The following is a 126,095-nucleotide window of genomic DNA, read 5'->3' as shown; positions in this document are numbered from 1 at the left end:
TTTGCAGTGCATGTGTGAACGGGACTTTTGATGATATTTGTAAGACTTAAGCCTCCTAAACAGCTTCAATCCTCTTTGGCATATATTGTAAAAGTCTCTGAAACTCTGCTGGACTTTGAAACACAAATAAGAATTCATTCATTTATTCATCTTCAACCGCTTGTACCTGTCGGGGTTGTGTGGGGCTGGAGCCGATCCCAGCTGACATCGGGCGTGAGGCGGGGTACACCCTGGACAGGACGCCAGTCTATCACAGGGCACATAGAGACGAACAGAGACAGACAACCATTCACACCTACGGGTGATTATAAATAATAAATACATTTCTATCCTGAATCTGGCATAAAGTTCTCACAGATAATAACGATAACGTCTGTGCAAACACAACTCTGCATCGCTGAGAAACCAAAGGGTCTTGACGTAACATGCATATTTACGATTTTAGACATTTTACAGTCTGTTGTTCATCATTGACACTTAATCAGAAGCTTCTGACGCAGATTCTAACCCCGTTATTGAACTCAGAGAAACAGAAACCACCTCCAGCGCTGACTAACAAACACTATTTAAATTTAAAAACCACAAGAGGTCAAAGAGAGTTTATAAATGCACTAATGAACTGTAAAAAGAGACCCGGGCTCCCTCTTTAAAGCTTTTACTGAGTCATATTATATCTGCGGGCCTGTGTTGAAATGAAGCAACTTCGCCAACAAACATATTTTTTCAGCCTGCTCATCACCTTGAACAACACCGCACGACATAGTTCACAGGGAAAGTGAAAACAAATACGCAGTGATATCATGTAACTTGAGAAAAGACTGCAGGGATGTATTTTTCAAAATAGAAATACAGTCTATCATGATGAGGCAGAGGCACGGGAATAATGTGTGACTCCGCTTTGACTGGACAGATTTGCATGTAATTTAAATTAAGGCAGAGTGCGAGCGTGGCGCTGTATGACGGAGTCGGACAGGAACATGTGATGGGTCAGACGTGTGACTGTTTGTCACTGATGACTTCATTGAGGATGTTTGTTTGCCTGACCTTTCATGTGAGACACAAACAGTGAAATGTGGTTATTGTTGTTGTTTGCCTTGACTTCACCCCAGGGAACTGAGATTATTGTGTGAGGGAATGTTGGCTGCTTTAGGCAAGACGTTAAATCTGCATGTACAAAGATATCAAAGAACATGACTGGTTAGATAGATAGATGGATAGATAACTTTATTTATCCCCGAGGGGAAATTAGGTCATCGTAGCAGCGGTACAATACAATCAGAAATACAAAATATTCATTCATATATCTTTAACCGCTTGTCCCTAACGGGGTTGCAGAGGGGCTGGCGCTGATCCCAGCTGACATCGGGTGTGAGGCCGGGTCCACCCTGGACAGGACGCCCGTCTATCACAGGGCACATAGAGACGAACAGAGACAGACAACCATTCACACCTACGGGCAATTTTAGAGTCATCGATTAACCGAACACCTGCACGTCTTTGGACTGTGGGAGGAAACCGGAGAACCGACGATCCTCTCTGACCCCTTCTAGTATTGTGTCGGGAACTTTTACTAATGGAAACCATATTCGGCTGTTAAGTCATGACGTAACGGCCTTTTCTAAACACATGCCCAGGTCAGTCCAAGCCTCGTATTTCAACAATGCCGCAGTGCTGTGTTTCGGTGCGTAGTTTGAACAGATCTGAGTAAAAAAACAACATAATTGTCATTTTACTGCTTTGACCTATCGATGAAAAGGTGTCTCACTGGAGAAAGAAGTGATTATAATTGTTCACAGGTTCATCTGCTTTGTAAGACGGAGCGTTTGGACCGGGACATCCTATTTCGAAAGGGTGTTACTTCAGCCCCATGAGAGCGAGTAGAGGCAAACTACTGCGTGCAGTGAAATATCAATGTCAACTGAATAAAACAAGCAACAAGTAGTGTGAAGACGTCCGCTTGGGCTCTGGGAAATATATGACATTTTAAAACCATTTATCGATTACTCCAAAAAACAATCAACACATTAAAAAGAAAATCATTTTGCAGCCCTGATGTTAAAATGTTGTCCTGATATGAAGCACAATCCCAGCGTCTTGTTTTAGTTTGTATCTAAGTTTCAGTTTGTGTTTGCAACCAAAGCCAAATCCCACAATGTGTTTTCATAAAACACAACTCTTCCTCTAAATCGCAGATGGTCTAAAAATGCTCCTCCCATCCTGTTTAGTACAGATCTGCACCTGTGCTTTGTTCTTCTTCCTGCTTCAGCACTATTCAGCCGATTCATAACCGCTAAGTCAACCCTGTGCGCGGGGAAGGACAAAGAGCTGAGCAGCGAGGGATTGAGATCACTCTGTCTGAACAGTGGGTCAGTCTGCGAACAGCCGCGGCTCACCTGTTGCTATCTTTAACCTGATTAACAGCAGGTCAGCATGTTGGAGATGGGTCTGTCACGGTGTGTGTGTGTGTGTGTGTGTGTGTGTGTGTGTGTGTGTGTGTGGGTTCAGCTCTTCCACTCTCAAAGTGAAGGACGTTGGTTCCCATGAAAATCTAATCTTCTGTGGAGCCGTAGAAAACAGAATCGTAGGCTATGATTTCCGGGATGATAAACAGAGTCTCTGTTTGAGGGTCGTCCTCTAGGTGAGGGTGGATTTAAAGGGTCACTCTGTAGACATGGCAGAGCTTATATCTCGCTGCTATATATATATAGAGAGAGAAAGAAACGAGCTTCTGGGCCACTGTAGTCGTCTTAAGAACCGTGTGATCCGACACAGTGTTGAGTCACACCTGGCGTGGACACAGAGCTGCACCTGTTACCTGCTGGAAGAAGCTTTATAACAAGCAAAGAGAAAATACCACAGTAGCATGAGGTGTATGCACCAGAGACCCTTTAAGTAAGTTATTATATACACAATATGTGTTGATCGTTAAGAGGGTTTTTAACACAGAGATCTCCTCTCCACTCCTCCTCTCCAAAACAACCCAATGATTAAAACCAGTAAAAACTCTGAAAAAAGCAGTTTCACATTAAAAATCTGTGTTTCTCCGTCACTCGTCGGTGGAGGAGCAGTAAGCAGAGATGCTGCTTGTGTTTGCTCAGCTTATTTCTCTGATAACTTAAGATCCAGACGTCGGAGGACCAAAAGGTAATGTGAAATGTGGCTTAAAAACGGATAAAATAAGTTGATTTATGATAGCAGACAACCACAGCGCTGATGGATTACTGAACCAGCCTGTGGGGCACAGGCCCAGGGCCCTGTAATGTCGGGGGCCCTGACTCATAAAATCAATGATGAAGGGATGGAAAATGATTAAAAATAGACACAAAACGACAAAAACCGACAACAAAGACACTCAAAATGGCTAAAATAGATGCAAAACCACCTCAAAAAGATTCAAATTACTAAAAATAGATGCAAAACTACTGCAAAAAGATGCAAAATGAACAAAAATAGATGCTAAACAATCACAGAGAGATACAAAAGAACAACATCAACTTAAAATTACCACAAAGAGAAACAAAATTAACCTTCCAAACACAGAGACCCAAAATTACAAAACAAATAAATGTTGAGTTTTTGAACTTGGTTGTCTTGTTCCTGTGTAAACAGTGTCGGGGGCGTCTTATGTGCCACGTCCTTTGCACTGACTCATGTGTTCGGAGGATATGACGCCACTGACAGGTGATCAAATGTAACACACTTTACCTTATTAAAGTTACATATTGTACCTTTACAGAAAAAATAAATAGGCCAAATCATGTGTAAGTAGCTGGTGATTTCACACGGACAAAGGTCAGCGCACATTTACCAGGGCACTTCACATGCTTTATGTTTCCTCCTCACGTCACTTTAGTCCATCAACGATGCTTCACACACAAACAGACCTGCTCGCTAAAAGGAGTGGGACAAGAAAAGTGCACTCACGACTCCCTCTGTCACTTAAAAACTGTGTCAACCTTTTAATCTTCGCAAAGGGTGAAACACGGTTCAACTAGGCTGAATCCGAACAAGTGAGGTGAGAGTTACGACAAAGAAACTGACCCACTCCTGACCCCGCAAACAAGCGACACCCGAGAGGGAGGAAAGTTTAGGCCGACTGTGCCGCACTCTTAAAAATGTAACGCTTCATTTCTGTCGGTAATGAGGACGCCGTGCTTTGCCTGGATTATAGTAGGGCATCTGGCCAGTCTACCCCCAAGGACAAAGCAGGATGGAAAATATGATATATAAAAATAACCCACTCACTCGCATCTAATTCTCAGAAGTGCTCTTTTTTTTCAGCGGGTCAGAAATGACACAAATTACATCACACTTAAAGGTCAGATCATTAATGTCACTGCTTCCTATAACCCTGATTTATAATCTCTCCACTATAAATGTCATAATCTGCCAATTCCTCGTTGATGGTTTATCGTATAAGTGCATCAGAGGGGTCTCTGTATGTATGTGTGTGTATTTGTGTGCAGTCATGCGTGTGTGCAGCGCTGCAGACCAGTGAGCAGGATGAGTTTAAATGTCCGTCATAAACGCTGTGTGCTGGGAGAGTTACGCAACAACTCTCGTGGTCTTACTCAACTGCTGCGCTGCTGCGGGGGATTACAGCAACGTGGTGGGACGCTGGGAATGATGTTCAAATTCATGCGAATGTATGTGTCGCATACCGCACATACTTAAGGCTATTAATCAGAAAATAAAGGCTTTTCCCAGAATGTAAAGGACTTCCTCCTCAGGGCGCACTCACACAGTGCACCCGTTCCGCGCATAACTGCGGACAGCGGGCCGTCTGGGGCGCGGGGGGAGAGGGAGGGGGGAAAAGTACCGTAAAGCCCGGGGCGCGGTGCGGAAGGACAGTGTGAGTACGCCCTAACTCTGATGTGTAGGGGACGTCACAGCACTCAACTCACCCGTTCAGACTGGATCTTGGCCTGTTAAAGGATTAAAAAACGTTCTTTATCTCTTGTTTGTTGCGTCTTTTTACCTTCCTGGCATGTCGCACTCACCTGATTCAACCAGAGGGATTGATTCACACGATTCTCATTGTCTCAGCATATCTGGGAACTCTCGTTTGGAGATCTTTTGGGAAGGGGTGAAAATCCTGGTTGCTGATTGGATAAACCATCTGTCCATCACCAACACATGGGCCAAATCAACCAATCAGATCAACCAAGCGTATGACGCACTAACAGCATCAATGCAAAGCTCAGAAAGTAAACAACATGTCAGTAAAGGATATTTGACATTTGCGTAACGGCTCTAGATTTTCTCTGTCGCGCGTTACCAGACTGATCTGTGAGTAAAATATAAGGGAACTCAGGATCAGGATGGTTTCACGAAGCTAATGTCGCGCAGCACTTAGTAAAAATCTGAACATGAACAAATCAGCTTCCCTCCAGACTTGCCTCTTGACGCATCAGTTCTTCGCAGTTCCTTGATATCTCTCACAGACCGATACTCGACAGAGGTAGGCAACTGGAAGGGACACTGCGACGACGACAGGCAGGATGTTTGGCAATCGTTTTATTCGGACCGATCAGAAATATATGAGAATTGAATATAGATGAGTTTCGACACCTGGTGGATTTCTTTTAAATTTTAGTGCCATACGCCTTTTAAAATCAGCCTTGTGCTCCGCTCGGCCCTAGTCGGACACCCCGATCTCCTCGCCGTAAACACTGGGAGCTGCTGGTCGTCCACATTAACATCAATGTTGTGAAATCATCCGGGACCATACTTCAGTCCTTCACAATAAAATCACATGCTTTAACAGCTCCAAAATAAACCGTAAAGTCTTTTTAATTTCCATTTTTCATGTAAACCACCGTCTGAGCTGCTCAGGCTGAGCGGCGCCCAAACCATTCTGACTGCTTTCTCTCATCAACGTTGCTTTATTTTACTAATTTAGCGTGTAAATGTCCGTTCACAAATATGAAACTTCACCTGTAGATTCTTAGAAGCGTGTCAATTAATTCTACTTGCACTTCGGTGGCGACAACCCAGTAAAAGCACCACGAAAAAGACCAAAAACTGCGGTAGACAAGATCCGTCCGTATAGGGCTAATATCAGCGAACGGCCTCCGACTGGTGACACAGTTACGTTGAAGATTGATCAGAAATAAAAACAATTATTAGTTGCAGCCCCGAAATACAGATTACTTTATATGTCTTGGCCGAATAAAAATGGTTTTACCTAAAAATGTCCAATATCTGCAGCAAACACACACAAATGCACAGCTTCAATGAACGAATACCAATTCCAGTATTGTAAAAAATTGGGAAACACTGTGTTGGGTAATTACACCACTGTGTGTGTCTGTGTGTGTGTCTGTGTGTGTGTGTGTGTGTGTGTGTGTGTGTGTGTGTGTGTGTGTGTGTGTGTGTGTGTGTGTGTGTGTGTGTGTGTGTGTGTGTGTGTGTGTGTGTGTGTGTGTGTGTGTGTGTGTGTGTGTGTGTGTGTGTGTGTGTGTGTGTGTGTGTGCGTGTGTGTGTGTGTGTGTGTTTTGAGGTATTCTGGTATGTGTCAGGAATGTAACAGTGAGAGTTTTGTATTTAGAGTATGAGCATAGATGGGTGTGGACTCTGAAACTCGCTTGTCAAAGTCAATCTTGTCATTTAAACCAGGTGAGTCACGTCTCCTGTTTGTTCAGCTTCTCCTCTAAAAACAAACACTTCAGTATTTAGTTTGTACTTATTTAGGAAACTGCTCTTCATCATCATCCTCCTCTGTCCTCTTCTTACAGTTTGCGTCTGGAGGCGAGTCTGTTGTGACCTCTCTTATAAGCTGCGGGCCAAACACAGCAGAGCCGCGTGTACGTATTTAAAACAAGCAAATGTAAATGTTGTTTTTAAAGATGGAGCTTCACATTGAACAGAGCTCCTGTCTCCTGTGGGAGATGAGTGAAACCTCGGTTTTGTTTTAATTCAGCAGCCGTGGTGATGTTACTTTGAGAACCACTGCGATTGGTTTAAGGGCGGCATTTTGATCTTTAAAAAAGGAATGAAAACGTGCGATAATTTAATAATCAGTGCTAATCAGAAGTACTTTTTAATACGTTTCATACAACAATTACAGTGTCAGGGTTTACACACATTAAAACACAGTGTAAAACATTTTCTCATATCACCTTATTGTCCCGTGGTGATGGTGGCGTCCTCTTGCTCTGTTCTATAATCGGTTCATTTATGCACATTTTTTTACCTTTACAAATATTTCTTCCACAGTGCTCGCCCACTTCTCCACGGTGTGTGGTTCTGCTTTATATTATATGTTTATTGATTTTCCATAAAGAACAGAAGAGAGAAAAAAAAGTGATAAAAGAAAGTAAAGAACACAGCACATCAAACATTACAAAAATACGTCATGGTCATTACATTGGCGTAAACAAAAGACAGAATATAAAAGCACAGAAAACAATATTTAAATAGTTTGGTAGACTTATGCAAGATCATGTTGTTGTTCGCACAGTGAGGCTTTGTACAATAGCCAGCGCCTATGAGCTACATTTTTAAGGTAGTTCAGTACTGGGTCCTATGTTTTATGAATGGGTCGGTAGTAGCTCAGTCCATAGGTGACTTGGCGGAGAACCGGAGGTTTCGAGGGGTTCGAGTCCCTGTGTGGACCATGAATGGAGCGTGGACTGGTGGCTGGAGAGGTGCCAGTTCATCTCCTGGGCACTGCTGGGGTGCTGTTGAGCAAGGCACCTAACCCCTAACTGCTCGGGGCGCCGGTCCACTGGCAGCCCCCTCGCTCTAACATCTCTCCATTAGTTGCATGTATATAGGTCCTGTCTGTGTGTGTATTTCGGGCGTGAAAATTTAATTTCCCCATTGCGGGACAAATAAAGGAATTCTTCTTCTTCTTCTTCTTCTTCTTCTTCTTCTTCTTCTTCTTCTTCTTCTTCAATAACTAACAACTAGCAGATTAATTATAATAGGGCTAAAATGAACATTTCTTTTACTATTATCAATTAACTGATCTGACTATCAAGTCAGAAAATGGTGAAAAAAGTCTGTTATCATTTCCCACAGCTCAAGGAGATGAATTGAAATTGTTTATTTTATTCGACCAATGTTCAAAACCCCCAAATTATTGAGTTTACTGTCAAAAATAAAGCAGCAAGTTGTCAAATCTAAGACGCTGGAGCCAGTGAGCGTTTGACATTTTAGCTTTAAAGTCACAGCTTGATAAAGTTGCAGATTGATTTAACGTCACTCCACTTATGTTGCAGCTCAAGTAGATAATAAAATAATATCTATAATGAAACCAGAGAGCGCTGCAGAGAGGAAGGATCCATTTTATCGACAGCACTTTTTCCTTATTATGACATTTTCCTGGTTATCTCTGTGCTGCAGGCGTTCGTGCGTTTTTGTGCTGATTGAGCGCCCCTCCTCCTCTCCTCCTCTCCTCCTCCTACTCTTCTTCTTCTTCTTCTTCAGCCTTTAATTTGATGGATGCACCACTCACTTCCAACCAACAGGAAGTAAAAAAAGAGGTGGCGAAGCTGCCAAGAAGTCAGTGTCGGCCCTTGAAAATGTCCGTGTCACTGGCTCGAGATGAATGTCGAACAAAAGAAGAGCTGCGTCACCGCGCAGAGATGCTTTAATCCAGACGTACGGTTACATGTCCACTGGGCATTAGATGACATCACTGCTGCTGGCTTCAGAGAGCTGGCGAGGGTTCAGAGGAGGATGATTACATCACCCCGAGGCCGGGAGTTTAATATTAATGAGCCTGTGTGCCCTGAAAGAGTCGGAGGGAAGAGCTCTGGAGATGAGGAACAGGGAGCAGGTGCAGGTCCTGGAGCAGCGCGTGGTGATAAATCACTGCACATAACCCCAGAACATGAGGGTACATTATGTAATGTGTGTGTGTGTGTGTGTGTGTGTGTGTGTGTGTGTGTGTGTGTGTGTGTGTGTGTGTGTGTGTGTGTGTGTGTGTGTGTGTGTGTGTGTGTGTGTGTGTGTGTGTGTGTGTGTGTGTGTGTGTGTGTGTGTGTGTGTGTGTGTGTGTGTGTGTGTGTGTGTGTGTGTGTGTGTGTGTGTGTGTGTGTGTGTTTGTGTGTGTGTGTGCGTGTGATCTTTCCCAACATTTGGATCTGCTTTATTTTCACTTTCACCAATTTCACCGGGGATGTTGGGGAAATCCTTTGTTGTCCGATTTTCAAAACTGAAACCAAAAATATTTAGTATTTTTTTGCAGTGTTTCTTTATTTTAGCTGGAGATCAAACGATTAGTCGAACCACAAAGAAGTAATCAGCAACCATTTGGATTATCAATTAATGATTTCAGTTATTTTTTGAGTAAAAGTCCCAGAAATTACTTTGTTCAAGCTTCTCCAATATGTGGATTTAGTGTTTTTCTCTGTTCTCTGTCTTTGTGAACTGCATATCTTTGGGTTTTATACTGTTGATCAGACAAAACGGGAACTTTAAAGATGTAACTTTGAGCTCTGGGAAGATGTGATGTAACAAAAGTAACAAAAAGTAAAAAAGTAACAAAAATAAATAACCGCACCACTTCCACCACAAGCAGCGCCACTAATTCTGACTATTTCGTGCTGTATTGTTTGTGAGACTGATTATAAATGAGCAGTTTTGATGCCGTCTAACAGGGCAGGGGTTATGACTCTCCATTAAGGTCTCAGGAACGTGTCCTCCAGGACACCATTTACACCGCGTTTGGAGCGACTAGGCTTCAAGTGTCCCGTACCTCATTCACATAAAGTTGAGGTCCAGGCTGGAGATATAAGGAGGTAGTTGACCTCACAATGTCTTAACCATCTTAAAAGAGTCATATAAAAATCAACGGGAGTGTGTGAGCCTGCGTGAGAGGATGTTTTAAATAGTTGAATATCTTTGAGTTTTGGTCTGTTTCTATAGAGATGTCACCTTGAGGTTGTGATGTGCATTTTCATAAATCAAACAGTTACTTGATTAATGTAAAAAACAACTGGCAGATTACTTATAATAGGGCTAAAATGAACATTTTATTATTATTACCGATTAATCTGTAGATTATTTTCTATCACGTCAGAAAATAGTGAAAAAGTCTGTTACTTCATGTGAATTACAGGCGTCGAGTGCGACCCGCCGCGCTGCAAACTGCATGGAAACCTTTTAAACTAACTGATCCAAAATGAAAAAATAGATTCAGCTCCTTTTTTCAAGTTTAAAATGTTTTTAGAAACACATCCGGTGAACTTTTTTCATGATATCAGAGAAAGTTTAGGTGCAGCCATCGTGGTTGTAGGAGGGGGAAGTCTGTTTTCTCAGTTGGTCTTTGAGGAGAAATTGGTTGTTTCATGTACGCTAAGCTAAGCTAAGCTAAGCTAACATGCTGCTGGCTATAGCTTCATCAAATCTTCTTCTCTAACTCTAACAATGATTCCCCAAAATGCAGAACTTGACTAATCAGAGTAGCTCTACGTTTAAGTAAATAGATGATGACTAAATCTTATTTGTGCGCTGATAAAATCCGTCCAGCCTGCACGAACGGATCAAAGATTTGAGAGCACTTGACATTTTAAAAGCTTACATAAACAGGTGCATGATTGCTTTTGAAAAGATGTTTGAGAGCGACAGCAATTAAAAAAATCTGGGCTCATAAATTAGTCACCATCATCATGTTTTTCCCTAAAGTGCATGTAAGAGAGACAGAGCCTGTGTCTCGTTAAGCAAAGATAGTGAATGATTGTGGAGGAAACTGACAAAATGTTGTTAAATGTTTTCAGATCAGGAGTTCAGCCCAAACCTCGGGGAGTCCGGGTTCATGCTCCCCAGGGTGATTTTTTTCCCATTTACGGCAGCGATATGCACTATTTTTCAAACCATTTGAGAAATTTAAATGCCTTAAAATCTGTAAATCATTTGGGAAAAACATGTAGAGTATGCATCTTATTTATTTGCATCATTCTGAACCCACAACAGGTAGGGAATGAGTCCTTACCCCAAGTGAAGGAGTTCAAGTACCTCAGGAACATGTTGACGAGTGAGGGGACGATGGAGCGTGAGTTTGGCCGGAGAATCGGAGCAGCAGGGGCGGTGTTACCCCACCGTTGTGACGAAAAGAGAGCTGAGCCTGAAGGCAAAGCTCTCGATCTACCGGTCAATCTTCGTTCCTTCCCTCACCTATGGTCATGAAAGCTGGGTCAGGACCCAAAGAACGAGGTCGCGGGTACAAGCGGCCGCTATGTGTTTTCTCAGGAGGGTGGCTGGAGTCTCCCTTAGAGAGAGGGGGAGAAGTTCAGCCATCTGTGAAGAACTCGGAGTAGAGCCGCTGCTCCTTTGCGTTGAAAGGAGTCAGTTGAGGTGGTTCAGGATCATCTGGTAAGGATGAACCCTGGCTGCTCCCTAGGGAGTTGTTCCAGGCACGTCCAGCTGGGAGGAGGCCTCGGGGAAGACCCAGGACCAGGTGGAGAGATTATATCTCCACACTGGCCTGGGAATGCCTTGGGATCTCCCAGTTAGAGCTGGTTAATGTGGCCCGGGAAAGGGAAGTTTGGGGTCCCCTGCTAAAGCTGCTGCCCCCACGACCCGACCCCGGATAAGCAGATGAAGAAGAGATGAGATGAGATGAACCCACAACACAACAAATGTCGAGGATGTAAAAATACCAAAGTAACTCATTTGTGACGACTGTAAAGGCCTTTTCCATTGGCACTTAAGTCTAAAGTTTAGTTTCTCTCGTTTGTGCTTTCAGATATGTCTCATTTTAATTTTCGTGTTTGCGTTCAACCGTGAACTCAACATTTCCTGATTTTGCTGCTTCACAATAAAAGCTTTTAAATAACAACAGGCAGGGGAGGACTATTGTGAAGAATTCATAGGAAAGTAGATGTGTGCTGCAGCTTTTTGTTGTTCTTTTATTTTAAATAACAACAACAGTAGTCCTACGTGTTTGTAAATTCAGTTGCATTTTATGAAACTGAAAATATAATCTACTAAATTAGGGATAAAATACATCGAGCTACACACTGAACTGTGGGATGGAAAAAGGCCATCAGTGTGTGGTGATGTCAGGTCATATGACCTCCCTATAACCGTGGACGTGCGTCCCACACTTTGAGATGATTATAGTCGGCTGCGTGAACCGATCAGAGCCGAGACTTTTGACTCGTCGTGATTAAAGACGGTAACAGCAACTGGAAGTTAAAAGGCGAAAACTGGAAGGTAATTACAGTAATCGTCCGTATACTGAACCGCACACTGCTGCGTAACCTCTTGTATTTGTAGCTGAAGCAAGTTTCTCTCTTCATGACATCGTGTAATCAACACATCCCGGACTACAGAGCGTGTGTGTGTGTGTGTGTGTGTGTGTAAATGAAAATGGACCCAGTGTTACAACAATCCTCTCAGATAAACCAGGTGAAGCGCTCCTTCATTATTCACGAGGGGAAAGCATCTCACATCTGACCAGATCACTGATCTCCTCATTTCCTGCCATCGTAAACACAAACTCTCTCAGTTGTTCGTCTTCTGAGCGCACGTGAAACCACACGTCTCGTCTCATGTGGCGCTACAAGGAGAGCATGTGCAATCACATTACTGAGCTGCTGCTGAGCCGACGGAGGAGTTGCACATTCCTGCCGCTCACACAGTGAACAGAGCTGCAGAATGGACCTTTTGTTTTACGTCTATCCTCGTTTCAATCCCATGACGGGATGTAAAGGCCTCCTGAGTGAAGTCATCCCGGTTACGTCACAAAAAAACACACACTGTTTTAAAATATACATCACAGGTTCAGAAGACGACTGAAGGGGAAACAAACTCTTTACAGGAATAGGTCGGGGAGTCGTGGCTCTTCAGGCAAATGAGTTCAGTGAGAGTCCGAGTCAGTGGTGCGAGGGTTAATAAAATAAACTGCTGCGCTGCAAATGCTTCATGTTCGTATCAACAAGCAAAACCAGGTGAACCAGCTGCAGGTATGCAAAACTCCCACAGGACGAAACAGAGCGAGACTCGCTCACTGACACAGAGCCGACGGACATATTGATTTGAATAGATGTTAAAGAACCTGCAGCTTGAGAGGTTTGACCTCCTTTACGTCTTTGTCTCACGCGTGACAATCAAGGCGCAAAATGCCAACAAACACCACTTTTGACTTTAAAGGGATAGTTCGATGTAGGTTTGTATTGTGTGGCTTGTTTAAAGGATTAGTTTAAGTCACTCAATAACACAAACTAAACGTGTTCTGTGAGGTGAAATAACAGCGTTTGTCAATCGAGTCAAGAGGCTTTGACGAGAGCGGTTTAATGGTTTCAGCCATCCCCGTTGTAAAAAGGCCTGTTTGACAGTCAAAATACATTTAAACTGATATTTATATTAATTAGTTTAGCTGCTGCCTTCTCCCACAGCAGAACATTTCTTAGCTTCCGTGTCTCTTGTCTGCTTCTCCAAAACTCAACGCAGTACCGACCGCCGTCCACTGAAGGTAACACACGGACTGTGGATAAGAACCTAATTTTCTTCAAATGTGGCAAAACGTGTGTCCAACCACTTGGACACAACGATGAACTGATTTTAGAGGTCAAAGGTCACTGTGACCTCATAAAACACACTGTTGTCCGTAACTCAATAATTTAACATTTAATACAAATGTCTAACAGGATAAAATTATGAATTTGTGAGATGTTCTCTTCCAAAGGTCAAAGGTTAAACGGTGTTAATCTTCATTAATGGGGGAATTGTTGGGTCTGTGTAAATCATAAATAAGACATAGAGTGTGGTCTATACCTAACCTGTAACGTGTCCTGAGATAACTGTTGTTATGATTTGGCACTATAAATAAAATTGAATTGAATTGAATTAAATCGCCTGAAAACAGAAAACTGCTCAGGTGTAACGTCCCTGTTCCCCGTTACGATGGACGACCGCGCCGCCGTGTTTCAGTGAAATTAATAAATCACCGGTTAGGTTGTGGTGACTGTTCTGAACGGCGCGGTGAACTTCAGCCTGCATGCCCGTCTGTTAAGCCTCACATTCTTGAAACAGGGCAGCTAATGTCGGCGACGGTCACTCCTTCAGATCTCTGCTGCATCACAGAGAGAAGTGACTGTAAACGACAGCAAAACACATTAATTCATTTCATTTTTATTTTATTTCCAGTGCCAAATCATAACAAAAGTTATCTGAAGACACTTAACATACAGAGTAGGTATAGACCGCACTCTCTGACTTATTTATGATTCACAGAGACCCAACAATTCCCCTGTGAGCAGCAACAAGTCGCACTATCTTTAATAATAATACATATAATTATAGATATTATAAACAGTATTAATCCAGCAATCATGTGACAACAATAACCTTCCCTTTAACAGGCAGGAACGTCGACAGACAGAGCTCTACGGAGGACGGACATGTGAGAGAGAGAGAGAGAAAAGATGGACACAAAGACAGACAGAGAGATGCAAGCAACCACAAAAGTAACGGTAACTATAATAGTATCTATAGTAATGTGAATATGAATGATGTGTTATGGCAGTTAACATAACTGAGTGATAGTAGAGTAGAAACAAGCACAGCTAAGGTGACAGAAGATGATACTGATGATAATTATGGTGGTAAATATGATGAAGTTCAATAACAGCTGTTACATTAAAGACTAAAGGGAAATGCAAACGCGGTGCTGCAACACGTGTCTTTCAGTTTAAATAAAGGTATTTTCTTTTTTTAAATTAAGGATTGTGCTTTAAGTAAAACAAAGATCTGAAGTGCAGGATATTCAGGTCCAGCCTGATGTGACACCATAACGTCTCTGTTCATCATTCAACGCCGTTACTCAGGGACAGAAGAAGAGACATTCGGTGAGTGTTTAGCCGGGTTAAAGACGTGTGAGAAGCACCAAAGAATACACTTATTACCTTTTATTCAATCACTTTAAAGTCTTCACTTCATAAATAATGAAAGTCTGGAAAGTTTGGATGTAAACGGCCACTTGACTGGTTGGTGGAGGTTTACAGCTGCAGTGCGTTCGTTCTAGTTTTAAGAGGGCGAAAATGAAAAAAGCTCAGGGAACAACTGGTTTAATCAAGTGTTTTCTAATAGAAAAGGCATATTTGTCTACTGGCAATGGGACAGGGGTTTCCCTGCATTTAAAAAACCTGCACATAAACTCTTTATTGTGTTGTTGTTGTTGTTGTTGTTGTTGAGCTGCTCTTTAAACTCACTAACTTGTCCTGAAGGGCAGTGCGGTTGTGTGATTCATCTGGAAAATCTGCATTAGCACTTTTTCCCTTCTCCGTGTCAACATCCTTTTGAGTTATGTTTCCAGTGCACATATTAATAAATAACTTGTTTCCGAAATCATTAATCAGTTAAGTTTAATGCCTCCTGCACGCTGGGCTCGGCGTTTACGATGAACTCTGCTGATTGGGCTCGGAAAAAGGGAAACTGCCGTCTCAGTGGAAGAAAAGGCTGCTGCTGCTGCTGAGCTCAGGGAAGTTTCAGCTACGGTCATCAAGGAGATTACGTAACCTTTTTTAGTCTGATTTATTTATTTATTGGTGCAATAGAACATCGCAAAAGCAGAACCACTGATGGGATACAACGTACAGACATTAGGATAAGAGCAGTACTATGATTTGCTCGTGTAACGTGACATGTAAGGGGACGTGTGTTTGATATAAAGACGAGTACTGACCTGAAACGTTGGAGAGAAGACAGGAAAAGTACTGAGAACTTCCTGTATGTGCAAAAAACATCTTCTTAATGTGTTGATGCTGCGAAGAAAAGGAGATTTGAGTCATTCAATTATGTAAAAGTGTGTCTTAACCATTAACCTGCCTTCATAAAGGAAGACTTAAATATGATGTAATGTTTTCTCAGTGGGGACAAAGAAATGCATCAATTCAAGTCGGAAATAACGAGAAAAACCTCAAAATTGAAGTTGTTACGTGACAAAACAGATTGTTGATGCAGTCCAGTCCCTTTAACCCAATAATCCGGACTTTATCTGAGTCTGATTACTTTTTGTTCTTTAATTTGCCGCTCTCTCTCTCTCTCTTCTCTTTTAAGTCACTCTTCATCTGTCTAAGGCCGCTGACGTCGCTCGGCGGCTTGATTGCCGGTCTTTCTCTTACATAAACCAGCAGACCGGCCGCAGCACACAAAACACAAATCCTTGTGAAAGACGAAAGCTCTTTGGCGTCTTTCAGTTGCGTTGATGCGCGGCTGCCTGCACACTGGACCTCGGACGTCAGTTGGCCCTGAGGAGTGGCAGTCAATGAATGCGATGGCTTTGACTTCTGCGTAACCTCCAGTGTTTTCTTTACATCTCTGTGTCCTTTTCATTCTTCCGTTCCCTCCTGACTCTGCACGCAGAGAAAGGATGATGATGCCCCTTTCTCATGATGGCGTTGCATAAGAGTAGCAAGTTTTTTTTTTCTCCCTCTGAACCAAACTACGGCGGTCTGTAACTGGGTTAATGCTGCTGCAGCCGGACTGAAGGAACAGGGCAGAGTCATACAGCTGATGAGATGAGGAGATAAATATACAGAACAGATGGTTGCCCTCACCAGCTTTGACCTGCAACATTAAAACGCACATTGTGTCGAGTAATCAATTAGTGAAATAAAAACTGACTTTGCTCCATGTCTTCCTATGTTTTAAATCCTAATTTAATACATTTTTGTTGCATTTGCAGTCTCTAAGTAACAGATAATGTAGAGCGAGCGGGTTCAAAACATTTAAAATGCTTCTTCTCTGAAGTCCTGGAAGTCCCTTAGGGTTGTGGCCTGCTATGAAGAAATGACTGTAGGACGCTTTTATGGTCCAATCAGAATAGATTATTCAGTAAAACAGAGTAATAATTTAGTCTATTTTTCATGCTACTGCACAGCTTAGGAACCTTCATTAACTATATGAATCCTCGACATGATGCATGAATCTAAACGGCCATTTTCACAGTTTTCCGACATTTCATAGAAAGACTTATTGATTGGTTCTCTTTGTATTATATTTTATCTTAAGTGCACTACGTAAATAATAATTTGATGCCGCTCCTGAAGTGCCAGCTGCTTCTCTAATTGGACGTTAGCTCAAATCACTGGTGTGGGCCGATGCAGCGATTGACAGCATGTAATTGTCCCACAGTGAGTCAGGAAATGTGGGTTCTGTGAGTCAGAAAATAGAAAATAAAAGCAAAATTGAAAACCGCATGAGAGTAAACAGGGTGATTCTGTCATGGCATTATGTTTAAGGTGTGATGATGTTGTTATGGTTGAAGTCTTTAATACTCGCTCTTTGTAGATTAAAGACTTTCTGCTTCATGATGCTGGATTTTGAGTCGATTTAGTTCATTTAATTTGTCGGATCTTCTTTCAGACGTCATGAAACACCAGATGGAAAACAGAAATAATGAAAAGTAAAAAAAATCCCAAAGCTGTCAAGGTCAGACACAGATTATATTTCCTTCAGACTCTTCACCTGCAGACTTTACCTCATGCAGGTTTCAAAGATTAGACCGGACAAAAGAGAGTCTGAGATCAGTCTAGCTGCTGTGATCGGACTGAAGATCCGCTGCTTTGTGTCGTTCTTTGGCTTTCTTCTTCACTCCCATTCATTTTTGATGAAAACACGGGAACCTCTTGGTGCATAACGTGATTATAAGAGCTGTGACTTGGACGTGACTGTTCACAACATTGTTTGTATTGTGAAAATGAATCATAGAGTTTGACGTTTCTGTTGAAAGGAAACTCCAGTCAGACAGTCAGAGTCCTGCGCTGATCTTTTCCACCCTGCGTCACATTCACGGTGCTTAAATAATGCACATTAGCCGTATGTTTGTGATGATGAGGCGATTGATCCGGCCTCAGTCGGTCACGTGTAGGAGGTGTCGTCGGCGCCTGCCAGCCTCGGTTTGACTGAGCTTTGAGATCTAAAGGATGTGATTCACTTCCGACAGACAGCTGACAGATAAGACGTTAACGTTTCCAAATATTCTGTTAGTGAGGCGTGACGCTGATGCACAGAGACAGACATGACAGTTTCGGAGTGAAGAAGCAGTTTGATCTTGTTTTCAGTGACGAAGTGGAAGACAAACTCGCGTGAAATCATTTTATTCAGCTTTTGAACTCATCATAGAAGTTTGACACTAATTCATGGCGTGTTGTGGTTAAGATCTATTGTGTCCTCAAACATAAGTGTACCGGGTCTTTTATTGTTTCATGACCTAAAGTGTGGATGGAATCTATTCTTTCCCACAATGCATTGCACAAAGGAAAATTGAGGAGCCATTCACAGCTGGAACAAATAAAATCACAATGTGGGCTCCAAAAAAATCTTAGGGCACACTCACACTGTCCTTCCGTACCGTGCCCAAACAGGTTTTAGAGGGTAAAGTCCAGTTCGTTTGACCAGTGTGAGTTCAACCGCGCCTAGCTGCGGCCCGCTTGCCGTACTAGCACGAGGCCTACAGCAGTTCTGACGTAATTTTATGTGCGCCTGTTCGGACATAGGAAGAAAAAAAGCAAAAACCATGGACCATGCGCGGACATTTAAAACAGGCGAAAGGTGTTTACGGCGGCTTTGGTCGGATGAAATATTCAAAAACAGTCGACAAGATGCACAAAAACTCAGAGGTCTATGGAAAGATTTGTAAACAAAGCGACGCATCGCGATGACATCAGTCAATGCGTGTGACGTGTTACGGCGTGATGACGTATGGGCAACAAGAAGCATTCGCCGAGGCCCAGGTAGTGTGAGTACAAACGGGCCTGGCGATAGAGGGTAGAGGGAGGGGGGGACTACGGTACGGACGGACAGTGTGAGTGCGCCCTTATTTAACACTAAATACACTTAGTAACAAACATCACACGTGTCGTTTCCTGTTAAAATGCTAAAGCATGTAAATATTTTTGTGCTTAAACTTAGATTAGTTTCAGTGCAGATTTGGGACACGGCTCGTGTCTGTTAAATTATTGAGTTGTTGTTTCACTCTGGGTTTTTAGCTGCTGCAGGACGGCTTCATTCTGCAGAAGGACAATGGAGAGAGACATCACAGGAAAGAAGAAATCTAACCTCAGCTGCTTTTTTATTGCGTCTGTTAAAGTATTTTAGCCGGCGGTGTCGTGGTCAGACCTAGATACAGAGTGAGGGGCAGGTGCGAGGGAGGGAAACTTATCTGGGGAGGGCTTTCTGATGCAGGATTAAGAACACATGAAGTGTTATGAAAGAGGGAACATCATCCTGAGGCATGTACAGCTAAGCCATTCTGTGTCGGATACGATCTCACATCCCCGTTACGCGACAAGCCCCCGTTACACGACATGCCCCCGTCCTGCTGCTGGGAACTATATTGACCATGATCATGAATCACAACTGTTTTGGACAGGATGACGTATCGTCTCATGCCTAAATAGCATCAAAACATACTTAAAGCATGAAAAGTTAAAGTACTCTTTATGCAAAATGGCTCATTTTACAATAATATATATTATTGGATTCTAAATATAGATGCATTAATGTGTTCATCACGTTAATGTTGCAGCTGGAAATGGTGGAGATCATTTTAATTACTTATGTACTGCTGCGTAGCTTTTGGATTTATCACATTATCTTTAACACAACCTAATTTATTAGTTGCTTATATTTTGTGTAATTATTATGAAGTTATTAAATAAATGTAGTAGAGTCAAAAAGTACAATACTAGCCTCTGAATTGTAGCAGAGTAAAAGATTAAAGGAACAGAAAATGAAAAGTTCCTAACAGTTGTATTGAAGTAAAGCACTTGAGTAAACAGAAAATATACGCACGACTCTGCACAAGAGATGAATCTCCTCTTGGATGCTCTACTTTAGATCAGTTGCGGAAATTTAAGATGCTGATTTTTATTTATTCATGGAGATTGTGTAATCTTGTCCCACATCCAAAACCAGCACAAGTGTAATATATTTATACCCCGACGCTGCTGCGCTCCTCTATCGTCTCTGCTGTTTGTGGCCCAGCCGCTGCCACTGTGACACACTCCAGAGGCAGAGACTCAAAGATCGCACATGTTGCAGAATCACTTGATTAAATCTTCTGTGCCAATTTGGGTTTAATTCGCCCAAAGTGAGCGCTGCAGAGAGCCACTCTGGAGGGCGACTGCTTGGCATCTCACCCCCCGTCTCCTCTCTGCCGCTCATGTTCCTTCTTATGTAACCGTCCCAGCAGAGTAATCGAATCATCTGTGTACTGTACGATATCACGAGCCAGAAAGTTCTGACATGATTCCCAGAGCTAAGTGTCTGCTAAGTGTTGGGTCGTCTTTACATAACCACTGTCACTTATTGACGTACGACTGGTTATTCTGTGTGTGGGGCATGGACAAACCGTACACCCCCCTCCACAATGAGTTTATAATATGTGTTGAATTGTTACCAGTGAGTCGTGGATATTTCCTTACAAGGTCAGAGTGGAAGGTGAATCCATAGAGCTCGGTGTGATTTGGTCAAAGCGTGAGAGAGGTTTAAACTCAGCCAGTGAAGAAGGTGCAGTTTCTCTCATGTCTGCTACCGGACCTGATGTAAATCACTTTTACTAACACGCATGTTTTAACTCACTTGAGATTGATGAGACTTATTAAAGAGAAGAGTTAGGCGTCCTGTCTGGCTGTTACGGTTGCCTTTTGTGCAGCTGTGGCTCAGAGGTAGCGCGGGTAGTCCTCCATTCGAGAGATTGGTGGTTCGATCCCCAACTCCTCCGGTCCACATGTCGAAGAGTCCTTTGGTGAGACACTGAACTGGATTTGCTCCACTTGTGAATGATTAGATTAGATCATATGTAGATGACTCTTTGTGAATGGGTGAATGTGACAAGTTGTGTGAAAGCGCCTTGAGTAGTTAGAAGACTAAAAATGCGCTAAGTATGTAAGTATAAGTCAATTAACCATATACTCTTACATGGTAAGTATGATTTTTGGTGGCCAAACGTTCAGCACTGCTCCTTCCATCTCTCATCGTGGAAGAGGAATCCCCCCTCTGTTGTTCTTCTAAAGGTTTCTTGGTTTTGTGGAGTTTTCCCAAACCTGAATCAGAGGTCGGACACGGTCAAACCAAAGGTCACCCATTGGTTTCTGAGAAGCCAAATGAAGCTCAAAGTGGGCGTGTCCTGGTTGCTCCGGCCTTCACCATCTTGGCAGTGCTTGACTCCAGCTGATCCTGGCTTATCCAATAACAGGCAAAGAAGCGGAGCACGGCGGGCCGAATGAAGCCTGACTCAAAGCTCCAAGCTAGCTAACAAGCTAGGCTGAGAAGCAAGCGGCAGTGCTGGGTCGAACCTGTGAACTGAAGCAACAAGTCGGGGAAGTCTGGGGTCAAGCAGTCGACCTCGACGCTGCAGTTTGCGCGGCCCAAACTCAAGGGCCTCCCCACGGTCAGTTAACACCGCAAATATAATCTAATTCTTTGGGAAACACTGCACTTAATACTTGTCAAATAAGCAATTTAAAGCAAATGAATTCACAATTTAGACACCAACGCATCAGCAATGACATAATAATGACAATAATCTTTAGATAAAAATGCCCCACACTGCAAACAGTGCACATGGTTTTCACTGATAGAAGTTTGAAATGTGTATTAATGTTGTAAGGCAAATTTATGATCGGGTGCTATTTAGATAAAACTGTCTTGACTTCACTAAAACCAAATGTTTTCAGGAGACTTTAATGGTGAAGCTTTGCAGTAGAGCCCAATATAACCAAAACACGCTGGTGCTTCTCCAACATCAAACGCTGAAGGGTCAAGGTAGAGTTTCAAAAACAAAAAGGCCTTGTGCTTTATTATGTTCGTGAAGCAGTTATAACGGCCGTAAACAGCCAACAGATATCCACGTTACAAGCTTTTGCATTGACCTTCACATTGTTTACAGACGGGGTGAAATATTTCCTGTGGATCATTTGGAGATTCACTGACAAGGTCACAGATAAAGAGGAATTAAACTGGCTTTGTGTGAAGACGAGAGGTTGAGGGGTTAATCATAGCGCCGTCGTGCAAATAGTGTTACGCAACTGCTTTACGTTTTGTCCTCAACTGTTTGTTAATCATTCACACAGGGCACTGGGTCAAATGAGCCTGCAGGAAAGACAATCGTGGAAAATTTTGTATTATTTTTTCTCAAATCTTCATTTCTCAAATGATTGCCCTTGTTTTTTTGCCGAGAAGCGCTTTTGCAACTCCCTCTGCTTCCCCAAAGCCCAGGGATTCCTCAGATAAGAGTTATTCCTCTGAACAATGCCAAGTTTGTCCAGGCGTCTTCTGGACCTCACGCTGCTTGGGAGGAATTTTCCAGTCCGTGCCTTCCCCGGAGAGAGCAGCTTCTCTTCTTGTTTTATAGACACAGGTGGAAGTGGGTCACTGCGGTGCGTGTGACAGTGTTTCGAGAAAATATTGATGCATCTGCCAGAGAATGTTAATCTGCACTCGCTGGGTTGGTTTTTCCCGTACAGTAATTTGACTGCGGCAAGCGTGAGAGGTTTTATTTAGGCCAAGATGGTGCTCCGCTTCAGCTGCGTGCATCTAATTTGTGTCGCCGCCTCCCAGTTCTGACATGAAAGCATAGTTTTGCATAAACGTGGAGACAATGCTGCCGTCAAGATTCCCACAGCAAAGTTTTCTTTTCTTGAGGCCAAAACATTGACACCATGCACACATTCTGCTTTCAACTGTGCATTCCTCCACCCTCTTACTAACAGTGTTTACAGCCTGTCAATACCATTTAAAAATAGCACTGTGTCATTAGTTCGACGCAGGAGGTGACAACCAAGTCGATCATCATGCCTCGCCCAGCCGGCTCTGATGCTGCAAACAAAGCAAAGTGTGGGAGAAAGTAGTCAGCATAGTGTCACTGCTGTAAAACTCCATGCCTCATGCATAAATTAAGAACAACCAATTACGTTCAGCACTGTTTTTAAGTTAAACCCAAATCACGCCACAGGCTTAAATCCTCTTAAACATACGCCCGGCCAATCTAAGTTTATCTGTGGGCCTGAACTGAGCTGCACGAATGACTCGACGATAATCTCTCTCCGACGGGAGCTCGACCCACGTTGGCACTTTCTGCACGGACAAAGAACATAGTGGTAATATCGAATGTCGTGTTTCAGAATCCTTTATTTAACCTGGTAAAAAACTCATTGAGATTAAAGACTCTTTTCCAAGAGTGACCTGGCCACAACGGCAGCACAGAAGCAGAATAGGTACACACAGGAAGTAAATAAAATACGATCACACACTACAAAAAAATAAAAGAGTGGTATTACAAGATTACACAGTGCAATGACAAGATCCAGTTGAGCTTATTTCTCTGTCTTTCGTAATTGTCTTGGACTCCCCCAGAGTTACGAGATGTGTCAATTTCAAGTCTTTCTGCACATCGTTCCAGGCCGACGGGGCAGAAGATTTAAAAGCCTTCTTACCCAGTTCAGTTCTGATGTATGATGTCCTGAGAACGCATGAAATATCGGCTGAGGTTTCTACACGTGTGACCACAAATATGTAGGCAGAATTCAAAGAATAGATTCATAAATAAAAGTCAGCCAGTGAGAGAGTCTACGGATGTGTAGAACAAAATGTTTGCACACGTTGACCTGAAGATGACACTTCAACAGCCCCGTTTGCATCTCTGTCCAAGGATTACACTTTATAGTTAAAATCCTTATTTTTCATCAATAAATAGCCATTCAATGTATTTATATTCTCTAATTATCTCTATATAATAGTTCAAACGTCCATTCCTGTGCTTGATTCAAATTGCCAACTTAAGTATCCAAGTACCCTAAAGCACGGGGCACGGTACGGACAGTGTGAGTGCGCCCTAAACACACTCAGCTGAGTCATTCCTCTTTTCATGACTTTGATTTTTTGAAGTGAGCGTTCCTTCCTTCCTTGACCCTGATAATAACAGCAGCTTTTCGAGTTCAACCAGCGAAGGAAGTGGAGTTGCAAGGGGCTTCTTCTTCTTCTTCTTCTTCTTCTTCTCCTCCGCTGAAAGCAGCTGGTTCATTTAACCAGATCAGAGATCAAAGGATGCAGCGTCTCTGCTTTCACCGCCTGATGCTCCCCAGCCTTTGAAGTTTGCTGTGTGCACCCTCCGTCTGGGATAAAAGAGCATCTCGCATCTTTTACAGGTGCTTGGAAATCACTGCCGCATCAGTGCTGCGTGTGCTCGTGATATCAGCCCGATACAACAGGCAGCAGGAGTGTGTTTATGTAAAAGAGCCAGATGAGAGGCTCACGTAACTGTCCTGTATTCAAGGAGACTCCAAACATAGCTCAACTTCGACAGGCGGCAAATGGTCCAGTGTGAAATACCACAGCCTGGGCAGAGTGTGCTGCAGGCACCTGTGGTCCACATCGAACTTCAAAGTGTAAACATATTAAATCATTTCTGCGTCTGTGAGAATGTGAATGTCTACGGAGACGCAAATTCATGTCTGCTGTGAATCATACAGTCATGAATCTTTAAGTCTGAGGTACAGCTTTTATTTACACCCAGATTTCAAAGATATAAAATACAGTTGCTAACATGCATGTCCCAGAGTTTCTCCAGGTGCACATTATATTCTACTGAAGGAGACACAGACGTGACTGTAAAGTTTAAAGGGCCGCATGTTTTATGAGGGACTATTTCCTGGTGAAGATTTAACATTTCTTGCTGTAATGTGATATATCATATCCCCCTCTCTGTCTGCGTAGGAACAAGACACCCACATTCAGTCTACAGTTTACTACTTTTTAGTCATTTTGTGTCTCTTTGTGTTCGTTGTGCACTTATTTGGTCATTTTGTTTCTCCTTGTGGTCATTTTACATCTATTTTGAACCATTAAGCAGGTCTTTGTCGTCATTTTTTGTCTCTTTGTGGTTGTTTTGTGTCTATTTTCAGTCATTTAGCATCTCTTCGTTGTCATTTTGCATCCCTATAGTCATTTTTGGTCTTTTTGTGGTCGTTTTTTGATGGTTTTGTGTATTGTTGTGGTCATTTAGCATCTCTTCGTGGTCGTTTTGCATCCCTATAGTCATTTTTTAGTTTTTTTTGTGGTCGTTTTTGGTGGTTTTGTGTATTATTGTGGTCATTTAGCATCTCTTCGTGGTCATTTTGCATCCCTATAGTCATTTTTGGTCTTTTTGTGGTCGTTTTTTGATGGTTTTGTGTATTGTTGTGGTCATTTAGCATCTCTTCGTGGTCGTTTTGCATCCCTTTAGTCATTTTTTTGTTTCTTTGTGGTCGTTTTTGGTGGTTTTGTGTATTATTGTGGTCATTAAGCATCTCTTCGTGGTCGTTTTGCATCCCTATAGTCATTTTTGGTCTCTTTGTGGTCGTTTTTCAGTGGTTTTGTGTATTATTGTGGTCCTTTAGCATCTCTTCGTGGTCGTTTTGCATCCCTATAGTCATTCTTTTGTTTCTTTGTGGTCGTTTTTTGATGGTTTTGTGTATTGTTGTGGTCATTTAGCATCCCTTTGTGATCACTTTGCAGGTTTTTTTCAGCAACATTTTATCCCTGACCTTATGGTCCCCTGGGCCTGTGCCCAGTAGGGCCTTTCAGTAATCCATCCATGCATTGAAAGATGCTAAATGATCGTATTAAATTATCGCCCAACCCTACTTTGTGAGTCGTTCTGATGAGGCGAGTGTGTTCTAAGATGAACGTCAAACCCTGTGACGTCATAGGATCAAAGCTTATACTGAAATATTCGGCCTGAAGCACGAGTGAACAATCACAGTCTGATCATGAGAGCGGAGGGTTGCTGAGTTAAATGGAGGGTCGCTGAGTTGAATCATGGGAACCAGCGGCTGATCACTTCATCTGCTACACAATCATATGACAGAAGCAGAGACACGAGAGAGATTTACACTTTTACGACTGAAGTGCCTGACCTCACTTATCCCCGGTTATACACACACACACACACACACACACACACACACACACACACACACACACATTTTTCTCCTGATGTTTCTGCTCATGGGAACCGTTTAATGAATGCATTCCTGCACTGAGTCACATGAGATGAATTAGTGATGAGAGAGTTACATAATCTTATTCTACAGGCGCCCAACCTTTAACCTCTAACCTTTATTTCCTTTATTTACTCTTACGCAGACACATGGGGACACTGGAGGAAGACACTGAGCAAGAAGCTGGAGTTTAGATTAATGTTAAAGAAAAAACTTAATCTCCTTCTGTTTGTTAAGGTCAAAGTTTGTTTCCACAGTCTCACAGACATGTCTTCAGTATTTCTAGATAATCGTTGTCCTTGTCTCTGTGAAAAAGCTTTTGTGACCAGACTTACATACTTGCGAACTACGTTTATGTTTTACTCTTCTGTCTACGAGCACGTAAGGTATGTTCTTTTTCCTTAAAGCTGCAATCAGCAAGTCTGGCAGATCGAGTTGACCCAGTCAAATTTTGAAAGTTTACAACTCTCACCTCCTGTCAAGTGCTCGTGAGTGCGTGTGGAGCAGACTAGCTTGAGGCATGTGCATGTGATGTTGTAACATGTTCGAGGGGGAGGGGGGATCTGTGGCATGTGCACGAACTGTGGACTGCGCTGAGTGGATGGGAGAATTCGGGCGCGGTGGATTTTTGTGGAACAAACAACAAGCTCTCGGTGCATGTAGAGGCATGTTTTTTTTCCTAAAACCGGATGATTTCTGTTGTTCCCTCAGAGCATAGTGTCGGTTTCAGTGAATATGATCAAACAAATGTCGCCGACTGCACGTTTGAATTACCTCCGTTTATGGTGATTTCTTTTGCTTGGATGACTCTGAAAAACTTGAGCTGGGTTTCAGGAAGGGAACTTTTTTTTGTAGCTGATTTTAAGGTGAATCCAGGATATTTTGTTCATGAAGGAGCTGTAAATAACTTTGTAATTAAATGAAATGTCAATCATGTAAGGAGACACTAAAACTTTCCACAGAATTACAAACAAAAACAATTAAAGAGGTTAAATGAAACAGACAAATACAGATCACTGCACATTGTGTAGCTGCAGTCAGAGAGGAAAATCCAAGCCTCTCTCAACAGCTGGGAGTGGGTGCAGTCCTCTGTGTGCAAAACTGGGATTATCTGGGATGTCTGTGCATGATTGTGCACAATAATCTGGACACAAAACCGTCATTCAGAAAGAAAAAAAACGCTGCCACCCTCTCCCACCACAAGGCTTAGATGGTAAATGTAGAGTGGATACACGAAGAGGAACTGGTGAGAAAAGTCCACGGAGGGATTTAACTTAATCTGACGCTGAATGAATGAGCGGATGAATGGATGGAGAGGAGGAACCAGCAGCTTTATTGTTGTGTGCGTGTGCGTGTGCGTGTGCGTGTGTGTGTGCGTGTGTGTGTGTGTGTGTGTGTGTGTGTGTGTGTGTGTGTGTGTGTGTGTGTGTGTGTGTGTGTGTGTGAGACACGTACAGGAAAATGGAAAATAGTTTATTAGATTAGCGACATCTCCTGCACGCTTTGAATGACAGGAACCATTATTCAGTGAACGAAGGTGCATCCGTGACACACAAACACAACTATCACCTCTATTATTCTTTCAGCAGAGCATGACCTCCAGACCTTTCACGTATTCATGCAACACATTTCATACACAAGGGCGCTTCAAAGACACGATGCAGAAAAGATGATACATTAAACAAAAAATCAGAATGACTCATTGAAAAGGCAAAGCAAAAACTGAGGTATTCTAAATAAATTAAGGAGATGAAAATGAAGACATCGAGGAGAGTGTAAAGGGATGTTAGCAAAGGGTATTTTAAGTCCTCAATCACAGCCCTCCATGTGCCGAAATAGCTCAGTTGGGAGAGCGTTAGACTGAAGATCTAAAGGTCCCTGGTTCGATCCCGGGTTTCGGCAGTGTATGTGGATTCCTTTTGGGGCAGCAGTAGCTCAGTCCATAGGTGACTTTGCTGGGAACCGGAGGGTTGCTGGTTCGAGTCCCTGTGTGGACCATGAATGGAGTGTGGACTGGTGGCTGGAGAGGTGCCAGTTCATCTCCTGGGCACTGCCGAGGTGCTGTTGAGCAAGGCACCGAACCCTCAACTGCTCGGGGCGCCAGTCACTGGCAACCCCCTCGCTCCAACATCTCTCCATTAGTTGCATGTATAGAGGTCCTGTGCATGTGTGTGTGTGAAAATGGAATTTTCCCCATTGCGGGACAAAGAAAGGAATTCTTCTTCTTCTTCTATTATTTACTATTTATTGAATATACCCATCTCAGCCCTTCATTTCTATGCTGATGATACTGTCATTTTCTGCTTTGCACCCACTCACGCTGAGGTTTTCGAGTATCTTTAGCATTTTCAACGGATTTAACATCACAGATTAAGCAGACTTTGGTACTTTTGGACAGCAGTTGGCATTTTCCCTCTGTTTACAGCGTTTGTGCTAAACTAACTGACTGTTGGCTGTAGCTTTATATTTTTTGTACAAACACGAAAGTGCTTTCATAGTGTGTGCTTTAAACCCTTGGCCAACCAGTTAGCATCTTATGTGAAGGATGGATAAACTAAGCATCTATTTATATGGTTGGACCTCAACACAAATGATTCGCCCAAGGCTCTAAATGACATAAAGCATCTGTTTTCTTGTTCACATGTAGTGTCTCACCTGATTGAACCTTTAATATTCTAATCCAGAGACACACTGGAAAATAATGTTAGTCATTATCTGTGATATCATCATCTAGTTTTATCTCACTAATGATTTCAACCCTGTGCATCATCTTCTTTAAAAAGACACACACTCATCTGTGGACGTGAACTCTTCACAGTCACCAACGACAGCTGGAGGAGCAGGGACACAAACAAGCTGAAAGCAGGGAAAATAAAACCCGGGCATATCAAACTTTAAGAGATTAAAGCGCTGATTTGAGAACAGTCTGTATGGATGCTGCAGAATTTAAGCTTTTTGCAGAACAGAAAGGATTAATGCAGAAAAAGGAGCCTCACTAAATGATGCATGTTGTCTTATTGGAGAGACTTCAGGGCCTGGGAGTGTTTTTAACACTAGGTGCTGCCTCCTCAGGGTCCAGCGAGTACTTTTCTGTTCCCTACAGAGATATCAGACGTGAGCAGAGCCGTTTCCCAGCAGCTCTGCGGATGATTTCACCTCCTGCAGATACGCTCTTTCTTTGGCTCTTACTCGAGTGTGTCTGGCTAATTATAGCAGTTTGCCACCCAGGACGGCTTCAGACATCTGGTGTTATGGGAATTTGTTGCTCCTCTGTTTCTGACGGGATCTCCCGCTGAACAAAGTTCACTAAGAGACAGCACCTTGTTTTTTATTATTTAATCTGTGCTCTTCACATGTTTTCTGCTCATAATGCAGCAGAGGGTCACGCGGCCTCTCGAGTCATTGGGGTGAGATGGAAAACACATTGAATCTCTAAGTTGTCGACATCTGTATGGGTCAGTTTAGTCAATTATGTAATTAGATGTTTACTGAAAGTATGTTTTTGATCAATTAATTCAACTGACCACAAAAAAACATTAGTTGTTGGGGACCATGGGTGTCTGTATAAAACTTTGTGGCAATCCATATAATGGTTGAGATATTTCAGTCTGAACCAAAGCAGTGGTCGGCCTTTCTTAAGGTCACAATCTATCAACGGATTAACAAACAATCATCAGTTTTAGTCTGATTTGTAAAGGTAGGAATTGGTATCAAGAGAGAAAACGTCTGGGTCATGAGAGTTTGCAAAGAAAGTATACAGTGCGTTTTGCATTTACATGAACAACATTCAGATGATTTTCCACAATGATCTGGGGCAAATTTCAATGAGTCAAACAGCAGAATGAGCTTAAAGTTTCACATCAAAAGCAGCAGTTTATATAAAAACAACAGAAAGAAGGTGAGTGTTCGGTCGGAGCTGACTGGGCAAACAATAAATAAATTAAATCTGCACAAACAAAAGCTGCAAGCAAAAGAAACACCAAAATGCAAATAATGAGTTTTTGTTGTTTTGTGTGCAAATGAAGCTCGCAGCAGAGGAGGAGGAGGGTGGTGGTGCTCGGTGCTGTAAGGGTGATGCAGTTCAGCTCAGACTTGCAGAAGGATCCTGCAGGATTTAGGCTACAGATAATAAACTTAAAGACCGATCCCTGCAGCCGCGCCCCTCTTTTCTCAATGAGAGCTGTAATCACTGAGCAGCACGCTGATATGGAAACTTGCCAGAAGATCAGAGTTTGTGAACTCGCTGCACCGTCACGGTGTCATTGATGGACTGCTGTCAGCCGAGAAGTTTCCACTCCACAGAGCAGCGTCGAACGTAACCTGCACGAGCATGAGGTCAAATACTCAACATCACATGAAACACTTAAATAATAAAAATATGATTTAGACTATTTTCTGCCACTGAGCAAAAATGCAATGTTCCCAATTAGAGTTCAATCATGATTTTATTAGATTAGATCCTTTAAATGTTTCATAACTGTAAATAGCTGCTTTAATAATTCAGGTTGTTATGGAGAAGTTTTAGAGGATCATTTTCTCATAAACTGCCCCAAAAACGTCCGTGGACATGGCTTAAAATCCATGTGGGCTAGTTCAAATGTGCTGTTTGAACTTTTGTTTGTTGGTTCTCGATCTCACTCAGCTTTTGCCCTTTTGATTAGAAGTCCAGATCGACGTGCAGGCCTGTAACAGGTTAACAGGATAGGCTCAATGACAAGAACAGAAGGAGGAGTTTGCAGCCAGCCAAGAGTATGTGTTGGATTTTTTTTAAGGGGACTGAAGGAACTCATCCGTTGACCAATAACAAAACTTCCCAGGTTGCAGTGAAAGAAATTGCGAAATCCCTAAAAGTTAAGATGTTGGCAAACACAAGACTACATATTAGCCCTTCGAAAACGGCATAAATGAAGTGCTTTATTAAATGTATATGAGAACAACGTAAGTGAGTAATTTCAGAGCACTGAGGCACGGATGAACCCCGGACAACGTCAACAGAATCAGATCTGGAGTGTCTTTTTCTCCAGCAACTGTATATTCTCTGTGTCAAACATCTTCTCACTTACTGTAAACACTCCGTTTGGTTAAGGCGAGGGGTGGCGCGGCGCCTGGGTAGAGTGCGCAGGAGGGAGGAGATAACGCGGATAACACTGCACCGAGGGAGTCGGTTCATAATTTGATCGTAAGAGTATTTTTCCATTCCTTGAGTTTGTGTGACAATTTCCATGCCAGCCTTTACCAAAAGAAGTCCCTCAACCCCGTTGTCTTTCCAGCTAGACGTTTTCTTTGCCGTCTTTGTGTAAATCACCCTTCTTCTTCTTCTTCTTCTTCTTCTTCTTCTTCACCGGTGTTTGTGTTCTTCCAGTTTGGAGAAGAAACACTGTGAATACATGAAACACAGCGGAGGATGAGCGGCTGTATTCACATATTGGCTCAGTTGGAGATTACACGGATTTAGTACCGGGTCACGTCTAAATAGATTCAGTTTCACAGAGTTGCATGTGTGAAAGGGGCTTGAGTGAGCGGAAAAGGTGTGAGGTCAGGCTGGTGGAGTAAGGCAGAGCATGCTTTGGATATCTTGTATTTCTAGATCTTTGGAGAATTGGAGTAACTGTCTTTTTTTTTTCCTCATCCAGTTTTTTGTAATTCTGCTCTGCTGAACGAGAGGCCACAAATGAAAACAGCCACAATCAAAGGTATGCTTTGCAAAACCCACAAGTTTCCTAATTCAATTTCCTAAGGACATGCATTTTTGCGGTGCCACTCTCTGGTTTGACCACTTACAACTGTTTTTTCTTGCCATGCAAAACCAGCAGCTGCTCATTTACAGTAAATAGTATTCAGGACATTTTAGTCACACAGTCAGATAATCTGATAAAGTCAGTGATGCATTCACACGTGGAGGACTGTGGAGAGCTGGTGAAAATATCCACCTCCCTCCCCACAGCTGTCCCTTAAAAAGGATTAAATCCTTTGGAGCCATTAGCGACCGTTAATTGATTTTCTCGAGCGGAGCCCCTGTGTAGATCCGAAAAATGTCCCTGCTTAGGCGCCATTAAACCCTGGATAGCTTGACTCCTGGCAGGGGACGCGGTGACTCTGTGGCTTCGGTTTGAACGACGCCCACAGGTAGGCCGAGAAACAAACCACTAATTATGAGCAGCAGATCAGCATGTTCTGTCCCGGACCTCCTCCCTCTAACCTGGCCTGCTGTCAAGCTGCTTGTGCTCAGCCCCCGCCTCCATCTGCCTCCTCACATCTACTTCACAATTACCGCCTGTCTGAATCGAATGAGTCTTCAGATCCGCTCCTGTGTTTCTGCTGCAGGATCTGCCAGGCTGCTCTGATGAGGGCACGTGATGTTAAAATGCGTTTCAAGGGCCTCCGCTCTCTATTTCCTACCTCTGCTGCACCGTCGCCCAGGACACAGCAGATAAACAACACTGCAAAAGCTCACGGCCTCTCCAGGGTACCACGCAAACCTGCATGCTTTCTGTTTCAGTTATGATACAGAAAGTAGTCCTGCGTGCAAAATGTCACTTAAAAGCACAAAAAGTAATCTCAGTGTTATGTCATCATATCACTCTTAACATGTGAACAGTACTTTAATGCTACAGCTGGTTGAGGATAGGATGATAAGTCCAAAATCTTCTATCCTGAAACCGATCATTCGTTATCTGGAGAACAATATGCTGTAAATCCCAATATAGCATGTTTTCCGCTAAAAAATGAAATAACCACATGGTGAAGCCTATTTTTTGAATACTCCTGTGTGAAATAAATACTTGACAATTGAAAAGTACTGCATTCGCACTCTGTGGCAGGTATCAGCAGGTGCTGCTTTGACATAATTCTCAGTTTTTTGTACCGGTGCCTGTTTGACTTCCACTTCTCCAGTGTGTTTTGCTGAGGACGGATGCATGGCTCACTGAAACTGAAACAAGCTCCTAGCTCATTGACATCCAGATTTTCAAACTAACCCTCCCTGAAAAGGATGTCCAGTGCCTCTGTGCTTGTTACGTTGTGGCCCTGAACGTCACAGCTCTCCCCTCCATATCATCCAGGCCTTGCACAGTAGCCCCGTCATGTAGGTCACACAACTTTTCTCGGCTGGTGAGACGACGAGCTGTTTCCAAAATCTAAGGTGTCTGTCTCGGGTCAAGCGCGGAAGCAAGACACAGAAATATAAGTGCTGTTGTTTACCAATTTACAGGTATTTGAAACAAGGATTACTCTGGGAATCAGTCACAGTACGATCGTAGTTACATTGGCTCAGAAAAGTCACTTTTGCTTTCACACAGGACATGAACGGCGGCCCCCCCACTGGGTGAAAGTCCTTTTATTTCCATCCACCTGTTGGCACTTTTTATACCACTTCTACTGACATACAACCACCAAAAATCACCAGCTAACACCAAACTTATCATGGCTCATTATAAAGTGCGTGCACAAGTACAGGGTTTTTTCCTCCAGACAGTCTTTTCCAATCACAGAGTGATGATAATGTTTTTATATGATCCTGTTAAAAAGCCCTGCGTAAAGTTTTGTGTAAAATAGTTCAAGGGGAGAAAAGGCTTTTTTTCCAGCGTGTTGTTTCATGCTCAGACCATGATCAGTATCTCCACGTTCCCTTAATGTAACAGAACATAACCATAAATCTTATTTGTAAATACTTGATGTGTCCCTGGCATTTTTACGAAGTTGTATTTCACAGGACAAACCGGAATCGCAATAAAAATATGACAACAAACAATCATCACCTCCCATTCAAGGGTATAAATCTTTTGAATCATTGCCAAACATGTTTGAGTCGGCTACAATAAAACTTCTGTCGTAAAAATGTTCTTGTCTCTGACGCTGTAGCTTTACCTTGTGAAACACTTTTTTTGTGCAATGTGTTCTTGCTTCGTTGGCTCTAGAACAAAACATTTTGATCCACTTGTACTGTAAACACTCGTGAGTAACACATTTTCCTGCACTGTAGATTGGGAAATCCAAACACAGCATGAGTTGTCCTGCTGAGTAACGCTGCCCAGGACACAAAGACTCTGAGATAACAGTTTTATTTAGCCTGACTCCTAAAAAAGGACACTGGTTGCATGTTATTCGCTCATGGTGTGGATTTCCGAGAGCTGACGGATGGACATGACGCTGAGATGTGAGCTTGAGTGAGCCTTTGTGAAGTCATGATGAAGCCGGGACGCTGTGTCATGTGATAAGACTATTAGAGGAGGATCTGGCCTCCTTAAATACCCCTGGATTTAAGCCTCCTGTGGTGGAGTTGAGCGTAAAAGAGAGGCCTTCCAGGGTGATGGAAGAGGGCATGGGTGGTGTGACATGTTGGCACACAGGAGGAGGAGGATGAGGAGAAGGAGGAGGAGGAGGAGGTGGAAGACAGCTGAGGGGTTGAGTCACAGAGAGAGAACATCCTGCGCTGAGTGGCGTACAGCGTTAAGAGGCTGACTAAGGCTGCACGGCGGGAGAATCATGTATTGGAAATCTTCTTAGTGTACGATCCATCTCCCAAATTACTGCTGCACACGCTCAATAAACTGGCTGTATCTGTTCAAGTATCCATGTGTGTGTTTTTTCTTATCCACCCTCTGGACTTGCAGACTGGGCCCTCGTGGACTTCAGTCGAGGAGGCTGTGGAAACATCTGAGTGACAACAACAATCACGTACATCACTGCAGGACTCGCCTGTTGTGCATTTGGGCCATAGATATTCAGCATTACACTGCAGCTTTTACAGCAAATGCTGCAATAATAAGTGCATTTTACTGTCTCGTGATGTGGTTGATATTGTTTCTGGCCTACATGGTTCAAGTAAAGTAATACTGTGATTGTTTTACAGATTTCATAATAAGTTTTTGTTTTTATACTGGACAATTGGAGAAACTACAACATACATATTGCAATGATGCAATAATTAAATCAGTGAAGTCTGGACCCCGAGCAGACTCTCTGGAAGTTTGCAGAAAGTCAACTTCAGGCCCTTTGTGGACCGCTTGAGTTGTGGATTTGGACGACCCTCAGCACCCGCAGGGTCTGCAAGTCTGTGGGTGCTGTGATGTGCGGACATTTGGATTCTGCGTTGATCAGTGTTGATCTACGCAGGTTATTGTTTCAAGTTGTGGACGAAGTACTCAGATCTTTTACTCGGGTAAAAGTAAAACCGCTCTAAAGAGACTGTTACAAACAAAAGTCCTGCATTCAAAAAAATATACTTGAATTACCAAACGTATGTGAGTCCTGAATTCAAAACGTTATCAAGTAAAAATAAATTATTGTTATCAGCAGAATTTACTTGCTACTTGTTAGCTTAGACTTTTATATTTGCACACTTCCCACTTTGAATTGAAACTGCTGCACAGCGTTTCCCCTCAGGATTAAATAAAGTGATTGAAAGTAAAAGTACTCATTATGGTGAATGACCCATTTTGTGATCATAAATACTAAAAAACACATATTTAGTGATGTGTCTCTACCCTGGTTAAATGATTCACGCTTCTTACTGATGTCCACAACCACTTTATTCTCTCCACAAACATAAAACACATTTATTATTTTCACAGATTAGTTTCTTATACATGGTTACACACGTTTCAATATTCAGAATAATTACCGTGGAGCGCCCACATTCTTGGTCAGGGCTTTCACCTTTTCGCCATCTGAATTGATATCAGACTCAAGAGTTCCGATCCTAGTTTCCGCGTTCGAGATTCTGTTATTCATGGCGCGTGTGTCTTTCTTTAGGTTTTTAATTGAGTTGGTTACTTCAGTCATTTTAGTATCAAACGAAGATCTGAAGTTTGCAAACTCAGTCAGAAGGTGCTGCGCCCATGCAGGTGTCTCTTTGTCCATGGTTTGGTTGATTGCAGCCCGCCGCTGATTAGTTTTCACTGTAGATCTTGTTTCACGGGAAGGTCCAGCCTTAGACATACAGCCGAATCTTGTGATGCTTATCATCCCGAATCTCGAACTTTTTGTAATTAAATGACCGTTAAACTGCAAAATAAAACATATTGAGGAGAGCGGTGTGTAGGAGCGCTCAGCACGCCATCCTCTCAGTCACGTGACTGCTTTAAGATTGATCTTATTGATTGTTTGCTTATTTGGAGTCAATATTGATGGTATACAGTCCAGGAGTATACAGAACATTTTTGCACTTGCTTTCTTGGTGGCAAAAAGGACTATCCTTCTTAATTGGAAGGAACACAAAAACTACTGCTTCAGTATAGAACTCTGGCGAAATGACTTGATGGACATCCTTGCTATGGAACAGGCTGCCTTGACTCTCAATCCACTAGAGAGGCCTAGTGCTCTGCAAAGCCCCTTGGACTATATGAGAACTTTAATGTATACATAATGTGTATTTAACTGCAGCTAACTTTCCCTCCCCTTGTCTTTGTTTTGTATTTTGTCTCTGTTTTGTATTTTTTTGTTGTCTTTGTCCTTGTCTTGTATTGTTATTGTGAAAAAGCAATAAAATCTAAATATAAAAAAAAAAAAAAAAGAATAATTACCGTGTACGCCTGCTTAGCTAGAAGTAGACAGTTTTCTCTCTCTCCCTCTTTCCCTCTCGTCTCTCTGTCTCTCACTAACAACTCAGGCTCACGTCCAACGTCACTTAGACAGGAAGTGACCTCTCACACTATTTTAATTGAAACATTTCAATACATTTTTACGGCAGAACTATTAATTAAACTGCATTTAGGTTTCATTACAAACTTATGTAAACATAATAAAAAACAATTAGAAATCAATATGATGACTTCACTAACTTCCGGTGTTGCCACGGTAACACATTGCCGTATTTGAGCGGCAGTTACATGATGCATTAATGTGTTTGTCACTTTGGGTGGAGCTCATTCAACTACTGTTTGTACTGCTGGCTGTAATGACACATCATAATTTCTTGGTTTATTTATATTTTGTATTAAAAATCTGAAAGTGTCAAATAAATGTAGCAAAGTAAAAAGTACATTTGCCTCCAAAATGTAGTAGAGTAGAAATAACGTAGCATAAAATGGTGCCTCAATGTTACATTTAAGTACCGAACTAGTAGAGTTACTTTACACCACTGATGTATGAAACTAAATAATGAAAAGAGCAGGAGGATCATAACGACCGCCTTTTCCTCCACCACGTGGGAATGAAGTATTTCACCTCAGCAAACAGGATCATGTGAAAAGGATTTTGTGCTCATTAAACCCCTAAAGTCTGAATCAAACCTCAATTATCCTCAAACTGCAAACCTTACAAAATAAAAGCCTCTCAGGTCGCTGCGAGAGGCCGGCGGCTCCTGAACCAGCCGGGGCCTCAGCTGCACCTCAACTCTCTGTTTCTGTGTGTGGTGAAGAATCCAGATCAGACTGAACCGTGGGTGCACGTCACAGCGCCCCAGCACACACACTTATAACAGAAGGGGCCCTGCCACATAACATTAAAATCAAAAAAGAAACAGAGCTTAAACATTATTAAAGTAGAAGACATGACATCGGTTTAGCTTTTATTGTTTAAGAGGATGGTACAACTTTTATTTTGCCTCCTAAAACCCATAAAAATACATATTTTCACGAGATATAAACCCAAATTATTTGCATGTTTGATGAGTATTATGTGTTTATATGTAATTTAGCAGCTTTTCAAAGGTGCAGATTTCTTGCTTTTTGTCTATTTTCAATATTTTTTGTGTTTTAAATGTGAATTGGACAAAAAAAATCATCAAAACCCATAAAAATACATAATTTTGTGAGATCTAAACCCAAATGATTTGCATGTTTGATGAGTATTATGTGAATATATGTAATTTAGCAGCTTCTCAAAGGTGCAGATTTCTTGCTTTTTGTCTATTTTCAATATTTTTGTGTTTTTAAATGTGAATTGGACAAAAAAAATTATCAAAACCCATAAAAATACATATTTTCATGACGTATAAACCCAAATTATTTGCATGTTTGATGAATATTATGTGTAAATATGTAATTTAGCAGCTTCTCAAAGGTGCAGATTTCTTGCTTTTTATCTATTTTCAATATTTTTTGTATTTAAATGTGAATTGGACAAAAATAAAAATCATCTTGAGGTCTGGTCTGTCACCATATTCATACATTTTACAAACAAGACGGTTAATTCATGAAATGCATGCAGCCTTATTAACTCCAGCAGTCTCAGACGAGGTGGGATTTCCTGGAGCTGCGTGGCGTTGGTCAGCTGATTCAACATACCCACACACGCACACTTTCACACAAAGACATTATTCACATGCCAACTGATTTAACGCCACTTACATAACTCTCACTTAAATCTTAAACAGAAACAACCCCCCGTGTTACACGCTGCATGTCTGTTGTGCAGCAGTAAAGAAACGCAGGATATGCACAAACACTCAACAGCTGGAATAAAAGTATATTATTTGATATTACGTGACCTAAAGGCTCTCGGTGGAGCTGTAACTCTCAGCTCACATCGTCAGAGAGCGTTGCAGTGACGACGTTTGGAGCCAAGTTCACTGAACTGTCTGCTCTTGAGGTGGAAAACAGATGTGGTTTGGTGATGTGGATGTGTGGTGTGTGCCATCGGGCCGGTCCTCTGACGTCAGGTTTGACTCAGCGGTCTAACCTCTCCATCGCGCTTTACCCTCCAGGCCAGACTTTTATTCCAAATGCATTTAAAGGTCTCACATGATGCTCATTTTCAGGTTCATATTTGTATTTTGTGCTTCTACTAGAACATGTTTCATGCTTTACTGTAAAACACATTTTTCTCATCCTGTCTGTCTCAATACACCTGTATTCACCCTCCGTCTGAAACGCTCCATTATAGCGCCTGTCTCTTTAAGACCCCCTCCTGCTCTGATTGGTCAGCGTTTCCTGGTCTTCCACATCTCTCAGTGTTTCTGCAGTTGTGGAATGACTATAGACACGTTTCCATGTGGCCGCTCAGAAAGTTTCTGGGCCCGCCCTCTCAAAAGTCCTCTCACTCAAACCAAATCACACACTGCTGCCCTGCACCTGACGATCGTATTTCTTCTTCTGTTTATTTTTCCAAAAGCTTTTCCAACAACTCCTCTGACTCAGCAAAAACTCATTGTGATCCTCTTTTTACATTTGTAAAGTGAATCCAGTTGTTGCCGCTCTGTTACGCTGTTTTTCCGCCTTTTTCCAGTCTGAATTTAGTCCCGCCTCTGCTGCTACGTAGACAAAATCAACGGTTTGGCCGTTTTTTGAGTGTGTGCCCGGATAAATGCAGTACCGCATTTACCGACATCCGATGTGAACGCACTTCCACACTCAAAAAAGCCAATTTGAGGATGCGATTTGTGACACAGCAAGAGAGAGGCAGCAGGCAGCAAAGAGCCGCAGGTCAGAATCCAACGCGGCCGTTGCAGCACTCGTTTTAACAAGCCCGTGCAAAGATGCACGTGCACAGATCATTTTCTGTGCTGCGTTCCACTACACCACTGGATTAAAGTGTCTACTTCTCTGTGTTGTTGTGGCGTCTGTACTACCACACGTCACATCCCGCTTAGAGTAACATCCAATCAGCAACCAGGCTCTTAGGGGAGAAAAAAGGCCTCTCGAGCGACTCACATGCAAATTAGGGGAGTTTCAGCAAGGGAGACCCGCCTCATTCCGGGTATTGAACCCTAATGGAAACGCACCTTATAACAGCATTGTAGGGTCACTGTAGTATAGTTGTGACATCACAAAGGTACAGGAAGTCCTGATGGCTCGTTTAAAGTGCATTTCTCTGTGGAATGAGTGTTTATGTAGCAGCTCAACCTGCTGTAATAAAAAAAGACACTGAAATCTCACTTTCTACAATAGGAGACATTTCAGTATTGATTAGAGCAGCTTTAATTGTGTCGGCTTCAAGATGAATAAGGATCCCACCATGTGTGAATGTTACAGTTTCAATGAAAGAGGACACAATAACCTCATCGTCCTCAGTATCAGCCACCGCTCAGGTATCATTAAATCATTAAATAACAACAGACATTAAAGTAAAACTAATTTTTGCCCGGAGTCTGAATGTGATTATCTGATAGTTAATTTATTTAAGCTTGGCCTCGTCTGCACTGTTCATGTTGTCGTTGGTATTGGGCAGACTCTGGGAGAAATAGGATTATTCTAAGAGATTAAATTATTTCAGATCTACAGTTTATCATTTGATGGAGACTTTGGGGACATTGCGTAAAACCAAAAAAAAGATAATGCGGCCTGTGTGATGCTGAAAACGTCTGATGGCGCCACTTTTGTTTTTATAACATACACAAATGTCCTTTTAAAACCTCCCAGTCATGCATAAACAAGAGGAGCAGCTACAACAGCTCATGTTTGTATCAAGACACAGATTCAGATTGTCCGTTTTCCGGGTTCTTGATCTGTATGCGAAGCACGTCAGCTGGGCGAACGGTCAGCATCACTGCAGGCGAACAAAGCTGAAATTCATCCTGGCCGTCTGCTGATGGTGCAGACGGCCGAGCAGAAGTCTGCTCCTCTATGGTTTGTATTGTTGTACGGCAATGCAGTCTGAGTCATCGACCACGAGCGCCCTCCTCGTGGACCTTCCTGAGCTGCCAACACCCACCAGCAGCGGCTTATAAAAGACCTCCTACACAGAGATGCTCTGTGTCATTGTGATTTATAAAAATACTAAATAAAACCTGTCAAAAATGTTTGAAAAACACAATAATTGTCAAAAATAATGTAATATTTCATAAGTACGTCTTCTAAATGAGTTGTAATGTGCCAAACGTTCATGTTATTCGTCTACATGTGAAGTTTAAACCATGTGATCGTAATATGAGGAATTTCCATTCTGTACAATGTTAAAGGTGAATATTTGTTTTTACATTTCGTGTCTTTGGGAAATTTCCCACATGAGGAAGTGAGTCGGACTGTTTTTGAGTTAAAGGCATTTTAATAAAGTCCTTTTTTTTAATACACTGTGGTTTGTTTTGTTTCTGATGTGTTGACTATTAGTTTTAATTTAAAAAAAAACATTTTAAAGCTGTGTTTTTACTAAAATAGAGTAATTACATTCAACTTATTTATCTTCATGTATACCTGTAGGCCTATGTTTCACTAGAGCTGCAACAATCACTTAATTAATGGATTTGTTGTCAACTATTAAATGAATCGGCAACTACTGTATTTTGATGGTCAATCAATCGTTTTGAGTCATTTTTAAAGAAAAAAAGTCCAAATTCTCTGATTCCAGCCTCTTAAATGTGAGTATTTTTTGGCTTCTCTCCTCTTTTCCACAGTGAACTGAATATATTTGAGCTGGTGACCAAACAGGACATTTGGGGACGTCGTCTTAGACTTTTGGGGAAACACTGATCCGCATTTTTCACCATTTTCTGGTCCAAACAACTAATCGATGAATTGAGAAAATAATCGTCAGATAAATCGCTAATGAAACATTATTAACCTTTTATTATTGTAATTTCATGTTTAATTTCAGTCACAGACAGATCTTCACCTCATAATCTCACATTTTAAAACAAGCCCGCAGACATCTTTGCTGTTCTTCTGCCCCCTGCTGGGCGATCCCGTGTTTCATAATAATTCCCCAGGGTTTTTAATCCCAACATGGTGTTTGACAAGTGTGGTGGGATTACGGTTTTTGCTTTCCTGTAATTTAATCCCAGGTAAACTACCTGTCAAACTCAAATTTGAGACATTGAAGAATGCTTTCAAGCTCAACTTCTCCCCACACACGTGTATTTTATGGAACAATTCAATTCAGTTCAATTTTATTTAAAGTGCCAAATCATGACAAAAGTTATCTCAGGACACTTTACAGAGTAGGTAAAGACCACACTCTATGACTTATTTATGATTCACATAGACCCAACAATTCCCCGTAGAGTACGGTGGCATAAACTCAACGTCACATCCGGGCCGGCAGATAGTTCAGTTGTTTTTTGTTGCTATATAATAAAAATATATGTTTATGTTTAAAACTCCTCTCTGTACTTGTATTTATTTTTTAATGTAATATGATTGTTGATAAAGTTTGTTAAAAAAAAAAGGAAAAAAACCCGGCCATAAACTATACGTCACTTCCGGGCAAGCAGATAGTTCAGTTGATCTCAGCGGTTTTATCCGAAAGGTGAGTTAAACTAATCCGCTTCCATCCGACTTAAAATATAAAATGTTTAGAAGTTTCTCACTTCGTAAAATGTTTAAAGTAGCAAAAAGTTGTGATGAAATGTTTTATTTTGTTTTTTCGTTGTTTTTAAACCGTTAAAAGTCGGTGAAATGTGGGCGATGCACTTCTGCTAGCTTGTACGTGTTAGCTTTCATCAGCATTTGTTTATTTTCTGTTTGTTTACAGACTCGAGGCGTTTGTGTAACGTCCAGCACCAAGATGTCAAGGTAAAACTATTATTTATGTCGTTATTTTGACCACTTCAACCGCAGTAATTTACCTCCCAGTGCATGTGAACGCAGCGGATTGGGTCGTGAGAAGCTCTGTGTGTTGTCACATGTTAACACTTAACTTTAAACTCCAGACAGACTTTTATTGTACTTAATGGTTAAATCCGCAGACCTTTCCAGCGAGGCCGAGCCTGCAGTGGTTGTGTCCTTTCCTATAGTGTCTGCTAGAGAGATCTGAGGCTGTTTGAGGCCCTGCTGTGACTCTTCACGGCAGGGTTATAGGTAAACCTCAGACACACGGTTACATCTTTATCGTTTAAGTTGAATTATTGCTAAAGTTTGCCCTAAGTCTTTTTGCTGTTTATTTAATTTAATGGAAGGGAAAATTATGAGCAGCAACCAGGAGACCATGTGCCATAAAGGCATGAGGGTGCAGGCAAAAGATGGTCTATAGTTTCAACTTTAGCTCTGCAAAAATAAATACAATATACTGAAGACATTCTTTTGATGCGTAACTACCACTTTGTAGTTTTTAAGATCCCAAATCTACTTACAAACAGGTGGCACATTATGAAACATGACTTATTTGTCGTTCATAACACAATAACGTCTAATTGAATGTGATTAAGTGCAATAATCAGTATGCTGTAATGTTGTGTGTACTTTTATATAGATGTAATTTATGACCGCTGTAAGGTGCTTGAATTTAGAAAAGGAAGCCTGTTGATACTGTCAACACAAACTAAAAATGTGTATCATGTCCAGCACTTGGAGTAAAATCTTGTTTTTGTTTCTACAGGACTGCAGAGATGAAGCCCGGCCCTGCCCTGCTCAGACCTCCTGACTGACACCCGGGGCTCAAGTATGACTTTAAGATGAAACGTGAGTTTAGTTTTTGTCATGTTTGTGTGCTTGCAAGGCCACTACACTGCCTCTGATAATATCCTCTGTCTTTAAACATTGCGTGTGAAGACGTGCAGACCTTTCCAGCGAGGCCGAGCCTGCAGTGGTTGTGTCCTTTCCTATAGTGTCTGCTAGAGAGATCTGAGGCTGTTTGAGGCCCTGCTGTGACTCTTTATGGCAGGGTTATAGGTAAACCTCAGACACACTGTTACATCTTAATCGTTTAAGTTGAATTATTACGAAAGTTTGGACCCGCCCTGATTCTATGTGCTGTTTTTTTTCTTATTCATGAGAACTAAACTTCTTAAAAGCAACCAGGAGGCCACATACCATAAAGGCATGAGGCTGCAGGCAAAAGGTTATCAGTAGATTTTACTGTTTGTGTTTTAAGTTGCAACTTTAGATGTGCAAAAATAAGTACAATCTACACTAGACATTCTTTTGATGTATAACTACTAGGGCTGAAACCCACTTATTATTTATACCCACGTATATTATTCAATGCTTTATGTTTAGTTTGCTTGTGTTCATGTTTATATTTATGTAGGCACTGTCAAGTCAAATTCCTTGTAATGAAAATTGCCTGGCAATAAACCTGATTCTGATTACTCAAGTTACATGAGTTACTCGATTACAAAAATGCATCGAAGCAAAATCTCTGCCACGATGATTCGTTTAATTCCCATCTTGGACGTCATGCAGCTTGTTCAGTGCAGGGATTATTGTTACACACAGACCGATTTTGCGGATGCACACCACTACATCCAGAAACAGCAGAGGACCATTTCACACTCAAAGGTGCAATGTGTCCGCTGCAAACTAGAACTGTTCTACCACAACAGCACGTCATCGATGTTTCAGCGCCTGAGCCCAAAGCAGCCCGTTAACGTCACTTCACCGAGCGCTGCTGTTTGTACATTTATGGAAATGTTATTTACGACAGCTGTAAGATGCTTGAAAATGCACAGTTTATACTGTCAACACAAACTAAAAATGTCTCTATCGTGTTTCATTCAAAGCATGAGCTTTGGTATGTTTTGTGCAAAATGCATTAAAAGTCCAGTACTTGGAGTAAAATCTTGTTTTTGTTTCTACAGGACTGCTGAGATGAAGCCCGGCCCTGCCCTGCTCAGACCTCCTGACTGACACCCGGGGCTCAAGTATGACTTTAAGATGAAACGTAAGTTTAGTTTTTGTCATGTTTGTGTGCTTGCAAGGCCACTACACTGCCTCGGATAATATCCCCTGTCTTTAAACATTGCGTGTGAAGACGTGCAGACCTTTCCAGCGAGGCCGAGCCTGCAGTGGTTGTGTCCTTTCCTATAGTGTCTGCTAGAGAGATCTGAGGCTGTTTGAGGCCCTGCTGTGACTCTTCACGGCAGGGTTATAGGTAAACCTCAGACACACGGTTACATCTTTATTGTTTAAGTTGAATTATAACAACAAAAATTTGGACCCGTCCTGATTCTGTGTGCTGTTTCTTTAAATTGAATGGAAGGGAAATTCTTAAAAGCAACCAGGAGACCATGTGCCATAAAGGCATGAGTGCAGGCAAAAGATTATCAGCAGATTTCACTGTTTGTGTTTGTAGTTGCAACTTTAGATCCGTCAAAATAAGTAATAATATACAGTAGAAATTCTTTTCATGTATATTTACTAGGGCTGAAACAATTGAGTTACTCAAGTTACATGAGTTACTCGATTACAAAAATGCATCGAAGCAAAATCTCTGCCTCAATGATTCGTTTAATTCCCAACTCGAACGTCATGCAGCTTGTTCAGCCCAGGGATCATTGATCCACACGGACCGATTTTGCGGATGCACACCACTACATCCAGCAAAGGCAGAGGATCATTTCACACTCAAAGGTGCAATGTGTCCACTGCAAACTAGAACTGTTCTACCACAACAGCACGTCGTCAATGTTTTAGCGTCTGAGCCCAAAGCAGCCCGTTGTTAACGCCACTTCACCACGCGCCGCTGTTTGTACATTTATGGAAATGTCATTTACGACGGCTGTAAGATGCTTGAAAATGCACAGTTTATACTGTCAACACAAACTAAGAATGTGTGTCATGTTTCATTCAAAACATGAGCTTTGGTATATTTTGTGCAAAATGCATAATAAGTCCAGCACTTGGAGTAAAATCTTGGTTTTGTTTCTACAGGACTGCAGGGATGAAGCCCGGCTCTGCTCAGACCTCCTGACTGACACCTGGGGCTCAAGTATGACTTTAAGATGAAACGTAAGTTTAGTTTTGTCCTGTAAAGACGACATGTGGCCATTTTAAAATAGCTGTTCTGTCATATTCGTGCACTTGCTTTGCCTCGGCCCAATCCCCGATCTTTAAACATTGCGTGTGAAGACATGTGCAGACCTTTCCAGCGAGGCTCAGCCCGCTGTGGCTCTGTCCTTTCCTGTTGTGTCTGCTAGAGAGACGTGAGGCTGTTTGAGGCCCTGCTGTGACTCTTCACGACAGGGTTATAGGTACGCCTCCAACACTGTCAACTTAGGTTTACAGTCAGACGACATGCTCGTTGTACTGCTGCAGTGTCATCTCTTAAAGGGTTCGTAGTACGGCTGTCCTCGATTTTAGAGAAATTCTTAGTCAACAAACAGGATTTTGTAAAGTCGACACATCTGGGAAACAGAAGTTTTTGTCCCAAAGCAGCATTTTAAATCCTCTGTTAACCAGAAATGTGCTCTTAAGTTTGTTAGTAAGTACTTCAGTATTGAAAAAGGACGTGTACAAATAAATGTACAAAGTGTATGAATGAAGTATCTGAGAATTATTTTTTATCTTTTCCCAGGCTTCATGAAGGGTTTGCCTGTAACCATGACGATCCTCAAACTGCAGCCTTCAGGGATTTCACCAACATGAAAAGACGCAGGTGAAGATGCGGTTCTCCTCTACATCAGTCTGACGGCTCTTCATGTTTTAAAACAAGGAATTTATCAGAATGTTTTATTTTATTTGCAGGTTTCATCTGAGAGTTGGTGAATCAGTTCAACTGCTGAAGGAAAAAAGATCAGTCAAGTTAATTTCTGCAACAGACGGAAGAATACAGACTTTTAATAATCGCATTAAGATTTATGTTGATGGTAAAACATTTAAGTTTAATAATTCAAAGTTCAGTGTTCAGTTCCACGGCGAAGTGCCCTTGAGCCAGACGCCGAACCCCTGACTGACTGCACCTGGTATGGCAGCTTCTGCAGTCAGTGTGTGAATGTTGTAAAGCGCTTTTTATTTCACTTTTATTGAATTTTGCAGATGGTCAAAGAAGAAAAAGTACAACAGTTGTACATTGTGTCAATGCGTCTTTTGAAAGAAACGGGAACAAAAACAAAAACCCCAACATAAATCACACTATCCCTCCCAACAAACCATGTCAGACGTCGTCACAGTGACCAACTAAATGATTGAATAACATAAATTGATAAGGTACAATGAAACCAAACGGAGTCAAATCTATAGCTAATAGCAATAAAGCGCGTTTAGAGGTTGGCAGATGAGAAAAGAGCTGTTTAATATAAATGTTGAAATAAACATCATTCTAAACATATTTGCTGTGGTTGTGACTTGATTGGCGGAGAAAGTTTTTATTTATTTAGTTTGTAAAGAAAACAAAAGTTTAGACAGAAATGGTGTCTCACAACTATCATAGAAGAAGAAATAACTGGAGGCAGTGGTTGGTTTTCACATTTATATCCATTAGATTGTGATTGTCACGCTTTTGTGGAGAATCTCAAATGAAATTTCATCAAATCTGATGAAGTTAAGCTAAATCCTGTGAGATCTTCAACTAAAAAAGAAACATTTAAAGACACGGTTTGAAATATTGAGTTTATTCTGGGAGAAATATGTTATACTAATTAACACCCATGTGAGGGCGACGTTACACTATTTGTATATTGAAGCCAAGGATCTCGGTGTAAACTAAAACTTGCATCTTATAAAACATTTTTTGTGTTTAAAACAAGTCAAAGTATCATTTTGTAGTTTCCTCAGGATGTTTCTATAGTTGGATTAAAAAAAAAAGTATTTTTAAGGCTGTTGGCAGTGTTTCTTACTTAGTGTGATTAAAAACATCCATGATCCCCTCTGTAAACAAACCTTTGGCTTTATTTTGTCAACAAAAACCTGAATTTAGAACTTGGCTTTATCCAATGTTCACATTTCTCTTCTGGAAATATCAATATTTCGTATGGTAATGCAGCATATGCATATTTAAACATCACACTTCAGAAAACATGTAATGCAAAAAACAATTAGTCCTAATGTGAGTAATAAACTGGGGCTGGTTCATGGTGATTACTGTTAAAGTCACCTGCAGCTTCTCTAAGTGTCTTTTTATGCACATGGGCGACATGTTTAAGGGGTTTCCATGGATACAATCAAATGTTTCCTTACAAACTATTATATCTATTCATATCTTCCACGTGTGTTACTCAGGTGCGTTTACTTCATGAGAAAAAAAAAATTGATTTATTTTTGTGTTTTATTGTGAAAGGCTTTAATTGTAAATCTGAAGCGGAAATGACGACATCACTTTCAGTTTCAGCCGCACAGAGAAAATGACAGCTCGTGACAAGAAGTTTACACCAATGGACTATAAAGTAAGTTATGACTCTGAACTGAGACATTCAACGTGTTTAATTTAAATTATCAAATTAATATACTTATTTACTGCAGTAAATTCGCCTTTAGTTGAAATAATAGTAAAGTTTTAAACAGTTTGGGGATGTTTACAATCAGAAAACACGCTGTTAGTTTAAAAACTCTGCTTCTTATTTATTACATTTAGTTTTATTCATTTACAGAAGTTTAATATTATAGTTTGATAAGAAACAGCAGCTGCCAAAGAACCTAAATGTACCTGAAACAGAATTACTTTCACTTTCGATGATACCGACTTTGAGTTTCATGTGACCTTTAACTCAATTCAGTTCAATTCAATTTTATTTAAAGTGCCAAATCCTAACAAAAGTTATCTCAGGACACTTTACAGACTAGGTATGGAGCTCATTTATTTACCTGGCGGACACAAACTGGATATTTGGGGTGGAAAAGTCCTTAAAAGGTGATTAAAAAAAGTAATTAAAACCACAAAAGTCAACTGTAGGAAACTTTCAGGAAATAATGATTATTTTCATTGTTGATTTTATTTCATATCACGGCTAAAAACTGAGAAAATGTGGCTTTGGTTATCCTAATTCAACTTTAAATCATATATTAGTCATAGAGTGTGGTCTTTACCTACTCTGTAAAGTGTCCTGAGATAACTTTTGTTATGATTTGGCACTATAAATAACATTTAATTGAATTGAATGTATATTGTACCATTGGTGCAGCTTTTTTATCTTAAAACCCATTTTTTTCTCCGTTACCTGTGATCAACCATAAAAAGTGTTATTTGATATTATGCCTCTGGATTTGTGCTTCTATTTATTTTTTATTTTTATGCCTATGAATTATCTTCATTTGTTTTTATGCATTTAATAAACTGCTTTTAATTGTTTTAAAGCACTTTTCTGGCTTTATAGTCGTTTCCCGCTTTAATTCATAAATGTGCATTTGTGAAGCTCATTTGGGGCATTTAATGCAATTGTGCTATAAAAATAAACCACGATGACAAAAATCTAAACAGTTTTATTGCGGTATTGTTCACGAAGTATTGACACACACTGAAATCACAAAGGCTTTAACGTTTTACTTTGTGTTCGCATTAAGTTAGTTTATTTTTATAGTACAATTCAACAACAAGTGGCTTTACATCAAACATTAAAAACACTGGAAGATAACACATTTTAAACATTTAAACATTTAAACATATAAAGTGACGTTCAAATAAAATAATTAAAAGATCAGGATTACTGGAAATGAAGCTCCAGTTGTTAATTACAGGTCATAGCAGTTTATACATTATTTAGTTTACTGGAGGCAAATAACAGCCAGTACTTTGGTTTGTTAAAAGCACCATTAAAATGTTTTAGCTCAATAAACAAGTCACAGTTACAGATAAATGATTAACAGGATTGGTTTTAATCCAGATTATATCTGAGTGAACTTCTGTTTTTGTTGTTTTATATTTGATTGGACGGTTTTTACAGTGAGTTTTTCAAAGCACTGCAATCAAACATAGTTTTAATGAAACTAAATATATTTGAAATGTTAATACTACTGCGTTCGATCATCGCTGTTGATTATTTTTGTCTATAAAACGTCAGAAAAAAGCAAATATTCACATTTAAGAAGCTGAAAATAGAAAATTACGACTTTTAAAAATTAGTTTTTACCTCAAACCGACGAATCACTTATAAAAACAGTTGGTGATTAATCTTTGCAGATCTAATCTACTGAATCACTTCATTATTATAAGGTTATAAATAAACCGCAGCCTCTATCGCCCTCTACTGACCATCAGCAGCAGCTGCTGCAATGTTAATAGAGGTACATGACGTATACAGTATATCATACTGTGGGTCTAAGTTTATTTCCTGTAGCAGTGCATTTTCACCGCACTGATCTTTAATTATAAAATACATGTAGACGAGTAAATCCTGCTTGATCCACTTAAAAACAAAGACAGGCTTTAATTTTTTTATGTTAAAATATATAAAATGTCATTAATTTTCTCATGTTGATCAAACAAGAATCATCTTTTTATAAAGGCTGACATTTATTTCACACAGACAAGCAAAATCAACTCACTTTCAGCAATTCTGTAGTCATTTTTTAATCTGATCTACTTAACTTAAAGTGGAAATACCGATTTTTAACCAATTCTCACTTCACCAATAGAAAAGTATGAAAGATAGAAACGTTTCACTGATGCTAACCCTTTAACGCCTTTCAGCACAGGAGCCACAGAATATGCGTCTATGTAACAAAATGTTGTTTTCTCGTTGAATTGTGTTTCACATATTAGGCAGCGATTGGTTTATAGATTAGTGACATTTTAAGGGGAAATAAACATTAGAAACACACATTTTTTGAGTGGAGCGGGACTTTGAATTCCCGCTCTTTTGTTGTGTGAGTTTATAAAAATCAAGGAAGAACCATGTTTGTCATAAGTAAGTCGGTCTAATCATGTTTTTGCGTACACAGTTGCTGCTCGAGTCCTGTAAAAGATCCCCCATGTGTCGTGGGTGAATCGTCAATAACATCATTTAACAGTGAAAAGCACCTGAGCGTCCTGAGGTAACACGTTATGTTCAGTCAAATTCATCCTTTTACATATTCAGAGTTGTCTGCAAACTCATTGTTGTTTCTCTCATATTCTCAGATGTATTTACCGGTGGAAGCAACCGTACATTTGAATGATTTCCCCAACGAAGCCGAGGCGAGAGAAATCCTCAGGTCGCATGGGTTTGAGTTGACAGATCTGAGCAGCGGCAAGGTGCGTGTCAAGGGGTCGTTCCTGAAACTAAAACCGGCGAAAGAGTCGTTGGAGCGGCTCCTTCGTAACTCGCAAACTAAGACGGACATCGCACCGGTCACAAAGGTTTCCTCTGGAGCCATTTCCAAAGTCCACGCCAGCGACAGCTCAGGATCCCGAGACAGGCCGCCGCTTGCTTCTCCGTCTTCACCCACGTCTGGCTCTTCCAACAAACGTCCAACCCCTCCAGAGTACGGAGCTTCATTCACCGCAAGACCAGATCAGAGTGGATCACTCAGGCCTGGAAGAGAGTCTTTTATCATTGATGTAGATGTGTTTAGGTACGCACACCGGCTCAGGAAAGAAGACATTGAAGGTATCTTGGGCAGCCATAATGTTCGAATGGAACTGTGTGAAGTTGGGGATAGCGTCGACATCACTTTACTGGGGAAGAACGCCAGAACAGCCGTTGGTGAACTACAGAGCCTCCTGAGTGGTCTCAGCGCATCACTGCGCACACAAGAAGTTCCTCTGAAGGACATGGGTCGTGAGGGCCAGGCTCTTTTAGAGAGAATACAGAAAGACAGAAACATTCACAATTCAGTGCTTGTGTGTCCGATGAATGACAAACTTCACCTTATAGGACCGTCCGGTCCGAGCCATGAGTTAAAGCAGAGGCTGCTGGGGACGTCGGTTAACCAGTCAGGACCTACAAGGGGGAGGTTGGATGACCAGTCAGGACGTAAACGGAGGACATTGGATGACCAGCCAGTACGGAAATGGGGGACATGGGATGACCAGTCAGGACGTAAACGGAGGACGTTGAATGACCAGCCAGGACGCAAATGGGGGACGTGGGATGACCAGTCAGGACGTACAGGAAGGACGGTGGATGACCACTCAGGACGTACAGAGAGGATGTTGGATGACCACTCAGGACATACAGGAAGGACGGTGGATGACCACTCAGGACGTACAGGGAGGACGGTGGATGACCACTCAGGACGTACAGGGAGGACGGTGGATGACCACTCAGGACATACAGGGAGGAAGGTGGATGACCACTCAGGACGTACAGGGAGGACTGTGGATGACCAGTCAGGACTTACAGGGAGGACTGTGGATGACCAGTCAGGACGTACAGGGAGGACGGTGGATGACCACTCAGGACGTACAGGGAGGACTGTGGATGACCAGTCAGGACGTACAGGGAGGACGTTGGACAGAAACTCCAGGAGTAGGAGCCACTCTCTGCCACCACGCAGTCGTAAGAACACAGAAAAAGATAGCGGTGCCATCGCAAATCCATCTCCGGTCAGAGCTGAGGGTTACTCTACTTCAAAGTACCGGGGACGGGAAGCTGATGAGACCGAGTGGGTGGCTACTTCTTGTTTTGGCGGGTCTTTCAGGGGAAGAAGACGTCACCCACAGTACCATGAAAGAAGTCGGGCAGAAGGGGTCCATGTGCAAGAAGTGGAAAACTACCATGAAAGAAGTCGGGCAGAACGGGTCCATGTGCAAGAGGTGGAAAACTACCATGAAAGAAGTCGGGCAGAACGGGTCCATGTGCAAGAGGTGGAAAACTACCATCCTCCTCCCGGTCGATTCAGGAAATTCTTTACACAATTTTTCAATATTAATCGTAGGAATATAAAGAAAAAGTTTCAATTCGGGAGAAGGAAAAAATGAGTAGTGAAGTTACGTTCGTGAAGGTAGACAGACAGCACTTCTTTGACCATGTCATTTCATCTCATCTTCAATTGTTATCCGGGGTCGGGTTGCGGGGGCAGCAGCTTTAGCAGGGGACCCCAAACTTCCCTTTCCCGGGCCACATTAACCAGCTCTAACTGGTGGATCCAGAGGCATTCCCAGGCCAGTGTGGAGATCTAATCTCTCCACCTGGTCCTGGGTCTTCCCCGAGGCCTCCTCCCAGCTGGACGTGCCTGGAACACCTCCCTAGGGAGGCGCCCAGGGTTCATCCTTACTAGATGCCCGAACCACCTCAGCTGGCTCTTTTCAACGCAAAGGAGCAGGACCATGTCGTGTGCAAATATGATTTCTTTTTCTTGCAGTGACACGTTGTTGGATACTGCACAGGTTTCAAACAGAGTTTTGAACGCAGGTGTCCACTTTTTGGAAGTCTTGCACCTGTGCTTTGTTGGACTCCTGTCCCATCAAAACTATCAGAACTGGTCCTGTCGCAAATCTGTGTTTAGAATGTACATAACTCGCCTGGATACCGCCCGATCCATGATAACGGCTATTTCACTTCACTTCTTACTGGCTAACGTTAGCTAGCTTTCTGTAAGGGACAAGATAACCTTATTGGGAAACCTTTCTTCCATATAGACCATGGGTGTCAAACTGATCCAGTTAAGGGCCGCTGTGACTGCAGGTTTTGGTGTGTTCTTGCTTGGTTGGAATGAAAACCTGCAGCCATACGGCCCTTTACTGGATCAGTTTGACGCCCATGATATAGACCCTTCCTAAATCCTCAGCTCCTTTTTCACTCTGTGCTCCAAAACTTGGTAGCTCACCTGCCAGATTCTCAGTTAACTTTCCCTTTTCCTGTTAGCAAAACGTTAGCTAAGACAAAGCTAGCCTACATAAAGAGGAGTAAGCATTGATCTCGTCCGACCAGCGATGATTCATGTCATCTTAATATGTCAGCAACCTGACACTAAACTCCCTTTTAAGTAGCTTTATATTAACTGCATAGTTAGCTTTAATTTAGCTAACAACGGCTAACAGAAAAGGGCAAAGCTGACAAAGGTTCGGATGGGTACCAAGTCATTGTACAGACCTTATCCTAACCTAAGATAGATTTCAGACTTAGGAACTTTCTGTAACGAGGCTCCAGTTGTAGGCTGCCACATATTGCCTAAATCTCTGCGTTGATTAGTTAGAAATTTGGAAGATAGACCAGTCTTGTTTGTAGATCCATCCTAACTATAACATTATTGCCTATTATGAGCTTGCTTTGCTCTGTACTGGGTCTTGTCTTGGTTTCATTTAAGTCGGTTTTGAGTACATCCATGTTTGAAAGTTTGGAAAATGCATAATTTTAACCGTTATGTTTTCAAGTTCAGGGATTTGCTCGGGTTTGAATATACTCCTTAAATAATGATTTATTTTAAAAACATAATCTTAGTTTTTTTAATCTTAGATTTAATATGAGGATTTATCGTGTTTCAGTGGAATTGAATCGAGATATTGTGATATACGATTACGCGGTCAGAATAAATTATGACGCGTAGCCTACATATCATTTTAAGATTGTGGTTTTGGTTTTATTTCACAATATTCTCTCAATAATTCACTTAAAACTGTTAAATTTGCACTTCTTTTTATTGAAATGAAAATATACTTGCTGCACTACTGCCTTTTACCTCAGAGGTATACAAAAATAGCACAGGGTTATTTCATATAGACTAAGCTATTGCATCTACACAATCACAAAACCAAAATCTTTTACATTTGGAATTAAATGTTCCTGTTCTCACACCAGACGTGCACAAATAAATGTTTCTGTTCTGTGGCGTCATGAGGGCGACGATCTGCTCTCAGAAAGCCTCTGACCTTCTGCGAATCAAGTTTAAAGTAATAATTTAGATGTGTAACGACAAAGGCTTCAAGCGTCTGGATATTTTTGGTAGAGATGCACCGATCCAGTTTTTCCCATCCAATCCAATACCTGGGCTGAGCTGAGCGTATCGGCCGATACCCGATCCGATACTACTGTTGAATGAATGAAGAACAAAGAATAAGAAGAATTACTTTGTTCCTCCTGCAGGGGGGAATGAACCGTATACCTTGCCATGTGAGTGAAAGCATCAGGCTTCACATAAATATTTAGCCTTCTTAAAAAAGCAAAAAAATGAACACAAATAAATGTACTTCATGTTATTTATTAGCAAATAATAAAGTGCACATTAGCAGCAAAAATAAATAAATAACACTTGCATGTAAAGTGCACAGCAAACAGATATTATATGTAATATAAAACCCTAACCGGTGTTGCAAACATACAATTGAAATGATTAGATCGCTGTAAATGTATTGCTGTGGATGAAATTAATAAAAAAAGAAATAGAAACACTTTATTGATCCCCAGCTGGGAAATTGCAGAAATGACTGGATAGGAATCCTGGATCGGCCTCATTCATCCGATATTGGATCCAACTAGTTAATCCATATCAGGGCCGATATCATAAGTCATAGTGTGTGGTCTATACCTACTCTGTAAAGTGTCCTGAGATAACTTTTGTTATGATTTGGCACTATAAACAAAATTGAATTGAATTGAATTGAAGTATCGGATCGGTGCATCTCTTATGTTTGGTTTAGGTGTCTTGAAAAGTACCGTACATTTGTACTGCTGTACCTGCGATACCAATATTTGAGCGTTACAGGAAACACTTTGGGAATTACAGTTTATTGCTTTCGTGCATAGAGTGAGAAGAGAGAATTAATACAAATCATGTCTGTACAGTAGATATGTAGCTTAGATTATGTTTTCTATAACGACATAAACTGTCTTTGCTAAGCTGCAATTAGCCAATAATATCAGCCATGCAAATATGATTATTCTTTGTTAAATCAGCTCTTTTAAATGATTTTTGTTGTGTGTTACATTTAAATGGATCAGTCCGATTAATGAATGTTATGTGGTGCAATATCCTGATTTAGACTCTGACGCTGTTCTTCTCATGTCAGACTTTTCTTTGTTTTTGAAAGATTTATTCATGAGACACTAAAATTAGTAAGAGCACAAAAGTGTTTTTTATGTATGTATGTATCATATCACATGTATCCTAATATTGGTAAGAAGTTGAATAATGTGATGATCAATACTAATGACTTATTCTGCAGTTACTTCACAGTGAAGGGTAATGCCAACACAATATGACTGGTGACACAATCTTCAGACTTTTTATTATAATCAAACAATAATAACCTCTGCATTAGATTAACATTATTCAACTTCTTTGCCTATTTACAGCCTTTGAATGACATCTTTCGGACAATCGTGTTTCATTATCGCTGGCTGCTCGCACTGTAAATGTGATGAACTGAACGGCTAAAATATAATTTATGTATGTAGGAAAACAGAAGAATAACTATGGCAGTTAATTAGACATTAAAAACACTACATTAACAATAAAGTACTGAGTGATTTGAAGGATTTTTGAGTGTTAATCAAATGTGAAAATTTATGTTTGTGCTACAATAATACATCTGTATAAGAATAAGAAAATAAATATGGAAATATAAGTATAAATAAATAAAATAAATAAATACAAAATGTGGAAATGTAAAGAGAAATAAATAAAATGATAAATAAACGTGGAAATATAGAGACAGAAGGCAAAAGCAATAGGGTAAAGATAAAAGTATACAAATAAATAAATGACTTCATCAAAATACATTTAAAAATGCAGAACAAATGTTGATGTGACAATAATAAATATTTTGAAAATACAGAAATAAATGAACAAATGTGAAAACAAATAAAAATATGTGCAATTATTGTTGTATATACTTTTTATTTATTTTTATATTTCCACATTCATTCTTTTTTCATGGCACTCCGTGTGTGTGTGTGTGTGTGTGTGTGTGTGTGTGTGTGTGTGTGTGTGTGTGTGTGTGTGTGTGTGTGTGTGTGTGTGTGTGTGTGTGTGTGTGTGTGTGTGTGTGTGTGTGTGTGTGTGTGTGTGTGTGTGTGTGTGTGTGTTTCTTTTGACGTTGTTTGTTCCTGTATCACCTGAACACAACAACGACAGCAGATGTAGAAAGAAACGGCCCTGAGAGGAAGTGAAACACTGTCTGACAGTCGACTGAACTCACGCTGAGAGAGGAAGTCCTGATGAGGATCTAACAGCCAAGTGCAGGGATGTCTGACGGGGTATTTTCGCCTTTATACAGAATAAAACAACATTTCCATCAAGTACAACAGGCTGTCAAGACCAATGCTCTACAGTAGGTAGGTGTTGTTCATTTCTGACGTATAAAGACGTTTCACTTTGATGGTAAAGTCCCTTTACGCATCATTTTCCAATCAGTGTTTGTATCAGGAATGCATAAAAGCGACCTTTCAAACAGGGCGGCAGTGGTGCTGATGGTTATGACTCAGAGACCTTTCTGTTCACAGTAACAACTTAAACACAAATCTGTCTGATGAGAAGTCTCTTCTTCACCACAGAGATCAGTGCTGTGGGTTTCCCGTTAGTGTTTGTTGCCATGGTACCTCAAAAACACAGAGAGCTTTTTATGTCTGACAAAAGATTTTTCATTATTACAAACTGTTACAGCCTACTGACAGCTGGACCCTAAAGCAGAGGCAGGCAGGTTAGGTAGGTGCGTCAAGAATGTTATTTTAACAAGGGGCTCCACAATGTGGCTGGCAAGGCATGTGGGGGAACACAGGCAAAATGCAGCAAGGTACAAAGAAAAACATCAGATCTAGTTCGCAAGACTGCAGCAAAAACGAAGCGGAAGGACAGCTCTACCGACAAGAAGGACTTATCTGGCAGGGGAGCAGGGCCAAGACCAGGTGTATATATATATGGAGGTGGTACTGATTGAATGGCTGCAGGTGTGCCTCGTCAGCCCCGTCAGCCAAGCCCTGCAGAGGGGGAGGAACCCTAAGACACAGAACCTTCACACAAACAAGGAAACACAAAGATAACTGTATATTTAGTTGGTCAACTAGCCAAGTAAAGGTTTAATTTACCCAAATGACTAAAAACATAAAATACATACATTCATTCATTCATCTTCAACCGCTTGTCCCTGTCGGAATCAGGGGGGGCTGGAGCCGATCCCAGCTGACATCGGGCATAGAATACATACATCCCCCCCAAAGAAATACAACACTAAGGTCGTATTATTACATTTAAATAATGTTTTTTTTAATTGTTTAATTGGTGATCCTGATTTTAGTTTTGTTCATTTAAATTTAAAGCACATTTTGACCGATTTTTGATTTAGAAATGACACCTTGATAATGTAACCTGCATACTGTCTCCCCTTTAATCCAACTACGCTGCATTTTTTCACAATTTAGCACAGGGTTGGGCAATTCGGGTCCTGTAGAGCCACTGTCCTGCATGTTTTAGGTTTCTCCCTGCCCTAACACACCTGAGTCTAACAATGATCAAACTGTGACGAGCTTCAGCTGCTTGATAACGAGCAAATCATAAGAATCAGGTGTGTTAGAGTGGAGAGAAACCTAAAACATGCAGGACAGTGGCTCTGCAGGAGCAGGGTTGCCCACCCCTGATTCAGGCGAACCAATCTTTTGAAGTTAAGTAGTTTAAGTGAAAGGTGTGACAAAAACAAGTAGGAGTATTGTGTGACATTAGTGAGAAGCGCATTTCGAAACTGCCTTCTTGTATTTAAACATTAACTTTTTTATGCTCGCTGCTCGTCCTTATCAAAGACTCTATTCATGAAACAGACAATGCAAGTGTGGATTTTGGTCGACGTGCAAGAAAAACATCTGAGTCATGAGTTGAGCTGTGTCACTGCCGGCGTTTGTGAAGATAAACAGCTGCTGAAACATGTTGTTGGAGAACTGCCCGCAGCTGACGATGGACAAAAGGTCAATTCATCACTTTAGTGCATCTTGACCATGACACAATGCTGAGAGGTGAACAGACGGATTAGAAGTCATGAATCACTCTAAAGTTTCAGTTTAAATATGTACTGAACACCTGCAATACAGATACAGGCCTCTGGAGATGAACCTGAGTGAATGGAGCCCTGTTTTTGTTCTCATTGTTGTGTGTGTTCATGCAGCAGGGGTGGCTGTGGCTCAGTGGTAGAGTGGGTTGCCCTCCATTCGGGAGATCGGTGGTTCAATCCCCAGCTCCCCTGGTCCACATGTCAAAGTGTCCTTGGGCAAGACACTGAACCCCATGCTGTGTGTAAATGTGGTGTGAATGGTTAGATTAGATGGTATGTAGTGTAGGTAATGTAGGTACTGCCATATAGGTGAGTGCGACAAGTAGTGTGAAAGCGCCTTGAGTAGTCAGAAGACTAGAAATGCGCTTTATAAGTATAAAGTCCATTTAGCTTAAACTTTCCAACCAAAAGCCGTCAAAATTGGCAGGTGGGTTGCAAGTTCGACTTTCTCAGGCTCATTGCCACTCGTTCACAATCAAGTTTAAATTTTTGCAATTATCTCAAACGGCTTGAGCTAAAGTTCAAAATTCATCATTATAAATCTCTCAATTCATCTGCATCAGCGGTGGTGGTCTGCTCTAGGATTTGGACACTTCCTTCAATTGTCCAATCCTATTTTTCAACAGTTTGTCAGAAACCGTTGGGTCAGGCGTCCGAATTCAAAAAAGACATTTTGACGATTTAAAACCAGCTCTTTGCCGCGGCAGTGTGTGCAGATGATGCCTCCATCTGTGGCTTAAATGCACAGAGAATCAAAGGTCCGCAGAGTGCACTACCTCGGTCTGCAGGGATTTCTGACAAACGCCGTTCATCTGCACGCACTGCCATGACACAGAGCTGAATTCAAATCTAGCTATCGTCCCTTTAAATTCTCAAAGAAATTTCGTAACATAAATCCAATTCGATTTTACAAGACAATAAATTTGTATCGAAATGAGTAATTTTAAAACAAGTTGCAATAACTCATGAGCAAGTTAAGATACTAACTTTAAATTTGAGACACATCTTGACGAATTCTCAGTAACCTTACATAAAGGGCTTAGAGCTTCACCTCTAATGGGCGCCACTAATAAAGGAAACGTTTATATCTCATCATTGATTCTAGATCTTGCAAACTAGATTTTGCATGACAAACTCTGGTTTGCAAGATCCAAGGTCATGACTCACAAGTTTCTCACGTTGCAGCCTGGCTCTGCTGGGACTTGGGAAACCTCTGGTTTTGAGTAAATCCTAAGGGACACTTTGCACTGCCAATGCAAAGTCAAGAAAGGAAATGCCACGATCCTTTCCCAGGAGATAAAGGCCATTTTCTACCCCCTAAATTTGCAAGGTTAACTGCTCGTCTGGCAGTATGTCAGACATGGCTTCCTGTTTCTGAGGAGAACAGATACAGTAAATAAATGCAATAGAGTAAAGTCTTGTGACAGTCACGTACTGTTTTAGAAATGTGAAGGCCTTGTGGCAGGAATAGAGAGATGGCGGAGGATGCAGAAGTGGTATGAGCTCTTAAAGATAGCCTCCTTCTCTTTATATAGATCTGCATGAGGGCATGGGCTGACTGACAGGGTGACGTGCTGCAGCTTGTAGACCACAGCTCTCTCTCTCTCTTTTTGACTTGAGTAAGCACACCCTCAAATCTACCAAAGAGCTCGCCACGCCTACAACACACACACACACACACACACACACACACACACACACACACACACACACACACACACACACTGTCTACACTACCGGGCCCCAGAAGCCGACCATACTTCTCTTTCGTCTTCCTTAAGCCGCTTTCTGTTCCTCTGCGTCTCGCCTGTCTTTTATTCTTGTGTTTTTGGTGAATACAGACGGGGATGGCGGAGCTGGAGGGCCTGGAGTTTGGGAAGTCAGACTTTGTGCTGCTGGATGAGGTGACGATGGAGCAGTTTATGGAGAATCTGAAGTTGAGGTAAGACGCCTGAGATACTGTTAGAGGGGAGGGAAGGGAAGGCAAGCAGCTGGGTGTCAGAGGTGCAAACGGTAACGCTTCATACAGCACATACCTGAAATATGAAGGGAAACATGTTTCTCCTCAGATAAGGAAGGTGTATGTTCTTATACCTAACACTCTCTGACATCCACAAGCTCACATTTGTCTCAATAGCATTAAATCACAGAGTTGACATTATCTTAGAGGCTAAGTGAGGACATAAAGATGAAACACAAAGGGAAAATTAGTCACTTCTGCCTTTCCCGCTCACCCTCGGGGCTCAGATATAAACTTGTGGTTAATGTGATCACCACCACATTACACACTGGTTGTCATGTGAAGCAAATAAAGCACATGGCAGGTTACCGATGGGAAAAAACCTGCTATTCTCACGAAACCTGTTCAACTTAATATTTGAATATATGACTTTTCCTTTTTCTTGTTTTGTGACCCACCTGTTCCTTCTTGATGATGGTTTTACACCAGACAGTGTCCATTCTCACTTCCTCAGTGTGTTTCGCAGGGGCATCATGTCCTCAGTTTTATCCAGAAAACACCAAAATGTCCGTTAATATTAAATGAACTCTAGATTAAGAGAAAACCATTCACACTTTCAGGTGACGTGTGCACAGCAGATTGCTCTAAATTCACATTTTTCACATAGTTGCCCCTGACTTTGCGTCTGTCTTGCATTATTGGTTGGCAAATAGTGAACGTAGCTTTCATCACACAGCTTGATCGGACTTGTCTAGTGGCAAAACAGAAGCAGGCACTTCAGTTTGTGCAAATATTTGCCTATACTTCAATGATTTCCTTGAGTTCAGGTGTTTGCTTTTCTGTTTTAGCTTTCATTTGGCTGGTTGTCACTGCTATTGTTCTCCCATGTTTGGTTCTCTGTCAACAGGACATCTCTAACATTTCTGGACAGAAAGGCCAAGAGATCAAGACTTGGTTGGAAAACTGAACAGGTTAACAGGATATCAGTTTTAGTGGTAGAAGTGATGCCTTTAGTATAACAACCAACGGCAGTACAGGGCTCTTTGAGTTCCCTTTAGCTCATATGAGATGTAGTCTCACATGGACTAAGCCGCCTGTGACGTGATTGGTCAGTATAGTGTAACCAGGAAGACTTAGGGGACTTCTCTAAAAAAAATAACCCAACCGTTACTCAGGGTAAACTTAAACGTGCTGTGCCAGCTAGTGCTAGAGCAATATTCCTGTGTTCAGGGATGCGTTTAACCACTTGTGGGGGGAAAAATACACCATCTCCGTGACTCAGATGCAGCCTTAATCATACAGCTGTGTCTCGGTTCAGGGATGGGAGCTCCAGGACTCTGCCCACACAGGCAGTGAACCTGAACCCCATCGGCTGAAGCAGCTTTTGCTTTCCAGATATCAAAGTTTAGCTCCCACAGACCAAAATTACCGGTGCTTTCAGGTTCTCTTAGTCAGCTCAAACAATACAAAAATCAAAGTGTACTATTAAGGACACCAAAAATGGCAGTAAATGGCAGCTATGTGAGGAAACTGGGGAGACTTTACAATGAAACATTTCCATTGGTGTGTCCAATATTCCTTTATTGTAGTAAAAAGTTCCTGCATTCAAGTTCAGAGGTGATATCAAACTGATATGTCATCTTACAGTGTTCATTTCAAGTCGACATGTAAATGCAAGCAACTTTACATATTTTAGTCTAGTGTGATCAACAGCAGGAATCACATGTCGTGACTTTATCATGTGTACAGTCTTTAGCTGAAAAGTAACTTTCACTCAAGAAGTATGTTTCCTTCTGAAATGTAGTGCAGTAAATGTGTTAAAGCCAAAGTCTGTGAATGCAGGCTGTGTGCATTTCTGTGTAGTTGATTTATAAATAGAAAAATATCTCAAAATCTCACTATAGCCATGCATAAACCTATAAGTAATTGCTGCTTTTATTAATTTCTGCTTATGTCCAGGATTAAAGAAACTCAGTACATTTACTTACAAAAACTCAGATGCTTTTTACGGTTGTTATTATTATTGTCACTTTGTGCAACCTTAAACACTCGTTTTCTGTGTAGAGACTCTTCTCATGCTGCTGCAGAGGTTTGATGTTATTTTCAGCAGAATTAGTGGTTAAAAAGACATTTTAATGCTTTCACCGTACTGCCCCGAGCTAATCAGTGTTAGCCACGTTGTTGCATGAAAAAAACTGTCTCAATGGCTTATTTAATGTATTTAAATGCAGAAAAAGACAATGGGATGATTTTGCGCTGGAATTACACTTTGAACAAGCTGTCAGGCCTTCAGTACAGTTGTCACAACTATACTATATGTAGGTAAAAAATGCCTCTACAGTGACGTCATTCCCTGGCTGCAATGACGGTGCAGAGACAAGGAAACGCTGACCAATCAGAGCAGACTGGGCTTTTTCCGGAGCAGGTCTTAAAGAGACAGGCGCTAAAACAGAGGGTGAATAAAGACAGGATGAGAAAAATAATGTGATGTTTAAACATTAAAGCATGTAAACATGTTCTAGTAAAAATACAAGTATGAACCTGAATATGAGCATAATATGCAACCTTTAAAAACTAGTATTTCCCGACTTTACTGGCTAACAATAACCACATGGATGATCCGGTAAACGGCTGAACAGTACACTGGTCATGTCCTCCAAATTCAGGAATATGACGGTTATGTTTCAGCCTTGTCCCATTATGATAAATCAGTCTATAAATGTGAAGCTCAGAGGGTTGGATCTGAATTGAGACACAGCTTTAATGTCTAGTGAAAGACACTCAAACAAAAAAGTGACACAGTATTTAATTTTGCTCCATTATTTCATTTTATCCCTCCCAGCTCAACAAACCCACATTCGGTGTGACAAGGCTGTGACGCCCTTTGTACCACAAGTTTCACTTCCTGCTCTCAGTGTACACACACTTGTGTCACTTCCTGTCAGGAAATTACATATGACATGCTCTTTTATGGAACTTCTTACTCTGAGGTTTTTTCCCCAGGTGCTGTGAAAATGTCTCTTAAATGAATGCTTGAATAAAAGATGAGAATTTGAATGAACACACATAATCTTTATTGTTAAAGCATCTAGTATATATCTATTATACCTGTACATGTGTGTGAAATGCACTCTCCGTGTGTATTCTCTTTTGTTGGGACAGGTTCGAGAAGGGCCGTATCTACACCTACATTGGAGAAGTCGTGGTCTCTGTTAACCCGTACAGACAGATGGATATTTACGGCAAAGACACCATTGATGCGTACCGGGGCCGGGAGCTGTATGAAAACCCTCCTCACCTGTACGCGGTGTCTGACGCCGCCTATAAGGCCATGAAGAGACGAGCCAAAGACACCTGCATCGTCATATCAGGTCTGTTCTTGAGCCTCACGGGCCTACAAAGTGTGAACTCTGTGCTGTGTGTGAGGCCAGGCTTTAAATCCAAACCTGAGGAGTGCTTCTCAGACTTTGTCCATGACGTACCACCTCAGAAAATATCAGACTCTCTCAAGTTCCACCAATAAGACGATGTTTAAAACAGTAGTGTAGGCCGACACTATTCAGCTATGGACTTTTAGGTTTATTCCTAATCAGAAGATTGTTTATTGTTGACTGTCTGCAGCCAAGATTTAAGTTTCAGAAGGACTGCTTGAAAAATTCTCCTCCTGATCTGCACTTTTCCTCCTAATAGTTCCCATTCGGAGCCACGATTGCAGTGTTTTCAAACCAATCATTTTGCCTACTCTCACTCTCCTGCATCCCCCATTTAGTTCGTAACTTATGAACATGACTACGTAACAGGCTGATATTGAAACAAACTATTACAGGAAATGCTAAACATATTTTAAATTACATTTCACAGATCTTGAAGTTTTGAAATGTTGTAGTATTTTGATTGCATTATATCTGTTTAGTATCAAATGCTTCCTTTTTTATTTTGGAGATTTTGAGTATGTGTGTTAGAGGACAAATACACATGTGGACTGCTAGATGGATAAAAAAGTTCATCTCATCTCATCTCATCTTCATCCGCTTATCCAGGGTCGGGTCGCGGGGGCAGCAGCTTTAGCAGGGGACCCCAAACTTCCCTTTCCCGGGCCACATTAACCAGCTCTAACTGGGGGATCCCGAGGCGTTCCCAGGCCAGTGTAGAGATCTAATCTCTCCACCTAGTCCTAAAGTTAATTGAGAAAAATGTTCCTATTCTCAGATCAGCCTATGTGTGGCGCCAGATGAAAAGCTATGTTGTTACCTAAGGACTCGGCTCATCAACCACGTGTACAGCTGCATCTAGCATTTACTTGATTGATTAGTCGGCTGATGCACAAACACCATTTAGTCAGTGCTCATACAGTAGTTTACAATATATACATGTTGTCTGTCACCTCATTCCTCATACATCATCATATGTTAAATGGATCGGGGGGGGGGGGGGCAATTCATGTTGTTCAGAAATTGGAGGGATCTGCACCCATGGTTGCACAATGAAATACAATATACTGTAGATATAGAGAGACGTTGGTGTATGGTGGGAATGAGTGCAGGTGCAAAAGGTAGTCGTATATCAACTTGCACAGCCGGCATAACAGAAACGTCCATTCAATTGATTTATGGTGAAGTGTGGAGAATGAGTTGAGGAGTCTCAGCCTGAGGAGAGAAGCTGCTCTGTAGTCTGGTGGTACAGCAGCAAATACTAATGTATTGCTTGCCAGATGGCAGCAGGGTGAACAGGCTGGGGTGGGTATTGTCTTTTAGTGTCCTTTGGGGTCTGTGCGTGCAGGCACTTCACCTCTCCAACATCACTGATGCTCGGTAGAAGGGTACAAATGATGCCCATTCTCTGCAGTTTTTTAATCACCCACTGCAGAGCGCTCTGCTCCTGGGCCGTGCAGTGCTGCTCAACCTGTGCCTGTTTGTAATGTTTCCAGTCAGGATGCTTTCTATTGCTCCTCTTTAACAGTCGACCAGAACTTGGCTGGGGAAGTGTGGCCTTTTTATGTTTCCTTACGAAATACAGCTTTTTCTGAGTAAAGAGACATTGTTTAAATATTATTATATTACGCAGCAATACTGATCTGTTCACCACTGTTGTGAAACATGCGTGGTTTGTATTTCAGGTGAAAGTGGGGCAGGAAAAACAGAGGCTAGTAAATACATCATGCAGTACATCGCAGCCATCACGAACCCAAGCCAGAGGGCGGAGGTTGAGAGGTGAGTGGTGCTATAAACTCATTAACTCAGTGCTGTGAACTGAATTGTAGATTTAGACGGTTTATCCTCAAAACCAACACAAACAAAGAATTCGACGTGAGAATATGATGTGACCATAAATCATCTCAGTATTTTTTTCCCTCTGTCTCTATTCTCATCCCCCTGATGGCTCTTTCTCACACGTTTCCATCAATGGAAATAAATCAGTGTGAAGAATGTGCTGCTAAAATCCAACTGTGTGCTGGAGGCCTATGGGAACGCCAAGACAAATCGCAACGACAACTCCAGCCGCTTCGGCAAGTATATGGACATCAACTTCAACTTTAACGGGGAGCCCACCGGAGGACACATCAACAACTACCTGCTGGAGAAGGTGAGTGGGTGGGATGATGGAGGGCCGGCTGCAGACAGGAGACCTCCACACATCCAAGAAACACAAAAACAAACCAGTCATTTGCTCTTCAGGGACGTAATGAGCCCAGGAAAGTACAGAAAGTTCTGCTCATTTACTTTTTAAATTACGTCGTCACTGAATGTTGCATGAGGCGATGACAAAGAGGTGTGAGCGAACATCCACGAATAGATGTATCTGTGAAGCCGAGCGGCTGCTGCTGCTGCTCCGGCGTGTTAATGAATGGCTCACCTGGGGGTACTTGCTGCTTATCCGCTATGTTAAAGAACCGTCTGGCACTCAGAGCTGGTGTGAGTGATGGTGCCAAGTTTCATTTTCAGAGGGCAAGAATAACCACACGTTCTCTCAACTGTCCTGCTTCTGCATCAGCAGTGTAAGTGATGCTGATGTGGTCACATAACCGGTAATCCGTTTGGTTTTGAATGTTTGTCTTGAAGAAAAAAACTCTAACTCAAACTTAAACACTGTTGGGAATGAGCTGGTTGGGGTTCAGTTGCTTGACCGGTGATTTGTCTTATTCCTACAGAAATCTCGGTGACCCCTCTTTGACTGCTTCAGGTTACTTTTAGACACTTTGATAGCAGTGCAGTTGGAGATCGGAGTCATTTTTAGCTGTCTGAAACACTACAGCATATATGACATGATATATTAAAGAGCAAAGACCTTTTTAATGTGCAATCTATCACCATTTTTCAGCAATCAACCAGGGTAAAATCTATGGAAATAACCATTTATAATGATCCTTTCACTTCTTCTTTTGGACCTGATAACTGGCTTTGACCAATTTAGAGCTCTGTTACTCGTCTTTTGTTACCTTGAAACTCATACGTCTGATTGCTGACCACCGAGAAATGCTGCCAACTTGATTATTTAGCTTAGCTTTATTATTTAGCCTTTAAATACTTGGACCTGCCAAAGCCATACAGGAGTTTATCATCGGCTAATGGCCCTACTTGATACGGGAGGAGGCTTGATTTGGTGTCAAGTGAGTTAGTCAAGAATTAAAGGGGCATGTCCTGTGCAGAGCTGGGTCTTTTATTCGTTTTCACAGTTTTTGCATTTTGTTATTGTTTTGCCTGCACTGTAAATAATGCTGCACAGGATTCATGTCACCACATTTGGACTCCAAAACTGGGTCTTTGTCTCAGTTCGCCCCAAACTTACAGATATACATTCAGTTTTTTTGCAATAAATAATTTACTCTACCTTCAGCATTGACCCAGAAATGTTTGAGACGAGCTAACACCTTTCCTCCTGTTGGGGTAGTGGAAAGTAAATTAGAGAAAAAACTAAAGTAAGGGCAGACAATGCAGGAGCAATCGACAGCTTACACACTGGTCCTCACAGACTAATTGTGTATCAGTGTATTAGGAAGTCTGAGGATGGATGTTTGATTGATGGATGATTAACTACCATGATTTGTCTTCTTGTTGAAGTCCAGGGTGGTCCAGCAGCAAGACGGAGAGAGGAACTTCCACTCATTCTACCAGGTAAACTCCGGCCTGTGCTGCTGCAAACCTACACTATGATGCTCCATATTATTCCCTGACCTCACACAGACACTCAAAGCAAAATGATTGTGTAGTTTCATTAGTTCCTGCACGATGGATGATGAATGAATTTGGTGATTTGTATCCGAACTTACGTATGTGCTGTTAACAGTTACTACGCGGAGGCTCAGATGAGATGCTGGAGTCATTTCATCTACAGAAGGATCCTTCTGTTTATACGTATACCAAAGAGGGAGCTGCAGCTGCTGTGAGTTTCTGCCACTTTATTCCACATTTTAGCTCCTTGATGTAGTTTGCATGTTGATGTATGTTGATGTGTTTCACGTTGAACAAGTTGTGAGTGGGATTGATAAAGTGTAGTTGCATTGATGACCGTTTGTGAAATTAGACAAATTTTGAGTCAGAACTTCTGAACTGCAGCTCGTTTTCTTTTGATGGATAATAACTAACCCCAAATCCTTTTCTTGTAAGACCACAAACAATGATCGCGTAAACCACAAAGCGGTGATGAGTGCCCTGGAAGTGATCGGCTTCTCAAAGGAGGAGATTAACTCAATCTACCAGATCCTGGCCTCCATTCTTCATTTGGTAAGTTACAGTATGGATTGTTAAAAACAGGAAGTTAATCAGATATTATAGGATTAAAATAACCTATGTGTATATTCCAGATATTCCAGGTAGACTAAGCTGTGATTCTTGAGGTCATCAGCACAGTCGTGATGAGCTTATAGCACCATAATGAACTGTGATGTTGTTTTTTTTTAGGGTAACGTGCAGTTTGAGAGCGATGGTGAGAGCGTTGAGATCCTGAGCCTCGAGGCCATTGACCACATCTCTGAGCTGACAGCCACAGAGGCCGACAGCGTCAGTAAGAGCCTGCTGTACCGCACTGTGGCCGCGGGGGGCGGAGAGGTCATCGAGAAGGGACACACAGAGCAAGAGGCCTGCTTCGGACGGGATGCTTTCGTCAAGGTGTCGTTTACTCTCTCTGTCTATTAACAAAACATACAGCCTATTATATTTTTTTTGACAGAGTATCTTATGGATGAGATTAATACTTTAAATACAGAGTAATCGTTTTACAGCTTCAATTCAATTCAATTTTATTTATTTATAGTGCCAAATCATAAAAAAAGTTATCTCAGGACACTTTACAGACTAGGCATAGACCCAACAATTCCCCCGTAGAGTACGGTGGAGACGAAAACCTTCACTATAACAGACAGGAACGTCAGACAGACCCAGCTCTGTGGAGGACGCACATCTGTCTGCACCGGTTGGGGAGGAAGAAAAGGAGAGAGGAAGAGAGAAAGACAAAGACAGACAGACAGACACACTTCCAGAGATGCAAGCAACCAAAGCGTTACATTATCTATAATAATATCTACAGTAATGTGAACATGACCCACATGTTATGGCAGTCTACACAGCAGAACAGCAGGAACACGCACATCCAAGGTGACAGAACATGACAATGATAATAATTATGACAAACATGATCAATGATGAGTAGGGGCAATAGCAGCTACGATACAGCAAGACATACCACTGATGGTGTTTTTATGGCTACAAAATATATAAGACTAGTGACAGTATTAATGACTATAGTTATAGAAGTAGCAGGAAGCGTCATGCAGGACCACGGCAGCAGGCACCACCACGATCAGCAGAGACCTGCACACAGGACCAGGGCAGCAGGCACCACCCAGCTTCTCTAGGAAAAGAAAATTATGCCTACATCATCACTGTGACATGAATTTTCATCTGATCTATGAGGCTTTGGTATTAACATGAATGACCAAGCCCTTTGACTATCTCATTTATCCAATTTTACAGTTATGCCATGACTCAACCAATCTAAACACACACTCTTATTCCCCGCTCTAGGCCCTATACGAGAGACTTTTCGGCTGGATTGTAAACCGCATCAACAGCGTCATCGAGGTCAAAGACTACAACCCAGTGCTTCATGGGAAAAACACAGTCATCGGCGTGCTGGATATCTACGGCTTCGAGATCTTTGACAACAACAGGTCGGTGTTGCTGTGTTGCGAAATCGACTGCAACTCTTCATTCAAGTGGAAATAAGTGAATCATTGTCGATGCTGGTGCTCAAGTGTTTGTTTCTCCGCTGTCGACCAGTTTTGAACAGTTCTGCATCAACTACTGCAACGAGAAGCTGCAGCAGCTCTTCATCGAGCTCATCCTCAGACAGGAACAAGGCGAATACCAGAGAGAGGGCATCACCTGGCAACACGTGAGGAACACACGCAAACAACAGCACAGGAACGTTCAGATGTTCATACAGTGCAGTGATAAACTATTATTTATTATTTATTAAGTCATCATTCATTATTCAAGTGTTTTAGTGGCCTCACACACATGCAGATAAAACAAATAAGACAATACATTTGATATATTAACTTTTTTTTGAGCAAATTGTCTATTTTCTAATTTTCAGTTTTGACATTTGTCTTTTTTAGATGTATATATTTTAGTTATATTCATGACTCTTATCGTGAACCTGATTTCATTTGTATCTTACTGATCATTTATTGTTAAGATTGTTTTATTTGCACTCGTCTGCAACATCTTCCCTCAGGACACACAGTATGTAGTCTTATCTTAAAAGTTTGCTTATGTGAAGAAGATTCCTATTTTTTATAGGAGATGCATTTGGTGCACACTGTACTGTTTTGTGCCCAAATGTGTAACGGGTGGTGTATGGACCCAATTGCAGTACGAAGGACTCAGGAACAGTGGTAAAAGTTCAACGGTTTACTCAGACTCAGGCAGACAGTTCAGAAAACATCAAACAGGAATCAGGAGAGGAGAGGCTAAACTCTTGGTCGGGGACAGAAGGCTCGGTCCATTTACCAGGATGCAGACGAATCAGGGAATCAGGGACAGGCGAGGTCGGTAGCGGGAAGACAGGCAGAAGAATGCTGGAAAGTCTCGCATGGTCTAGAACAATCTGGCAAAGGAGTGAGTGTGGAGCTGGTGTTTATGTGCCGGTCTGATTGCATGTGATGAGAGGCGGCTGTGTGCACAGGTGAGTAGAGTGAACTGACCAGGTGGGTGTGGCTGACAGGCTGAGTGGGGCAGAGGCAGGATCAATGGAAAACTACTGAGGGCTGGATGACTGAACTGTGACACAAATGTACCTAAACAAACCCACACACGGTTGGGCTGCACAGTATGAGGAAATTATACATTACGTTTAATGTTGAATCCGCGATAACGTCATTACTTGCAATAATAAACAGATATTTAAGTGTCTGTCATTCAGTATTCTGCTAAAATACAACAAACGTTTGATTTCCAACGTTATTTTATTGAACAAATTGAACATTTTACTGTTCAGCCCTTACACACAGTACCTGAACTAACATGATTCATCTCTACGTTTACCTCTCACTTAACAATTATACTGTTCATACACAGATTGACTACTTCAACAACCAGATCATTGTGGACCTTGTGGAGCAGCCCCACAAAGGCATCATCTCCATTTTGGACGAAGCTTGCCTCACCGTTGGTAAAGTCACCGATACGGTCTGCCTGGAGAGCATGGACACCAAACTGGCCCAGCACCCCCACTACACCTCCCGCAAGGTGAGAACAGATCAGAAACATCGTATGCTCTTCTCATAGGGATATTCAGAAGCCTCCTTACCGACAGTATTAGGCTGCAGCTGCTGCTCAACATAAAACTGAAGTGAAGTTAAAAAAAGGATCTCTGAAAATGTGGTTGTTACTTCATTAGTTTGTAGGAAGTGGTGATATGTTGTTGAGTTAACTCGAAGGTAGAAACACCAAAGTGAAACACAAAATCTGTTTTTATCAGTATTTCTCCTCAAGAAAGGTGTATTTTGGTTTTATATTTGACTGAGGAAGAACAAAGACTGCAGTGTAACTTCAACATTAACTATAACGCAGCTGCAGTTGTGTGTTGCAGTCAGTAGAGAGCAGGGTTTCTCCAGTGTTTTGCCTTTAGAAACGTCATAAGATGCTTTTCAAACAGCAGGGGCTCCAGATTGCCGTCATTGTCCCCTGGCATCTGTTCACTCTGTAAACGTTTGTAATAAATGTAATATTTTATACGGCTGGCTCTGCACTCACAGTGTCTCCTCCTCGTTTCCAGCTCAGCCCCACAGACAAAACCATGGACTTTCAGAAACACTTCCGCATTCGCCACTATGCTGGAGACGTCACGTGAGTCCCTCACACGTTTACACACTTAGGTCAGGAGTGTCAGACGAATAATCCTGTCAAAAGAGGTCAGATTATGACATCGTCAGCAGAGGTTGAACTCAGAGGCGTGCCAGTGGTGTTGTGGGTGTTGAAAACTATTAGATGGTGCCTTGGCTTAAAACCAGAACCATGATCTTATGATATTTTTTCACAGGTTGCAAATATCCAAAAGACTCACATGCACCATACGCTAACTTTAAACTACTGTGCTGCTGTTCACACTGGCCCCTCCGTGCCAACTCAACTAGGGTTAAGGTGCTCGCCAGTGGGGGATCGCCAACCACAGATTCACTCTAGTTTTGAGCTTTTTCCACTCGGCCTTTCACCTCACTATATTTGCGCTGTGTCCGCCATTTTCATACCTTCCTCTTGGATGCCTGTTCATGATCTGGCGCAAAATACCACAACACACTGCAACAACAGTAAAACCCATCAGTTTTGTTTTATCAGATGCTCAGAGCGAGTGCTCCAGGATTAAGAGCGCCACTCAGGAGACCGCGGTTCGTGTCCCGTTTATGTCTTGTACATAAATGTAGTTACAAACACACTTATTTTAACCCCACCCACGATATTTTCCCAAGCAAGTGGTTGTGTTTCCTATCCCTAACTACCCAGTTCTGTGTGACGTTAACCACTGCGTGAAATGTTTTGACGTGCAGGGCAACACAGAGCATTAACAAGTGACGCCCAAGGGTCCTGACAAAATGGCACGACCCTTTGGCGTCAATGTGACCAGTTGAGATGAGAAGGTGTTGGGCACCTGGTCGCTACATTTTTACAGAGGTTTATGCCCAGAAACATCCCGAACACCAAAATAAGAAAATACAGGCAGCGGGGTCGACCTCTACTGGGTAGAGTGTGTGCCTCACATAGGCTCAGTCCTGAAGCCTTCCTGCTTGTCTTTCTCTCTTTCCTGTCACTCTTCATCTGCTCTGATAAAAAAAATGGAATTAAAATCCCGTAAAAGTTTATTTGTATAGCACATATCAACAACAAGGTAATTCAAAGTGCTTTACATAAAACATTAAAAGCATTGGGGAAAAACACATTAAAGGTAATTTAAAACATATAAAAGATCGTTAAAAGGTCATTTAAAACATAATACAGTAACAGAAGTTACAGTGCAGCGACAAACAGAAACGTCTTCAGTCTGGATTTAAAAAAACTAAGAGTTGCAGCTGACCGGCAGTTTTCTGGAAGTTTATATCAGAAATGTGGCGCATTAAAACTGAACGCAGGAGCTCTGCAGATACAGACACTTCTAGTGGGTCATAAGTGATGATTGAGGGGCAGACTTTGAAAAAAATCCTGCTCATTGTGCATTTAAATATACGTATTAAGTATAAAATGTAGTTACCAAATGTTGCCACCTATTATTGTAAGTATAGGATGCCATCCACATGCGTACATGCAAACTGAAGGCTTCATACTTTACAATTCATTCATGTGAAAACTCCTGCGGACCTGCATACGTAAAGTGGATTCACTAACCCACACAGCCAGGCGTACAGACGCAACCATCGGCATGTGCAACACCGGGGGGGGGGGGGCATTGTGGACGAGACACTCTCATCTGTGTCGACTGCACAGAATCAGCGGTCACGTATTTTCAAAACGTGCAGCTTTGATTTGTAACGATTTATGACTCAGGCTTGTTTTTTTTCTCTTACTCTTCATTTGATGGCTGCCAACACCTTAAAGTATTTTTCAACAGCTGTCATAAATATTCAATCATGTCGTACACACACACGCGTGTTGTTATAGAAAAGATCTGATGTGAGATGCAAAGATTAGTTGCTGACCTTCCCAACAACAGCAGGAACATGTATTTTTGTCACTTAAATGTGTAAATCAGCCTTCTCTTTATTAGTAAACACCATTTTGGTGGATATTTTAGCCTTTGTGAGATAATCACAGTAGAGGCAGGTAGGAAAGTTTTGCTCCAGAGCCACTAGAGCAGAATTTATAGGATTAATTATATCACAAACCAAATGTAACACTAAAAAACACATTGAGGCTTTTAAGCTCATGTTCTGAAAGTACCATCGTTTTTGCTCATGTTAGCGGTTGTTTGGTTTATTATTCAGAGAGGAAACGGTTCCTTTGGTTTCCTTCTCCATCGCTGCTCCACTTTCTTAATATGCTCACAGGATTTAAACGTCACAGTGGCAAGATGAGGCCCCTGGCCAGCAAGTCAGCCGACGTGGCTTTGGTTTCAGAAGCTCCCCGCTGCTCACGTGTACTGCCCTCAATCTAGAGAGGGGAAGGACATTAATATGTCAAGGGAACACGAAAGGAGGAGGAGGAGGAAGGGCAGGGAGGGACGGAGCCAGCTGATGAGACAATTTTGGAGATGTAATCAACGAGGAGAAGTGGAGTAGGCTTTGCTGAGGGTCTTTGACTCGGGGAAATCCAGGCTAACACGATGTCGAACACACACACACCGAGACAAACAGCGATTTCATCCGTCTCTGAAGCTCAAGACAGCTCTCACACACAATGGCTGCACTGTCCTCTTGTTCAGCAGGGTTCAGATCCTTCACTTAAATAAAAGCACCAACACAAAGTACACAAAGCAGTTATATGTCATTGCATTATTTTTACTGAAGCATTTATGTGTCAGCAGCATTTTATTGTTGTAGTTGGTTGAGATGGAGCTAATTCTCTCAGGTTTGGTTTGAGTAGCGTCAGAAAATCGTGAGAAATGCCGATCAATTACCCCAAATCGATGAGCGATCATGAGACAGACACGCAAAAGGCACCAGCACCTCTCCTACACAGAAGCAAGACACTTTATAGTTGTTTAGCATCTTATTGTTGTAGTTTTCAGTCTCTTTGTAGTCATTTTGTGGTCTTTTTGTTTCTCTTTATGGTCATTTTCTGTCTCTTTCTAAACATTTGTGTCTCTTTGTGGTCATTTTTTGTCTCTTTGTAGTCAATCGTGTCATTTTGTGTCTCTTTTGTTAATATTTTGTGATTGTTTTGCACTTTTTTATCATTATTGTGGATCTATTTGGGGTCTCTTCTTATCTTCTGTAGCTGTTTTGGTCTCTTCGTAGTCTTTTTGTGTCTCATTGTCTGTAGCCGTTTCTTTGTGGTCATTCTGCATCTCTTCATGGTCGGGACTTGTCTCTTCAAGTCACATTTTGCAGGTGAAGGCCACAGCCCACTCCCTTTAGGCCCGTTCAGTGATCCATTCATACCGAAACCCATGATGACACCTTCAAATATCTTGTTTTGCAAACAAACCCCCGAAATAATTTACCGTTTGCTATAATTCAAGACTTAGAAAATCAGCAAATCCTCACATTTGAGAAGCTGAAACCATGAAATGTGTCTTGGAAATAATTAGTTATGAGTTAAATTAATCAATTAAGTGTTTCAGATCTAATGTTATACCCTGTTGGTTCATTTAATCTTTTATGAAACCTCGTATTTTAAAAGCTCTTCAGTGTTGTGCATGTAGCCTGTTGATTTAGTGAGGAATAAACAGAATACACATATTTAAGCACAGTATTTGAGTAAATGCACATTCCTTCCAGAGTAAAGGGGCTGGATAAGAGCATGTATGACAGACCTGCAGTGGTGATGACAGATGGCCGTTCCTGTCACTGCGTGTCCTCGTCACCCTGCCCCACATCGGGGTCACTGCAGTCGAGTTGTCACCCCTTGTATATCGCTTCCTGGTGGCACTGCACCCCCTCCCCTCCATCATCCCCTGTCTCATCCCACCACATCTGAGGCTAAATATACCCTTATCATCGCCACCCACTGCCCGCCCCCCCCCACACACACTCCCCCCACACCACCACCATCACAAGCTTTGACCTACTTCGCTACCTCCTCCCACTCCTTCTCTTTCCTGTTTCCTCTTTCTTCCCCCTGCAACCCTCACCTGACTCTCTTTGCCATCCACATTTTAATTCCCTGAAGTAAGTCATCCCGCACACGCAGCACTTTGAGCAGCCATAAGATATATCATATTCCTGTACTGTACAACTTTACGTTGCAGGATACCTCTGGTCTTCGTCGCCTTGCTCTCTCAGTGTGAGCTCCCTTTAACCTTGTGCACCGCAGCCCTCTCCTTGCACCGTCCTCGACCTTCATACTTTAATATACTTTCCTCTAAATCCTCCTCACGTCTCTGGAGAGCCGCTGCCGTTATCTCTGCATGTCCTCTCCCCGTCCTCTCCTGTCCTGTCCTTGTACATGAGTGTTGTCGTTGGTTATTGTGTTGTTCTGACTGCTCTCTCTCTCTCTCTCTTTCACACTCGGTCTCTCTCTCTCTCTCTCTCTCTCAATCTCTCTCTCTCTCTCTCTCTCTCTCTCTCTCTCTCTCTCTCTCTCTCTCTCTCTCTTCCACACTGGGTCTCTCTCTCTCTCTCTCTCTCTCTCTGGTGAGGATTTGGTCAGGTGGTTTCGGGCGCCCGTGACCCAAGGGGACACATCTGTCATAGCCAGCCTCCACTTCTATGCCTCCAGATGTGACAGCCTAGGACACGGTCACATGGGGTGTGTGTGTGTGTGTGTGTGTGTGTGTGTGTGTGTGTGTGTGTGTGTGTGTGTGTGTGTGTGTGTGTGTGTGTGTGTGTGTGTGTGTGTGTGTGTGTGTGTGTGTGTGTGTGTGTGTGTGTGTGTGTGTGTGTGTGTGTGTGTGTGTGTGTGTGTGTGTGTGTGTGTGTGTGTGTGTGTGTGTGTGTGTGTGTGTGTGTGTGTGTGTGTGTGTGTGTGTGTGTGTGTGTGTGTGTGTGTGTGTGTGAGAGATGCAGAGAGAATGTGTGTATGGAACAGAGTGTGAGCTACTGCAGTGGTAGAAATACATTTAGTGCTGCATTTACAGTTTTGAGGCACATGTGCTATATTTCCATTTTATTCTACTTCTACTGCACATTTTGAGCTGCAGTTACTTCTGCCTACTCTCTCTTTGTGGTCATTTTGTGTCTTTTTTTAGTCAGTTGGGTCTCACTGTAGTCCTTTTGTGTTTCTTTGTGGTCATTTTGTGTTTCTTTGTCGTCATTTTGTGTTTCTTTGTGGTCTTTTTGTGTCTCTTTGAGGTCAGTTTGTGTCTCTTTGTCGTCATTTTGTGTCTCTTTGAGGTCATTTTCTGTCTCTTTGAGGTCAGTTTGTGTCTCTTTGTCGTCATTTTGTGTCTCTTTGTGGTCATTTTGTGTCTCTTTGAGGTCAGTTTGTGTCTCTTTGTCGTCATTTTGTGTCTCTTTGTGGTCATTTTGTGTCTCTTTGAAGACATTTTGTGTCACTTTGTGGTCATTTCGCATCTCTTTGTGGTCAGTTGTGTCTCTTTGAGGTCATTTTGTGTCTCTTTGGGGGCAGTTGTGTCTCTTTGTGGTCAGTTGTGTCTCTTTGAAGACATTTTGTGTCTCTTTGTAGATATTTTGTCTCTGTAGTCATTTTGTGTCTCTTTATAGTCAGTTATGTCTCTTTGTGGACATTTGGTCTCTCTTTGTGGTCATTTTGTGTCTGTGTGGTCATTTGTGTCGGTCATTTTAAAAATTAAGATTGTGTTTATGTATTGTAAGCCAGAGTTTTTGAGAGTTGTAAGCAGCTTCACCAAAGAGGGATTTCCTCTCTAAACGTCTCAGTTGATCTTATTTAAATAACTGTAATAATTCTAATAATCATACGCACAGAGGTTAAATTATTATTTCCCTGAGCAAAGCAAAGTTTTTACCTTTACGGCTCTGAACTGAAGCTTGTAGGGATTAATGTGTTTGACCCACTCCACACACAGGAAAAAAAATCAGATTTCAAATCTGGGATAGCAGCCAATATCCCTTCTGAGCCGTCATGCAACCCGTCTCCGTCAGTATGCTCGCCGTCTGTTTTTTCTGCCAGGGCCGCATGGGTGCTAGCATTAGGTGTCATTTAAATAACAGTTTGAGGCCCAAAGAAGATATAAATGTAACAATGTTTCACAAAAAAGCAAAGATTAGAGAAAAGTCCCTGAAAATAAATGCAAGTGTGTGCAGCAGAACTTTCATTTTCGTCTTTCCTCCATTTTTATTTATGATCTAACGACCCCCAAAATGAATCTTCATTCTGGTTTTGCGCTGGACTGGGAACCACTGGGTTAAACTACCTATAACTAACTGTATATAAAGTAGTTATTTAGTTAAAAGTAAAAATAGAAATATAAAATAATCCCTCACATAAGCCCTTTTTTCCGTGGAAAAGTGCTTTGTTTTGACATTTTTAAGTACATTTAGCTGATAATACATCCCTTAAGTAGGATTTTGAATGCAGTGTGCATTTTAGTATTTTTACATTGTGAACGAGAGACGAGGAGAGGTTTATTTGGGGCAACACTTACACTACAACTCCCCCTGGGGCTGGACGGCTTATGTAACTGTGCCTTACAGTGCGCCTGTGACCTCCCGCTGATGCCTCACCAAAACCAACTGAGCCGTTTGAAATAAGGCAGACAGATTAGTTTGTAGACAGTTCTCCAAAACGTGAACCTTGGGGGGAATTTGACCATGTTCCTAATTTGTAAATCGTCTAAGCGGCATGACTGTTCCAATCCTCCCGCCTGAGGGCCAAGTGTGGAGTCCATTAACGTGCACTGATAGTGACCCTCGGTGACAAAACTGTCTTACTTTCTATCTGACTTCTCTCTGACACTTCATTTCACTCCAAGTTTGCCCTCCTTCTTTTGAGCCACTGCATTTTCTTTATATTTCTCTGATTTTCTATCACAGATACTCCGTGGAGGGCTTTTTGGACAAAAACAAGGACCCACTTTTCCAAGATTTCAAGCGTCTAATGTACAACAGGTGCCAAACATCATGATGCTCTTGACAATTCAGTAACTGGGTTAAGTGCATAATGAGTTTCTTTCACATCACGCCTCTGCAACCCAGTTAAAGATGTCCTCTCTCTCTCTCTCTCTCTCTCTCTCTCTCTCTCTCTCTCTCTCTCTCTCGTAGTGCCAACCCGGTCCTGAAGGAGATGTGGCCAGATGGTCAGCTGAGCATCACAGAGGTCACCAAGCGACCTCTGACCGCGGCCACCCTCTTCAAGAACTCAATTGTGGCCTTGGTGGATAAACTGGGCTGCAAGGTCAGTGGTTTCAGCTTCAGCTTGACGTCTTGTCCCTTTTACCTTTAACCCCTGGAGGAAGCTGTGGTCGGCATTTGCAGTCATAATAAATCAGAAAAAAGCGTAAGAGACAGAAGCTTTGTGCCTTTTTAGACAGATTATTTTACCCAAAAAACATAATAAATAATTACTTATATCGTCATCTATGAACAAAATGTGTTTTTTCTGTTTCTGTGTCCTTTTAAACTATTTTATTTAAGAAAATAAACTTTGTTTTGATTATTTACAGTCCATAGTTCACAGGAATTAAATGTATGTATGTTTTGAAAGGTTTCTGTCTCATCTCATCTCATCTCATCTCATCTCATCTACAACCTCTTTTCCGGGGTCGGGTCACGGGGGCAGCAGCTCGAGCAGGGGACCCCAAACTTCCCTTTCCCGGGCCACATTAACCAGCTCTAACTGGGGGATCCTGAGGTGTTCCCAGGCCAGTGTGGAGATATAATCTCTCCACCTGGTCCTGAGTCTTCCCTATTCATATTTATATTTAAATCAATATAATACATTTATTTACAATTTAATACATTTAAATATGAGATTTAAAGGTAGCTTGTCTTCGCTAGTCAACAATCAGTCTTAATTTTCACCAGCTACGTAGACAACACTTGCTACAGTGACGACCTGGCCGAGAGGCAGCGACAGATGTCAAGTCACGACATTAACAAATAGATACAGCTCGTGCATTAAAACAACATCAAAACAAGATAATATGTAACATACTGTATACACAACAAATACAGTATATTTAGACAGTTTTGACTGAATAAGTAGCTGCTGTGTTTTGGGTTTGTAGGGCAGAATTGGTGTCAAATCAAAGCCACTGGAGGTTTCGGATCATATTTTCATGTTGGAGTTGAAGTATTTAGCACCAACTTTGATCTTCTCTCTGGTTGATGCTGCTGTCATCATCCGGAAGATGCTCTGCACCAGTTTGCTTGTTCTGGTCCCTCCAAAGCTTGTATGAGTCACCGGCTATTCTGAGGCTGCCAGTGTGCCTGTGCGATGTCTCTTTTGGGAGGGCGGCTTGTCACCGTGCATGACAAAATATGGAGCGAGAGGCCTTATGTAGCCGTCAAACAGGAACACGTATTCATAGCAATGTGCTCTTTCTTGTGTTGGAGAGTAAAAGTTTTTGTAGGTTGCTTGTCCTCATCCTGTCTGGCTGCGTGTGGAGTTGATAGGATGGTCAGGGGGAGGTTATGCTGGGCTGCAAAATGTGCTGCTCACCTCTCCTGGCCTCATCTCACCGACTGAAGTCTGACATTTCCTGCTGTTATTTTGGGACGGCCTGCTGTCAGGCTGTTGTAGCATCTCCTCTCGGTGTTGCTGAGGTAAAATGAAAGGAAACTCTCCTGGCAACCTTCAGGTCACGTTGAAAGAGCGGATGTTTTCTTCAACTGATGAGCAGAAGCACCTGTGCCCAGTCTGCCCACCTCATCTGCTCCCAACCCCCATTAACTGACTCTTAAATCTCTGCTGGAGTTGAAACTGGGGGCACACATGCACATGCATCATTGATGTGATGGACGGCAGTGTCTGGGAGCAGAAAGTGTTCACTTTGTTCCACCGTGTTCATTTTTCATGGACTGAGATTGAGAGACTGTGGCAGGACAACGTGTCCCTCAGAGATCCCTGTCAAGGTGCAGGCGTCAGGCCATAGCTCCACACTGGAGGCTCTATCATCGTCAACGTTGTAACGCGCAGTTAAATGTGGTGTAAATAAGTGGATGTGCTGGATGTGTTGTGAGGCTCAGCTGCTCACTGCAGCGTCCGTTGAAATATTCTGCACGTCTGATTAAGGTCAGTGAACTCAGATTGCCAGTTTTGCAGCTCAGCTCTCGCTCTGTCATAGTGTAGCGTAGTTTATTTACTCGCACAGTGACGGACACAGCAGTGTTGAAAACAGTGATAAAAACATGTGAAAATGCAAGTTTATGCAGGTGATAAAACAAGAGTGTTATGAAAAAATACTGCCTTAATCACACAAACACTGAATCAATCCAAGTGTTGGAAGTTCCCAACTCTGTCAGTGCTATGGCAGTACTTTTGTTTACCTCACAGCAAGAAGGTTTCAGGTTCGCATGCCGGCCTGGGCCTTTCTGTGTGGAGTCTGCATGTTCTGCGTGGGTTTTTTCCGGGTACTCCGGGTTCCTCCCACAATCCAAAGACATGCATGTGTTAGGTTAATTGATGACTCTGTGATAGACTGGCGTCCTGTCCAGGGTGTACCCCGCCTCACGCCCGATGTCAGCTGGTATCGGCTCCAGCCCCCCCGCGACCCCGACCCCGGGATAAGCAGCGGAAGATGAATGAATGAATGAATAAATTGATCTCATTACTCAGTCCTGCATCCCTGCAACACCCCTTCCGTCTTGTCTTTCAGGAACCGTACTATGTGCGGTGCATAAAGCCCAACGAAATGAAGTCTCCGGTGTTGTTTGACGACGCTCGCTGCCAGCACCAGGTGGCCTACCTCGGCCTGATGGAGAATGTGATGGTGCGCAGAGCAGGCTTTGCCTACAGGCAGCATTACGCTCGCGTCCTGCAGCGGTAAGAGAACGTGATGCTCGGTGAAGCAAGACTTCATCAGTGTTTCAGCTACTTCTTTGATAAACTCCTCTGAGGAAGTTGAGGAAAAACTTGTGTAACAGCAGGGGTCTAAAATGTACCAAATTTATTCAGTACTCCTCGCGGCTACGCTCAGATTTGAAAAGTTAATATTATCCAACTTAAAATTTACACATTTCCAAGTTACATTACACAGCGCAGAGCAATGTTGCATGCAGAGAGGACAGGCAGTATGAACTAGATCAGGTTTTAAAGAAAATGTATGTAACGTGTTTGTCTACGTTTGAGACTGAAGCTGTTTTCATGAGTGAGAAAAGATCCTACACTTCCCATCATGCAACTTGATAGCTTCCTTGTTAGAACCTCCCTGCATGTTAAAGGCCCAGATCTTTAATAATAACCTTCATGCTCTCAGTTTGTAATGTAGGCTTTGTGTCTAATGACTTGACAACGCTTCTTCAGACCCACAGAAGACATTAAACAACAGTTTCAACAATTTACCACAACATGTGAAATTTGTGAAGTGACCCTTTAAATAAAACAACCGTCTAAAAACACTTTTACAGGTAAATTAAAAAGCTGCAGTCCACTCTTGTCGTCCTACTGTGAGCCCTGATTTCCTCTTCCTCCTCCTGAACGTTCTGCAGGTACAAAATGACGTGTGAATACACCTGGCCGAACCACCTGATGGCCTCGGACAGAGAGGCCGTAGAGGCTATCGTCACCCAGCACGGTTTCCAGGACGACGTGGCGTACGGACACACCAAGCTGTTTGTCAGAACGCCGCGGTCTCTCTTCACTTTGGAGCAGGAGAGAGCCGCCCTCATCCCCATCCTGGTGCTTTTCCTGCAGAAGGTCGGCCATATTAGTATTAGTGTGACTCTATTATGTGCTATCAGCGTTGTCATCGTCCGTTTTAGTATTCATCCACAGCCTCAACACGATTTGAAATGTCAGATCTTTACGGCTGTTTTTAAAGTCGCGCATGTACTTTGATAAGGATGCATGGATATGACAGTCCAGTTAATTGATACGGAGATGTAATTTAATGTCATGAGCAGCCAAGATTGTGTGTTCAATCACCCACAGCATTATCTTCTCCAGTTTCACACGCAGGCCTCAAAGTGGAGATTACAGCGTGCCTCATGAATATGTGGCTATTATGTTATGTTTGACTGAAATTCATCTGCCAGCTTGAATCCTAATTTCCTGTAACAATAATTGGGATAATTAATGAGATCCAGAGCTCAGTTACATCAAGTCAGTTACCGCACTTGCTCTATGAAACACTTTCTCCTTTCTCTTCCTCCTGACCTACTTTGATGACTGCAGAGAAGTCTCCTTCTTTAACTGGAGCACAAGTTCATCTTTAGCTCAGTGCGACTCTCTCTCTTGCTTCCTGTCTTTAACGCGTCCTTCTTTTTTCCAAAACTCCCAGGTGTGGCGTGGGGCTTTAGCTCGTATGAGGTGCCGGCGGATGAGGGCCATCTACACCATCATGGGCTGCTATAAGCGCTACAAGGTGAAGGCCCACTTCTGGGAGGTGGAGAGGAGGTTCGCTTTTGTGCGAACCATGGCCGACTACGGGAAGAACGTGGAGTGGCCGACCCCGCCTGCAGCTCTGTCCCAGTTTCACAACAACACAGTCATGCTGCATCGCAGGTCAGACCCCACAAATTAACGACAAACTCATCCACCATAAAAGCAAACAAATCTTTACATATATTTTACTTTGAACAAACTGTCAGCAAGGTGAGATGAATCCACTTGTATCAAAAGTAAGATAATAATAAATTACTTTTGAATAAGGAAACAACACTTGTGTACATTAAGGACCACTTTGGAAATACATGTTTTTAGTAATGCTTTTGCATTGTTGTGCTTTTAAATTTCTAATACTAATCAAATAAAAATTATAAAGGTATTAAATTAAAAGGAATAGCTTTATGTTTTGTGCAGTAAATATGAAGCTGCAGTCAGAAGCCAATTAGTCTGGCTTACAAGTATAAAGCCTGACATCCGCCAGACGCGGCTCATCTGCCACATGTCAGACGCCTTCGCTATCTGTTTTGCAAGTCGCTGCATCGGGGGCTTAGTGTGGCCCAGGACAACTGTGATTGAAAGAAATACAAACAACCCAGAGCGTTTTTTCCTGCCATACTAGAATATTAATGTGCGCAGCCAGACCGTGCTGCAGCGCTGGAGTATGGTCTGTTGCCAGTTAGCTTCGCTTTGCATAAAGACTGCAAACAGGTTACTAGCTAGCCTGGCTCTGTCCAAAGCTAAGTCTTGAGACTCCTGACGGTCACTTTGCTCAGTTCAACACATAATGGCCCACAAAAAGCACAACAAGCTGTTTCTACACTTTGGTTTTAGTACACATTAAATAAACAATATAAAACATGTTCATTAGTTCATCATTCATTGTTTGGACAGAGCCAGGTTAGCTGGCTGTAGCTTCTAGTTGAACACACAGAGGTTAGAGTGGTATGGATCTTCTCATCTGGCTCTAAAACACTAATGTGCATTGAAAACAACGGCAGATTTTGTTCGGTTTTAATAATTTCTCTCTGTCTCTGGGCGTATGTGTGAGTTTTGGATCAACAAGGATGTGTTTTGGCTCTGCAGATAAATCTGGTACTCCTACAGTACTGTACTGTTCTCTGATGCACCTTTGATGTATTATTCCACCCACTTGACGTGCGTCTTGTTCTCATCCCTTGTTGTCAGGTGGTGGGCGAGGCAGATCGTGAAGAATATTCCCCCGTCTGACATGCTGGAGGTTCGGGCCAAAGTGGCGGCTCTGACTGCGCTGAGCGGAGAGAGGAAAGACTGGGGAGTCAGCAGAGCCTGGGAGAGGGACTACCTGGCCAACGTAAGACTCACACACGAACAAAACAAACAAAGTGCACTCAGGGGACTCCTGCCTTACAACAACATGTATTTCCATATTTACATGGTTTATTATGTTTGATCTACCACACATCATGATAAAATAGTCCATCATTACTCTTGATATTAAGCATTAAGACGGGAGCTTGGAAAAACACATTAGGTTTCAGTTATTAGTCTTTTTTACCTCATTTATTAATTTGTTTTAATGCTGCCGTTATTATCATTTCCATTATCAATTAATAGTGTTGTCTATAAAGTGTTGGATAACAGAAAAATGTCCTTAAAGTCCAAGTTAACATACTCTTCACAGCTTGTTTTTCCTGAGCAACAGCCCAAAACACTCACATATTTAACTAATAATCGTAAAATACTAAGAAAAAGTATAAAAAGTCTAATTTTAGGAGCTGAATCAACTAAATTAACAGTGAAATTTTGGCACTTTTCCTTAAAAATGTCATATAACGACAGACAAACAAGATGTTTTGCAGATTAATTTTGTATAAATATGTAATGTAAGTTATGTACACCTAGGTTTATCTAACTGGGGAAATACAGTACTGTACTGTAAGTAGTACTGTGATGCAGTAGATTTAATGTATATAGAGCACCGAGGTTAGGCTTTAAAATCTAGGTTAAAACAAGTAAGTAAACAAACAAAGACAAGCATTAAAACCCATGCTTTCAATTGTATCTCATGACCTTCTTTAGTGAATAAAGCCCAATCAGGCGTCAGTCACGTGACCTAAGACAGGGACAGGATTTACGACCTCCTCGATAAACGACCACATGTCGTCACGTGACCACTGGTTCATACTGAAGTCATTTGAGGATGTCTGGGCAAGTCCTCTTTGATGAAGAAGGCCGTGAGATACGGTCAAAACTTTAAGGGTAAAAAGCCACGAGAGCAGGTTTGGGCGTTCAATTCAAATATCAAACAATCTTTCTTCAGGAGCACAGACTCCACCTTTAACTAGTATTTTTAAGGTTATTAAAATGTAATTCTGACGACTTGTGTTCCATGGTCGGCATGAATATACATCAAATAAGCCATTGAGTTTTTTTTGTTGATCACCTTTTAACAGAGAAATCCTGTCGCTAACAGCCAGACGTGGCTAACAGTGATTAGCTTGGGGCGGAGCAGTGAAACATCCAAAACAGCCTTTTTTAACCACTAATATTGCTCAAAATAACAGCAAACCTCTGCAGTAGCATGATGAGGGTCCCTACACAGAAAACAAAGCACCAACCACCTAGTTAGTAGTTACCAAATACACTGGAGCTCAGTTCAAGGAGGAAAGTACTGAATTGAATTCCAGTGCTTTCGGTAATCACCTTGTATGGACTGCCTCTTAATAAAGCTTGTAGCTTTGTAAAACAGTCTTTTTTAATAAACTCCGGGTTCATTAACTACGTTGTTGTTGCTTCGTTTGAGGTGTAGGGACTCTTCTCATGCTACTGCAGAGGTTTGGTGTTGTTTTGAGCAATATTAGTGTAGGGTTGCCGGTTCGAGTCCCTGTGTGAAGAAGAAGAAGGAGAATTACTTTATTTATCCCGCAACGGGGAAATTGAATTTTTTCACTCTTATTATTAATCATGTTACACACACAGGCCCGAAATACACACACATGCACAAACAGGACCTATACATGCAATTAAGGAGAGATGTTAGAGCGAGGGGGCTGCCAGTGACCAGCGCCCTGAGCAGTTGGGGGTTCGGTGCCTTGCTCAACAGCATCTCGGCAGTGCCCAGGAGACGAACAGCCACAAGTACTGGTCTGGACTGGTGCCAGTTCATCTCCTGGGCACTGCCAAGGTGCTGTTGAGCAAGGCACCGAACCCCCAACTGCTCGTGGCGCCGATCCATTGACAGCCCCCTCGCTCTGACAGCTCTCCATTAATTGCTTGTATATAGGTCCTGTTTGTGCATGTGTGTGTATTTCTGGCCTGTCTGTGTGTCTGTGTGTCTGTGTGTGTGTGTGTGTGTGTGTGTGTGTTTAATCTGTATAATAATAATAATAGAGTGAAAAAAAAAAAAATTCCCTTGCGGATTTCTTCTTCTTCTTCTTCTTTTTCTTCTTCTTCTTCTTTTTGCCATATCTGGCTGTTAGCGACTGGCCAGGATTTCACTGTTAACAAGTGATCAACAAACAAAACTGTCTTGGTACGGCGGAATGACCCTTTAATGCGGTAAATCAGAGGGTTTTTTGTAAGCAGTCCAGGGTTTCTTCTAACTGTTGTGGGAAATTTGTTTTGCTTTGAAGCTAGGGCAAAAAGAGAAATAATAAATCCACTGTGCAGTGCAAACACTTCTATTTTTAATGTGTTTACTCTCACATCTAATCAACAGAAGTTGTGTGTTTCCTCCTCGTCTACTGTAAACGGTTCAGTGGGACACAACAAAGCGATTCTTCCGTTTTTATGAGAACAACTGGGACGTCCGTTAGATTCATTTCACCCCACCGGTCGATTCTTCTAATTTGATTCATCACAGTTAACGAGACTTGAATGAGCAGCAGCGTATCGGATGACAGAAAAACATCTGCTGCTGTGAACGTACTGTATATGGTGCATGTGACGACGAGCCTCACAGCATGACTAAAGGAGGATGGAGCCCGTAAACACAGCCCTTCTTTAATGAATCTCACAGTTAGCTCATTTAACGGCTAATCTGAGCTCGTTTGGTGGCCGGAGGCTTGAAAAACGCCCCCAGGGGGCATGAGCATGACTGAGTCACTGCGCTCCCTCGTTTGTCAGGCGGCCCGTGACTCGCTGCCCTCCTTCAGGGCTCCGCTTTCACAAGCTTGTTGTTAATTCCACAAAGACCTAAAGATAAGTGAATGTAATTCGGCATGCAGTCAGCCAGAATCGTGACCTGTATGTGGCTGATGTGGGAAAAAGGAAAGTTAGACGAATGAGTGTGTGTGTGTGTCGCGTATTCTCAGAAACCCTCAACAAGATAACAAGATTTTGAGTTCACTTCATTGTTTTGAATTCAAGCTCATCTCAGGAATCAAAGCAGGGATGTCGCCTACGTCCGAGTGTCCAAACTAGCTGTTTCACTGTAACTGTAACTTAAAATAAATGACAAAAAAGACCCTGATGCTGAGGTTCAGTGGGCAAATAGTCTTGCAGCTACACTGGGGGAGACTCTCCATCACATGCAACCTTTTCAATTATCCATTTACATCAATTTCCCCATAAACAATCATTAGAAAGGCAGCGACTGCATCTTTCAGACTCTTCGTGTCATGAGAAACGGATCAATTCTAATACAATTTGATATATTTATTTATTTGTTTTGGCTAAACAAATAAAGTGTGTGAGCGTGGAGCCTTGCTTGCATGCTCTATGCACCCACAGAAGTAAGGATGCCAAACCTTCGGCTTATGTGTATCGTTTCTAAAATGTAGCCTTTTGCTTATTTGGTGACTTTTATGTACTTGCATGAATCTTGTCCTTTTTTTGGGTGGTGTCTTCATGGTTGAATGCACCTGTTGTTGTAATGCGCTTCGGATAAAAGCGTCAGCTAAGTCTAATGTAATGTGCTAAAAAAGCAACTTTCATGAACAGGGCTATCTTTAAAAGCACTTTACAACTACAAGTTTCAATCTCATCTCATCTTCATCCGCTTATCCGGGGTCGGGTCGCGGGGGCAGCAGCTTTAGCAGGGGACCCCAAACTTCCCTTTTTCGCGGGCCACATTAACCAGCTCTAACTGGGGGATCCTGAGGCGTTCCCAGGCCAGTGTGGAGATCTAATCTCTCCACCTGGTCCTGGGTCTTCCTGAGGCCTCCTCCCAGCTGGACGTGCCTGGAACACCTCCCTAGGGAGGCGCCCAGGGTTCATCCTTAGTAGATGATCCTGAACCACCTCAACTGGCTCCTTTCAACGCAAAGGAGCAGCAGCTCTACTCTGAGTTCCTCACGGATGCTGAACTTCTCCCCCTCTCTCTAAGGGAGACTCCAGCCCCCCTCCTGAGAAAACCCATTTCGGCCGCTTGTACCCGCGACCACGTTCTTTCGGTCATGACCCAGCTTCCATGACCATAGGTGACCATAGGTTTCAATATTTATTTAGGTTTTAATTGCCATGTTAATGAAGCTTATACGAATTTACTTCAGAGCAACTCTTAAAAACAAACCACACACATTAATACATTCAAACATACATAAAATGACATAATATGATAAAGTGCAGCTGCATTCGTTTGAAAGTACTTGTTGCTTTGTGCTGCCGTTACAAGTGCTGATGCGTCACAGTTCAAGTATCGAACAGTCTCATGAGGTGAGCTATTCCTGAGGCGAGATGTCCTACACCGGACACTGGAGGGGTTTAAAGAGGGAGGGTGAGAGGAGTCAGCGATCACCTTCAGCTTCTTACGTCTGATACGTCTGTGACATATTAGGAGGAGACGAAGGGAAGGTCACAAACAATGATCGGAGACTCTGTGCATACAACTCTTTCCGAATGTCCCCGAGGAGCTCTGGAGAGATGCAGAATCACCTCTCTAGTCACACTAAACGCTTGAAGCTGGCGCGTATTATTGTGACAATGGATGCACCGATTTATCGTCCAGACATCGCCAGTATTCATCTTGTTGACTGTTATCTGTCTATCTGCATCGGCAAATACAATGACGTTCACCGATGGCAGTGGCCGATGCGCTGTGCCGCGTCAAATTTGTGCTGGCTGAATGTTAACAATACTTTTGAGGCAGTTATTTTTTCCAGAAATAATATTTTTTTCATGTGAAAGTTGTTTCCTAAATGTTTCTGAATTCAGTTATTTTCTATCAAGATGTTTCCTTGGCACAAAAGGGGGAATAAATAACAACAACAACACAATCAGTGCATCCCTAACTGTAACACATCCATGACACAGACTGTAATTGTTAAACATCAAGTTACAAAACCACTAACATTCGTCTTTAACAACCTCCGCTCTCCTCTGAAGACTTTCCCAAAAGAGTTCGGGAACTGGCTGCAGAGGTTTGGTCCTGTTCAGGCAAAAGAGCATTCATGGCGTCGGCCACTGACTGTGGCTTGTTCCAGTCCATCCTAGAGGACGGGGCTGCGTGCAGGCCAGTCGAGTCCTTCTCTAGAGCTGGGGTCAGCATCATCTTGTAACAGGAAAACCCCAAATTGGCACATATCTCCTCACATTCTTTGGTTTGTTTAGTGTAGGAGAGTGAGCCTACTTCTATTATGGCTAAAATATATTAGTCGATGAATTAATTATGAATTAACACGACTCGTTAAAATTTAGGATTCATTTTACCTGGAAGTAAGGGCACCACACCAAAATAAGACGGTATATTTATTAAACTTTGGTGAAGGTTTAATACCTGTTAGTTATTTAATGTAATTGATGGTTTAAATTTTATCAGTCTCGTCTTGAACGCGTTAATTCGTACCACAGCCTTTATCAGTGACCAGCACTTTCTGCACAGAACGGAAGACTCCCACAACGACGTAAGGTTATAAACATTTATTTGACTGCCTAACAAAGAGAATACAGGACAGTGCAGCACTGGGGGTCCTTCTTTTGGAGTTCTGTTTTTTTTATTACCCTAGGAGTTTGAGGTTGTAAACCACACCTTATCTCCTATCGAAACAAGTATACAAATGTCTTATCTACCGCTGTCTTCCTGCGACGCTGAGCAGACAACCAGACACAAAAACTCCTTAAACAGCACTTCCTCATGAGGTCCTACATTAGTATCAATGCATCGTTAAAAAAATATTTCCAGTGGAATTATGTTTTATGACCAGTTCTTAGCAGAATCCCTTAAACGTAAGACATTATTGTGAAGGCTCCACTCTATAGGAGAGAGACCGTGGCACGGTTTTAGATTAGAAGCCCCCAACTGTATTTCTCATCAGGCGGTTTAGCTCCAGTATCAGCCGCTGCGCTCCCTCTCCAACAGCATGTCAAACACCGTGTCTGGTAACAGCCGCCTGAGGCCACGAGCTTTGATCTGCTGCTTATGGAATTAAAGCGATAAAAAGGCTTGAAAGAGGCTGAGAGAGGTCACCAAGAGTTTTAACGACGAGATGCATTCCTATACCAGTATACTGTGGCTGGTGGCTTTTTTGGTAATAACACGGGGTCTTTCATATGTGCAGGTGCGGGACTCCCCTCAGACCAGCTCCGGCTTCATGCGTGTCTCCAAGGAGCTGAGGAACAAAGACGAGTACAGTCAGGTCCTCTTCTCTGGCTTCTGTAGAAAGGTACATTACACGGGTAAAACAGTTAAAAATGTCTGTTTTGAACAAGGAGTTTATGTCTTTTGTTGCTTCTTTTTAGCTCTGGGATGTTTTTCCCGCTCGCTGTTTTCCACCCCCTCACACTTTCTCTCTGTTGTGACGGCTCGTCTTTCAAGATTTTTATGTTCCGGCGTTGAGTACAACCCTCCCAGAAATACAGAGATAAAAGAGGATAGATCATGCAAGGGATTGAACTGTGCATTCACTCCTATACTTATTATTTCACCTCTCTTATCATCTCCCCGTGGATTATAATGGCCATGTTTTCCTGATCAACGATTGTAAAGAGAGGGCTTCTGCTTAATTCAGTGCAGCTTTAGCCAAAGTATATTTGAAGATTTGCACGCTTTGATGAAGTGAAATGAAACAACCTCCAACACTGACAAACCCACCAGAGCCTTCGTCTTCTTATCTGTTATTTTGTTTTGTTTTGTTTCTCCGTGAGGAAAAACCTGAGCGTACTGATAAAGATCCTACAAGTTGCTCTCAACAGAAAATAATGACAATGTACAAACGTGAAGCTCTCTTCTCTCCTTCCCTCCGCCGCTCTCTCAGGTGAATAGATTCAACAAAAGCACAGACCGAGGCCTGCTCGTCACAGACAAGAGTGTCTACAAATTAGAGCCCAAGAAACAGTTCAAGGTTTTGAAGAGGATTCCCTTAGACTCTGTAAGTACTCACACGAGAGATGCACGCACACTCTTCATGCACAGATGCACAACCTTCATCTAAAAACACGTAAAGTATAAAACCCGTACTGTTGAATCAGGGACATTCTCCTTCATCACTATGAGCAACGTCAACATTAGATCCTCAACTAGCAAAGCAGCGAAAGCATGGAGTCACTTTGGAGCACGGTCCCTGGCGGCTTCAGAGATCGCAAGTTCATTATGTTCATTCAGGGTTCCCAGGCGTCCTGGAAAACCGGGAAAATTTGGAAATATTTTACCGATTTTCCAGTCGTGCAAAACGTAAAATGTCCAGGAAAATCAGACCTGTTAACCTCAACATTCTCAGATTTTCCTGAGATTTAAATATTTATCAAAGTTCCCCCTTGTCATCTGAAAGTTATGTTCAACATCATACTGACTACATAGTTTCCGTGCACCAACACATGAGGGGTCATCGTCAGCGCCATCTTGGATCGTAAATGCAAAGAGCCAGATCACTCTGTGTTCTGTTCATGTGTAAGAGCTGCCGCCATGTTTTAATCATTGGTGTGTTTAATTTGCCTAATCTTCACGGTTCTTCAGATGCGATCAGGAATGCACAAAGGGAACATAGTTAGTTAGTTGGTTTCATAGTTCCTGGACCTTGTCTCCAATTTGTAACCCATATTGAGCTTTCTATTAATGACATGTAGTCTTTAACTCCATGTATAGCATTCCTCTTAATTTTCACCGTAACCCTGAAATACACAGTTAAATAATTGACCTTAAAAAACATAAACAAGGACACTGACTGTACAGCACCAAGTAGCTGCCCCACTTCCTAAGAGCTAACAGGAATGTGGGTCAGACACCTTGTACTTTATCCCAGCTGACCTCACAACACACACACACACACACACACACACACACACACACACACACACACACACACACACAGACACACACACACACACACACACACACACACACACCATCACTGCCATCCATCAGTAAGCGCGAGAACACCGTCTCCTTCTGACTCAAAGGGGGCGTGTGATCTGTTTTGGAGAGTCAAGATTGGAGATGGTGTGTTGGTGGGTCAGTGTTTGTTAACGTTGTTGGGAGTTGCAACGATTAGTCAGTTAGTCCGTCGACAGGAAATTAATCGGCAACTATTTGGATAATCGATTAATCGTTAAAGTAGCTTGTCATGGGGCAGAGTCCTCCTTGCAGTGGCAGTTCATGTCATCCTGTCAATCTTCTACTGTACTTAAAAAAGAAAGAAGGCATAAAAAGTCAAAAAAGTAATCAGAAAATGCTTTTTCAGCCTCTCAAATATGGAGATTCCCTGCTTGTCTCTGTTTTACATCATATTACACTGAATATCTTTGTGTTTCGGACAAAACAAGACATTTAAAGACATCAACTCGGACTTTGAAAAACTAGGGCAGATGTTTTCGAACTGTTTTCTGACATTTTATAGACAAAAACATTTAAAATAATCTGCAGATTAATAGATAATGAAAATAATTTAGGTGCAGGCCGAGTTGTTTGGTTGTTTATTTAAGCTTTAAGTTTTTTCTGCCTTCTGGGGAAAAAACCTCATTCCACAGGCCCGACCTGAGAAACTGGATCAAGGATCTCACAGGGCCGTCAGCTCTGAAGGACGGCAGGCTAAAAGTGAAGACAGCTTTATTTAACTTGATGCTTCAAGGTGCCTTGAAATAGCTTTGAGACCAGGCTTTTCTCCCTTGGTTTGATGTGTTCCTGAATGAAACAGTGCAAGGACATACTGTATATACTGCACACCTTGATTTAATGGTTTAACAAAAAGTAGAAGGCATTCGTGAAAACCCCATGAGTAAGCTCTCTGTTCTTGACGCAGTTTCCAATAATGGTGACAGACCTTACATCAAGGCAGGCAGATGCTTTTGACCCTGCTGTCGTGCTAAAAGAGACTGAAGCTTCATGTCCCGGACAAAAAGTCGGCATCATGGGGCTCCTGGTGGCTCAGTGGTTGAAGCTGGTGCCACATGTACAGAGGCTGGAAGTCCTTGACGCTGTGGCCTGGTTCAGTTCCTACCTGCTGCCTTCGCTGCTAGTCTCCCCCCTTCTCTGTCCCGTTTCCTGTCACTCCTCAAGGCTGTCCTATCAAATAAAGGCATGAAAAAGTCCATTTAGCAGATATAGAATTATGTTTTGCATTATGTTTACTATACTTTAGATAAAAGATTAGTTATATTGTTATTTCTTTGACAAATTTCTTAGGAAGTGGGGTTTTTTGGGGGATATTATATGAACTTCTCACGGGAACTGTACACCAATATTATATTATATATATTATATTATATATTGTTACCTTTATTAGATGTCAGATTCACATTTAAATTATGACATTTGGGTCTTAGAATCCGTCATTGACTGATCAGGTGGCATAGATCCATTTTCTACTGTATGTGCAATGTGAATTTACTCAACACCCACATAACATGCGGTGAGTCAGCACAGCTGGACGTCCAGCAGTGGTTTCAGAGAGAGAGAGAGAGAAAGAGAGAGAGAGAGAGAGAGAGAGAGAGACATGCCAGAGGGTTAAAAACCATCATTATACAGCAGCAGAGCAGCTAAAGATAGCTGATGCCATTAAGCTCTGCTGCTCACAGTGAAGGATATGAGTTTTATCCAGGTCAGAAACACAGAGAATAGAGAAGAAGCAGTGCAGCTCTGCCCTCACACCAGACGCTTTGCTACGAACTCGTCAGGTTTGACCGTCAGCACTGACGGAGGGCTGTGAGGTCGCTGAGGTTACGAACTGATGCAACAACGTGACAGAATCATTGATGTTTTATCTGCGTTTCTCCTGTATCGGTCGCACCATACATAATCTGAAACTTGTCACATTTAAAAGTCATGCAAAGCAACTGAACTCAGTGACTGTCAGTGCTATCGGTCAATATTTAGTTAGTATTATTGATCAAATTAGTCAAAAACATTATTGCTAATTCATGCTTCCATGGGTTTTTGGCTGTTGGTTTGACAAAATGAGCAACGTGAAGACGTCTCGGTGCACTGAGAAACTGTAATTGGCTTTGTTTTGGTGCTATTTTCTGACATTTTGTTCGCCTAAACTAAACTATTCACTGACACAAAAAAGTGCATCGATAATAAAAACGCTCATTAATTGCAGCTCTCATGTTTTGTGTTGATTAAGTCACATGGCCTCGTGTACAAACAGATTTCACACACTTTGTCCTTGAGGTTATTCTCATTATGTTGTATTAAAGTATAATACTTAACACAGGAGGGACAGGTTGCACCAGAAACTGGCCTTGACGTTGTCGGGACACACAGTTGTCCCTGCTGGATTAACCTCCATGTGTGTGTGTGTGTTCGGCCGTGAGAGGCTTAATCCACTCCCTGAAATCTGTGATGCACCTCAATATCTTCTGTTTTCTCCCTCAAATCTGGGAGGAAATGTCTCCACAGACACACAGATTTGAATATGCAGTAAAAAGGCAACAAGTGCTTTCATTAGTGCATCACATGATCTACACCAGGGCTGCCCAACCCTGCTCCTGGAGAGCCACTGTCCTGCATGTTTTAGGTTTCTCCTGCTCTAACACACCTGAGTCTAACGATGTTCAAACCTGTGACGAGCTTCAGCTGCTTGATAACGAGCACATCATTAGATTCAGGTGTAATGGAGCAGAGAGAAACCTAAAACATGCAGGACAGTGGCCCTCCAGGAGCAGGGTTGGGCAGCCCTGATCTACACCATTGTTTTAACTCCCTCTTTGTAGAAACTTAAAAGGCAATTTAATCGATGGAAATCTTACAGAGTACAACTTTAAGCTACCAGGAGTATATAAAGTCATTAAAAAGATGAGCTCCTCTTTTACCAGCCTCATCATTAAAGTGACAAACACATTAATGCATCAATAATTCTCATCCAATAAAATGATACATGTGATTCAGAAAGACTTTTCTGCACAAAGAGTGCTTTTCTCTTTGCGTCTTTTCCACCAGTAAGAGTCAAATATGTGAATACCTCCTTCCTTCGCTGGTGGCAGTAAATCTGTACATTAATCCATCTGGGTCACACCTCATGACTTTCGCCTCGCTGCACCTCCACCACACGTGCACCACAGGCAGATTTCCTCTCACCCTACACACTCTGAGCAGAAATAATCCGCTGACTTCATTCATGGCGTGATTTTTGATCCAGGATATACTGTGCTGTATTAAATTCACAGGTATTATACGTTGACGTGATAATCCCGGACATTTTTATACAAATGAATTTCCAGTGCTGCAGTGCCTGTCCTCAGTCAAGTCTCTCTTACTGAGCCAAAGGTAGAGATGCAACATTTGAACTTGCATTCAGAATTAACAGTAAAAGCACAGAAGTATTAAATAGGACTGCAACTTATTATTATTTCCACTGTGACAATTATTTTCTTGATTAATTGATAAGTAGTTTGGTCCATAAAAAGTCAGAAAATGGTGAAAAATGTCGATCACTGTTTCCCAAAGCTGAAGTTTATTCAGTTTACTCATACAGAGGAGGAAAGAAACCAGAAAATATTCAAATTTAAGAAGCTTTTATCCTAAAAAATGACTCAAACCGATTAATGGATTATCATGGGCTCGTCAATCTAATGTGCACTTTGGCAGATGGCCGTTTTAAAGCTAATTGATTAATCGATCAATCTTTGCAGCTTTTAGTATTATTAGTGAAATGCACACTGATGCACACTACATGTGATGTTATATTGTTGCACATTACTGTATAATTGCTGCTGATGCACTAATGTGTAAGCAGCATTTTATTATTGAACCTGGAGCTCATTTTAACAACATTATAATACTGTTGGATAGTGTAATGTGTAACAAGGCTTTTATATTTGATAGTTTATTAGTTTGTAGTGACATTAAAGGGACATTAGCTGTTGTACAGGTGTGATTTGGAGCAGCAAGAAAATATTATTTTTGATAAAAAGAAGAGCGACAGGGTCGTCAGCGTGAGCAGAAAGAGACGCGACGGACGAATAAACAACGAGACAAACAGAAGATTTAAACAGTAGAAAACTAAAACCGTCAGTGACTGTGGTGACACTCATCTTCAGCGCTGGAACAACACAAAAAGGAAAATGTCAAGAAATGCATAAAATAAACGTCTCATGGATTAACACTTCAGTAACCCAAAAATATATAAGAAACTTTCCCTTTCTCTGTATTGTAGCGATGCTTTTTGCTGTAGATGAATGAAGGTGTTAGATCCTCTGTTAAACTTTCTGTAGGTTACCTTCACCTGCATGAAGACGGTCGGATGTTAAAGTCCCAGCTCCACTCAAAAATCAGTTTTTCTTCTTGTGATGTTTGAGCTTCTCTGTGCAGAATGACGTATGTGCAGAAGAAGAAGGATGTTTTCTTATGTGTCTGCTAAAAGTGGAAAGTTTCTCCGTGCTCATTGAAAACACAGTTTGAAGATGCGACTCTACGCGGATGATTTGTTACATCACGACTACTCTGGAAGTCAATTCTGGTCCAACGTTCAACTCAAACAAGTGTGATGTAGAAACTTGATGCTGCCAGTGCACAAACACTGAGGCTGGACTTTATAGTGAAGTAAGGAACATTTTAGAGATCAGCAAAATTTGCAAATTCATAGGTTCTGATCTTTTTAATGAGGTAGATTCAAGATTCAAGAAGCTTTATTTATCCTGAGGGAAATTATTGTGCAACAGTTTCAATACAAAGATGGGAAAGGGTCAGAGTAACAATAAGCTAACATAATCAAATCAAAATAAAGCTAAAATAAAAAATCAAACAATAACTCTAAGTGTGACAGAGTGCAACAGACATGGTGGTTAAACGTAGATAAATACAATACACAACAATACGCAGCGTGCAGTTTAGCAGCATACTGAAATAAAATAAGTAGAAACTAAATAAGTGATAAGGAGTGATAAGTGATAACAGTGTTAAAAGTGTAGCAGCATTTCCTACTGAACTAGGTTACAGTAAAGTACAGGTAGAAGGAGTAGATGCCTTTTAAAGGATATTAATGTGCATAATATACCTTTTTCTTGTGTTATAAAAGTCATCATTATTATTCCAAGCAGACATCTGTATGTGTTGGTCCATGTCTGGAGGGATCCTTAAACTGTGACTCCACTTCCATCCTTCACTTTGGCCGCACACTCAGTCAGAGCCTGTGTTGTGTGTCGGGGTCTGACTTTCTTCCTCTCCACAGTTCACAGGGCTGAGCGTGACCAGCGGGGTCGACCAGATGGTGGCGCTACACACGACCACCCAGGACGACGTCCTGCTGTGTCTCCAGCGAGGGGAGCTGTGCACCAACCAGGATCGAGTGGGAGAGCTGGTGGGAGCGTTGGTTGACCACTTCACACGGTCGGTTCACACAACAACACACTGTTTCCTCATCAGGCAAACCTCGCTAACTCTATCTCCCTGCTGTGTTTGCACTGCGGCCTTTGGAAAAGCCGGAGATGCTGCGATAGTTTCAGGGACATCTCTCACTTTTATTCAGGATATTTGTTCATAAAGACGTCTCTCAGACGGCAACGCTGAATACTGGGGTTAAAATCCAAGTCCAGTCTCTCTAAAAGCTCAATCTCCACAATTTGACGCCTTCAGAGGAAACAACTGTTGACAGAGAGTCATCCATCAGCTGCAGTGTGGACGTGACCCTCAGCAAAGTACTGAACCCCAGACTGCTCCCAACGGCCGGGCTAGCGTCTTGAATTACAGCTCCGTCGCCATTGGCTTATGCTTTTTTTTTATTATATGGAAACAGAAAATGTGTAAAACTTTCATCAGAGAGGATGAAAGGTTTAACACAAGCATCAGGGATGTTAGGGGAGATACGGTGAAGTTTTATTATTCTCATTGTTGATTGAACTGATGATTATTTTCTCCATTAATCAATTAGTTATTTCGTTATATCAGTGTTACACAAAGCCCCTTTTTTTATAGCACGAAGAAGGAAAAACAGTTTCTGAATGCAGGACTTGTGTGTGCGTGAATGTTGCATTGCTACTTTTAGTTTATTGAAAGACTTGAATTAAGGCTGACTGACTGATATTCACACTGGAAATGAATTTGTATGAAAATGTCAGGGATTATCAGGTCAGTGTATAACACCTGTGAAAAATCCTTCCAAACATTGTAATGGTCATATTCGAGGCAATAACTTGTATTTTTGTGTTGCTGTTGACTTGTTTCGTGTTGTACAAAGAGGCGTTTTTAACGTTTAGTCCACCGCATTTACATCAATGAGGGTTTTTAATAAGTCCCTTTATATTTCAGTGAAAATATGAGCCTTATTTACAGTCAGCAGTTTGATGTTTTCATGGTGAAATGAATCGTTTGGAGAGAAATCATGCAGCCTTTTCCAGTCCGAGTGTGACACGAAGAACCATCATCAGACCCAGAGTCACTGGTCAAAGACCCCGACTAAATCGAAGTCCATTAATGCGGCATAACAATTACGCAAATCACACTCTTGGCATTTATCACTGCCATAGTTGTCGGTGTCTGCGCCCCGCTCTGAATAACTGCTGTGAAATGAATCAGTCACGCTGACGTTTATCACATTCATCACTCGGAGCCCTGATTTGTCCTCGCTGTTTATAAACCTGATTCACATCCACCCACATTCATCCCTGCCAGGCTTCATTTGAATGGCACAACCCGCAAGTTTCCACACACAGCAGACTGTTTTGATTGTAGTGTGTGTGTGTGTGTGCGTGTGTGTGTGTTAGTGTGTGTGTGTGTTAGTGTGTGTGTGTGTGTGTGTGTGTGTGTGTGTGTGGGTGTGTTGTTGTAAGTACGGCCCGCTGAGACAGCACCCAGTCTGCAGTCATTTGTCTCCCAAACTATTAATCCTCCAAACCCTGCCAGGACCATGATGAGTGACGCAAAGATACAAACCAACACACAGTGGAGCTCGTCTCACCGCGCTTATTCTCAACATCCAGCAAAGACTTTGACCGCTTTATAGTTTGTATGATACACACTGATATACTTAGGTTTTGGTAATGCAGCTAACTTCTATTTTCATTGGGGTTTTTAAACAATATTTATGTGCATGTCAAACTTTATGTTGAATGTACAAACATTTTCATTTATACCCCCTCGAACAGCCACTCAATGGACAGTGACAACAGACATAAAACTATTGGAGTAAAATAAATAAAGAAGAATAAGATGGGACAAAGTAAATAAAATAAAATGAAATAAGACAAAAATAAAATAAAAGGCCGGATCATTCCATAAGCTCTTATTCAGTCAGTGTTATCCGTTTGATTGTTCAGGAAAGACATAAATTATTCCCAAATACCAGCAAACTCCTCCTGTTTACCTCTAACCATGTATGTCAATCTCTCCAGTCCAAGACAAGTCACCAACTCCTTCTTCCATAATGCCACTGATGGTCATTCTACATTTTACCAATATCCTGCACTCACTCTCCTTTCATGGAGAAATCCAAAGTCCATTATTTTCAATTGCTTCGTTGTTCTGATGGAGTCCTTGGAGAATAATCCAAGTAAACAGATTGTTGATGTCAAAGGAACCGTCCGTGATAAACATTTAACTATTTTCCCAAAACACCAAAAACTTAGGGCGCACTCACACTGTCCATTCGCACCGTGCCCAAGCACGTTTCATGGCTAAAGTCTAGTTTGTTTGACCAGTGTGCTCCTAGGAGCGGCACGCTTGCCGGCCACGGCCCGTTTGGGAGAGGTAGGCTTTTGTTTGCATGTACAAGCATGAGCGTGCGCACGTGTACGAGCACGAGCATGAGGCCTACGGCGGTTCTGACGTCATTTTATGTGCGCCTGTTCGGACATAGAAAAAAAAAGGACGGACCATGCGCAGACACTTAAAACAATGGCGGCGAAAGGTTCATGTTGGTGTGATGCGGAGGTGGAGTGTTTACTGCAGATTTGGTCGATGAACATATTCAAAAACAGTCGACAAGACGCACAAAACCGTGTTGTACAAAGAAGCGTTTTTAACATTTAGTCCAACGCATTTACATCAGTGAGAGTTTTTAATAGGTCCTTTTATATTTCAGTGAGCCTTATTTAAACTCAGCAGTTTGATGTTTTCATGATGATTTCTGGTGTCATGTAGAGATGAAACATCGTCAGCTCGCTCACATCAGCGTCTCGTTACTTCTTATGTTCAGTCACTGACTTTGTTTCTGCAGCTCAGGGTGCAGACGACGGCCTCACAGGGGTGTTCCCACTTGTATAAGTCTTTCTGTGTGTGTGTTCAGATGTCCCGGTGAGGCTTTTGTGGGTTTTACGAGTGTAAGACTTTTGGTCTGGGTTTTTTTTTTTTGGGGGGGGGGGGGGGGGGGTGAAGGGGGGTATCTGCAGCACCGGGGTCCCTGCAGCAGCTGCGTGGCTCTGGTCGGGGTGTGGCGGGCGTCTTAGAGGAAAGTCGACCATCGGGAGTCAGTTTCAGCTCTCCGCTTGTCTTTGTGCCACCATCTGCGGTGAATGGACGAGGTTGCGACCTCTACTCATGAGACAATGTCAGGGGCGAGCTGTGTAAGTGTGCGAGCATGTGCGAGGGAGAGGAGGAGGGGAGGAGGAGGATGACAACACACAAACACACCACTCCTCTTGAGCTTCCTTCTGTCAGGAAATGAGACCCAAGACTTTAAGAGTCACGCGCACGTCATTTTTAGTTTCTGAGGTTTGGAGATTGGTCAGGGGAGGAAACAGTCAATGGAGCGATTGTGTTGGGTGTTTTTTTTTCTTGTCTCTGGGAGTCAAACGAGAGAGCGTGGCTCTGTGAGCGAGTGAGCGTGTGATGGCACAGTGAGTTGTACAAAATTGGGTCAGGGAAGGCAGCGTTAGAAGCACAAGGTAAAATCTGACTTCAAAGCTCTTCTGTGTTGACGGCGAGGACGAGCGAAGACGGGCTGTCTGGTTTTCTGTCGTGTCACATCCGTCTCTGGTTCCCTCGGCGGAGCTCATTCCTCCCCTCTCTCCTCTTTCCTGTACGTAACCTCATCCTCTCTGCTGCTTTCTCTTCCTGTCACCTGGGTCTGAGCCGTCGGCATGAATGAGGCGTGTGTGTGTGTGTGTGTGTGTGTGTGTGTGGTGGTATGTGTGTGTTTACCCTGTGTGTGAGTATGTGTGTGTGTTTTGGAGGGGGGTTGGACTCGTGGACCATCTGCTGGGACAGCTGGGGGAGTATGAGTGGGGTAAAAGCAGATTTAGGGTATGATCTGCCCCAGCCTTAAAAGATTGAGGAGGATTCTTTACTTAAAAGGCAATTTGGGGATTTTATGATCTTAGTGATCACAGCCAGAGAAGGTTATCCGACAGAACAGAACCAACGTGTTTCCATTCAATTGTCAAGCGAATTTTAAGCAGTCTTGAGAAATTTTGCATAAAAAGAAATTTCAAATTTGTTGTTTTTCCATCATCAGCTTGTTTAGAGTGAATAAACTCTATTACAGCGTAGCTTCAGCAGAAGTTGGCGCTGTAGGCTGTGCATGGCTGTAAGACACCAGTAAACAGAGTAGAAGAAGAAGAGCTAACCGGAAACAAAACAAGTCGCCTTCACCATCTAAACGGGCACCTACAAGAGAAAATGGAGAGAGATTTTCATGTCCGCGAGTATTTTTCATGTTGTCCAGAGAAGTAGACAAACTAATGTTGCCACTTCCATTCAGCTTTTCTAATGCGGTACTTAAAATATATATATATATTTATATATATATATATATATATATATATGGAACACACCTATTGAATTCATGTTGAAGTTTATATTCTTTATACTCTCATCATATATATTCTCATCCCCTGTCCTTAAATGAATTATTTTGTAATTTCTTGTCCAAGTCAAATGTATATTTCAAAAATGGCACATTTCAGTATTTTATTAGTTTCAACAACTTAAAACAAACATGTACTTCACTTGAATGCAACCCACAGAGCCTAACCCTAACATTCATTCATTCATCTTCAACCGCTTGTCCCTGTCGGGGTCGCGGGGGGCTGGAGCCGATCCCAGCTGACATTGGGCGTGAGGCGGGGTCCACCCTGGACAGGAAGTCAGTCTATCACAGGACACATAGAGACAAACAGAGACAGACAACCATTCACACCTACAATTTAGAGTCATGGATGAACCGAACACCTGCACGTCTTTGGACTGTAGGAGCAAACCGGAGAAAAGCCATGCAGACACGGGGAGAACATGCAAACTCCACACAGAAGGGCCCCAGTCGGGATTATTGCTTTCTGTGAGGGGACAATGCTAACCACCACCCCACCGTGTCGCCCGCTAACCCTAACATATACTGTAGAATTTATGTTGTTGTGTTTATTTGTGTTGCCTCAGCTGCATTACAGAAGCTAATAAAGTCGACAAACAACTCTATTTACAATTCTGCCATCAGTGGTGTCGAACACACGCTTCCTCGCGTTACGTTAGTGGAGACAACAAGAGTATCCTAGCTTCATAACAGGGCACGCAGTGGGTCAGATGGTTCATTTCACAAATGTTTTCTCCATGTTCACTCAATAGATTAAAAGTGATGCCCCAATTTTAGATATCAAAATTCCTCTTTTTTTCTTCCTGTAAAACATTCAAACACGTTTGATGAATCATTCTGCCCTCGAGGGTGTTTGAACGAAACCAACCAATTAAATCTGTGCTAACATTTTATAAAACATCTTCATTAGCTTGTGGGCGACACAGCTACTCCCCTCCTCTGCCTTTTATTTATTTTCATTTACTCTCGTCCTCTCCCGGCGTCTCTCTGCCTCTCCTGCATTTTCTAAATCAGCACTTTCACTTATGAATATGGAAAGACCCGGCACGGTGTTGCATTAATAGCAGCCTTCTGGGTCACCCCCTCCCTTCGCGGGGAGGAGGCAAGAAAAAAAAAAAACATGATTTCATTAACCTCAAAGCATATGTGAGTGGTCTTGTGATGCGGCTTTAACAACACACAGTGACCTGTTACTGAAGTCCAAGGACTTGTTGACCTTGTTTGACCTCGTTTGTCGGTTAGTGAAGGCCGTCTCTATTCTAAATTCACTTTTTAGGTCGAGAAAGGCGTCATCCAAGGCCTGAAATAGCCTCCTCTGTTACCCTGCCTCCCCTCTGTTTTCCTCCCTCCGTAGCTGTCCTCAATGTGTTTGTCTCTCGGCCGCAGCAACAGGAGAGGCAGCTCCTGCTCTGAGCTCTCCTCGGTCAGCTCGCCCCGCCCCCCCCCCCCCCCCCGCTCACTTCCCGTCCCTCGTTTTCTCGCTCCACAGCTTCTCATCTGGTTCTAGTTCTGGTTTCATAGACGCCTCAGGACCAGTAGTCCTGCAGAGTTGATCATATGGAGGGGAACCAGTGGTGGGACAACTAGCGTCCAAAATACACAGGGTGCATATGCGGTGAGACCATAGACTGTATAAAAAGAACATTTTGGACGCAGGACTTTTACTTGTAACAGAGGTATTAGTACTTTTACCCCCTCTACCACTGACAGTTGCTATGGTTACAGCTATTAACCCGGGTGGATGTAAATAGTGAAAATAAACATTGACCTATTTCCTCCTCAGCCGTCATACAGCTGGCCGTTCATGTGCTTCACTAATTCAGCCTGAATCTGTTGATTACAGCCGTCTGTGCCGTCAGCACGTGTGTGAAAAATGCAAATATGTTTTTATCCCAACACACACTTTTCCATGACATTCAAGCTTATTAGAGTCCAGTATCTACAACCGGCACCACATTCAGTTGCAGTGTTTTTCTGTGTCCGTCTTTCTTGTTGTGACCAAATGCTCATATTAAGATAGTAAGATTCGCAATTTATTGCCTATAATTATAATAATAATATTTTTTTTAATCCTGAATTAGTGAAACTAAAAGACCATTTAACTCAAAGTTTTATATTTTTACCACATGATTCTGAATAATGAAGTAAATATTGTAACGTCGGATCAAGCTAATGCTGTGAAAATGACTGAGATAATAATAAAAACACAATAACTCTTCTCTGACCATCCTGATATTACTGGCGCAGTGTTTATCTGACCTGCGCTCAAACTGCAATGAACTGTTGTATAAATCCACTGCAGACGATTTTTAAATTTGACATTTTGTGGGGTTTTCGTTCTCTCTCGCTTCAGACCGTAGTCAACCGTCCTTCGCTGTGAATGCCGCCTCCTCTGTGAGGCCAAAACGTTCAAGGTCGTTCATGATTAAACTAACTCAAGGCCGACTTTGTAGACACGCTCCTCCTGCACCACACGGACCATCAAACTTGGTACAAAGAGTATTTTGGTCCTGATTATCTCTACCAAGGTAACAGTACTTTCAATACTCTTAAATGGTGGCGTTGCATCGTTTTGAAATATGTGGTGTTGAAAAGTATTTTGACAACCTTAGTTCGCTCAAGGCATTTGACAGATTGTTCCTGAGGAAGCGATTTAGCAGCGAGTGTGCAGCACTTTGTGTTGGTGTAGGAAGAGCGACAAATGTTCATCTGGGCCGTATACATCACGACACTTTCTTAAAATGAAGAAATGGACCCTTGCAGTTACTAAGGTGGGCACAAAAGTCCTTTTATTATCGCATGACCCATTTGACCCAGTCAAATATGCAACACTGCACGGTCTAATTGAACTTTTATTGCTCTATTTATCTTCATGCACAAGTGCATACTGTAGTCCTACATCCTCACTGCCTGTGGATATATAAGTGACAGTGCAGGAAAACCATGTGACCTTCAGTACAGTACAATATTCAGTATTGTATTTAATTCCATCCTCAACACAGATGGTTAAAAAAACACTTAAAGTGTAATTCCGGCGTAAAATCATCCCATGGTCTTTTTCGGCACTTACATACATTGCAATTTTTTTCCGCGTAACAACTATTAACGGAGAGATCCGGAGAGTCGCTAACAGCCGGACGTGGCTAACAGTGATTAGCTCGGGGCAGTACGGTGAAGGTATTAAAACGTCTTTTTTAACCACTAATGCTGCTGAAAATAACAGCAAACCTCTGCAGCAGCATGAGAAGAGTCCCTACACATAAGCACCAAACATGTAGTTAGCAAACCAGAGTTTATGAGTGTTTTGTTTTTACCTACTGGCCCCTGTACCAGCTCCTCTCATAGTAAAGTCCATTCAATCAATTACCAAGGTCAATCCAAAAGGAAGGAGCCCATTGGTGCTTTGTTTTATGTGTAAGGACTCTACAAAAAAAGCTGTTTTAATGCCTTAAATTTGATATTTTACATATATATATATATATATAGTTATATACAGTATATTGTTCATGTTATATTTCTGTTTTTACTTGTATATGAAATGAAATAAATGAAAACATTTTCCCCTGGGATTATTAAAGTATTTCTGAATCTGATTCTGATTCCCGTACTGCCCCAAGCTAACCAGTGTTAGCCACGTCCGGCTGTTAGCGACTCTACCGGAGTTCTCGGTTAATAGTTGTCACCTGAAAAAATAGTGAAAATGTAACATCTTCTTCCTTGACCGATGCATTTATGTCAAATAAAGACTGCGTAGAATAACCCTGTGTTTTCTCTCCCCTAAGCTCTACAGGCCTCACTCTTTGTCTCCTAAAGGTGCATTTGAGGGATTGTAAGATCCTCCATGAACGGTTTATGAGTCACAGGAGGAGAGAGGACACTGGGACGCATAACTTTGCATGATGAAAAGGACCCGTAGATGGAGAAATGAAGTAGAGGAAGGATTTAACAGTATTTTCCTGATGAGCTCATTGTCACACTCAAAGGCTGTCGGCTGTGGAGGAGCAGATAGTATAAAGACATCCACACTGGTGCCTCGGTTGTTTAAATCTCACAGACTTTCTATTTGAGCGTCTCAAAGCCTCCTGGGCGCACTCACAGAGTCGGCGGCTGACCTCAAAACTGCACCAGCATCAAAAAGGCTCTCTTTGTGGATTCACTACGGCGCACACATGTCGCCTTTAAATCCACCTCGGAGTGCAACAAATGGATCAGCAACGTTGCCGTCCTTCACAACAGTGCCACTGTAGTGTCGAGCACCACGCTGCAATAATTAGTTTCTATCTGAAGAGGCACGTGTCTTCTGCTGTTGTCACTCCGCTGATGTTTGGACGGACGTGATGAGTTCAAAAACCGTCACTAACAACATGCTGCATGAAAACCCCTGATAGCCATCGGTCGTTTCGAGACGACGCTCGGCTCTCCCTCTGCGAGCTCCCTCACCGTTAAACTGATTTGCCCTTATCTCAGAAACGTGTCGGTGGTCTTGAGAATTAATCAGCGCTGAGGGAAGCATTGAAGCCAGTGCATCACACTTTATGATTCAAGCCATGTGTGTGAATAAGACGACAGTGTTGCATCTTGGAGCACATTTGCACCGGTTATAGAAATCACTCTTCATGCATTAGCTCGGCTGTTGTTACAGTATGACTCATTTTTCTTCCCAGAATGCCCCCTGAGGAGAATCAAGACGCAGGGGGCAGCTGGTTTAGATCGGCCCACTGTTTCTGATGACGGTGATGGTAATTATATTGGATGATGAACACTGTGACGCCAAAGCGGACCCCGTGTCGGTCTGTGACCTTAGCCCGTGTTGCCCCCGCTGCCGCAGATGCTCTTGTTGCCCCAGAGATGGTTGCCAGGCAGCTGGGGGAGAGCTAATTAAGATTTGCAAAGGGGAAATTGCCGGCTTGTGTTGATGAGTGTGTGTCGAGTGGGATGGAAGAAAAGGGGGGGATGTGGGAGGGAGGGGAAGGGCTCTGACGGATGAGCTACAGGTGAGGCGAGACGGCTTCCTCTTGTAATCCTTTTTTTAGCGTTTTTTTTAATGAATCCTGGAGGGATTTTCTTCAAATTTGGCACAAATCCATGTGAAATAGAGGATGAGGAGGTCAAAGGTCAGCGCGACCTCACAAAACACATTTTGGACCATAACTTCTAATTTTAATTCCTTCACTAATATGATGACATTTCACACAAATGTCTAACAGGATCACATGATGAAGGGATGACATTTTAAAATGAACAGCCACAGTTAGCAGCCAGTTAGCTTAGCTTAGCATAAAGACTCGAAACAGCTAGCCCGGTTCAGTAACAGAATCAGCCTATCAGCACATCTAAAGCTCAGTAAACTCTCGTATCCGTATTCTTGCAGCACCTGCCGTAGATATGAACCACGCAGAGTAGAGCACCGTCTGTTGTATGTTCAGCCGAACTCTGTTTCCGTAACAGGCTGTGATGTTCCCCGTCAGGCGCTCTCTATGCTGCAGGTTGAAATTCCTCAGTATTTGAGAGGACACTTGAAATTTCCTCTGCCTTCTAAGGTAAAACGGTCTTTGCTTTGCATTTCCAATCTCTTTCTCACTCGCTGATGTGGACACCAAGGTGCTTGAAGCTGTCCACCGAGGACCCGTTGATGTTTTGGGGGATGTGGCTCCTTCCCTGCTTCTTTTCGAGGTCCACTCTAATCTGCGTAGTCTTGCTGATGTTCATGAGTGGGATGTTGTCCAGTGGGTCAGGTCCTCTACTTCCTTCAGGTAGGCCTTTCTTAGGGAGCGATCGTGGTCATGGTTGGACGCATGGAGCAGGTTAGGACATCTTGGTTGGGGAATGCTGAAACAATCTGATATTCCCCTACTGCTCGTTCACATCGTGTCCAGTTAGTTAGAGGGGTGAGAGGTTTAGCAGCAACAACGCCATAGGATTTACACCTTTGTCTCTGAGTGTGCACAATTACTGAGAGAGAGTTTTAAGCGTTTGAAGCAGGGAGAGTCTTAAATAAAGCATAAACGTTGCAGTGATTAAACATAACTTTCCTTTTAAACAATAATGACTGTTATATTTCGGCAATCTGTGTTTGAACAGAAGCCGTCACATGAAAAGTGACAGCTGGCTGTATTTAATTGTGCACAATCTGGGCCTCCACTGGATGTCAGTCCTTGCTTCCACACTCTGCTGGTGTTGGGTTTCACTTGTGGAAGCTGGTAGGATGAGATTAGTATCACACACAAAATCAAAACACTGTGGAGGTCAGTGGGTTTCTGTGTGTCGGGGCTTGTCACAGGACAGCTGGTTTTAGGGGGTTCGGCGAGACGGGGTTCAAGGCTGACGAGGGGCCAAGAGGAAAAAAGAGAGAGCAAGGCCACACCTGTTGTGACTTACTTAGTGTGGCATCTTAAAGAGACTGTTGTTTTAAATACATCAGTTTCCCACACAAACTAGTGTTTAATCATTTGAAAAGAACATGCAGGTTCATCATCAACGTCACGCTCACGGGCTGACACGGTTTATCAGACACGGATGCGAGTGCATGTATCGATTCTGACTGGTGCACAAATTCAAAGCGTCCAGCAGCAGCTCAGACAATGACAGACAGTGAGATTGTCAGTGTTCTCGGCTCTTGCCTCCCTCCTGCTGCGTGGAAGTGAAGGGAGAGTCTGTGTCCTGGTGCTTTTTTGCATCAGTTTCACCTCTTTCAGTTCAAGGAAAGCTCCCTGAGATGTTTGGCCTAGCTTAGTTAAATGACTGTAAGCATGCAGGTAAATGTTAATTTCATCAAAATCATAAAGACGTTTGTTGTTTCATTGTTACCAACCTTTTTTAAGACACGTAAAATCTTCACGAGTGGGCTATTCACTGATTTATTTTATTTCATAGAACAAAATGTGAAATTCTCTTGAGCTTGTTTTAACCACAGACGTTATTTCAGGCAATAAAACCAAAAAAACGTTAAAAAAACCCATTGACTTGAAGATGAGGGAAACAGAAGTGCAAAGACACTCACTCATATCTGGGTTTCGCACTCATTCCTGCAGTATGCATTGAGTCGGTCTTAGCTCTCACCTGTCTGTGTGTATCTTCTGTACTAAACCAGACTGCCAGCACTATTGCGTAACAGCTAAAACATTATGTAATCTGATTAAATTAAGTTCCCCCTTCAAAAGTGGTACCTCGTCTGATTTTCAGCCAGTGTCTCTTTGAAGAGCACCAGTCGGTCCGGGGAGAATAAGACACTGAAATATTCTTGCCAAAGGACGCAGGCAGTTGCCAGGGTGGCGTATAAGCATGAGTCAGCTCTGCTCATCAGTCACATTATCAACATTCAAAGCCGTCCACAAATAGCTGGTCGGCAAATATTGTTCTGCATCTGCTTTTTCATGCCTTCATGTTGGATTCAAACAAAGTGTGTTCACAAACATTCACAAGTGGAGAAGAAGTGGGAATATCTACCATTGCAGTCTCCCGGGCCTCCGGCCGTGACGTCGGTGGATCCAGTTCAAGGCCGTTTGAATGCACACTGCAGCGCCCTGAGAATGTGCCCGGGCCAGCTTATGTTTGGCGGAGAAGTGGGATCGCCGTGGCCGGGCGGAGGCTGCAGGGCCCCCCCCTTGTCCCCCTGAGGGCCGAGAGGAAGCAGCGACTTCACAGTGGATCATCTTCAGCTGACTGTGCAGCAGGCGGCCTGTCGAGCGAGGAGAGCCACGCTTCCTCGTCCCAGCTGTCAGCAGAGGGGTCGGAGGTGTGTGACGCCAAAGCCCCTGCACTCTGGATGTGACTGTGGTCTATCAATTACATCCTGTGGGACGCTCAAAGTGATCAACAACAAACTATTGACTAGTTAAACGGCTGCGGGGATGTTTGTGAGGAACAAATATCTTCTGATTGTGAAATGAGACAAATGTCTTCGCCTCCATGAGGAGCTGATTCAGGGTTCAGAAGTTTGAATCTACGACACTATTTTGAAGTCCTGCAATCCAAGTCATCCATTAGTGCATTGATCTCGTTTACATGCATGAGATATTTTATCACAAATTGAAGTGAATGGGACCCTAGTGTTGGTTTAGGATCAGGAGGTTGTGTATAATAATACAAAAAATGTTGGGCTGTCTTCATCTTCTCTGTCAGACGGGACATTTAACCTCTCGTGTGTTTGTCTTTTTCTCTTTCAGTATAAGAAAAGTCCACTTTCCTGTGAAGGTGTGCCCTTCAGCCGTGCAGCTTCACATGCGGGGGAAACCAAAGAGCGTCACCGTAGAAACCAAACCGGGCCAGACCCACGCAGACTTCAAGAAGAGCCGAGACGGTTTCATCCTGTTCGTCCCCGCTAACTAACAGTCCGTCCGACCAGAACACCAACGGCTCGACCTCAGGACCAGAGCGCAGTCTGCTTTCTTAATCCTGAGCTGCAGGAGGACTTTGTTTACCGGACAATTAGAGAAATTAGGAGATTATTACTTCGCTGTAGAGACTCAGGACACCCTACACGCACGTACGATACTGCCTTTGCTTTTGCTGTTATGAATGTTTTTATGTTTTTAAAGACAAGATGGAACAAAAAAGGAAGTAAATGCACTTTTTGAAAGACAAATTGTACATCACAATGCATAAAAACAATCGAGAGGAAACATTCCAGATATATTTTTATACATTGAGTTGAATTTTAATGAAAAGAAGTATTTTTGTGCCTTGTTTCGTGCTGTTGCCAAAAAAGACTGTGATGTGAGAAGTTAAAACCAAATGGGAAACAAATAAATTATTGACGATTTAGCGAGGTCTGCCTGTGTGTTCATTCCTCCATAATGCTTTGCCCAATGAACAGACAACATGAGACGGATTCAAATGTTTGAAGGAAAACCAAAGACATGAAAATATGAGTGAAAGAAGTCAGGAGTCTCTCGGTTTTCACTGATGGAGAGGAGTTCCTGCACAAATACATTGAGTTCACAGTCTCAGTTGTCTGTTGCACGCCTTCACCCTGCAGGGAGTAACGTTTAGTCCGGACTGTCCTCTGAACAGCAGCAAAGACGGATGAGCTGCTTCCTGTCTCGTCCCTTTGGTGTCTTCTGGATCAGATCAGCTGGTTGATAAAGAAACTCGGACGTAAGATGTTCAGTGCAGGCAAACAGGATGTCTGAAATGTTTAAAGTGTTACTACAACTATCAAAAAACAAACCTTTCTTTTTATTTATTGTGATGTTTCTCCTGCAGTTAGATTTGGGTTTATTGCCCACATTTTGAGACATCTGTGTGAGATTTCAGCCTCAATACCATGGATACAATTTCAGCTGTGCTCCCATCCATGGACAACTTTTTTGGGGGGGGATTGATGCACCAGTTGAGCCATTGACCCTTTGCTCATACGTTAGCAACCGTAATTAGGCACGGGAAGTCTGTCAAGCTTTCGGAGCACGGTGGTGCGGTTGTTAGCACTGTTGCCTCCGCAAGAGGGTTCCTGGTTCGAATCCAGGCTGGGGCCCTTCTGTGTGGAGTTTGCAGGTTCTCTCCCGTGTCCCCGTGTCTGCGTGGGTTCTCTGGCTTCCTCCCATGATCCAAAGACGTGCAGGTGTTAGGTTAATTGATGACTCTAAATACCCGTAGGTGTGAAAGTGAGTGTGAATGGTTGTCTGTCTCTGTTCGTCTCTATGGGTCCTCTGATAGACTGGCAACCTGTCAAGGGTGTACCACACCTCACACCCGATGTCAGCTGGGATCTGCTCCAGCCTGTTGCCCCCCCTGGTAGGAACAAGCGGTTGAAGATGATGGATGGATAACGCTCAATGATATTGTATATATATTGACATGCAGGTTGCGAAAGCTTGACTTGGCATAAGTTACCAAGGGAGACAAGACTTAGCCAAGGATGAATTCTCATTGAACTGAATAGGCGCCATTTTGGGCTCCGGTAACCACTGATTGTGATGAATCCATAGGTCATGGGCTCGCTTTAGGAGCTAATACAAGCCTGGTTATCACAGCAGCGTAACGTCCACTACTATGTAGCTGTGGAGCTTTAAATATTGACTGAAGTGCCAACAAGATATCTTTTCTAATGGTGGATATTTCAGTTTGGACTGAATATCTCAGTTAACAGTTCAGTCTGAGAGCTTAATCCTGTCGTCCGCTGCCAGTTTTCATCTTATCTCTCTCCACAGTGACCTGTTAGAGCGACTTAGTGGCGGCCGGCCCTCACTGGGACTTGGCTCTCTCTCACACTGTGATTCCCCCAAGTGTGTGTGTGTGTGTGTGTGTGTGTGTGTGTGTGTGTGTGTGTGTGTGTGATATGAAACAGAACGTTCTGTATTGTTTTATGTATAATTTACACCAACCTCAGCTAAATCTGCTGTTAATTTAACTCTGACACTGTTTGTGTATTCACACCTGTGAGCGTCATATTTAACACTTCTGAACAGCTCCGCAGCGCTTCGATCAACACCTCTGCAACTTAAAATAACTGTAACTGCAAAAACGAAATGTGCTTTGTGTTATCAGAGCGTAATCTGAGAGCATGAAACTGTGTAAATGTCGAAATCCATCCCTGTATTTGTGCGCTGTGATCTCATTTTCTGTCTGAAGTCATGCAAATATTACTGTACTGTACGTCTTCGTCATGTGCTTACAGACCTGGTAAAATCATGTTCATGATGTTGGACACTGGCTCAGGTTTATCTCTTTTAAATCTGTACTGAATGAATGCACTTAAGACATTTGATCACCAATCTATAACACTCGCTGTAGTCACTCTGCACAAAAAAGTGTCTGAAAATGACTTTAATGTGATGTTAAACTACAGTGACTACAACATGAGTACTTGCTCCATGCTCCTTAATTACCAGTTAATAAATGCAACCTTCAAAACTATTATAAAACCAGCTAAATCTATTCTTTGAACTGTTGGAGATGCAAACTTTCCTTTGCACCTTTGAAGTGGCCGTGATAGTCTATAAACACAGTGATTCACTGGATTTGCCCTGTGAGTGTCATCCAGATTTTGGGGCCTGAAAATGGCACTTGTCATCGTCCTGTGACATCCCTTCTCAGGGGATTTGACACCATTTCACAGCTTTTATTCTTGTCATTTCTAGCGATTCTCACAAGACAGCGCAGTGTGACCTTAATGTCCCACAGGTGACATCAAAGTGTGAACGACCTGGAGGAAGTTAAAACGCCCGGTTGTGTGCCCCACCAGTCAGGAGAACAGCTCCTGTATGAAAGGTGATGAAACAACTCCAGTTGACTTCTAGATCCTCATCTAAAGGTCACAAACCTCAACTCAGAATCAGAAATACTTTAATAATCCTAGGGGGGAACAGAAACATAAAAAAAAAATATATATATAACAAATTTAAATTTCCAATAGTAATATATAACTGCATTTTTATCAACTATAGTTCGAAGCAACTCCCCACTGCTCTTCCTCGGGTCCTAAGCAATACACCTGCGATGCTAGAGTGTACCAACATTTTCTGACAGCTAGCTATTTGGGACCAGGCTATTTCCTGGAACAGCGCTGATGCTTGTAATGTTTGACCTTGTTACATAGTCGTGTCACGCCGTGTACCTGTGCACGTGGCCAAGTAACCCGATTTCTATCTCCAGTTTGCAGTTTTGTGGGTTTAAGAGCAGGATGAGAGCTCACCAAAGCTTCTGAAACAGATATATAAATGGATTTTGAACCCTTTTATGTCCTTGAAAAGTGACCTGCAATACCCACAATGCTCTTCTGAGCCATCAGTTTGTAGAGCAGCTGTGCGGTTGTTTTCTGATCTCATTTGTCAATAGTACAGTCCAAGTTAGGCGTCCTCCATGCGTCTCAGCCCCTCAGCTCTTCTGTCCTATTTTGACATCCAGTTGTGTTTAGTGGCAAAAAAAAGTTGATTGTGAATGTAATTAAGGGTGCACTCACACTGTCCATCCGTACCGTGCCCAAACAGGTTCCACGGGTAAAGTCTAGTTCGTTTGACCAGTGTGAGTGCAACCGTACCGCACCTAGCTACAGCATGCTTGCCGTGCACGGCCCGTGGAGCGAGATAGGAGAGGGGTGGCCATCATCCGGCTGCACAACCCAACCCTGCGCACGTGTACGAGCACGAGGACGTCATTTTATGTGCACCTGTTCAGACATAGAAAAAAGAAGGAGGGACCATGAGGGGACACAATGGCGGCGAAAGGTTCACGTTGGTGTGATGGGGAGGGCGATTGTTTACTGCAGATTTGGTCGGATGAAAATCTTCAAAAACAGTCGACACGGCGCAAAAAATTTCGAGGTCTATGGAAAGATTTGGAAACAAAGCGACGCATCGCGATGATGTCAATCAATGCGTGTGACGTGTTACGGCGTGATGACGTATAGGCAGCAAGAAGCATTCGCAGAGGCCCAGGTAGTGTGAGTACAAACGGGCCTGGGCCGCAGGGGGAGAGGGAGGGGGGGACAAGTAACCTAAAGCGAGGGGCACGGTACGGACGGACAGTGTGAGAGCGCCCTTATAGTCTCATCTGCAGCTGCAGAGGGGACTCACGCTCAAGCAAATGACCTAGATTTGTTTATTTAAATGCCACAAACAACGTCTCGACCTCCTCGTATCTGTGTCTGTGGAGGCTCTGCAGAGACCGTCGGCTGCTCAGTGATAAACTGGACACCGCAGCTCTCCTCCCAGTTACAGCTCCACCAATTAGACGACCCCGCGTGCGTCAGCCCGACATATTCAATCAGAAAACAGATTATAGCTGATATGTTTGTGTAATCCTTTAATCACTGATGTAAAAAGCCATGATTTATAAATGAAGTGTGCGATAAATGTGAATTCGAGCACATCCTCTCCATCCCTGACACTCGATGCACACATTTCCTAAACAGAAGTCTGTCATCAGATCAGACGTCGGCATTTGGATTCACCAGAGAAGAATCTTCTTCTCACACTGAAGATTTATTCATCATCATGTTTTTTTTTTTTATTCTGTGAGAGGTTTAGTTCGATGGCAGCTTCTCGCTTTGCATAAGTGCAACAATATTCCCCCAATTGTTTCCTCGTCACATCCGCAGCCGCTTCATGCTGCCAGGCTTTTTCTCCCGCATCATTTTATTGCCAATCATCTTCTCCTCTGACAGCTCCAGTCACTTCCCTCCTCACTGGGAAAAGGGCCTGTGAATGAAACGCAGACTGATCTAAAGACATAAATAGTGCAATCAGTCGAGATTGTAGACGCACGTGAATCAGTTCGTTTCATGCAAAGTTTGTTTTGGATTACGATGAAGTTTCTTCCCATTCTTCTAATCTTATTTATCCGGACTGGCGATTGTTGATGCAATCAGTTAAAACGGCGTGCAATTCCATTACAAAAAGACTGGCACCTGGTCCGTCTCTCTTTAGAGATTAGCAGCCCTGCAGCGAGGATTTGGTAATGAGTTGGAGAGGATTTACCAGTGGGAATATAATATGTGTCCCGGAGCGGCTGTGTTTTTCCCTCTAAATCCTCTCAGGGCAGACCGGCCACTGGTTTGGTGAGCGCCGCAGGTTTTCCTGCATCCCTCCGTCATCAGGCTGAGTGGAGGTCACATGCGGGAGATTACAGTAACATGAGGGGGGAGATTGGTTTTTACTTTGGCTCGCTGTGAATCAACATGCCATCAGCCTGAATGCTCACTAATCAGCAAATATTTGAGAGTGCTCAAACTTTTTTTTATTTTTAGCGATATAGCGTTTAAAACCCTTCTCAGCTTCTGATACGATACTTTATATTGTGTTGGAAGAAATATCAGAGCTTTTACTTGAGTACAACACTCGAAAATACTCAGTTACAAGTAAAAGTCCTGCATTCAAAATGTAACTAACTAGTTTGACATTTTGGGAGGTGCACTGGCTCTTTCCAGAAGTAACAAAATGATCTCACCAGCACTTCTTAAGCTCACTAACTAACATGTGGCCCTTAAAGTTTTTTTATTTGTGCAAAAACTTAAGTGTAAAACTTGTTGTGGTTTCATGGCTAGCTGTTTCCCTTTGTTTCCAGTGTTTAGGCTAAGCTAAGCTAACGTCTCCTCCTTGCAGATCATATCAAAAAGGTCCATGACATTAGACTGACATTGATCTTATCATCATCAGCAAAGCCCTGATTTTCCTGTTGTGTGACGTTTGTTAAGAGTGTCTTTTCCCCGGATCCACTGTTTCTGCGTGGATCGTATATTTCCTTCTGATATAAGGTTGAGTAGAAGAGTAAACTTCTTGTTGGAAACGTGGGCATTTTCCTTAAGTACAGCACTTACTTCAGAACCACTGTTAGCCGGATATAAGTTGTTGTTTTTAGCCCTCCATGAAGCTTTTTTGGGACCTTTGATTGCTCTTCATAGAATTTGCCGTCCCCCCCCAGAGTCCTCTGCAGTCCCCTCCGGCGGTGTCCTTCGCCCGGTGCTTATGGGTGCAGTGAACAGATGGTTCACTCAGCCAGGGCGTGCCAGCGGGATACTGCTCTCCAACATCCTAAAACTGCACCATTGATCTGTAAAGAATCTCAAAGTGCAGACTGTGACCTCGATATCAAATTCTTTTTTTCCTTTTAAAGCTCAGCTGCAGCACGAGTCTGGGGAAATCCCTTACTCTTATGTTGGGTGGTTGAAACTGTGGCACACATAAAGAAGTGAACTGAAACTTATAAGTAGGTCACAATGGTGGTAACTGTAGTTTGTGAATTCGCTAAGCTCCACTCCCCTTAACGACTGTTGCTACGTCTGTCAGTGTGCAGTTTAGACAGATTAAGATTTACTATTAAAGTTATGAGTCATTTTTAAAACAATTTTCTTGATTTCAAACACAAAAGCAGAATTTTTTTTGTCGAATGACAAATGCAAACTTCATCATCTGTAGCTAGCTAGCTAATTAAGCTAACGTTAGCTCCGTGAGTTACTTAAAAACACAGACTTTTTAAAGTTTCCAGCTGGTTTTAATATGTGTTTAAAGAAAGGGGTCTTAAATATGCATTCAACTGCTACATGAAACTGCGCTAAAAGACTGAGGCTAAAGCTAACACGTTCAAGAAAAATGGGAAAATATAACAACTAAGTTCCTCTTAAACTCTTCCACAGTAGTGAGGAAATACCTAGAGGGAGCGTTAGTCGGGAATAGGGTTTATCTCTGTAACATCATTTAAAGGATTGTCATTTGTACAGTAGTTAACCTGCCAAAAAGAGAAAAGTCTCAGCAAAACTAGCAAAATGTCTGTTGGACTTAACCAAAAACTGCAAGTGTAAGAAATGGCTTTTTATCAGTCGTTAGCATTTCAAGCTAACTAGCATTAACACAACAGAGGAGCATTTTCTTAAACCTCAAAATATCAATTTACTCACGAGTGTTACCTTGGATTCATGAAGAAAACTTTTTTTTGTTCCATGCCTTCACGGTGAACGAAACAAAAAAACAGAGAAAAGTCTTTAACAACAGCAAATCTGCATCAAATCATCTGTTTACAAACTCTCACTCTCAGTCTCGTTCACCCAGTCGTGTGCTCAGTACTTCCCAAACGTGCGTTTTAGCCCAAATCTTACTATTTAAAAAACCTTACACAGGTGCATTACTTGTCTGTTTGAATTCGGACGTGTAGAGTAGAGTGCAAGCGGGAGAATGTGTGGAAGAGTTTTAAAGGTTTTGGCTAAAACGCAAATGTTTGGGAAGTACTGAGCACACGACTGGGTTAACTGACCGTGAGAGTTTGTGAATGGGTGATTTGATACAGATTTGCTGTTGTTAAAGACTTTTCTCTGTTTTTTTTTCGTTCACCGTTCTTCATGAATCCAAGGTAACACTCGGTGAGTAAATTGATATGCAAATGTTCATATTGAGGTTTAAGAAAATGCTCCTCTGTAGCATTCGTGCTAGTTAGCTTGATATGCTAACGACTGATAAACAGCCATTTTCTTACACTTGCAGTTTTTGGTTTTGGAAAGATGACCCAAAAAAAAGACACTGTTTGGTTGTTCTTATAAAGGTCAAAGATTGTGCATTCGTTTTAAAGTTTAAAGCTGATGCAGTAACGTGCGGTGAGACTGAACCAGAGAAGTGAAACTAAAACGCAGCTTGAATTGATGGAGTCTCTGGATCTATAGGAAGCCTTAGCAGAGGGGGTTTGTGAGCTCCCAGAGGGCTGATAAAAGGCAGCGAGCAGCAGCCGCGGCTTTCAGAAAGCCACTGGGAACACACTGAACCCGTATAGAAGTGTGACACTGGAAGGCAGAGAGCTGGGTGATTTGTGTCCTCAGAGGACGAGAGAAAGCTGCAGAGGACTCAGTCGGGCCGTGGCAGCCATCTGCAGCCATGCCTCTTCATCTCATTTAATCAAAGCATCACCTCCCTCACCTCTCTGCTCTCTGAGGTGTCCCCAGTCCCTGACACTGACCTCGACTCCGACCAGCGCCATATGGTTTTTACTCCGCTGCTCTCTCAATACGGCATTGTGCACAGATTATAAATGGCATTTAAATAATCATTTTCCAATGCCATCAGACAGAGAGAGAGCAGACAGACGCACCGTGAGCGAGTAAGCTGCTTTGACTGAAAAGTCCTGTTTAAATCTTAGTTTTATGGCATCTGTTGAAAGCTCAAAGTGTCTGTGAAAACTGGAAAAACCCTGTTTTTTATTTGAGCTTGTTTGTGGTTATTTTACAGACTTGTGACCTGCGTATTAGACTCTTCATGTGCAGAATATTAGCAGCTGTGTGAACCCACATATTACAGCATTTCTCGTTTGCTTCAGCACATTTTCTGAAACACTCCTGAAAACACAGATGTAATCACCACACCATTTTAGACATCGGTGAGCGGTTCCCAAAACACAGGACTTTTACCGCTGGAACCGGTGTTCGAGACCCAGAAGTACTAAGTCAAACCACAACTTTTTTTTCTAATAGTGACAAAGTCGTTTTGATGCCTAAACTTAGCCATTGCAACCCACTTCTCGCCACCCTTCCCAGGGTTAAATAGAATATTTCATAATCACTGAGAGCGTAAGGGGCGGCTGTGGCTTGGTGGAAGAGCAGGTCATCCACCATTCGATAGGTTGGTGGTTCAATCCCCGGCTCCCCCGGTCCACATGTATAAGTGTCCTTGGGCAAGACACTGAACCCCGAATTGCTCCCCGTGCTGCGCATTGGTGTGTAAATGTGGGTTGAATGGTTAAATTAGATGGTCTGTAGTTGTCCAATGCCTTCAGTGTGAATGTCTGTGTGAATGTGACAAACACTGTGAAAGCGCCTTGAGTAGTCAGAAGACTAGAAAGGCGCTATATAAGTACAAGTCCATTTACCATTTAAGATATTGCACAAACCTTTTGATGAGAATACGTTCAAATTGTAATGAGTGCAGTACTTGAGAAGACGTAGTTAAATTAGTGATGTAGGAACTTGTGGGAAAATGGTAAACTAGCATCAAAAAAGAAAGATCGGGGTAAAAACGAGAAGACCGTTGAAAAGCACAACTGTTGTATAAATGTGCAGGTTGTTCTCATTCACTTTTCCTACATATAACGGATAGTAATGCATAATTTGTGCAGTTACGACATATCTATTTCTTGTTTATTTCACGTTTTTGTTAATGAAAGAAAGGACTGCACTGTAGGGGACATTTTGAGGCCTAACCATAACCGCCACCTTTTATTGCCTAAACTTAACCGGTAGCGTAACAAAAGTTTTGGTGCCTAAACCTAACCGACACCTAAAGCAACCGGTCCACTTCTGTTTGTGTTTCGTAAGACATCATACGTTTGTGCAGAACTTTTCATACAATCCTGTTGATGACTCAGTGACAGTCGAAGGCAGAAGCTGCTAGATGTGCACATAAATCCTGCTCTCCTCTCTTTGTTTTCCATTTTAAACTCAAGCACACTCACACGACCACTCTGAACTCTGCAGCACAGACTTTCATGTTTCTGGGCTACACAAGTGCTCCTATAGAGGAGAGGCAGCATCGCAGTGTTTCCACCTGTGGTCGGAGCAGAGAGGGTGGTGATTGACTGCAGTGGCATGCTCAGATGGAGCGCAACCCCCCCCTCTGACAGGAAGCCAAAAGGCCATCTGCAGCGCCTGGGCTATTGTGTGCCTGTGCATTAAGCTATTTTATGTCCCATGTGAATTTACTGCCTTAAGTTAGTGGGATTGCAGGCGGAGAGTATTTCATGTGTACTGTGTGGAGAACAAAGGCAGTTTGAGTTAAGTGTGTGAGCCGCGCAGATGTAAAAGCTGCAGTGAGAGAGAGAGAGACAAACACCAGATTTGGATTTCAACTCAATACTTTATTAAATAATCAACATCATCATCATGAAAACAGGAAAACAAACAAACAAACAAAAAAATGAAACAGTCACATTTGTTCTTCAAGTTTTCCCCATCAACAGTATTTTACTTGTAGCTGCACACACGCACACACACTCATACACACTCACACACACACACGCACACGCACACGCACACACACACACATTTCAGTGGCTTTACAAAAGTCACTCGAGGTGATGTGCCGCTTCATTTTGGTGTGACAGTTATAATGATTATGAAAACCAGAGCGGAGGAGGCGGAGACGGACAACAGACAGTTTTATATTTATCTCTGTACTGTATTACATCTGTCCAGTGTTGACACAACACAGACAGAGTCGTGACGAATGTGAAGTAGTGAAATGTGAAAGCTTTTTGAGGCGAAGCTAGGATCAGTGAGGACGCAGGCTGAGCTGGAGCTGCCCTGCGACAAACGCTACATAAACAATGGACGCCTTTGTGTCACCAGCTGGTGCATTGATGAGAACAGCTATTGATAGCCACTGAACTCGATCAGCTCTCGTAGTGGTAGCTGACACATCATGGCCGCATCTAAGTCTGCAGATTAACAAATGAAGTCCGGTGTGAGACGGCTGAGTTTAAAGTAACAGATGTTAAGTTATAACTTTGTCTCATATGAGTTCACATGCTTTCTGTTTCAGGAGCGAGAAAAAACCAGTCCATCGTTTGTTTCATTTTCTGTTTCTATTGTTTCTGAACATGAACCCGATAATGATGATCGTTACACCTGCAGTCATCAGAGACCTTAATACTGCTGACATCATGTTTCCCGTCGAGGGAAACCTCCCGTTTTAAATGACCAAAGAAATCACCTTTCATTTCAAACATCACATTAGAAAAATCCAACAAAAGCAGAGGTAAAAAAAAAGAAAAAGAAACGTTTCTAATCTACCTGTCGGGCATGCATGCTACTACACGGAAAGACAACTTCTTTTTGTTCATTTTTTCATTGTTAACAGCTCTTTTTTGTTTCACACCCACATATTTACATCATGAGTCGACAGTGTGCCGTTGAAATAAATCTCACACCACCTCCAGCAGCAGCAGCAGCAGCACACTGAAATAACTTAACACAACTCATAGAGCTGTGGTGACTTAAAGGAGAAGTCTCATAATATGCTACATTTTTCTTATTGTCAACACATTAAAAGAATTAACAGGTTTTTATCAAAGTGTCCAAAGCCTATTTTATCTTATTTCTCTGTCATTTCTGCTGTAAATACACCAAATGTGTATACATCCGCAGCTGAAAACAGTCCCCAACAAATACATTTTACTCTTGTTTGAGTGACGCTTGTTTAAAACATCAGTGCCCAGCCTTTTTAGGAAAGTGCTGAGCCTTTTGAAAAGTGAAAAGTATACATTCATGATATGTTCTTAAAGATGTATGTCCTCAGTAACAATAAATGTTTTTTGCGTCTAGGGTAGAGAAGTCTGACATTACTAAAATACAGTCTTAGGGCGTCATCAGAAAGATTTTTGTGATGGTTTTAAATGAGAATGAAGCATTTTGCTTGTTGCTTTGTTTTCTGAGCGCCCTGAACATCTCAAATTTAAGAACTTCAACTCAGAGCGGAAACGCATCCAACGTCATTTAACTTCACAGCAAAAAACGACTGAGGACGTTTGATGTGGTAGTTACCTAACAAGAATGACAAAAACACTTAACTAGCAATTCTTTGTCTGATCGGGCCTAATGCATGCTGACAATAAGAAAAAGTATAGATTGACACCAGACTTATCCGCTAAACATTTTATCACATCGTTCACACAAACCCAAAAGGCCGGTTGAAGGCCCGTTTGAAGCAGAGTTAAAGTCCCAGATGAGCGTCTCTTCCACAGAGAAGGTCCCGTTTGCACTAAAAGTCCTGCTGACCCTTGTTTTAAATATCAGTTACAAGAGTCAGACATTAACCACTGAGATGTCTCAGGCATCGCGTGTCTGTTAGTCAGGTATGTGGAGCTCGGGAATCAAGCCGAGGAGTTTGATTGGATGAGCAGAACTAGAGCTCCAGTTGAGATATGAGTTAATTGGCTTGGAAGCCGCTCCGCTGTGAGAAACGATTGGAGGAGCGTCCTTGTGATTGGACAGAGGAGGTACTGAACGAAGGGGACAGTCGCCTTCTAAGAACTGTGTTAAAGCTCAATTAAATGAACCTGGTTCCTGTGTGTCCGTGCCATGAATGAGCTTGAAGAAAGAGTTGTTTTTTTCCTCAAAGTGAGGCTCTCAGAGATGCTGATGTCAGAGCTTAAGTTAATATCTGCAGCACTGGCACACGCTGTACTGTATCTTCTGACTCAATTAACATCCAGGTCTTCAGGAGGCGGATAGTGGAAGCAGATGTTGCCCTTAACTTTGACCCACATTCACACACAAACACAACCGACACGATGCCAACACACAGGAGCATTCTGCCCTTCCTCGTCCTGACAATGGCGGCGGGTGTGGGGTGTCAAATCTAATGATACAGGCCAGGAACAACAGCTGAGTGTGTGTGGAAATGGGGTTGGAGGGAGGGAGGGGGGTGAGTCAAGACACAAGTGTCCTTGTCAGAGTCGGGGCCAGAGAGAGAGAGAAAGAGAGAGAGAGAGAGAGAGAGAGAGAGAGAGAGAGAGAGAGAGAGAGAGAGAGAGAGAGAGAGAGAGAGAGAGAGAGAGAGCGAGCTGCACTGAACGCAACAACGAGCCCAAAATGGCTGCCAGTCAGAGCTCCAGAAAAAAAAAGAGACGACGGTGTCTCGGCGCTCTGCTCTCTGAGCTTGAATCACCGCCGTCACTCCTTTCTTGACTCGTATGAGCTCATGCCAGATCCTGCAGGCGGGCTCGGAGACAGGCTCGACTCCAGTGAGCCCGGGTGAGCCGGAGGCAGCAGGGTTGAGCTCTGGGGGTCTCTGAAGGCCTCCGGTCTGTTAGAGCAGGAGTTGAAGGCTGCACAGGGAAGTGTGACACCAGATCTCACTGGATTCTGAAACCGTTTACTCATTTCCTCATGTTTTCATCCCTCGCTCCCTCTCTCTGTTTGATTGGGGCGGGAGGATTAGGACTGGATTACCCAAGGAGGGGATGTGTAGCAGAGTGTGTTTGTTTTGCACATGTGAGTAAAGGTCGAATCTTACCGAGGATGTTTGTTTATCGTATGACCTTGTGCGGGAGTTTCTATATTGTAAAGTGTGCAAGAGGGACTGAACCGCATGAAAGAACAGGGTGGAGGGACAATCCAGATGCCCCGACACAATACGATTAAGTAGTTGTTAACAACACTGGGGGTCCAGAACCAAAAACAGGGTCACAAGATCATTTTGACATGATTTAAAGGGGACGAAAGATGAAAACAACAATCTTCCTCCAATCTTTGCTTATTGTTGACACTGTTTCATTCACGGGGTCAAACAGGCTGATCCTACTGTCCTCCAACACAGTTTGGGCTCTTTTTTGTCTTTATACCCCAAAATCACTCAATGTATCCATTTGCACATCACCACGCACAGCATATAATCTTCAACATGTCCTCAACGACAGGACTAGGTCGCCAATGACTCCCTACACGACATGTGCATGCTCATTGAAAGAGTCAAAAGCGCGACTGTAGCAGCTCATTTTTTCTGTCAATTTTTCTGAGAAGCCGAGAAGAACATGAACCGTAAACTTCTGTGACCTCTTGCAGAGAGAATGTAAACAACTTTTAGATGTTAAGGGACATAAAATCCATCTGAAAAATGTTTAATTTATTGAATCTGATGTGCTAACGATGCCTATGAACCTCGGGCCCACCTGTGGACTGACAACTCACGTTAAAACACGAAGGCTAAAGGCATTGAAGCACAAATGACCAATGGTTCATTCAAGGGAATAATTTGGCGAGGGTTGACGGAGGGATGAGAGAGATATCAGGCCTCTTGATGGAAGATGAGGTGACTGATGTGAAAATGAAACAAAACTCTTCAACCACAGTCGCAGAGAGCTCCCCTGCCTCCAAACTCAGACCCTGCTGCACACGTGTGTCCCACAGCGTTTTGCTCATGCATCGTGGGCGATAAAGCTCACGCGACAAGGCTATTTAAAAGTGTGTGTGTGTATGTGTGTGTGTGTTTTACAGTCCAGCACGGTGCAGCCTGGCCTGGATTAGCCACTGAAGCTCTGCAGGACTGTCGAGAGGACAAGAAGGGGGCAGAGGTTCAGAGAGGGGAGGGTGCTGCAGTAATCTGCTAATCTCATTAATACCACAGCCTGTGGGTGCCCTGTCAACAAGACGCAGGGAAACAAAGGATGGGGTAAACAGCTGATGACCCTGGCTGCACATGGGCACGCATTCACTTGCACAACCCACACGTCAATCTGAAATTCTGCTTCCACCAGGAAACTCTCCTGAGATTAGATAAAATAGAAACACAGAGGCAGGTTTGAGTGAGTGGAGATAAAAACAAACAGCAACTGTCCCCTCAGGCTTGACGACCCTCAAAAGGCTCCAGAAACACTGCAGCCTGTTCGTTTTGCTTTAGTGATTACACAGCGCACAGCAGGACCAGCAGCACCCAACATGGACCCTCTCAGCTGTTCCCATCAGTCTGAGTCACTGTTCGCTGCTGGCTGAGCCCCATGTGACATGTCAACATGTCTCATTGTGTCGTCCTGGAAAATATAACTTGGCCTCGGTGGAGTCTATCATTTTTATTCTTCTGTGGATCCACTTGGATGTTCTGAATACAACCGGTGAAAAGTCCTCAATGGTGGATGATGACACACTGATTGATCACATTCAGAGGGGAGGGTGAGGATGCTGGGAGACCTGGCTGTGCAGATCCAGGGGGTCAGAAGGGACAGGCGTACCAAATGGTTCCTCAATTCAAGTAAACTCAGGTGGATATTCCAGGGCAAACAAACACAACTGTGAGCTTCTGTTAGCTAATTATGCTGAGGGGGAAATGTCTAATTCCTTATTTTCTATCAGTGGATGGACGGGAACGATGGCAACAAACAGATGGAATGATTTAAATGTGTCATGACAGGCTTCATTGCTCCTGCAGGGCAGCGGAAGAGGAAAAAGGGCAGAGTCTGTATGGGACAAATGTGTGTGTGTGTGTGCAAGTATACGTGTTGCATGAGCGTACAAAACGGCAAGCAAACGTCCTCTCACCGGTCCAGCACCCGACTGTAGTCCTGAGGGGCGCAGCCGCCTTCACTCTTGAGTTCAGCAAATACTTGTGTGAAATAGTGCGGGTCTGCGTTAATGCGCAGCATCTTGGAGCTGGTGGCGTTGATGATGGCGAGGCAGCGGTCCCAGAAGGCCTCCTTACCCGCCTCCACCAGGAAGGGCTTGAGCGGGTACGAGATCTCGTTGCCCATGTAGGAGTAAGACAGGTAGAGGCAGGTGAGAAGGATGGCCTGCAGCTCGTGCTCCGACGCCACTAGATCACCATCCACGACGTCACGGGCACAGCATGTAGACAAAGACCACGTTGGCCGGCGTGACAAAGGCCCTGGTCCTGCCAGCCTTGCAGCAGCAGAGAGCGGTCCACGGCCCGCAGCCACAGCACGGGGTCGGCTGGAGACAGATGCTTCAGGGGGCGGTAGGCAGCGACAGCACAGGAACTCTCCCAGGCAGCGCAGGAGCTCGCTGGTGGACGCCTGGACGATGACGCGTTTCGGGGACGAGGTCACGCTCCCTTGGGGGACTTTTTTCACAGAGGAGAGCTGTTGGGACTTGCTGTAGCCACATCCGTGCCCCTGTGCCATCCCCATCCCCAGGCCGTAGCCGAGCCCCAGACCCAGTCCTGCTGGGCCCTCGTAGCTGGACAGGTTGGCACACGACAGAGACTTCTTC

General features: G+C 42.5%; 2 protein-coding genes and 1 long non-coding RNA gene across 3 annotated transcripts in view; 2 read left to right on the top strand and 1 right to left on the bottom strand.

The window, feature by feature from the left end:
* The first annotated feature begins 42,020 nt into the window (after positions 1-42,020).
* LOC310955982 lies at positions 42,021-46,720 on the top strand. The gene is made up of 7 exons (XR_014593460.1): positions 42,021-42,059; positions 42,285-42,325; positions 43,128-43,210; positions 44,329-44,411; positions 45,401-45,478; positions 46,044-46,124; positions 46,214-46,720. It is a non-coding gene; the product is annotated as an uncharacterized lncRNA (long non-coding RNA).
* Positions 46,721-60,102: 13,382 nt separating this feature from the next.
* myo1g (myosin IG) lies at positions 60,103-110,659 on the top strand. Its single transcript, XM_083925018.1, has 22 exons — positions 60,103-60,240; positions 63,421-63,629; positions 65,375-65,468; positions 65,676-65,841; positions 67,317-67,370; positions 67,543-67,638; positions 67,863-67,979; positions 68,157-68,363; positions 69,279-69,424; positions 69,534-69,648; positions 70,836-71,006; positions 71,536-71,606; positions 78,362-78,436; positions 78,590-78,722; positions 81,145-81,311; positions 81,977-82,184; positions 82,768-82,991; positions 84,060-84,204; positions 90,350-90,454; positions 91,046-91,159; positions 97,394-97,551; positions 110,131-110,659. Exons 1-22 carry the CDS (start codon positions 60,146-60,148, stop codon positions 110,291-110,293), a joined length of 3,033 nt encoding a protein of 1,010 aa, XP_083781144.1. The 5' UTR covers positions 60,103-60,145; the 3' UTR covers positions 110,294-110,659.
* A 14,745-nt stretch (positions 110,660-125,404) lies between these two features.
* Positions 125,405-126,095, bottom strand: part of LOC310955392 (cyclin-dependent kinase 5 activator 1) — a gene marked incomplete at both ends in the record, with an annotated part of 1,096 nt that continues 405 nt past the window's right edge. The window contains 4 exon segments of the mRNA XM_083925210.1: positions 125,405-125,704; positions 125,706-125,750; positions 125,752-125,844; positions 125,846-126,091. Coding sequence (XP_083781336.1) covers positions 125,405-125,704; positions 125,706-125,750; positions 125,752-125,844; positions 125,846-126,091 — 684 coding nt within the window.

The sequence above is a fragment of the Echiichthys vipera genome (genome assembly GCF_963691815.1).
Source record: "Echiichthys vipera genome assembly, chromosome: 13".
In the NCBI taxonomy this organism is placed as follows: Eukaryota; Metazoa; Chordata; class Actinopteri; order Perciformes; family Trachinidae; genus Echiichthys; species Echiichthys vipera.
This window is presented reverse-complemented; position numbering and strand designations above follow the sequence as displayed.

Coding starts and splice junctions, on each gene's coding strand:
- myo1g (XM_083925018.1), top strand. CDS start 60,146: ATGGCGGAGCTGGAGGGCCTGGAGTTTGGGAAGTCAGACTTTGTGCTG. Junction 65,469..65,675: donor CAGAGGGCGGAGGTTGAGAG/GTGAGTGGTGCT, acceptor GAAATAAATCAG/TGTGAAGAATGTGCTGCTAA. Junction 67,980..68,156: donor TGGCCTCCATTCTTCATTTG/GTAAGTTACAGT, acceptor GTTTTTTTTTAG/GGTAACGTGCAGTTTGAGAG.